Raw genomic sequence first — 144,179 nt, forward strand, 5'->3', positions numbered from 1 at the left:
AAACAGCAACTTCAATTCTTCTTTCATTCATTAACGATGATTGTAAAACAGTTTCAGGCTGGGCCAAACATTTCATTCAAATCAAGTTGATGTTTGGGTTCTCATGATTGTTTCTTTTAGTGAAAATTACAAAGAAAAATGTCACTTTAAATGCATCTAATCTTTTCTTTAGAGGCAAGAACAAATTCAGGAAAGCACATACAGCAGAAAATCAGAGCAACTGAATAGAAATGACTCTACTGCATGGAGGAAAGAATACACCTGTGGGGCAGAAGTGACCACAAACTAGCAAACAGGACATGGAAAATGAGAGATCCAGACAGTTTTCAAACAGCCATAAAAATGAGGTACTAATTCTTCAGTGAATGACAGTTCAGCCCCACATGTCATTACAAAGCAAACTGGGAGGGGGAAGAGGACAGAGATAGGGAGCAGTAATGGCCAAAGCTCACTGCTTGTGAGTTTAAATGAAGATTATGGTAATGCTGTAATATTTCCTATGGCAACACCTGCTGAAAGTTAATACATAAGTTATAGAGAAGGCTAATAGAGAAGGCTAATATTGCTCCCTCCAATGTGTGTTCAATATAAAAAAAAAAAGTCATTTGTTCTGAATGATTACACTTGAACACAAACAAGGCCCTTAAGAACCAAGGTCTTTCCCCACTGTTATTTTAACAGACTATCACATTACACTCTGTCTCATCACAAAAACAGCAAACAAAAGTCTGCTACCGCATTTAAAATATTTATCACAATGTAATTCTGCATAGCAGTTTCTATGCTTTGAAAAAAAATGATAAAAGCTTCAGTTCTTCTTGTGTGTGCTTTACACTCCACATTTCACATAAAAGCTATCTTCAGGTTATGAGAACGACTCCATTTTTTCAATAATTGGTTGAAATTAAACAATCTCACAGTTCAGAACACAGTTCTCGCAGTTATTGATGATGCTTGCAGCAAATACAGAGTGAGTAGACAGAGCTGAACAGAACAGTGTCCACTTGCCAGATGCAAGAGAGCACCTTTTTGTGAAGCCCATTTGAAAAGTGTATGCCAGAATAGAAAATACTAGCAAATCACATTCATTTATGCTGATATTAATAAAAATAGCAAACTATCCGTATTTAAGAAAAAAAATAAGTGTTCAAACTTGATGATGAATTACACATTATGAACACTATGGCCCACACTGTGCAAAACCCCATCTAAACTATGAATAAGAGTGTTTTCTGTCTGAAAATAAGCTAATGTGCATATGTAATCTTACCTATCTGCATAAAGCATATTATTTTAATTGCACATTACACCAGCAAGCCCTTCATTGAAGTTGAGAACTTGTGCAAATTAAAAGCAAGCTACAGAAAACAGGACTTAGAAAATCTGCTCTGATGAAGACTCCATGTCAGAGTAGTAAAACACGGCAAAGTGTTGGGGGATATGACCCAAAACATCCACGTTAATTCTTGATTTAAACTTTCTCAGAGCCACAAAGAAATCTCGCAGAATTTACCATGGTTAGGGTTGTGGAAAATTAGAATAAAACAGCTTCCAAGAAAAAGAATAGGAAAACAAGAGATACAGCACACTCAAAAGCCATATAAAGCAGCAGTTATTCTTAATGACCCAGGATTTTGTCTGGACTACCTCTGGTAACACCTTGTTCTTAAGAATCAGTGATAGACAGGATGGTATCATTTACTCCATGTAATGCATAAAGCTAAGATGGAGACAATTTCAAATGAACACCTGTGGAGATCAGTTGCTTTCTTATTTCCAAGTGATAAGCCTTGATGATATACCACACGCACTTAGACCCATTCTGCACTCCACCACAATCCCACAACACGAGCCCTTCTGCAAACACGATGCTTGCTCAGAATGTTAGCAATCAGTGCAGGCTCAATTAAGAAGAGTCAAAACAGCAAAACAGAAGCAGAGGCTGCACACACTGGGTATCAAGAGCACAGCACTGCCCCTAAGCTCAGCCAGTACCTGCTCAGCCCTCCACTGCTGCAGGCTGACTTCCACCTTGACAGTGGAACCTATAACAATTGCGCTTCATACAGTGTACCAGCAAACGTGTTACAGTTGTCAAAAAGCACAAATGCGTAGGGAACACACTTCTCTGAGAGGTGCAGTCGAGCTATTCCATTTACTTTTGTTTTTCTTATTCTCTATCAATTTTTTAACTCCAGAGAACTTCTACACTATCAATCCCTCAGCACTTGTTAGGAAGATGCAGACGGCTAAATCTGAAAGGACAGAGACATCCACACACAAGAGCATGCTGTACCTCAAGTCCCAGTCCATCCTGTCCCCAGCAGACAATACCAGCATTTCCAGGAGTCCACAAAGAAGTCCTGCTGCTTTTGCTAGCAATGTATTCTTTTTTTCCCCTCAGACTAAATTTCATAGCACATAATAACCAGAAAGCCCCCACTCAGTACCTGTATGAGCCTTCCAACAGCAGCCTGGTGTCCTGGGGACAGTCAGTGACATATTGGGTGCTCTGCTGCCCCCAGCATGCACCCCACAAACACCATCCTGAGGATACCTGGCTTGTTTTAAGGCAGACACCAAATTCTTGAAAAACCCTGTAAAGGAAAATAACCATGTTCTCTCTCTTAAAAAGCAAAACTCACAAGTGCACGATGGGCCATATGGAAAGCACGGCCTGAGAAGCCTGCTTGTGTTATGGGGGCTCAGAAACCTGCCTCTGCTTGGGTTGACAGTTGCAGTGTGACAGCTCATGCTGAATTTCTGACATCTCCCAGAGATACCTCCGAAACACAGCAAAGCAGTCTCTGACACAGAGCACCGAGGAAGAACAGGGAGAGCCAAACACTGCTGAACCTCACAGTAACGTATTGAGCATCACTAAAGCAAAATGGGTTCTCTGAATGCTGTGACTTCCCTAGCATTAAGAAACTCTTCCACACTTATAGCAGAGTGCATGTGCAGCACAGGCACACACGACACCCTCCAAACTCCGTGAGCACTGCAATACAGCCGGCGGCTGCTGTCAGCACTGCCTCGGCGCAGACCTGGAAGTTACAGAAGACATCTTTAAGCGAAACCACGGAGTCCGAAGTGAGAATGAGAAGAGCGAGCGTTCAAGTAGAGCCGCGCACTTTCTCCACGCGTACCAACAGCGGCTCTGCCTAAGGAGGACGGGGCTGGGAGCCCCGCACGGCGCAGGAAGAGATGCGCCGCGGCTGAGGTCACCTCCCCCGTCCCCTCGTGTACCGGAGAAACGCTTTCAGGACCACCCGGCCCTCCTGGCCCCTCCGCGCAGCCCGGGCCCCACTCCGCGCTCCCGCAGGGGCTGCCCCCGCCCCGGGGGCCATCTGGGACGGGGCCGACGACGGCCACATGGTCCCGGCGCCTCCCATCCCCACCGGGGCCCGGCTCCCGCGGCCTCCCGCAGGGCCGGGCCAGGTGGGAGGGATGCCTCCGACCCGGCAGGCCCGCACAAAGCCCGACGGCCCCGCGGGGACCCCGGGTCGGCCGGGGGGGCGGCACGGCCCTGCGGCTCCCCGGGGAGCGACGCCCCCCTCCGCAGCCCGGCCCGCCGGAGCCCCCTCCCAGGGCCCCGCAGACAATGGAGCCCGCACCGCCGGCCTACTCCCCGCTTCCTGCCCGCCGCACGCCCCCTGCCCGACCTGCCGCCGCTGTCCCGCGGGCGCTCCCGAGCGGGACGGGGCGCTATCGGGCCCGGGGCGCGGGGCCGCGGCCCGGAGGCACCGGCGCCGCGGAGGCACAGAGCGGGCGGCGGCGGGCGGCGGGGCGGGGAGAGCCGGAGCGCCCTGCCCTGCCCGGCCCCTTCCCGGTGCCGGAACGGGGCCACTCACCTCCCCGGGCGGCTGCCGCAGGGAAAGCCGGAGGTCGCCGCTGCCGCCGCCGCCCGGCCGGGCCCGAAGGAGTTAAAAGGAAGGGCCGGGCGGGCCCGTCCCATTCATTAGCTGGGCGCTTTGTCTCCAGCCGCCGCCGCCGCCGCCGCGGCGCTGAGCAGGCTGCCCCGGCTCGGCCGCCACAGGGCGCGCTGCGCAGGCGCCGGGCGCGGGGGGCGGCCCCGCAACCGTCGAGCGGCGGCACGCACGACGCACAACATGTCATCCGCCGGGCCGCAAAATGGCCGCCCCCGGGGCCGCGGTGGGCGACTACACCATTGGGATTCGGGCAGCGGGATGCGGCCTTCTTCTCTGGGTCCCTAGGGGTGGTTGTGGCTCTAAAGGTGTCTCGGGATCGGGGCCGGACGAGAGTTGCCGGGGCTGCGGCTCGTCCCAGCTCCCGGCTGAGGCAGCCGGAGCTTCGCAGCTCGGTCGGCGGTGGCCGCGGCGGGACTCGGAACCGCTGCAGGCCCGGCCGGGTGGGCGGCTCCGCAGCACGCCTAGCGGGTGGGCGCCGCTGACCTGAGCGGCGTTCTCTCCTGTATCGGGGGATTCGATGGCTGTTGTGTATGTTTGTTTATTAAGATCGCGTACTTGTGGTCTAATAGCCTTCGAGCGTTTGGCTCTGCGTAGCTGTGTGTAGCTCTGCCTGCTGCCCGCTACCTGCTTTAGGGCGCCTCACGACGTTTGGATGGGATCACCCCGTAGCACGGGGAGAGCTGCTCCGGGTCAGGGCTGTGCGCTATGTCTATTCCAGCTGAGCAGCGGTACTCTACGTGCTTGCCATCTGGGCGTTCTCCTGGGTAACGCCCTGCCGCTGTCCTCCTGCCCGAGGAGAGCTGCTCAGGCCGTGAGGGCATTGGGTGAGCTGTGCTTCTCTGTCAGGGTGGGAGCGATGTGTGGTGATGTGCTGTTTTCTAACGCGTGTTATTCTATAGAGATGGATGAAGATGTGATGCGGTGAAGCTTGAGCATTTGTTGTCGAATTCCAGGTTGGCAGTCGTAGATGGCTACTGCTTTGACTTCAGTGTCGTTGATTGCAATACAGGCAGGAGAAAAGCAGTAGTAACAGTAATGGTAAGATGCTGCTCTTTAAAACTAAATTAAGACAATGCTTAGAGAAAGAATCTACATCTTTCCAGCCAGTGTGTTTATGCAAGTACATGTTTCTTGATCTGAGCTGTCTTTATCTGTCTTATCAGTCTTTAGCTGTTTTTTGTTTTTTGTTGGTTTTTTTTTTTTTTTTTTTTTTAATTGAACAAATGTAGTCAGAAATGTTTTATTGGGCATAGATCAATATCTGGAGGAAAACAAAAACAGCTCATCCCTTTTGATTTGGATTAGTGGAGCTCTAGAACATATTTTCTATGTCACTGTATATGCTATACTTTTATAGTATTTGTGTATCTAAAGGATGATTCTGTTTCAGTTGATGCTTCCTGTGGAGATCTCGTGCAAAGTCTTTTTCATTCGTGCTGCTCAGACTTGCAACAAAGTAAGTATTAAGAGTGCATGTCCTTCTACTTACAACTGACAGCATGTTTTTACCAGTACAGCTGAACTGCTAATGTAGAATATTCAGGCCAAAGTGATTTAAGGCAAAGTTACTTGTTTTCTGTGTTACAACAATGCATTAATATGGCAACAGCTAAGTGCAGAATTTTGTCTTGGCCAGATTGATCAGATGGACTCAGTGAAAGATATGGGAACTTAGCTAAAAATACTGTTACTACTGATATGTGAACTGATAATGTGGTGATTATTTAGCACGCAGTATTACGAAATAGAAATATATCTCCTCAAAAAACACCTCTTAATGAAATAAAACTGTAGCAACGTTGAATTATACTTGGAATTTTGTGGGGGCTCTTAGCGTGCCGTGGAAGGCATATGAATATGTGACAGCATTACTTTATTTTTGTAGTGGCTTTAACTTTCAAGAGTTTACAATTTATAATTGAAGAATAAAAATGTACAGTAAACTTAGACAGGAAGCCCCTGTTGTGCTCTTTCCGCTGCTTCTATCAGCATTTTTCTGAACCTCTTCATTTTTTTCATACAACCTGTTATGAAAATGTCAGTAAGAGTTAATGGAAGTTGAAATTCATGAAAGTTGATAATTTCTTTAAATCCTAAGTTACTGATAACCAGTCAGTGTGTAGATGTATATCATATATTGTTTGGGTGAAACGGATGCAACTTTTCTCTGTTTTACAAAAATACACCAGAAGTTTAACAAAAGTCAGTCTCAACAATGTGAGTGAACTGGTACCAGAGAAATTCTTCACAAGCTATAAATTAATGTGAAGAATAAAACAAAGAGATGATGGTGATCTAATGACATGACTGCAAAGAAAGAAAGCGACTGCAGTTCCTGGGGCAGGCTCCAGACTGCCTGCTTGTGGTGGGTGTTGCAGCAGTGCTCAAATGCTAGTCTGAGGCTGCAGATTCTCCACAAAGCATTCAGTGAGGTGTAAATATGCAGGGGAAAAAAAAAAGGGTAATCCGTTAACAAGGTGGATATTATAAAAGTCTGTGCAAGGCATCTTGACAGTAAGTAACTAAAATTCTTATTTAACCTCAAAGTATTTTCCCACCTCTATTTTATAAAATTTTCTGTTTCAGGTTTTGTGAATAAATGCCTTTATTTGCACTTCTAACTTAACCCAACATGAATTAAAAGTGATCTGATATTAAATGAATATCTGAAATTCATTTCTCAGTCCGTGGAGTAAACTGCAGAATACCTAGCTCCCTGTTGTGTTTTGTGGAATGTTGTGAATCAGAGATCATGCTCCCAAAGAAATTGTGTGGATTCTCCAGAGGATGGGTGTTACAGGTTCAGAAAACAAGGAAATGTCACTGCAGTAACAGTAAGTAACTGTCATTGTCGATATCAGGGAGGCCATAATAAAAGCCTAAAACTGTTTGGCAACTACACGACAGCTTAATGTCCTCTTCTACTGTGACAGAACATGAATATTCCTTAAATGTATCTGTTTCTCTGTCAATATCCTGTTAGAAGTTATGAGATGATTGTAGAGATTCAGTTGCTGCAAACAGAGCTTTGTGTTCTGTGGTTCCAGAGTCTCTCCAGCCACTGAGCTACTCTTGAGTTTTTCATCCATGGTAGTGATAACATTGATAGTGCAATGATAAATTGATGTAGTTCTGTCTTCCTGAATTTGTTTACTACTGGAGGCACTACCAATATGCCAGCACAATGTTATGCCAGTGTTGGGAGCAGTAAGCATTTTGCTGGTGTTACCTTGTTTTAGCAGAATTTATCTCTAAAATTGCTCTGATAAGCTTATTTAATATCCAAATCACTCAAGCCTTTAATTTCATCATAAACAACTTACATTGCATTTTCCATGTGAAATCATTAAGACAAAAACCATATTAAATCACAATTCTTCACACACTTGAGCACAAATAATTACTGCCTCTTGTATGCAGTGAGATAATATATTAAATAAAGCAAGCTTTTTTTAAAAAAAAATTTTTTTTTTTTTTGCTTGTATAGACTACATCCTCTTCCAGGACTCTGTGTAGACAGTGGTGACTCAAAACCTGAAGATAAAGATCAGTAGTACTAAATTCAGAAGTCCAATTTAGTATTGCAGGGCTATGGTTTCTAAGAACACTTAAAAATAAGAGAGTGCTTATATATTTAGCATATGTACTACTCCATAAACTTCAGTAGGCGCTTGGCTATACTTGTCATATCCAAGCTGTCAAGCTGGATGATCAGAAAAGAAAGAGTGAACGATCACACAGTGGTTGTGTGCAGCTTAAAGCAATATGCACTGTCAAAACCATGATGCCTTTGTGCTTTCCTGTTAATTACCTAATTTGTTATAAACATCTGGCTAATCTCTATATCATCTTGTATTAATGGCACATCAGCAGTGTAAGTGTGTAATTTTGGCAAGGAGTTGTACTATGACACGATATTCAGAGGACCTATTTGTGCTTGGCCTTTGTGTGGGGTGAGGATGATGCTGGAATGCATCCATCAGGAATATTCCAGTTGAAGACCCTACTTTTGTGGCATGGGTTTTTGGTTTTGTGTTGTGGGTTTTTTTTTTTTTTTTTTTTTTTTTGTGTGTGTGTGTGTCGGTGGTTTTTTTTTTCTGTTTTCTTTTGTTTTTTGCATCTTAAGATTCTCTCTTATATGAAGCCATACTATATATACTGATTTGTATATATGTGATTTTGGAAGATATCTATGAATAATAGAGAGATGCATCAGGCACTGGCCAAGGTAGCCAGGTCTGAGACAAGGCAAAGAAAACCTGCTCAATACTTCTTACTTGTTATCTGATACATACAAGTATCAAATTTCTCTGAACACGGCATATCTTTCTTTGGATTCTTTTTTTTTTTTTTTTTTTTTTTTTTTCCCTGAAGCAATGAGGTACTCCTGGTTTTCTTGTTTGTGTTTGCATGCATGTCATGTATTGAGTCATGACTGACTTTTTTCATTTCATTTTTTCTTTCCTGAATTTTGATGTTGCCTTGCTTTGTAGCCCTTCCCCACGTAGGTGAGAAGACAGGGCTTTAATTCTGAATGAGCCCATCTATTTTGGGATTACTTCAGAAGTAAATGACTAGGGATTCACAGCAACGCTTCTTCCACTGCGTATCATCTTAATCATGTGCAGACAAGGTCTGTCTTCCAGAATGAATGAGGAAGAGGTAGTAAACTAATTAAGACTGGATTTGTCTCATTTCTGATTGAATTCTAATTTGATTATATAAGAGCTGCAGTATTAACTCAGTATTAACACTGGATTCTTTCTTGGTAGTTTACCTTTGTGAGTGACCTAACTTGGAAGAGTGCTCAGAATTTGTGCTTTGTTACATGTTAAGAGTTTTGATACTGACAGCAAGAAATTAGAAATAAAGTAACTCTGAGATGTATTAAATTAAGTTTCTGAGTTATCAGACTTGATGGAGGCAGTGAGCAAGATTTCTTTCTTTCTTTGAATAAAGGCTGAATCCAGGATACAGGAGAGGAACAGGGAGTAGAAAAGGGTTGTGAGAAATTAAGAATATGTATGTAGTCATGCTGTTTACGTGGTCTGTGCTTGCTTAAATTCATTCAAATTCATGCTAAATGAAAAATCTTCCAAAACCCAAACCTGATGAGGAGAACAAGCATCAGAAATGATGATTGGTATGAGAAATATATTGTGTCAAGTCTTCTTTGGCAGAGCACTTTTTTTTTTTTTTTTTTTTTTTGTCTCTATGGCTGCTTTTTGATATACATTTGCATAAATTGTGCTCATCTGGTTGTGGAGTGAGGTAGTTCAGGGGGCTAATGAGAAAATCATTCACCTGTTTATGAAGGATTATTAGGATGGCAGTTACCGTTTGGCAAGGATAATTTCCCAAAAAACTTTTGCAGGTAAAGCTACTGTACAGAATATATCGAAGGTGCCAAATGTTAAATACCAGGAGTTGAATAATTAATGCTGGAGTGACGATGATGAGAGATGGGGTAACATTATTTCCTTGTATATGGCTCAGTCTGCTCTTTTGTAAATAACAGTATCATTATAAATGAGTGCAAAGAATTTTACTCAAAGGGTTGGGATTTTTGTGTTTTGTTTTCATTTATTTTTTTAAAATAATCAGCTTTAAAAAGCAACATAGATTTCAGATTTTCTTCTCCCTGATCTGCTTCTCAATCTTACCTCAAAACAATCCTGAAATTTCAGCAATGTGGTGGATGCATGTTCTGTGGTTATAAGTCCTGATTCACAAAGGATGCAGGTGTTGTATCCTCTTCATTAAACACATTGCTGTTCTGCTATTTAGACAACCTACAGATAAGCAAATGGGTTAGCCCTGTGCTTTTGGTGCAGCATTTTGTGAAAATAAATTACTGATTTATTTTTTTCTGAAGTGTAACATGTATAAGCTTTAATACATATATATATAAAATATATTAATATATATATATAAATATATATATATAAATGTATTATTTTATATATATATATACATATCTTAATACTGTTTTTTTTTCTTTTTTCCCATCTTTGCAGTGTCTGCAGGAGTTCAAGCCCCATCTTCCTTCCATCATACAAATGTTATGAGCACATTTTGCAGAGATCTGTATAACTGCAAAATCTCAAAGGTATGTGGTGTTAAAGGAGTCAAGACAGAAGAAGGATAAAGAAGGAAGAAATTAGGTTTCCCTGTCAATTCTGCCTCTCCAAGAATTGTTTAACATATTGTTCTGGTTGCAAGTGACAGGCTACAAACCTCTTCTTGCTGTAGGTGACTCCAAGCTGTAGTTCATCCAAATGCTTAAATGAAATAAGGTAAGGGCCTTTGCATAGCAGCTGTACAGCTTAAAGACCACTCTGTCAAATGGTCTTCAGTATTATCTATAGATAACATTCCACAGGACTGCTTAGTAGATGCAAGTTACAGAGCTATTAGCGAGCAGTGATGTAGCTTGAGTTCTGGTGGAACTCAGATGATAAAAGGGCTCAGTCTTTATCAGTACCGCAAGAGGCACTGACAGAGAGTGCAGTCTGTTTTGAAACTCATTTCAGAGAAGGCTGTTGTTTTGGATCACCTTGAACTATTCTGGAGAAATAAAGGGTCACCTTATCAATTTTATAAAGAACCGCTTTCTTTACAGGGAAGAGAAGGATGATGCATATAGAACGTTTGTGTGGCCAGAAGAAACAAAACAAACTTTGTTTCTTTAGAAGTTAGTGAATGTAGATGAACACCTATATTATTTCATCTTAACCCTTTGTCAAAACATGTCCAGAAGAATTAAAAAGGAAAAGGCATGCTGCTGCTTAGCCAAAGAACAAAGATATTCATTAATCCTCTAGTGGTAAAAAGGCTCAAGACTTTTCTTCCATATTCAAAGCTAAAAAGTTTCATTCTTATTTTGGAATTGTCAGCTAGGGCTTTTGACCATAAATCCCACTCAATCTTGTACAAAAATAAGTCTTTCTGCCAAAGTATTGATGATATCTAGTGGATGGATCAGTGGTACATAGGGTACATGGATTTGTCTTTCAGTTAAGTAGTTCCCAAGGATCAGCTAACAGATGCAGGGAAACTATACCACTTCATAGACTGAGGGCAAATGTGGGTTTCTCAGCTTGTTGCTGTAATGTGTTGAACCCAGTAGGGTTGAGCATTCTATCCACAGTGCATGCTATCCTGGCTTATGAGGTTTGGGAACAACCTTTCTCTTGAGAACATCTGGCCCTGCACAGTCATGCTCCTTGAGTAATTTGTCAGTGCACAACTGATGAGGTAAGTGAAATGGAAAAGGATGTCCCTGCAGGATGTGAGGAACCATAGTAACGTTGTATATTACTAGACAGTATTCCAGGGAGAATATTAATTATGTATTGGTGAGTGTGAAAAAGTAAACCACATAGTAGGGAAGCCAGGCTTTGGAAACTTTATGTGGATCATCTAGTTTGCAGAATTGTTCAGAGCTGTTGCAAGTCTTAGAAAGGTTAGGCAGAATTGTCATGATAGGATGAAGACCCACAAATGTATGTTATGGCAGTCCAAAACCTGTATTTCAAGATTCTTGCAGGTTCGAAAGAATGTATGGAGTGGGATCTGGCTCTTTCTTTTCATTTTGGCAGCCTGCTTTTCATACAGGGAGAGGAGAATAGAGTGGAGTTCCACCAGTGAAGAATAGTAGCACTGCCAAAATTTAAGTGCAGCAGCAAGTTGGTCTCTTTTAATCTGGAACAAAGATGTTACTCTGCAGGTGATATACTTGAGCTGTGTAGCAACGTCTCAAAACTTCATTCTGCAAGGGAAGAGGATGCCAAAGCGGATGAACAGCCTTTATGTTTGTGATTCTTTCATCCTTTCAAGTATTTCTCTTGAGAATTTGTTAACAAGCACAGGTGAAAGCTGGTAAGCAGGAGATATCCCATCTATAACGATCTTTCTTGCAGAGTGAGTCAGTATTGGCAACTTGAATCAAAACTTGATGCTGCCAAGCAAGGGTGTGAAGATTGTGATGAAGTGGGATCAAAACCACACACTCACTGAGCTAGTGCCAAAAAAAACCCACCAAAACTGAGGGGTCTTGCTGCTCTCTGAACTTTTTCTTTTTGCTTGAAATTATGTGGCATCTCGTTAGAGTTGTTGCCTCCTTTTCCAAAAATGGAATGAGTACTATTTTGAGGCGCTACATCTCACTAGTGAGATGGAACAGGCAAGGAAACAAATCTTTGAGATTATGGAAGTGTGTGTTCAGGTCTTGTCAAATATACCAGATAATACCATGCACTGTTGCATTTTGAAAGAATGAGCTAACCTACTGGTATTTAACATTAAGGATCCTGATCTGGTAGGCTACAACGTCAGTGAGAGGTGGTTCATGTTAGGCCTGTTAGGATCTTTGTGCTGTTGCTGTGAAGCAGTGTATCAAGATTATGTGCATTCTGTGTCAGAGCCTAGGTGGGGTCTGTAGGAGAAGTCCTTATACCTCACTCATTCCTGAGGATAATTGAGGGTATCAAGAGCAGCGATGAACCCTGCCTGTAAGTTATTAATTTGAAGTGGAGTCACCATCTTCAGCACAGGCACCAGGAAATGAAGTTCAGCAGTCTTTTGAAACTGCAGAGAATCTAAGGATCCTGGAGGCCTTTCTGTATTATGCTAAAGTAAATTAGAAGACTCTCATTCCAGATCTGGAGATAGGAGATCGGGTCCTGGCTCTGTAACACATCATTCTGATCGATTCAGGCTGTGGTATAACTCCTTGGTCAATAGGTTATGGCAATCAATGAATCGCTTCTATAATGAAATGATTTTGGAAGTGCTGCTTCCTGGTTTTATCAGCATGAAGTCTCAGACATGACACATCATAGTTACCAAACATGCCCTATGTACAGGGCAGGGAGAGCTGGAAGATGAATCTCAAGAAAGTCACATAAATAGAATGCTGGAGAATAAAGCATAAGATCAGACAGCAAAAAGATAGTTAAATGGAACAAATACATATATGGAGCGCTGTCTTACTGAAGGGCTGTGCAGCTATGGAATGCTGTAATATACCTGGCAGAAAAAAGAAGCTGGAAGAGTGCCAGACTGACTTGTGCATCCATCAGACGTGGGGAGAGTATGGATGCCATCAAGCTCTGTGGAAAGCTTGTCTCCAGTTGTAAAGCATTTGTACAGCTGCAGGACAGATACACATGGATTATCACTTAAAAGATGGAAAAAAACATGTTTTCTATCATAGATGGAGTTTTATTATACTTATTATTAGCTTCTTGACAGTATTTATCATTTCTAGTTATTTTTTACAACTAGACCATGCACTAACATACACGATTTAGAGCGCTGCTTCCTATTTACTATTGCAGGCTGAATTCCAGTGCAACTTCATTCATTTCAACTGATCTGCTGTAAAGTTTCTGAGACTGATGGTATGCTTGGTCATATAAGTGATAAAACCAGAGAGCAATTCCTTAAAAGCAGCACACAACCAGATGACCTATACAGTTTATCCAATCTTTATGTATTTTTTTTAATTGAGAAACTGAGATTGCTGAGTCAGTTTGATCCTAAAAACTTTATCTAGGTTGAGTGCAACACTCAAATGTTGGCTATTGTAAGCTCCTGCTTTGCTAGAAATCAGCCCAGTGGATGGTGCCTGATAAGGAAAATGAGTTGGAAGCTACTGATGCTACCTGTTGTACAGAATTTTCTGAAATAAGTGACTTAAGCTCCCTGGATATTGATTGACTTTCCACAACTAAGTAATGATAGGTGTATCTATTTCTGATCTTTTAGGCACAAATTTACTGTTAGAGTGACTGCTGCTGGGGGCAGGCAAACAGCAGTGGTAGAAACGGGGTGAGAAAGAATTGGAAGGTTGTTCTGAAGTGATGGTCGCTACAGAGGGGCAGCAAAGACCGTACCCATTCTTTGCTGCTTTCATTCCTACTGCACACAGGACCTGTTCTGTGAAACGTAAGTGCTGGTCCTAGTCTGGCTAGCTCAAAAGGGGTTCTTTGAGTGCGTGGGTGCAGCTGTCCTATCTATGCCCACAGGAAAATCCTTCACATATCCAATAGGGCTATAATGTCTTTCCTAAAAACGATACATAATAAGAAAGGGCAGCCTTTGCAGGGAGAGTTACAGCTGACACAACTGTGCTCGGCCAAAATGTAAGGTTGTTATCGTTACCCAAAAGAGTATGACCCAGAGACCCTGGGAGAGCAAACTGAAACGAATTTTCTAAGCTCTAGCTTGAACTTTGCCCAAAGAAATAATAAATACCGATTACTCGTAGCTCGGAGACCTGGTTTTGCAGCCCTGACCTCTGCCTGCTTCTCCCTTTTTTCTCCGTTTGCTGCCGTTTAAATTCCCCTGCGTTGAGGTACTTAAACGCGCGCTGAGGCGCTCTGGTACCGCCAGCGCGAGTGCTGCTCGCAGCTCCGGGCCGCGCCTCGCCGACCCGTCCCCTGAGGCGCAGCGCCGCCGCTTCCCGCCCCGTGCCGCCCGATGCCTCCACCAGGCCCCGCGCTGCGCTCCGCCATGGAGGGGCGGGGACGGGGGGAGCGGCGGCACAGGCCCCGCCTGGTGGCAGCAGCGGCGGCGGCAGCGGCGGGGCTGGGCGGTGCCTGGCGCCCTCACGTCCCTTCCCTCTCCCTCCCCCCCCCGTCGGCGCAGCGCTGTGGTGAAGCCGCATTGTTTGTGCCGAGGGGGGAGGGGAGCTGCCGAGCCCGGGGAGCCGAGCGCCGAGCCCGCAGCCGGACCGCGACCTGCGCCGCGCCTCACGAATGCGCTGTGCCCGGCGGCAGCAGCAGCCCCGTACCCAGCGCCGGGTACCCGCCGCCGCGGGCAGCGCGGCCCCTTCAGCGCCCGCTCGCCCGCCCGCGACCGCCGGACGCGGGAGCAGGCGGCAGCAGCGCCGGCGGGACCGACGCCATTAGACCGGCCGCAGCGTCGGGCGCAGAGGCGGAGCGGGAGGTCTGTCAGCCGCGCTCCGCGGCTCCCACAACGTGAGTGAAGCCGGGCGGGCGGCGTGGCGGCCGAGCCGGCCGGTCGGTCCGGAGGCGGGAGGGGAAAGGGAGGACGGGCGGCGAGGCCGGGATCGGCGCAGGGGGACGGTGCGGAGGACGAGCGGCCGTGGGCGAGGCAGCGCGGGGGGAAGCGGAGCGCGGCGCTCTGGGGGAGGCGCCGCTGGAGCTGTTTTGTCAGCCGCCATATTGTGGGCCGAGTATTTTCGCGGAGGGGAGGGAGGCGACTGTTGGGAAGGGCTGAGATGATGGGCCCGGGCAGGAACCATCCTCCCGGGGGCCGGGAGGGGGGAACGCCGGGGCCGGGCAGGAACCATCGGGTGGAGGGGTGTGTGCGCGCTGCGGGCTCCCTGGGCGTGGGCAGGAAGTGCTCGCGCAGGAGCCGGCGGGGGCGGATCGTGGGCGTGGGCAGCCCCGCGCGGGTTGGCTGTGGGGCGGGCAGGGCCGGGCAGTTGCGGCTGTGGCGGGACGGCGGGCGGGATGCTGGAGGCGCGCGGCCTGCGGCCCGCGCTGCGTTCCCCGAGCCGAGCCGAGCCGCCGCGGACGCTAATTCTTTGTGTTCCCCTGAGGGCAGTGCTGCTGTCCCGCCGCTCTGCCCTGGGTGGTGTCTTTCCCGTATGCAGCAAGCGGTGTTTGCCTGTCCGGCCTCATTGTCTGGGACTAAAGAGCATTCCTGTGTCTTTCTCTTTATAATCGTCTGCATGAAAGTGTCCATTGAGAGCGGCATTCCCTTTCCCTTTGAGCAGGGGATGCGGGGACTCGAGGCAATTGGTTTGAAGAGGAGGAAGGTAACTGGGACAGAAATTGTGACAGGAATTTGTGATCAGAACTGTGCGCTGTTGTACTTTTCCTGTTGGCTTTAGTTCTCTTGCGTCTTAATAAAAAATACTTTGGCCTCCTGGTATGCATTCTGCACAGACAGCTGTCTGTGTGCACTCTTGCTGGTGAGGGGCAGTGCCGGTTGTGCCTCTGCCCAAGCAGCTGATGGAGCACTGAGGAGGGAGCTGCAAACTTCCCTGTTTGATCTGTGTTGTTCTGAAAGGCCGAAAAGTGCTAACAAGAATCGCCTCCTTTTGCTGAAGGTGTGATATCGTCAGTATAGAATGGAGCTGATGTCATAGTCCAGCATTCTTCAAACTTCTATGCATGGTCTTCATTCCTGCGGGCCTGCAGGATGTTGGAGAAGAAAGGTGTCTGCTAATTAACAAGGAAAAGCAAAGTAATTGCTGATCATGAATTCTGTATGCAGAAATGCAGTCATCCTTCAGAATATTCATAGGACACTTGCTGATACTTTTCTTCGGGGGAGGATGAAAGATAAAAAGCTGCCACTTCTTTGGCTTCTGGGACATTGAAGTTATTAATGCTTAAGTTTTTATGAAATCAAGCCAGATTAATACTGGTTCCAATTCTGTGTTTGCTCTGTTACAGTTTGTGTGGTATCCGTACTCCCAGGAAATTATCATCTGCTTTGTGATTTAGTTTTATTTATAGACAAGTATTACAAGGAAGATGCTTAGATGATGGCTCAATCATTTTTTTTAGCATTCTGATTCATACAGTTTGACATTTATGACAGTAATCCTAAGCAAGAATGTGCTTTAAAATATTTTCTTCCTGTTCTTTTTGCCTTCTTGCAGTCGTGCTTAAGAATTTCAAGGAGAGGCAGAGAGCATGGAAATCTAGCTTTCCACTCCTCCCCTTACTTCTGGGCTAGGCTTGATAATTAAATGTGGGCAAACAAGCACAGATTTTCATTTCTGAAGGCTACTTTCCATCTCTCTCAGTAATTAGTTCAAAACTGCCCTCATGGACATCTTGGCTGGTTGTGTGTCTGTTCATGGTTGTAGGGTGAGATACTAAAAAAGAAAACACCTTTACATCTGGACAAAATTGAAGTTAAATGTGAGGTAAACAAAATTTAAATGATTTGGGTTTTTTGGTTTGTTTGTTTTTTGTTGGCTAAATGCGATACCGTTACCAAAATATGCCATAAAATGCAACCACACTGTCATAAGTGGGTTGCTGTACATTTACACGTCAGTGTGCTTGAGCTGAAAAATCTTCATTCATGCTGATAAACAAATGTGAATCACTGTTATCTTTCCCCTCTGCATTACAACATCTGTTGTGAAACTGTGGAAACTGACTTCTAATTTCAGATAAACTGTTGTTGTTTCTGGTTTTTGAACCTTTTATAATAGCGTTAGCGGATTAAACTTTTTCTGCAGTTAAAAAAACGATCTAACTTAATCTTATGTTTTTGAACAGAAGTAAGCTATTATTTCTTTCATGCTTGTTTGAAGAGGTGATAGAATCTTTTTTTATTAATCTCTTGTTTATAAAAACGATAAGAAAAAATGTGATGATTAAGCACTGGCTTTTGAGCTCATGCTGTAAAAATAAGTACTGAGAATTAGGAGATACATATACAGAAGTCAGATCTGTGAGGAAGGTACTTAACTCGCACATGAATAACAGGGAGCATAGATTCATTTTTAAAATTTCTTCTTGGGAAAAGAAGATTGGTTTGAGAGCAGATAAGACTCTCTAAGGGGCTACTTTTAATGCTAGCTGCCTGCATTACCTTGCCCTCCATTAAAATAAGTTCCTTCAGGACTACGAGAGTAGACTTGTTGAAAGTGGCATCACAGACTGACAAAAAAAAAAAGTGTTTTGCATGTCAACCATTCTGGTCTTTGCTGTTTTCTTCATGAAGTAATTATACTGCTCTGACAATAATCATGCTTTGAGCTCTTTTGACATGTTAATGTGAGTGGAATTATTTTAACTAATAGAAGACATGAAGTGCAGAATTTCTGATTGACAAGAATTAAAATGGTGAGGCTGTAATAATAGTTTAAGCAGTTAATTAAAAATCAACGGTTTGTTTATTACTGATTTATCAGAGAAAATGAAAAAGGTAGAAGGGCCTTGTAGGCTTGAAATTAATAGTTCTGTAATATTTTTTTCAAACTTCATAGAAAAAGAAATGTCTGAAAGGGTGTAAGCATGGAAGCTCTCAGTTAGGATCTTTGTAATCAAATTGAATTCCTGCCCTAGTTACAGTGTTTCATAGGGAGGAAACTAGCTAGGTTTTTTTGGTATGGTGGGTATAACAGAGGCTGACCTTACTCCAATAGGTGTCTTGGAACTAGAACGCTATGTCAATTTAATTGTATAAAGAGCTTGGATTTGGATTGAAATACTGGAAGTTATTTGCCTACTCTTGCTATGAGGAAAACTATGAGAATGAGTTGAGGGATGAGGGTGTGTATCTGTGTACATGCACACACAGCTGCACATTTTGTATGTTTTCAGTACAAATCAAATTTTCTTTACAAGTTGAGTATTTCCTAACTGCGGTCCATATTTCACAATGTTTTTATTATGAGCTGAATTCTGTTCTTGTCATTCTGTGCGTGTTACTATATTTGAAAGTTTTGACACTGAATGGGATTCAGCTTACTAACGTGGGAGTTAGATAAAATAATAAAATGTACATTGGTCTTTCTGGATATGGATATGTTGTAATTCTTAAATACAGAAGTTGTTTCTGTGGATATGTAGTTAGGTAAAGAACTGTAGACTCAAAAGAATTTTAGTTTAGAAAAGCTTTGTCAACTTTGGAGGTGTGCATGTTTTTCTATCTATGAGAATGGGGGTAATCAAGGAGTTGTTGTTAGGATTTTTGAATTGCGTGGGATAAAGTTGTGGGGAAGACTTACTTTTCTTCCAGGATTATGTTAGTTCTTTTGGAGGTGAGATCTGGAGGAAAAAAAATTCAGGCTGTTGAGAAAAACTGCACATACTCAGCAAATGGAAATACTGTATTAAAGATTTTCCTACAGTGTAACAGTTATCATTTTTATCTTAGCATTTTTTATTATTGTCTTATTAAGAGTTGTTACAGTTAGCTCTTCTGAAGCTCTTTTTTATTATGTACTGTGTATAGCTGTGCTTGCTTAGATAAGCTGGGTCTTTTATATTCTATTTTGTTTCCTTTTCCAAAAGGTTGGACAGGTCATTTGGGGGCCATAGAACTGAAGTTCCTTCTTGCTATAAAAAAACCTAATCTTACATAAATTTTCAGAGTTTATAATTTTAATTGTTACTCTCGTTTTAGGGAAACATTACCAAATGAGGAGGAAAGGAAGATGTCATCGAGTATCGGCAACAAGGCATTCCTCTTCCCCATGCAGTATTAAGCACTCCCCTACACGAGAAACCTTGACGTACGCTCAAGCTCAAAGAATGGTTGAAATAGAAATTGAAGGTCGCCTACATAGGATCAGTATCTTTGATCCTTTAGAGATTATATTAGAAGATGATCTTACAGCCCAGGAAATGAGTGAATGCAACAGCAATAAGGAAAATAGTGAAAGACCACCAGTTTGTCTAAGAAGCAAACGGCATAAAAACAACAAAGTGAAAAAGAAAAATGAAGCTCTTCCTAGCTCACATGGCATACCTGCTACAACAGCTCCTCTTCCAGAACCAAAAGTACGGATTGTTGAGTACAGTCCCCCTTCAGCTCCTCGGAGACCTCCGGTTTATTATAAGTTCATTGAGAAGTCAGCAGAAGAACTTGATAATGAAGTCGAGTATGACATGGATGAGGAAGATTATGCGTGGTTAGAAATAATTAACGAAAAGCGGAAAAGCGACGGAGTGTCGGTTGTTTCCCAGAACATGTTTGAATTCCTTATGGATAGGTTTGAGAAAGAGTCCTATTGTGAGAACCAAAAACAGGGTGATCATCAGTCTTTAATTGATGAAGACGCGGTATGTTGTATATGCATGGATGGTGAATGTCAGAACAGCAATGTAATCCTGTTTTGTGATATGTGTAATTTAGCAGTACATCAGGAATGCTATGGGGTGCCATATATACCCGAGGGCCAATGGCTCTGCAGACACTGTCTGCAGTCCCGTTCTCGGCCTGTAGACTGTGTGCTGTGCCCAAACAAGGGAGGTGCCTTTAAAAAGACTGATGATGATCGTTGGGGACATGTTGTGTGTGCTTTGTGGATTCCAGAGGTTGGATTTGCCAATACAGTTTTTATTGAGCCAATTGACGGTGTCAGGAACATTCCCCCAGCCAGATGGAAGTTAACGTGCTACCTCTGTAAACAGAAAGGTGTTGGTGCCTGCATCCAGTGCCACAAAGCAAACTGCTACACTGCATTCCATGTGACATGTGCTCAAAAGGCTGGTCTGTATATGAAAATGGAACCTGTGAAAGAACTGACTGGCAGTGGGACGACGTTCTCTGTAAAAAAGACTGCCTATTGTGATGTACATACTCCGCCAGGTTGCATACGGAGACCTCTAAATATTTATGGAGAAGCTGAAATCAAAAACGGTGTTTGTAGAAAGGAGGGATCAGTCAGAACTGCTAGGTCTACATCAAAAGTCAGAAAAAAGACAAAAAAAGCCAAGAAAACAGTTGTTGAACCCTGTACAGTTATGCCAACCGTATCTGCTCCTTATATTCCCCCCCAGAGGTAAGCAAACCATCCAAGTTAGAGAAAGCTTTACGTAATTTATCTGTTTAATTTTAAGCTGATGTTTTAGATGGAGGCTTAAAAGTTTTTGTCCGTTTCTGTTATGTCTTAAAGATCATGCTCAGAAGATTAATGTAAATTATGTATGTTGCACTTCAGCAGTAATATGTTAAAAATGCCGTAACTTCTTTAGAGGAGTTAGTAAGAGTCCTGTCTTTTTCTTTTTCTTTTTTTTTTTTTTTTCGGTCAGACCAAATCATGTTGTTTGTTCTCTTGTTGTCTGCTGTACTTTTGAAAATTAACCACAGAATTCAAAATAGCATATGTACTTGACCTTTATTTTAAAAAGCCAGGCTCAAAGTTAACTGTGTTTTACAAGCTGGTAATCTGAACTTCTTTTCCTAACTAAAGAGTTCCAAAATGAAAAACAGGTTTGCGTGTATAGGATTTTTATACTGTTTTTAGTTCGTCTAACTTAAATATAAGCATGTACTGTATGATCTATGCAGGTACAAAAAGTCTTCCAACAGGTATTTTCCTTGTGGTACAAAATAATTTCTCAGAAAGTTTTTCCTACATCTTCTTTTACTTTTTGCAAATGCAGTAGCGTTTATGAAGAGTTGTGTGAATTTGGTACCCATCATACTTCAGCTAATGCAGTCTCAGTTGTGTAACCCAACATGAATGTTCTCTCCCACACAATTATGCTAGCAGATCTGTAGTCCCATAACATTGGTACAGTTTTTCTCGTTGAACAAAAACTAATGTGTGTGCAAAAGAGTTTTAATCTTAACACCATGTGTTTGCTTATGAATATATCCTTTGTAAGAACTTCTGCTGATTCTTTTATTAGTGTATCACAGTTTTCGCAGAAGCTGTTACTTAAGTGCAAAATGTAAACATTGAAGCTGAAGGATGCCCTTTACATTTAACATGCCATATTTTTATATTTTAGCAGTGATGATCGGGGGGCTGGCAGATGGCTCTAGATCTGGTGAGGCTAGTGAAGTGATGCTTGAATGAAAAAGCAGGAATGTTATAAAGTCTGTTTTCATATGTAATTAACAGAATTGGAAGATAATGGTGGCTTTTGAATGCTTTTTATTTCGGGAGTTAAAGATTTTTTAAATGAATTTTGGTTAAATTAGCTACATTGTAGTTTGAAAGAGCAGTGTCATCTCACTTCAGATTTCTGTCACTTAAACTGAGTTATAATGCATTTCAGCAGTGGAAATATATATTTATGGGATTTGAGCAATGGAATAAAGCTCTGGGTTAGAAAAACAAGGTTTTGGCTCTGCTGAGCATTTCAAACATAATGTGCTGAGAAGCGTTAAATTGGACTATTGGGACTAAAACCAAGTTTGTCTTTATTATTTGTTTTGTTTTCAGCATCTACTACAGCATTATATTTGTTTAACCCTTGAATTAAGTTCTTACTGAATTTAATAAACAGTACGTAAAAAGTTTCTCAGTAGAGGCACCAGTTCCATGTGCAGGTTAATCATGTATGAGGCTCTTAAGATACTATGAATAAACCATGATTTTTGAAAGCTGGCTGCCAAGTGTCAGGTAGTGAACATTTAAAAACTAGTTAAATTAATCTAAACAGTGTTTTGAGATGGCAGTCCTTTCCTGTAATAAGAATTACTGATGTATGTAGGTACTTACTGACTAATTTTGTCAGCCTTTCGCTCCCGTGTGATCACATCATCAGATGATTGCACTGTTCTGTGTCGTGGCTTACTTGGTAACATTGAATTATTTTTGTTAAGTGATGTGCCAGTGAAGGGCTTAAGTTGACAGTTAGCAATAGGTATTGTTGTTGGAACTAATACTGTTGTCCATGGGAGAAAGTTTATAAAAATGATTTGCCTTTAACTGAATGAAGACCATCCTGATTGATTTGTATTTTTTATGTCTACTTGCCAAAAGAAAAAAACATGGATTAAATGAGAGTTGAGAATTGGAATGTGTATTCTTAATTGTAGCTTTGGCAATTCTTCCCATAGATAACTTTTGTTAAAGTCAGACTCTGAAACAGAAAGGATGCCATCATCAGAATTTTTTAACAGTGTTTTTGGTTGCCAGGAACAGGTATATAAAGACGGTTGATTTCTAGATTTCTTTCTGCTGAGAGATTCCGTGTATGTTCAGATTCATGTTACTGCATACATGGATATTTGTTGAGATAATACATTTTAATGCTACTTTATATCATAAATGTAAAACAAAAAAAAAAACCCACCCGTAGTTTAGAACTGTTTTAGTTTTTAACGTTGTTATAAATTTTATTGTCGTCATGCAAGAAGACTCTTTCTTAAATATTCCTTTTGATAAGAATAAACTTAGTCCTGGAAAACTAATATCTAAATTAAAAGCAAAATAGAAATGGGCACATGAAAAGTCAAAGTTTTCTTTTCCCAACTTTCAGCTGTCCAATTTTTTGTTCTTTTTTTGTTGTCTAGAAAAGCTGTGTTTTTGATGAGGAATAGTTAATACTAATTCATACTAATAATGAATTATGTGGAACATTTTGCATTTGTCTTCATTTAAATTGTACCTTTAATCTATTCTTAAATACATGGATTTTTTTTCTCTTTCCTTGGAGTTGGAATGTGATTTGCCTTTCCGGAAAACTTTAAGAAGAGCAACTAAACTATTCACATTTAGAGAAGAAACGCATATGCTCCAACTGTAAACACTGTTGCTTTTTCTTTTTCCTAAAAAAAATTGAAATGAACCTTGTTCTTTACATCTATGAAGACTGAGGAAATGCCCGGGGAGGTGTTTGGTTTGATTTACTTTCTTCATCATTAATACCTAGACTACGTGTGTCCGTGGCTGGTTTTTAGATGGTAGCTGCAGTACTACATAAATGCTAATTTGAACATACCTGCTTGGAGAAACTCCTCTTGCCATTTGTGTTTATTTGAATGTAGTAGGAATATATTTTGTTTCCTTATATGTATAAGGAATGTATGTCAAAAAATGAACATTTTACTAACACCATTTTAGTAATTCTGTTCTCTGAAATGCCTGTATTCATTTTAAGATACGTTAAAAATAATATTGTAAAACAGTATCATCATTTCTACACAATTTTTTTGTAACTCATGAATTTCTGTATCTACTTTTGTGTTCCTTAGATTCTCCTGTGAGTGGCTTTGAGACCTGTATTCTTTCCAGATACCATTGTTTCTTAGCAAATATCGTGCTTGAAACTGTTTGCTGTCAAATTATATAATTAATAATAGGAGATGAATGTTTGCTTCCACTTCTTTATTTCTGCGCATCCATTTATTGTACCTCAGTTTTTCAGGATGTCTGTACTTGAGTGTCTGCTTCCAGAGATGTGGTGTGTCATGTTAGAGTGTTGAGGTGAATTCATTGCTTTCTTCTCAGTAAGTTGCTTAGCACTTGGAGTAAACCAGGGGAAATTTCCTGGGTGGATATGATTTGCATCTGGCCTTCTTGGCTGTGTAAGTGTTCTTCTTCAGTCAGAGATTCTATTCAATTCTTCTTTAAATACGAAGTATTGAATTGTCAGTTATGCTGTATGGACAGTACTTGGCACACTGACACAGTAGTCAGAGTGCAGGGCGTCCTGCGGCCACCAGCTGATCAGTCTGGAAGCAGTGGCAGATCGGTTTTGCACCGAATGTGTGCGGGGCTCATACTTCACTGTATGGTATGTGGTGGTTGAATTGCACGTAGTTGTATAAATATTTGAGTCTTTTTTTTTTCTTTTCTTCTAATTAAGTATGAAAAGTGTTTTCTTTATATTTCAGGTCTTAAAACTTCCAGGGTAGGAAATAGTGATACAGTTGAGTTGACAATCAAAGTCTCGCTTTCTGTTTGAGTTGCCCAATACTGGCTCTGTACTCCTTTTCTTGTGAATTGTTCCCCTGTTGTTGGCTATCGTTGTCCTTTATAATAGTTGCTTTACCCTGTGAATAAGGTACAGTTTTTTTCACAGCAAACATTACAGTGTTTCTCTTATTCTTCAGTTCTTGATTCTGTGGTACAAATACCATAATTTTGGTATGGTCTCTTGATCTTGTGTTGTTAAAGAGGTGTCCAAGATGTGATTGTTTTATGCAAAACAAAGTCAGTATTAGGATTTGTGTCCTTGAAAAAATGTTGTATAACTAGGATTTTGTGGGCATATACCTGAGGGAAAAGTAAATAAAATACTTAATCTTCAGTATTTTGGAAACATGCACTGAGATCCTTTGTAATATTTATGTAGGTATTTTGTTAACTGGAAGCAGATACTTTCATTTTTAGTTTCTGTTTCTACATGATGTATATGTAGTGCCTGAAATTAAGAAAGCACTTGAAATGCTATATCAATGCAGAAACAATTTTTTTGTTGTTGTTGTTATTGTTTCATAATTTATCTACTAGAATTTCATAACAACGTAATGCTGTCATGGTATACTAGTCACAGGAATCTTCGTGGCCTCTAAAATGAAATATGGACCAGAAAAATAACTGAAGGGAGAGTGGTGAAACACAGCATAACCAGAAGGGAACATTTAGGAAAGAGTTTGAGACACTGTCAGTTTGTATTCATGGATGTTGCTGCTTAATCATTTATGTGGTGTGTGAGTTTCTGGGTTTTAGAGCATTGATTTTCTCTGCCTTCTAAAAGTTTCTAAGCACGGGGACAAGAATAAGAAATACTACTTGAAGTTCAACATTAGAAAAAGCATTCAGTAATACTTTGAGGCTCAGTGTTGCACAATTGAAGCCATGTAAGTCCAGATATCTATTAGCTATTTATATTTGAATATACGTGTATGTGTGTTTCCACACAATGATGTGGAAATACTTTAATTACAGGAGAACACGATGTCACCTTATGGTTGTACCTAATAATTAGATGGTGGAACCACCTGGGTGTAAAGCGGAAGAGGAAGCAGTCATTCACTTCACTGATGATTTTTGTAGGACTGATCAAATCAGAACCTTTTCTGATACATCTAGAAATCATCTTTTGAAGTCAGCCTACTTTTTTTCTTCACTAAAAACATAATTCTACCCAAACCAGAAAAAGAGTACAAGAGTGATTCCTAGCTTTGCCTCGGTGCTATTTAAAACCAACATTAATGATGATAAAAGGTACAGTGGCTTTAGAGCTTGTGTTCAAGTCAGTTAATTTTGACTTTGGTTGCCTTACTAGTAACAATTAGTACATGTATGTAAGTAAATACGACTTTAATAGGTTGTAAAAGTAAGCTTTCATTAAAAAAATAAGGTAACTTGTGTATCTGACAATAAAAGTCAGATGTGACTGATTTCTGAGAGGCAGCCCTCGCTCCCCCTCCTTGTCCTTATGTTGGAAAGGATGTCTCATATTTAAGTACTTTCTTTTTGCAGGGGGGATAGAGGAAAAATCAATAGATGTAATTTCCTTCTTTTTTGTCTTTATTTCACATATGCAGAACAGTGAAGATTAAAATAGAAATTAAAATACGTTAGACGTTTTGTTCAGGTGCATGGTTAGCATCCTGTGATCCTCCGAGTGTTTGATTTACGGTTAGGAGGATTTAAAATTCATTACCTGAATTTAACAGTAGTAAAACTTCAAAACATTTTAAGTGGTGGTGTTTGTTGGTTTGTTTTTTTTTTTTCCCCTTCAATTCTTCTGTGTTTCACCAGCTGCATAAACTTTGTTTTTGTGGCAGTTAGGAGAAGTGATGCATCTTTTAAGTACTGTAGAAAAATAAGAATTTCAGTAGGAACTGTTTGAAGAATGATTTCCTGTAATTTTTTTTATTCAGTAACCCAAGTTACAGAATGCACAAGAATTAGTAAATTAAGTTTTCTCTTACTACAGAGAAAAGGTAGTTTTACCTGATTCTTTAGGGTAGTACTTTAATGGGAATTTAGCTTTTGAGATAATAGTTCAAACTCATATATTGTATGGTTGTGACAGATACAAGAAAAAAAGTACAGAAAAATATTTTTAACGCTTGAAAAGTTATGACTACATAAGTTATTTGTATAGGAAGTGGTGAAAGTATATGCATGTGATTTACTGAGAGCACTAAGGAAGTTGTCCTTAGAGGCAGCGTTTTGTTGCTGCTGTTACTGCTGGGTTTTGTTTTAGTTAGTTAATTTTGTTCATTTTGTTATCCAAAAGTTTGAAAGGTGACAAAGTTAATTGTTACGGTAGGAACTAAGTAGCTGGTTATAACTAATCAGGAATTGGTCAGAATTTATGTAGATTTTCTTAACACTTAAGTTCAGCACTCTACTTTCTTGTCCAGAGAAACTTTTCTCAGCTGCTTGTGCAAGTAGAGATACAGGTGCTCAGTTTCATAATCTTCTGAAGCATGGAAAAGTGTTTCCTTCATGTTTGGTCAAGTAACCTGAAGACACTTTGAGACTTCAGAAAGTGTACCAGTGAATGAAATCTGTATTATTAGATCTTCTGAGAATCTGAAAAAGAGATTGTACAGGACAAATCTATTAGGTAGATTTTTAAAACATAAAGCTTTGATGCATCTCTAGAAGCTGAAGATTCCATGTACAGAGCTAGGAGGAATAGTTGGCAAGTCCCCAGAATTCATTCCAACTCCCAAAATAGAAACTTCTGTAGCTTTTTTTTACTTTGTTTTTCTGCTAATTCTCTTCCAATTAGTATCAGTGCAATCACTGTTACCATCTGTAGTTGTCTTTTTTTCCCCTCTGCTTCCGGTGAGTCTCACTGTGTTCTGCAAAACTTCACTGAGCAAGATTTAAAAGTTAAACTCCTCTTGATATTGAGTCTCCTCAGTAACAATTTATTCAATTTAGAGTTCTTGTGTTTTGTTGTGACAGCTTTTAAAAACATATCTGCAGTATTTGTATTTGAAAATAGGGGTATTTTATTTGCTCAGCAAACTGGGATTTCATTTTATTGTTCTTGGGTATACTGATTGGCATTTTGGTGATCCTAAGTACAGTTTTATGCTGGTCTTTTGCATGTAGCTTTAATACAGCCATGATTGGTAAAGGAAGATACAAAATTACAGGTTGATGAAATTGGAGGCTCACGGGCCAGATAGTAAAATACTATTAAAAATGATTGGTTTTAGTGGGTGTTTGGTCTTACTGATTCTTATGTGAAGACTTCAGCTGGAGTTACTATAGTAATACTGGGAAAATAATGTGCTTAGCTTTAGTGTGGAAATTTTCTCTCTGATTTATATTTTTAAAACTTGAGGACAGAGAGATGCTGTAGAAGTCTTAAGATATTAGAATACTTAATACTCTGTGATGTTAGAAAGCAAGTGTGGTCTGCAGAGCTGTTGGAGATGATTCATAGAAAAGCAGCAGTTTTCCTGTGTGAAACTGCTGCATGGTTAGTCACCAAAGATGCTGTTTTCACTCTTGTAACTGTCATAGCTGCCACAGTGACATGTAGCTGAAACTAGGAGAGGAAGGCAGTTGTGAGTAGGAAGGAGGAAGCTATGACTTTGCTAGTATGACAGCAGCAAATTTCTTGGGTTGGAGAAAAATATATTAGGTACTTAGCTTAAGGAAAAAAAAAAGACAAAAAAAAGAAGAAACAAAGAACTAAATTTTACTGTTCACAACCTATTCCTCTTTGACCAGTTCATTGAGCACCGCTGTTGGCAGATTAGCATAGAGCAGTAGATTAAAATGAAAGATCTGGCTGAAGACACTGCATATTAACTTTCAATTTAATTTACATAAATTTAGTCTGCCTGACATTTTCAAAATGAAAGTTTTCTCTTCTGATCCTTTTGATCCTTTTGTTGTTTTTGTAAGCGTGTTGTAATTAACGCTGTAATTTACCCTCAGACTATAGTTTCAGGCTTCGAAAGCTGGTATTGGAAAGCTTCCACTGAAAAAGTACCTCTCTCTTTTTAAAGATAAGCAGGGCATTGTAGGCTGCTTTTCCATTGTGTTTGTACTGCACGTGGCAGTGCTTTTCAGTTGGATACAAATGGGACTGGGGCACTGTATCAGCTTTCCCATTTGTCTGTGGCACCAACACAGCAGTTCTGAAGAATGTTCTTATACCTAGTTTTGGAATGTGAGGAGTACAAAGAGCATGCCTGGTGGTGTCAGAGCATCCAAAAGGCTGCAGTGGTCAGAGTTGCTTGAGGAAAATGGCTGGTCTGGGACAGTTCATGTATTGTTACTGTCAGTTTTACCAGCTTGAGACTGAGCACTTCTATTGTAAGACCAGTTACCTAACATACCAAGTGTCATGGAAGCACCACTGGTTCTGCTGAGTTTAGCATAGTTGTGTTAGTTGTTTAAATATTTAGAAAGGATAATGTTTAGTATTTAACACAGTCCATTTCACAAGGTTTCTTGGGCATTTCGTGTTAGCAAATTCCCTTTTATTTAAGAAACTTGGACACCAAGGACAGTTCTGATCTCTTTTGCTTTCTTTCTGTGATCACTGTAGCTGTGACTTTGTCTGAGATATGTAAGGTCAGTTACGATTGAGGAGGTGATACTACTTGTATTATCTTCCAGATGTGTGTTCTACATTCCCATCATTGCGAGATCTCAGAAATAATAATCTTAGTTTCTTTGGCAGTCCCAAAAGAGATGTATGCAATAGAGAAAAAAAAGAAAAACCTGTTCCATGTAGTGAGCCGTGTCTATTTTTTCTAAAGATAAATCACTATGGGAGTTTGTGTAGTTCTGGGAGGTGACCTACCTTTCTCTACAAGTCTCACTTCTTTCTGGGGAATCCAACAGTGCTACCAGTTAGTCCTGTCTTGTGCAAGTCAGATCCTGCAAAACTACTAACTCTTCTAACAGATCTCTCTTACCTGCCCTGAATAAATAAGTTTTTTGTGTGTGTGTCATGGTTTTTGTTTTTCTTTTTCACACTCTTCAATAATTTAACATCTCTTGGGGCAGTTCAGTGTGAGTGTAGTATACAGCAAGCTCCTTCAAGACCTTGAAGGATTTAAAAAATTGTTTGAGAAACTACTTTCAAACCTTCAGACTTTGATTCTAGCTCATGTAGTAGAAAGAGACTAAAAGTTTGGTGCATAACACGTGTGTAAGTTCAGTTCAAGCATTCAAGTTCAGCGCAGCTGAATGTATCTTTGTGAGCACGAGCCAGACTTTCCTTTTGAGGAGGCTATGTCAAGAATGGGAGCCTCAAAAAGCATTAATTGTCTGTGCTACTTCTAGGGTTCTGCAGCAGAAGGTGTCTTATTTTTCCCAAATGGTTGTATCGTCTGTCATCTAAAGTGTTTTGGACAGTAGAAACAGTAGAAGCAAGACAGATGGAAGCATCTGACTAAGCAAAAAGCTTATCACAGGGCTATACTATAGTTAGTGGGGTTTTAGGGTGTAGCAGCAGATATAATGTCTTGTATCATTCAGATAATCTGCTTTGTGGAGGCTCTTCACGTGGAAAACATCTGACCTCTGTATTTTGAGAAGTGAACTGGTGATTTGCAGTGTTTGCTACTGCTGAAGCCCGGTGTGTGAATGAAATACGAGCAGCCAGTGTTTGGTTTTATTTGGAGCATAGGAAGAGCATAGTAGATTGCTACAGCTTGCTAGGTAGTTTTTGCAGTGAATTACGTTCTATTTGTTTGTATTTTGAGAGCTGGATATCTTCTGCAGGCATCTCTCCTGAGCTTATTCTAACACTTCGCTATCATAATTATCTTAGAAAAGAATGGTTCATTATGTGAATGGGAAAATGTACTCGAAGCTGTAATTAAAGATGTTTGGTTAGTCTTGCCACATCTGATGGGCATCTTGCCAATGCACTTTGCTTCATATAGAGTTATGATTCTGAGATCTCTCCAAGCATATACTTGGCTGATGTTTTATCTTGTTTCAGTATGTTTTGCTATTTCCAAGAGAGTGACATGGCAGTAGTTTTTCTGTGTGTGTGTGGTGTTGATTGGCTGTTGTTTGCTTTTTGTTTTGTTTTGTTTTTAATACATTGTATAATTAACTGTTTCTGTTGTGTATGGCGTTTATTATGGTCACAGCAAGGTCTTTTTTGTGTGTGTGATACATTCTCTTAAGTCAGCACAAGACTTCAACAGGCTTTCTAAGATTCCTTTAGGTTAAGTTAGAATGTGTCAAGAATACTGAAGAAACAAAGGACACGGTGGCACTGTATTTTGAAGGCCTGTGTTGGCACAGCCTGTATCCTGTGAAGACTGAAAGTTCTGTAGCTACATTTAGGGTAGCCTTGAGAAGACCTACTGCACCTTGCCTTGTACATAGTGAAAAACAGCTAGGGACAGATGCCCTTTGGTTAACTCAGGGTAGAGTCACATGCATGTTTGTTTGTGAAATACCATACAAGCTTCCAAAATATTCTTAAAAATCATTTTACTCTAGGCTTCTCACAACTTTGCTGTTTGTTTAGGTATTTGAAAACATTTCTTCTGACACTTAGCTGAGATACTGCTTAATTGCCAATACTTAAAGGGAAAAACTGAAAAACAGTCATATGTGCATGCTTAGAATTTTTATTTAAATGTCTGTTGGTAGTGTCCTACAAAACAGACACCTCTCTTGAACTTAATTTTGTTTGGTTTGGTGTTACAGTCAACTGGACAACCTTCGATAACTCTGTGGTTATGCATTGTATAATTTTCTTACAGGAAATATACTGAAGGAATAATTAACAGATTTATGTTCATTCATATTATCCTTTCTGTAACTGTTTTACATCCAGCTCAGGGGAGATCCTTTTTGTCTCTGGCTCACCCTTTGCCCCCAGGGGAGTGAACAACCCTCCTAATAGTACAGGTAGTTGGTGCCTTGGGACATCTCGTGTTAATTTTGCAAAGGCATTAGTATCATACAAAGACAAACTTCTACAACCATCAAGGGTTTTCTGTACTTTTTAAAGATGTACTGTGTCTGAAATAAACTACTAATTCTGTGTGAAGATATTGTCAAGCTTATTTTTTTATTTTCAGTAAGAAAATTATTCTAAAATGCACATTAGAATTTATTCTCTGCCTTAAACTGGGATTGTTCTTCAGAAAATAGATGGTCATGAAAAAACTTATGTCCTTTAGGATCAGTTAGCATTAAAGTACCTTAATATATTTGATAGAAATATGGTATCAAGCTGACCTATTTGATTATAGTCTACTGCTACAAGATAGTTGTACTGAAAGTAATGTAATTGATTGAAATTAGCCTGATGATTGTTGCTGTTGCTTCATGATTCATTTATATATGTATTGATATTTAACTTCCATAGACAAATATGTTTTTGCTGGAAAAAATACAATATCAATTTTTCTATATTTTAGATTAAATAAGATTATGAATCAGGTGGCCATTCAGCGGAAGAAGCAGTTTGTTGAACGAGTGCACAGTTACTGGTTGCTTAAAAGGCTGTCTAGGAATGGTGTTCCTCTTTTGAGAAGGCTACAGTCCAGTTTGCAGTCACAACGAAACACGCAACAGGTATGTGATGGGAATAAAAAAATTTAACAGGAAACATAGCACCAAGTAAAAACTTAGTCTTATTCAGCACTGAGTAAAAGCTTTACCTTATTTTTAATGTCTAGTTACAAACTGAGGTCACAATATTTAAATCTTTTAAGTTGTGATATATATATATGCATATATATATATACACACACACACACACACATACTTTTCTGTAAGATAGCCTTATGTTTTACTAAATGTTTTACAAAATGTTCACTAAAACTATCCTAATTACACTGATCAGATTTTATTCATTGATTCATTATGCTTTTTGGAAATAATTTTTCAGTGTCCTGTGAGTTTGAAAGATTAAAGAAAAGAAACTATTTCTAAAATATATTAAAAGATTCAAAGCAAATTTCTTCTTCGACATTTACAAAACCAGGTATTTTATGGGGTAAGGATTAAACATAATAATTTACACTGTTCAAGTTTGAACCTTATTGTCTATATTCTTTGGTAATAACAGAACTAAGAGAAATACATGAAGTTCAAGGATTTGTTGGTTCAACTTCTAGATTCACTTTTGTCACAGTTCAGTGGAGTTACAGACAAGCACAAGTTTATGCTGAAGCTTTATTCTAATAAAATGCATTCTATTAAAAAATAAAATAAAATTTCTTAAAGCTGTGTGCATTTACCAGACAAAATTTCTGAAAGCAATTTCAAAATGTCAAGTGGAAGGTATTTGTGATCCCTGTGTAATGTTTGTTTACTAAAACAAATTTGATGGGGGAAGAAGCATTCCATGGTTTCAAATTATTTTTTAATGACTGTGCGTTAGAGCTCAGTAATGATATGCTTTTGAAGGTGATGATATATCAGTGAGCAGCACTAAACCCCAAAGATCTTGGCTTATGTAACACCTCACCTGCTGGAGGAACAAGGAAACCTCTGAAAGAATGGTTAATACTGTCACTTCTTTCTCTGCTTAGAATATCATGACAGATACTGGAGTTTAAAAAACTTGCAGCCCCATTATTTTTTTTTCCAGTACTTAAATAATTTTTCAGTAAAAATAAGGTGTGAAAGTTGAGCTAATGCTGGTATTGTAATGGTTGTTTGAAGCTGCTGTTTAGAAAATAGGTGATAAAAGCGCTGCTGATTAAAGTCATATCTGCAGTGAAGATTTTAGTAAGAACACTGGTTGCAGACACAAAATGGTTTTGGCTGGCTTATGAATAGTAGCAGAAATGTTAATGAAATTGTTGATCAAGATGCAGCGCTATCACATTAATTCTTTGGCTCTTGTTAAGTTACAGTCTCTGTGAGGAATGAGGCTGTTCCCTCATGTTCACATCCAGCATGAGTGATTTGTTGGTACAGTGACAGTGTTCCTACTGATACATAGCAATTGGTAACACTCCTTTATGGTGGGAGAGGATGAAGATGAGATCTCAATTGATACATGATCTGTATGTCTTAGAAATGTGTCCCTCTTAGCATTAACAAATATTGGTTTTAGCTTTTCTAAACAATACAGTGCTTTGCATTCAGTAGAGAAAACATCACAGTTTCTGAATTTAACTTCTGTCCTTTCTGGATTTGGTATAGAAAGATTTGGAGGAAGATTTATTTAATGAGAAAGTCATATAAAGATCTGCTTGTCAGAAAGCTTTTGTGAAGTAAAATTTTTAAAATAAACAGTCAGAATTTTCACTAGGCAGATAGTGGAAACTAGCACTCCAGTGTTGAACTCTTTTCAGCTTTCCTGAATTCGTTTCAATTGAGGCATGTGTTATACATCAGGTAATGAAGTGTAAAGAGGATTGGTGTCAGCTAGTATAACTTAAACATTACTCTGCATAGCAGTGATGCAGAATTGGAGGCTCACTATTGAACCATGAGCCAAACTGATTTTAGAGAAGGGAGGCTATGTATGCTTAATGAAAAAAAACAAGCAAGGTGCTGTTGATGTTTTGGGTCACATCAGCAGATATAAATGTACATTAGAGAGTGTTTGTACCAGGTGAAACAACTGATTCAATTTAAAAAAAAAATCTTAAAATATTTTTAATTGCGACTGCACCTTCATATTTAGCAAAGTACTTAAGTTTCACATGAACTATGTCAGACTTGCTCTAACAGAGTTGCATTCTTTTCTTGTTGCATCTAGGTTTCCTGACCCACCTTAAAACTGGTGTGTTTCTGTTGACTTTCAGTAGGATCAGTTCCCTAATCTGATGAATTATGCAATTACACAGGGCAAAAGAGCGGACTATTATATGGCTGCAAGCAAACAGACAACAAGCTTTCTGCTTTTGGCAGGAACCAGAACGAAATTTCGGTTCTTAAAAACAGTTAAAACTATGGGGAAAAAAAGAAAGTGTAAATATGTCAATTAACAGTTGTTGATTTTTTTTTCTTCTTCCCCCTCCTCCCCACACACACACGGGATCTGCACTCACAGATTAAGGGGTATGCAAAAGTTTTGGCATAGTGGCAGTGTAGACATCCTGATTCAGTGAGTCTCTTGGAATTTTAAGGAACTGAAAATGTGAATAATAATATTTGTACTGCTGTCACAACTGGAAACGTTAGGACCTTCAGCAGTTAAATTATTACTTGTCTAAGTCAAGTTCTAACTTCTGTAAAGAAAAAAAGATTGTCAGTCGTAATAGACATTGGGAAGTAGAAAGTTCTTTTCAGAGTAGAAAGAACTTTTCAATTATGTTTTTTGAAAAAAGGAATGAGCTTTTGTTACTAGATCGCTGTATTAGTATACAGAGCTAGTTGGAGGTAAAAGATTTTCAGTCTCAGTGAAGTCAGAGATTTGGATAAAACTGACTTCATAGCTTCCATAGCTACTTGCCTCTCATTTTCCAAGATATATAAAGTGCTAAAATACTGGGCAGCACTCACATATCTGTTAGCTATTTTTAAACTGCCATTTTTTTGCAGTTTTATTTTTAGAACCTTCTGGCTGAAAAATTTCATAAAGCTCCTTTACAGGACTGTAATTTCATGCTATTAGGGATGTTTTTGCTATGAGTGTCACTGTTTGTAATGCGTGGTTATTGTTCACCTGTTCAGCCAGTTTTCCTTAGTCTTCTGTCTTCTAGTTTTTATAACTGGTGGAATTTATTTATCACTTGTTTGTTTAAAACAAACAAAAACCATCAAAAGAATGATACTACATATATATTGCCTCATGCTAGTTCTGGGCAAGCATACAAAGCTATCCATTTCTTCCTGGGATTCTTAGTTAGGATATTCACATAAAATATAATAATCCTCTAACGCATGCTTATTTTCTGTACTTGGTCCTAGTATCAGGACTTGTACTTCTTAACAGCCTTGTTTCTGGTGAATTATAAAACCCTATTTAACACTGTGATTATTATTCCAGCGTTGTACCTTTTCTTATGAAAAATAGTAAAAACAAACAAGAAAGGCTGTTTTCTGTGTATGCAGAACAAACTAAGTACTACAATGCTACAGGTATTTATGGACAGGTTGTCCAGTTCATTATTGATGTATTGTTACACTGCCTATTTGTAGTACTATTTGAAGTTATTTGAGAAACTGTTTTTCATTTTCCGTATTCAGGAGTCATAATGGTCTTGTTGCTGTTAGAAACGTGCTGTTAGCATGGCTGAAAGTGGCAGAGGTGGACTGTGTTGACCACAGGGAGAACTTTGTTTTACCAGGCTTATGTGATATTTGTGGAGAAGCTGGGTGATATTAGAATGGAATAGTTCAGTTGGAAGGGACCCGCGAAGACCATCAAGTACCTGAGTACTTCAGGACTAGTTCTCCTGGTTTGGGTTTTGATGTGACAATACTGTATCTGATTTTGCAGCTGGGTTGTTATTTGCTATATTGCTTTTCTTGTGTAAATAATCTTCATTATAGGGCTGCTTTTCAGTTATATAAATTTTGCTTTGAGCTAGACAGTTCAAAAGTAGAACTGTATTATGAGCTGTATAATGTATTATGATATTATGAACCTTATTACCAAGTGCTCTATTTAAAAAAAATAAATAAATAAACTTCATTTTTGCTGTGACTACACTTCTGGAATTGTATAAAACTAGCTTATAGAAAGTGATCAGTTGTTTTCACTTCCTGACGATCTTTTTGATTCTTTTCTTAGAGAGAAGATGATGAAGAAATGCAAGCCTTAAAAGAAAAATTGAAGTACTGGCAAAGGCTGCGTCATGATCTTGAAAGGGCACGCTTACTGATTGAGCTGATACGTAAGCGTGAAAAATTAAAAAGAGAGCAGGTAAATGGCGTATGATTTAATTTGGTGAGACCTTTCTGAAGAAAAGATGACTAAGTATTCTCATGCAGTTTTTGCAGTACGAAGAGTATGCTGTTTGTGTGCGTGCTCACACACAAGCTGATTAAAATATATACAATTACTTAACAAGCCATTCAGCTGTATTTTCAAAGTTGTTTGATTTCTGAAGAGCTGTAGCAAAATTTATCATCACATTTTCCTAACAAAAAGCCTTTTCTGAGCAGCACTTTTTTACTTTTCTGACAAATGAGTGACCACTGGATCTAATTCACAGGACATTAGAGTTAACATAGCTGGGATTTAGATGTGAGAAAGTGATTCTGCAGAAAGATAACATTTTTCTATAGAAACTGTGAAAGTAACAAGTTTGCCTTTAGAGTCTTTAATTGTTCTTTTTTTGAAACTCACTTCGTGTGTTTATATTATTTATATATTCACACCATTGATGTGTGATAAGAATTTCATTTTTCCATATCGAAAGTATTTCAGTGCTGACAACTGAAGGTTAATTTTAAACATGTTACTTTTAAATTCTTAATTTTTCTTTTGCTTGTCATATACAAACCTATTCTTATTTAACAGTGTCTCAAATAAAGAATTTATGTTAAAAATATAAATAATGCTGCAAAACTCATTGTAGATACAATAAAAACTTGAGCTGGGAAGCTGAAGTTGAAACTGAGTCTGCAACAGAGGAGTAAGAATAATTTCTCATTAACTGAAAGCATACGTCGTACCAGTTCAAAGTGATAATGCTGAAAGTAATATTAAGATGTAGAAATATTAGTTTTGAAAACTAATTTTCTTTTATATTTCAGCTGAAGCACTGTTTTTATATAGTGTTTCATATCTTACTGCTGCAAGACAACTTATGTTAGAACAGTATTTTAATAAGTATGCAATTATTTATTTTTTCATTACTCTTTTAGGTCAAAATTGAGCAGGTTGCTATGGAACTTCAGCTTACTCCATTCACTGTCCTCCTTCGATCAGTCCTGGATCAGCTGCAGGAAAAGGATTCTGCTCGTATATTTGCTCAGCCAGTGAACCTTAAAGAGGTATGTTTTAAGCTTATTTTTTTTTAGTGTTTTCTTATGTTTAGCTATGACTTGGTGGCACCACAGTAGAAGAAGCAAATTGTTGCATCGTGTAATTGGTAGCAATGTTACCTTCTAACCTCCATTCTGATGCCTTTTGTTTTATAACTTCCTACTGTGAAAGTATGTTCATATACCAAAGTAATTTCTGGTGAATACTTGTGCAGAATGAAGTGGCAGTATTCTATATTAATAGTACTTATTTTCTGCTATATGATTATTTGATGAAGCAAATTTGAACAGTGTCTTAAAAATTGAAATGTGGATGCTGTATTCTCACTTGGAGGTAAAACTCCTTTTCATTTACCTTGAAAAAAAAAAAAAAAATATATATATATATATAGAATATGTTATATATAGTCTCTCTATATATGCATATGTTTGCATGTATATTTGCATATGCACATAACATTTATAAGTATATATATATGTGTTATACATTTATACATGTATAAATGCATTTATATACCTACATATATGCATATGCATACATGAATTCTAAAAATGAGTAGTTTCAGCATCTATTAGTAGAACTGTGATTTGTTACATGGATACAAAGTCATGTAATATGTAATGTTGGTATGTAAATGTTTACTATCTCAAGATACACTGTTCTTAGCTATATTTTGCATTTATTAATTTGAGCTGTTATTCTCTTAAAACATGCAGAACAGTTAATAGCTGATATTACTTTATCAAGAAAATTTTATTGTACTTTTACCCACTGTTTTAAATATTTATTCAAAGGTTCCAGACTATTTGGATCATATTAAACATCCTATGGATTTCTCCACCATGAGAAAACGGTTAGATGCTCAAGGCTATAAAAACCTCAGTGAATTTGAAGAAGACTTCAATCTTATCATAGATAACTGTATGAAGTACAATGCAAAAGACACAATATTCTATAGAGCTGCAGTGCGGTTAAGAGATCAAGGAGGTGTAGTTCTCAGGCAAGCTAGGAGAGATGCTGAAGGAATTGGTTATGATAATGAAACTGGAATGCACTTACCTGAACGGCCTAAACTTGAGTCACCACAGCCTTTCTCTTGGGAAGATGGTAAGAAGGTTTTTGGATTATTTTTAAAACCTGCATTTTTGGCTCCTCACATTCCATGCAGATGTTTGTAATTGTAGCTCTTCAGGTTATTCACCATAATTATTTTTCTCCACTGCAAACAGTTCTTGAAAGATTAAGTCGATTCTCTTCAACTAGATCTGCCATTGGAAAGCATTGTCTTCCAGATTCTTACTTTGGCAGCATTAAAGCCTAATTTGACAAGTTGCATGAAGAAGGTTTTTAAGTTGAGTGCGTTATTTTACATGTTATATATGGTCATAGGACATGGAAGATGACTACCAGCACACATAAATTTCAGTGCATTCTTAAATAACCTATTTAGTTCTAACAGTCAAGGACGCTTGTAATGCTGGGAATTAAAATGACATCTTTAAAATGACTGGTTTTCTGAGGTTTTGAAAATGAAGGAGAATGATTGACATTCTATTTACATTAGTGTAATCTTGGTCTGTTCCTTGACAAGAAAGAGATCACATAATAGGTTAGAAAAGGTTAATTGTCTTCTTTCTGACCTTGCTCTATTACTTATCTTTCTTGAGAAAAATACCACTCAAGAAGAACAGTAGCAATATTGTACAATAGAAACTTACGCCAGCGTAGGTTCTTCACTGAAGATAGTGAAGCTAACTAATATTGTAATCTAAGTAGCTTTTGATAGCATTTTTTAGTCAGCATGTGATTTTTTTTTTGTTTTGTTTTGTTTTGTTTTGTTTTGTTTACTTACTCATTTTTCCTGTTGGAATTTTATCTGGAAACATTAAACACATTTTGAATTATACGTGTTTTGACTTAAGTTGATAGGTTACTGAATCCTGCAAACCGAGTGCATATGTCCCTGGAAGAACAGCTGAGGGAGTTGCTAGAAAAACTTGATCTGACCTGTGCAATGAAATCCAGTGGGTCAAGGAGCAAAAGAGCAAAGCTGTTAAAGAAGGAAATCAGCAGTATTCGCAACAAGTTAAGTCAGCAACACAACCAAGCTCCTCAAATAGAATCAGGTATTGGAAGTTTTGAAGAAGAAAGTGCAGCACTAGAACAAGATGGAGAAGAAGAAGGTAAGATTTTTAAACCGTGTTTTAATTAGTACTAGTAGTTCTTCAGTAAAGGTGCTCTAATCATGTGAATTAAACGGGATACTTGAATATTTTATTTCATTTTTAAATGGACAGATAACTACTTATGTACAATAAATTTTTAAGAATATGAGAATGATCCCTTTAATGAAAACCTCCTTTCACAATAGCAAGGCTTTTTAAAAATCTGGATATTAAAGAAGGTAAAATAGAAAAAATCTGATTGAAAAAGGAATTAAGAATGTCTGAGTAGAAAGCATCTTCATACTTTACAAATCCACTTAAATGCCAAAATATATATTGGGGATCATGTGAGCCTAAGCCAACAGTGCTGAGAATGCTGGCTGTTGTACTGCATTTTCTAGCTTTTCTATCCTCTCCTCTGCTAAGACTCTGGGAGGGCGGAGTCTGGAGAGTAGATATGTTTGTGTGTTTGTTTGTTTCCCTTTTAATAGTAGTAGCTACCTATTGATAGGAGTCATCAAACTTCATGTTGTTGAATTAAGGCACCTAAATCTAACCAGCCCTTTCCCTTGTGCCTTTCTTCCTCCTCAAAACAGTGGTTTCAGAACTATACCAGCTCTTTGCTAGGCCCCACTGATTCCATTGAGAACAACTTGCTAGAAACACCTAACTATATATTACAATTCACTGTTGTATTTGATTCTTCTATTGTAACCTAAGTTGCAGAGTTAAAAGGATGCAATCAAATGCACTTTGCAAAATAAATTGAAGTTTTGAGTTTCTGTTTCTTGGTCAGCTTTTCTCTGAAAAGCTAACCTATTTTTATTTAGGAGCATTATAGATGTATTTCATTTTGAATAACAGCATTGAGTGGGGGGAGGAAAGAGCGAAAGGGAAAGTGCAAGTGTGTTTAGTAAAAAAAAAAAAAAAAAAAGAATAGTCCAGTGCAGATTAATGCATATTTGAGAGGTGAAGTGAATAAAAAGACTGTCCTTAACTGCCATTCAAACAGTAACATAGTGGTTGTTTCTTACTGTGGTTAAGAATGATTTTCAGATATATAATTCGCTTGAGATTTGAGTGACAGCAGTTAAAAAAAAAATTATAGCTGAATCGACATATGACTTATCCTGTTCTGAAGCTGTTAAAAATTCTTAAGATGTTCTATGGTGTTTTATTTATTTCAACCTCTTTCAAGCAATGTTGCCTCTGAACATAGTGATTTAGGAATTTAATGTACTTTGTCATATAAGTACGCTATCTTGTAGCTTAACATTTTCATTACACAGCCCTTAACTTCTGCAGCTAATGTGCAAATACTAGTCCTAAAAGTAAGCAGTAACTGTTTCTGTATTTTATAATAGGTTAAAATATATATATATATATATATATATATATATATATAAAGGCATGATCCAGAGTTGATTGACATTGCTTTTACAGTTACAGTGAAGAGTAGTTAGCTATCAGTTCAAGCTGCAGTTTTGAAGTGGAAGTTACTTAGAGGAAAGAGAACAAATTGCTAAAAAAAGATAGAGGGACCAGATTAGATTGGAATCCTCTGCCCAGGGTCTTTATGGGAGCTGACTTTAGAAGTGCTGTGAATTATCTCTAATTTTACAATTCTGTTTTAAGTCTCTGATTATGTGAGAAATCAGTAGCAGAATAATCCAGTGACATTTATTTTTTCATGTCTGAATAGTCTTTTTTTCTTCAGTGCGTAGATCTTTCTAAGAATCTTCTCTTAACTATAATTGGGAGAAAATTACAATTTGTTCAAAAATGACAGTGACATTGGATATTCTAAACCATGGGCTTTTTTAAATTGGAACTTTGTTAAGTAATACAATTGAACGCTGAATTTTATTCTGAACGTTTTTTACCAGTTGTAATACTTGTATGCTTTCAAAGGATGAGAGTGTAGTCGCACTATTTGTTAAGCACTATATTTTTAATATGAATTGTGCTACTGTACAGATGTACCTTAAATGATGTGGCACTTCTACCCTTAGAAGTCATTAATTTCAAAGTAAGCATTGCTAAACCAAAGCACAAAAGAGTAGTATTTAAGCCTCTACATATAGAGGATTTAAATCCTTGTTGTTACATCTTGCTATGTCACCTTTCATCAGGTGACGCAAAATTAATTAAACTTTAAAATTTCATTTGATAGTGTAAACATTACATTGGCATCGTATAGTTGTTCTTACAGAATAAGCATCATCTTTTGTCTCATTTCAGTTCTTAAAAGATCATTGTGGGAACTGTAAAGATTTTGAGGTCTCTGTTTCAGCAGGTTGGGTAGTCCTCTTGCTTTTATTTAGGAATGCTACAACAGTAGAATGCTTCTTTCCCATCATTTGAGATGAGAAACTGAATCTGGTTCTATATGCTCACGTTTATGTCTCTCCATTGTCTTCTCTCGGTGTGAAATTATTTAAATAAACTGGGAGAGGATAATGGGGAAAAAAGGGGGAGGGGTGAAAGAAAATTAGTAGGTGATGTCTTTTCTGTTTTCTGTCAGGTCTACGCTGTCACATCTGTATTTGCCAGCTAGTGCCTAGTAAAGCTGCAAGACTTTGGGAGTGGAGTGTTTTCTTTGTTTGAGGGGCTTTTTTTTTTTTTTTTTTTTTTGAGAGAGAGAGAGAGAGAGTTTTTTGGGGCTTTTTTTTTTTTTTTTTTTTTTTTGTAAATTAAACTATTAGTGAAAACTGTAAAGCAGCTTTGCAGAAATTGCCTTTCATAAATTTTGTATTGCACTTGAATTCACTCTGGTAGATCAGGTTACAGATACAATTTTTAAACGATTAGCTGATTAAAATTTCTCATAGGCAGGTAAGGTGTATATAAAAAAAATTGTATAATGTATTTTATCAAATATTTTACTTGAATGGCAGTGTAAGTGCATTTTAACATAATCATCCACCACCCCAACTTTCTATTTAAAAAAAAAAAAAAAAAGTTTTCTTAGTTAATGAAACTAACATAACTGCATGAGAAGTAAGAAGTACCAAGCGTAAATTGTTAACACCAACTATAAATACCTACTTTTCTATCCGTGTTACATGCCCAGTATAAAAGTAGGAACTACTAACTAGGACAGATTGTTGTTAGTCAAGAATTGTTTTTAAAATGTTATGCTTTGTTTCCAAACAACAATTTATTTGGTGGGCTGCACATTTATAGTGAGTTTTATAATAGACTTTATAACTACAAGTTTTCAAAAATCACACTCTATTTATAATTTTTTCAGGAGATAAATCTCCCCCTAAACTTGAACCATCAGATGCATTACCTCTTCCTTCAAACTTGGAGACTAATTCAGAACCACCAACCCTCAAACCAGTAGAACTCAATCCAGAGCAGAGTAAGCTTTACAAAAGAGTAAAATTTGATAATGAATTATATAGCACTTGCATTCAGAAAGAAATAAATGGACACACTCCAGAACACTTACTTGACAGTAATCTCAATGAGTCGACTGTTTCTGCTGTAGCTGAGTCATCAACTGATGTAAACAGACGTACATCCATTCTCTTCTGCAAATCGAAAAGTATAAGCCCCCAAAAGTCTGCAAAGAACACTGAAACCCAGCCAACTTCTCCACAGCTAGGGACCAAAACCTTTTTGTCTGTAGTCCTTCCAAGGTTGGAGACACTTCTGCACCCAAGGAAAAGATCAAGGAGTGCATGTGGAGATTCTGAGGTTGATGATGAGTCCCCTGTAAAGCGCTTGGATACAGGTAAATGTTACAAAACTTATTTGAATGGATGCATCTCAAAAGTTAACATACCTGTAATTGTTTATGTTCCGATTCTAGCACAAGTATTTCCCTTGTAGTTGAGTAATCAGATGTAGCTATAGTTCAGAAAATTACTGAATCATTTTTATGTTAGCATTTGGACTTAGTTAACCAAGTTTTCCTGTTTCACAGTTTTCATTTTGGCAATGGAATCTTTTAAGTTTACATGTCTGTGTGGGTGATGTTTTCATTTTTATTTACTTTTATTCTGATTTCCTTTTGTTGCATCCAGTGGGAAATATGAATCAGCTGTTGTTATTGTTTGTTTCTGTTTTTATTTTTTAAATTCCCTCTTAAAAGGATATTTCATGTGATGTCAAAACTAGGGTTTTTACAAGGAACATGGAAGATGTGTGTTCCATATATGACTTCATTTTGCTATAATATTACTCTGAGCACATTTTCACAGTGGGAAACTGATGATAGTGTATGAGGTGCTTTGTACAACCACGTATTTTATGGAAGTGTTAAAATACCAAATGATAATGATTTTTTTCTGTGCTTCTCTTCTGAAGTCTGTGCACTTCAAATAGATAAAGAATAAATGCAACATTGTACTTCTAACAAGACTTATCTAAACAACCTTTGTATAACAAAGCTATTTTGGTTGTGCAGTGCAATTAATTGTGACTCAAGACAACCTATAGTCTGTATGTTGTAGGTACTTGAATAAAGCCCTATTTGAGGAGGAACAGCAACATAAGGAAATTACATAAATGTATTTCCTTAATGTTATACGTGGCACTTCCTATGGCTTTTATACTGCCTTCTGAAATAAGTACTCTGTTCTATTGTTAGGTTGAAAAGGCCATATGTAGATAGGAGAAGAGCATGCAATTTTTCTGACTTTGAATGAAAGACGTAGGAATGTACTAAAAACTTCTGTTAAGAAGATATAAGTTTTTGTTGTTAATGATCAAATAAGAAGGGAAAATATTCAAATGCTAGGAAAATACAATGTGAAAATAATAAGATGTGGTACAGTGGTGTTTTCAGCTTAGATTTTTGTTTATTTCCCCTCATTGAAAAACTTTCGCTTGCATTCCTTTCTTTGAAAGCTTGGAAAGAGCCCACAGATCTGATCCGAACTTCAGTGCTGAAGAAGGAATTGCATGTAGCCTGTGCAATAAGAGAAGTGCATAAAACAATGATGCAGAAAGCTTTGATTTCCAAATATTCAAATTTACCAATCTTTGATCTGAGACACTAACATTATATATCTTTCTACAGATTGTATTTTATCATATGCACAATGAATTATTTTATGTTAGATCATGCAAGGAGCTAGTCCTAAGCTTGAAACTTTTATGTTAAGCATTTTTAAATGAGTTTTTTTAAGGAAGACTGACTTCATTCTTTAAATAAGTAAATCAAGCTGCTTGACTACGTTTAAAATCTATCATGTTCCTTTTCTCTCTGTGGAGTACATGTATGGAGGACAAAAATGCTTTTAATTATGTTTAAAAATATATATATCCAAAGTTGTTAGGGTTGGTTTTTTTTTTTTTTTTTTTTTTTTTTTAATCTCCTTCTAATTTTAGTACACTTTCCATTTCAGAATTTTCAGGCTGGTTTTTTTCATTTGGTTGTCTGCTTTTCAGTTTTCTTGATTTGTTTTTTTTTTTAATATAATATATAGATCAGTGATAGGAATAAAATCCAAAAAGGTGGTTTTTTTTTATTTTACTGTTTAAAAAAATATCTGTAGAATCTTCCTGAAAGTAATGCACATATGCATGGAAGTTATTTTCACCTGAAAGTATTATAGTTTTCTTTAAAAGTACATGTTTTCTTTGAAGTTTGCATTGTTTCTTCCAATGTGCCAACTTGTTAAATCTTGTTCATGTGCTTCTTTTTTCATTTGCAACCAAAATTTTTGCTTTTACATCATAGATTTTTCTCCTTATGTTATTTTCAAACATGCCTTCACGGTAATTTGAGCAATTTGCAATTGACAGTTATTTTGAGCTACAGTTTAGCAAGAAATCAGCATAAGTCTTATCTGCTTTTTAAGATATAATATTAGTTAATTATTCTACTTTTGCATATGCAAGCTGTTGTAGATTCATGCAGATGTCTGTGTTCTGGTAAGATTCAAAAGAAATAAGATGATGTATGCAGTAATACAATCTCTTTTTTTCACTGAATTCTAATTTAGTACTACTGTAAAGAATGTTCTTCGAAAGAATTCAGCAGACATGACTCTTTTCCTTTCAAAGACATGGCATAACACATAAGGCTTACTTCAGGCTCCTTATGCACATTCTTGGAGTTGGTACCTTCATGAGCAATCACTGTAATTTCAGTTATTATCGCACTGCGCGGTTTACTGGTATGAATGTTAAATATCCATAAGAACTGAATATACAAGGCTTGGGAACACTGATCTCTAGAAAGAATAACTGACCAAGAGCTGCACCCAGACTGCTGGGTGCATATCAGATTTCTTTCCTCTTTCCTTCCTTTCTGATATGGTGGATTGTTTTGCTCTCTTCCCTATTTCTTGCACATTATTTGGGGATGACTTGTTTTGTCACTCTCCTTTTATTCAGGAGCCCTCCTTTTATGTCACTCTTAAGTTTTCTTGCATGAGGTTCAGAACGAGTCTCCAAAGCTTGCCTAGTTAGGTGAAACCATGCCTACTTTGTCTGATGCTGCCATACTCTCATAAAGTGCCATTTACTGTTCTCCCCAGAAGTACAGTTGAGGCTGGTCTACTTGCCGGTTAATTTAAAGAAAGAAAAAATATGGATCAGTTTCTTCTCTAGCTTTATTTCTAGCATTTGTCAGAAATAACTGCTTATTGCACAGCATTACTTAATACTTCTAGAAAGACCAAAAGCTGTCTTTAATATTCTGGCCCTCTTTTTTTATATGAATCATTTTTTAAAAAAAGATTGAACAGTAGTTTTCTTCTAGGGCATTATCCCACGGATGTGTAATGCATCTTTCTTCATAGCTGCCATGTGGAGATTGAAAATTACGTAACAAGGAAATGTGTTTTTAAATGTTTGATACATGCTTGAGGCATCTTATTGCTTTGTATAGTATCTAACAATGTCAAAAAGAAGAGAAGTTTTACTTAAGAAATTTTGGTCACACTGGAGATCACTGTAATTCTTGAAGTTGAGACATGTCAAATCTTAACTGCAAGGTAAATGATCTTTATGAAGTACTTATATCACATGTGCCGTATATTTTGTTGTAAAGCTGAATCCTTTTCATCAAGTTGGGTTAGCATCCGAAAATTGATTGGAGAATTGAGCTCATCAATGAATAGCTTTATTAACCATTTGAAAGTTTGCTTTTATCAGTTATCAATTAATGAATGTAATTCTGATTAACTGAAAAAAGTAACTGTTTCTTGATACCTTTTAATTAAAAAATGGTAAATCAAGCTCAGATTAAATTTTCAAGTTGGTCTTGATTTTATTGGTCACCTTTCATAAATGTAGGGTAGTAATTTATACTTACTGTGTTCACCCTCTTTTTTTTTTTTAAGCAGAAACAGACTATGCAAAATTTACTATTGTAAAGCCATCACTTGAACTTATCATAGGTTTAAGGTTGCAAATAATGACTATTATAGTGCAGTACAGTGGTTTTCTGGTATTTCTTAACTAGATAACAGTAATACGGTATTTTAGTGTAAGTTCAGTTACTCAGTATTCTTCACACTTGGCACTACACAGATTTTCTCAGGACGCTGAAACAAACACAAGCATGAATTCAAGTATGAATGCGGCAAAAAGCGCAGATTTGAAGTTGAATGGGGAAAATGTCATTTTGCACGTACTTTGTACTTTGCGCGTAGTTGTCAGTATACAGCAAACACGATTATGCCTATTAAATCTACTAGCAAGCGTTGACCTTCGTTTCTGCCTGGTTGTTAAAAAATGCTCTTTGGCAGATAAGAATTGTCTTGAAGTAACCTGTATTTGAATTCCACTTGTACTTGATACATTTTTTTTTATTGTAGTGATGAGCATTTTTACTCAACTTTTTTTTAACGTAGTAAGGACAGGTTATGTTTGGAGTAAATCAGAGCACAGGTTATTTCTTGGATTCTTCAAGATATTTCTGTTATATCTTTGACTCTGGAACACAAGTCAACTGGGTTACGAGTTAGACTTCTGTGTAGAATTCACTCACCATTCTGTAAATTGGAGAAAATAATAAAACTAATGCATATCTAAGAACTTAACTGAAACTTTAAACAACATTCTAAGCTAGAGATGGCTTGGTGGGAATCAGATAACAGAACTATTGAAGTCTAGTTAACATACACACAGTCATTCTTGTCTTGAAGAGTAAAAGTCAGTAACTTGTCTAGATGTCAGTAGTTTTAATCCTTTTATGCATTGAATTATGCCTACTTTTTTTTTCTTTAAATGCATACAGATTGCTTCCTGTAAAATCTGAAATTTAGATATTTAAGCATTTAGCGATGTCCAAAATCTTCAACTGCCTGCTGAAAGTATAAGACTTTTTAAGGTGTATGTTTGAAGAAAGCATCGAGGACTGTGTAAGCTTGTAAGGAATTTCCACTTTCCTGTTAAGTTTGCCAGTGTACAAACTACAGGAGCTCAACTGCTTGGTTGTCAGGATAGAGCTATGCACAGCAGCACGTAAGTACCAAGCAGGCTGAGAAAGCTAAGTTGGACTAAAATACTACCAAAATTATTGGGGAAAATGTCTGTTTCTTGGAGGGGGACTTGGCGAGGGTGAAGAGCGTTTAATGTCTTAACGTGAATTACGTCCACGAAAGTGGAGTGAGTTAAAGTGTGCAGTTAAGAAGATTTTCTTGGGTTTTAGTCTCATCAGTCTCCTTGAAAGCACTATCTTTTGGGTTATTTTAAAGATACTAATTATTAACACCCGATTTACAATTGTTTTCTAAGATTAGTATAACTGAATTTTCTGTAATAATAGTAAAAAATATATATATATATTCTAAATGCCCTTCTGTTTTTTCTTGATGCTGTTGAAATTATGGGAGAGTTTTTCTGTGTTTCAAGTTTTTTGGACTGCTTAGCTCATTTCTTCTCCCAGGCTTTGCCTTTTAAAAGATAAAATGTCATAGCCCACTATGTGCTTCATCTGTGGCGTATAACACTAATTCATTTTTTTTCTGTGTGGTGCAAACAAAGGGATAAGAACTGTGAGATCTGTTGAATGTATTTAAAAAATAGTAAAATTAAAAAAAAAAGTGGAGATCCATTTAATGCTAATAAATTAAGCATAACACTTGCCTTGGTGGTGGTGCTCTGTGTAAATGACCTTTCTTAAAATTCAGACCTTGATATTATGAAGTTCTTTGTACTGGAGTTCATCAAATTAGCATCTCACAGATGAGCCTTATCTTTGACCCTTTTCGGATGTACTTGCCTGGAGGTCTGGATGAAATGAACAATCGTAAGAATGAATAGAGTGCCTCCAACACTTAACTTCAGACAGTGAACATGTAAGGGAAAAATACATGTGTCTTAAGGCTTGTTCTAGTATGATTGGAGAGAAGGTTCCCATAATATGACATAAAATGTTTGACTGCAATATGAAAATCTCGCTCCCTGTCCTCTCTTCCCCCACACACACCTGCGTTGTTTTTTGCTTCCTTCACATCGTTTGGGGATGACAAAATTGTATGGTTATGTGCATAAAGAGATGCTCTCTCATAAAGAGAGATTATGGAATTCCGCATTATGTACTCTCTCACTGTATCATATATGGCCTCTGAATCTGTCCCTTCTGAGATGTAATTGTTATGTCTAGTTTGGTCTTCAAATCAGTTGGTTATATGTTACTGCTCTTTTTTTTTTTTTTTCTTTTTTTTTTTTTTTCCCAGCACATTCACTGAAATAGAAAACAAAACAAAACAAAAAAATACTGAACTCATAAATTATGAATCCTCCATCAGTGATACATTTCTAGCCTTTTCTGTTCTGATAGAGCAAACTTCAGTGTTCAGGAGCAACTTAGTGTTTTATCAGCCTTCAGTCATTCCCTTTATTACACAGTCTTTCTGTGCCCATATGTTTTTCTAAACTAACAGTCCTCTACAATGACTTGGATGACACCCTGGCACTGTGGAGTGCTGACTTAAATACTCTAAAAATAGAGGTACAAAGGGAAGATGACTGATTAGTGTCTGCTGTGGCAGTACTGTAAGCAGAAATAAGTATTGGAAGTAAAATGAAACTTGTGTTTGAAGGCTCATTTCTGTGAAGAAAAATTTGTTTAGAAAATTGTTAGTGGCAGTTACATGATACCCTCTCAAAGAAGAACCTCTTCTCTGAGTTGTTAGGTGAATTCATCAAAAGCTCCTAAAAAGTTTGACTTCAGCCTTTCAAGTCAGACCTCAGACAAGATTTTTTTTTTCTCTTGGAAATGCCAAGTAGGAAGTAGGGCTTCTTTGAGCCAAGTAGGAAGAAAATAAAAAGAAATTGAAGAAATGATATAGTACTTGATTTGTGAACTTATGTTTGTGTATACTTTTAAAATGGAAAAGAGTGTGTAAACATTTCTACAGGTACAGTGATTGGCAACTGGCACTGATGCTCCATGCTATGGGAAAATACAAAAACGAAAATTGCTTATTTTTTTTTTTCTCTAATGCTCACAGCCCCTCTGAAATCATAATGTTCATGAAATTACAGTGGTATCTTCTAAGTAGCAGCAGTATCTCCAGCTGATTTAGCAAAAGACAGTTAAGTTAGTACTGTAAATCTGAGGAAGATATGCAGAAGATATTCTGGGCTGATTATCTCCCTGTCTTCCCTACATGTAGCAGTTCTTCGGTTTATTCTTTGAAGTTTTTCTTGTGGCTAGATCACAGTAGGAACTGTTGCTATAAATTACTTAATCTTTCAGGAAAAAGAAGTAAAAGCAGTGATTTCTCTGAAAAGGCACCTTCTACTGTAAATAATTGGTTGTTGGGTTTTTTTCTGTTTGCTTTATTTTTGGTAGTTGCTGAAGACCATAAAACATCTACAGTATTAATCAGTGTTAGGTTGACCTACATGTCAAGCAGCATAAGGAGGTGGAAATAATAATTACTTTGTCTTTCAGAACTTGAGAAGCTTGTCAGTACCAAGTAATGTTTTGAGTTACGTTTCTTTGGTAACTGGTTTTCAGCTTTTTATTTCACCCCATTAGAGATGGTAAAATCCACAGATTTGTTGATCAAGGCACACAGTGTATGTGCTTCAACTATGAATGCTAATTTGAAGACTCACTGAACTCTGACTGTTGACAAAAACAAGCCTAGTGAACTTCTTTGAAACTAAGATTGACTGCTGAGAAAATAATCTGCCAGTGGAATGCAGTCAGTTGTGGTGGGTTGATAGTCGTTTGTGCCACTGCTCTCTCACTCTGCCTCCTCAAAAGAATAGAGAGAAAATATAATGAGAAGAAAAACTCATGTTACGTGCACGTAAATGACAAAGGAAAAAAACAACAACAACATAGGCCATACACAGAAGAAAAAGAAAAAATAAATTACTCTCCTTCATATCAGCAGGCAGTATCGACCCACTTCTTGGGAAGCAGCGCCTTGGTACATGAAGTGGTTGCTTTGGAAGACAAAGGCCTTTGTTGCAAATGTTCCTGCCACTTTTTCATTTCTCCTAGGTTTTATTGTTAAGCGTGACGTTATAGGGTATGGAGTATTCCTTTGGTCAGTTGGAGTCATCTTGTTCCCTCTCCATATCTTGCCCATTCTTGCCTGCTTGCCCTGAGAGCCAGCTTTGTTGCCTTGCCAGCACCGCTCAGCACTAGCCAAAACATTTGAGCAATTTCGCCACTCTTCTAGCCACAGCTGCAGAGCACAGCAGTGTATGGACTGCTGCTGGGGAAGTTAACTGCATGCTAGCCAGACTCAGTACATCAGTGTACTGTACATAAAATCTGAGTTCCAGTCATTATCGTGTATGTATGTGCAGTCCTGTAATTTTAAGAATACAGGTAGGTTTTTAATGTCAACAGAACTGTTCGGAGGTAAAAATGTTTTGGGAAATTTTTAACTGATAACTCTCTTACATGTTTCCCATGCATTCATCAGACATAGTTTCTTAAGTGTGCATAGGGCAAACTGCACTTTCTATTCACACTTCTGGAATGAAACAGAAATTAATAATTTGCTTTTTAAACACCTGTAAGAGGCAAATAAATTGTAAATGGCATGCCTTTTTTTACTAAGCCACAATTGTTGGAAGTGCTTATATAAAAATAGCACTGAAGTTCACTTGTCTGTGGTTTTTTTCCTTTGGGTATCATGACCAGTAATTGTGTTCCCTCAATTAAAGGGAAACATTAACCATCAAAGAATTAAAAAAAAAAAGGATGAGATCTCCACATAAAATCCTTAAGATGATAATTTAAGAAAAGTAAGTTCTTAGTCTGCATTTGTAGGTCCTGCTGGACAACCATGAAAGACTGCTGGGCACTGTTTTTTATGTAAGATCAGTTGACAGGTAATTCTCATGTTGTTTCACATTATATATTGAGAACAAAAATAATATTTTTAAACTTAAGCTTTTAACAGTGACCTTCCGGTTTTTCTTTCTTTTTTTGTTTTATTTATATCTGGATTTTAAGGCTGTGAACATAGAAATCTGATCTCAAGGTTTCATAAATAGTTTGCCAAGATAAATTGTCCTAAGTATTAATGACTTTCTGTGGTCATTATATTTCTTGTGTCCTGGATGGCCTGTCATTTATGTTTATAAATACACACTTAGGTCTTGTATTTTGCAGTCGTCTCTGTATATTTTGCATATCGTAAAGCATACCAACAAAAGCTGACTAAAGAATTCAAGTTTTAAATTTGAAATCTCAGTCTTAAATTCCTTAGGTTTGTACTTGCACTTGCTGATACTGATTACTACTACTGCCACTCATCAGTCTTGTCCTGTGCCATCAAAAGAGCTGATACTCTCTGGAAAAAGTAACATTTTTAAAGAGAGATTTCCACGTGTGTACTCTAGCTCTTCTTTTTTTTTTTTTTTTTTTTTTTTTTTCTGGAATGTTTAAAAAACTCTTCCACTAGTGTTGCTTCTCAGCTGTATTTTAAATTGTCTTAATCATCCTGCAATACAGTAGTGCCAGTGTTGCAGTTAAAAGTGCAACAGACAATCCTTGTCTTGTGGAAGTTGCAATTATTAGATATTGGTTAGTTTTCCGTTCTGTTGTGCAGTTCTTATTCAGCTGTTCTAACAGATATGTAGCGACTTCTTACTCCCAGTTTTGAAACCAAAACAGTGGAGAGAGGATGAATTCTTAAGTGTTCTTTTGAAACATATCAAACTGAGTCCTCTATGAGCTACTGAACTGTATTTATTATCTAAACCAACAGAGGTGATTTTTTTTCTGTTTTGGATCTTGAAATCTGCTGTACGTCACATAGGTGCCACATCAGGATCACATTCGGGATTTTTTTGCGTCTTGGAGCGGTTGGCCGTATCCAAATTTTAAATACCTTCATTTTTAAAACCTTCATTTCCAAGGGGGGGCACTTCACCCCAAACTTTGGCATCTTCATGTTAAGAGGAGCTGATTCCCATTTTGTCTGCATTCTGTGAGGACTGTTTGAAGGGCTGTAAACTCTGTCATGCTCAAATATTTGTCTGAATATTCTGAAAAGAATTAATAGTTTCTAAAATTGTTACTGCACAGAGTTTACAGTAGGAAAAAGACATTCATAGGGTTAGTATGAAATTCACTTCTACAAACTTTCTGGATGTCTTCCTATTGCTGCAATATTTGTCTTTTCAAGATCTCAGTTAAGAGTACAGTATCTTTTGATTATTTATTTATTGACTTAAAGTATCCCTTTATCCCCTGTCTCTGCATACCTACATACACTTAAAATAGGATCATCTTCTCCTAATTCTTGTTACGGTGATTTTTAGATCCATTTCAAAGCTGCTCTTGATGCATATCATACACTTGGAGATTGTATCGTATGCATTCACTGACTTTGATTCAGTCCCTTTTGTTGAAATAGAAAATAAGTGAAACCTTTAAATCTAGTTTCCTCCTTTGGAAACTAAAGCTGAGTATTAGAATATTAGAATAAATGGAACACTTAGATCATTCTCACTGTCTCTGGACGCTGCTGTAAGGATGGCTTATTTATTTAAGAGGTCTGTTACCTTTCAGAGAGACTTAATTGCTTTTTCACTGTCTTCCAGGTTCTCATATTAACTAATATCATGCTGGGTACTTATCTCTTTGGATCCTAATTATTTTCTGTTATCCTCAACATGGAATGGAATTCAATTAAATGATCATTTTGGAACGCAGAAAGACTATTACATTTGAAGTAATTATTTTGGATCATGTTGGAGACACCAGCCATCCTTAAAACAAAACAAAACAAAAAAACACTGTTGGAGGAAGTCTTTGACATATATGAAACTATGTTCTTCATTCAATATAATGCCCCATTTCCGTAAGTTATGAAGTTGTACATGTCGTAGTATATGTGACTCAAATTAGTCGCAGATTTTTACCAGTCCCAGTGTTCTTTTTCCCTGAACATGCTCAGTGAGAGCGAATTAGTTAAGAATATTCCATCTTCATCTTTTTCCCTGCCCAAAAACCCAGTCAAATCTTCCCTGGAGAGCTAAATTGTGCAGTAGAATGTTCTACTTATTTTGTGTGTTTATGCATCTTTTTCTTTGTATATGTATTTCACTGAAGACTGTTGCTCATTTTGGGTAAGTGTACAAGTCAGGACTTGATTAGTCCTGGCTTGGTAAAATCAAAATAGTGTTATGTAAGTGCATTTTTGAATGTTCCCACTTTTTGGGGGTGATTGAAATGTAACTGTTTTTGTCAGTTCTCAGCTCTTCAGCTGTGGTAATATAGCACACTAGCACACTATCTCATTTTTTTTATATGTATAGCCTGATGCAAAGACAAGCATAATGAAGTTCTAATTGCTTTACAATAATTTTATACAAGTTCTACTTATTTAATTTGTTGCAGCAGAACTACAAACTGAGATTGCAATCTGAAATGCACAGTTGTGTATTCTGTGGTAGCATTTAGTATGTTTGTTCATCATGCTGCTCTTTGGATTATCTTAGGTTTTGTTCCTCTTCTCATTTTTCCAAATTTATACCATCTTTGTGAAGTTACCTTTTCCTGCTTCAATTAATATGGAAAGATAAGAAGATTCTGAGTTGCTTGATGTAAGCAGTCTGTCTTAACTTCACTTTAAGGACAACCTGCTAGTTGCCTAGCAAGCTCTACATCCACGCCCCTACCTAGAAAAAGCCTTAGGGATGGAGAGGAGTCAGGGTGTGTGAATAACGTGGGCTGTTCAGACGAGGGGAAATGGTAAGCCACCTATTGACACAACTACACAGGCAGGAGTGTTATCTCACTGTGAAGCGAGTGATTTTTCAGGGCGAACTCCGGGCCAAGTTAGTCTGCTCCCCATTTTGCTACAACATCAGTCAAGAAAAAAAAGAGGGCTGTCATCATAGGGGACTCACTTTTGGGGGGAACTGAGGGCCCAATATGCCTCTCGGATCCATCCCACAGGGAGGTGTGTTACCTGCCTGGAGCCCAGCTGAGAGATGTTGCTAGGAGACATCACGCCCCTGGTTAAGCCCTCTGATTATTATCCATTACTAGTTTTCCACATTGGAAATGGAGAGGTAGGCAAAAGAAGTTTTCGGGTGATCAAAAGGGACTTCGGAGCTCTGGGAAGACTTCTGAAGGGATCGGGAGCGCAAGGTGTGTTCCTTTCTGTCCTCTCAGTTGGTGGCTGGGATCCACACAAAAGAAGTAGCATGGACACGCTGAAGGAATGGCTTTGTAAATGGTGTCACACTCACGGCTTTGGGTACTATGGCTTGGGACGCAGCCATAAAGAGAAAGGGGGAATGCTGATGGCGGATAGGAGCCGACTGGCTAGAAGGGCCACAGATATTCTTGGAAATAAGCCGGCTGGGCTGGTTAGCAGGGCTTTAAACTAGATATGTGGGAAGGGGGTGTACTGAGTGACAGAGAAGCGCATGGGAACACTCTCACCTTGGGAGGCGGTAAGGAGCTAGGGAGAGCTCCTCCAGGAGGGCAACAGGTGCCTCTATATCAATGTGTGCAGCATGGGAAAGAGACAGGAGGAGCTAGAAACCGTGGCACAATAGGGAAAGTATGACCTAATTGCTATCATGGAAACATGGTGGGATGAATTCCATGATTGGAATACCCCGATTGAGGACTACAGGCTTTTCAGAAAAGATAGACAGGGTAGGAGGGGTGGCAGAATTGGCCTTGTGTTAGGCAGTGAATAGATTGCAAAGAGCTGTGTCTGAGGAACAGCCATGATAAGGTCAAGATCTTGTGGGTAAAAATCAAGGATCAGTCCAGTAAAGGGCATCTGGTGGTTGGGGTCTGTTACAGGCCACCTGATCAGGAGGAGGCTGTTGACAAGGCCTTCTTGCTTCAGCTGCAGGAGGTGATATGCCCGCAGGCTCTTGTCCTGATGGGCGATTTCAACCACTCAGATATCTGCTGGGATAGCGGCATGGCGGGTAGCAGACAATCCAGGAGATTCCTGGCGTCTGTCAAGTACAACTTTCTGGTCCAGGTAATAGATGGACCAACCCGAGGTGAAGCGAAGCCTTACTGGGCCTGGTGCTCGCTAATGCAGAGGAGAGCATTAGCGATGTTAATATTGGAGGCAGCCTCGGCTGTAGTGACCATATCTTGGAGTCTGTGATCTTAAAGAATGTGGGCTTGACAAAAAGCAGAGCTAGGACCCTGTGCTTTGGAGAGCAAACTTCTAGCTGCTCAAGGAGCTGCTGAGTGGGATCCCCTGTCCTCAAGGCATGGGTACAGAACAAAGCTGGGCAGCTCTTTAAGGACACCCTTCTGAGCACAATGGCTCTCCATCCCCCAGGAGAAGAAGTCAAACAGGGAGGCAGGCAGCCATCGTGGCTGTGCAAGGACCTGTAGCTTAAACTGAGAGAAAAGAGGGAAACGTACAGAAAGTGGAAGCAGGGTTGTGCAGCCTGGGAGGAATACAGTGTTGTTGTCCGTGTGTGTAGAGATATAGGATTAGGAAAGCCAAGGTGCAGATGGAGCTGAACTTGGCAAAGGATGTGAAAGATAACAAGGGGTTCTACAGTTACATAGGCAGGAGGAGACAGGCCAAGGAGAGTGTTCCCCCCGTGATGAAAGGTAATGGGGAGCTGGCTTCCTCAGACATAGAAAGAGCTGAGGTTCTCAATGTATGCTTTACCTCAGTCTTCATGTGTGATCAGGCTTCCTGTGTCTGCCAGGACCATGAGCCTCTAGGTGAGGGTGTGAGGAGTGGTTTCTGTCCCACTCTAATAGTGAAACAAGTCCGAGTCCTCCTCATGAAATTGAATGTGTATAAGTCCATGGGGCCAGATGATATCCATCCTAGGGTTCTGAAAGAGTTGACTGATGTGGTTGCCAAGCCGCTCTCCATCATATTTGAAAAATCATGGCTGTACAGTGAAGTCCCCAGTGTCTGGAAAAGGGGAAACGTTAATCCCATTTTCCGGAAAAGGAGAAAGGATGACCCAGGGAACTACAGGTTGGTGAGCTTCACCTCTGTGCCTGGGAAGATCATGGAGCAGATCCTCCTAGAAGCTATGTTAAGGCACATACAAGATAAAGAGGTGATTTGAGACAGCCAGCATGGCTTCACCAAGGGCAGATCTTGCCTGACCAATTCTGGTGGACTTCTGTGATGGAGTGATGGCTTCAGTGGATGGCGGAAGGGCGATGGATGTCATCTACCTGGCCTACCTGCAAGGCTTTTGACAAATTCCTGGTTACAGAATGCAGAGAGAATGATCTGCTCTGACAGTAGCTTCTCCTATTTTATTGTGTTGGCCCATTATGTCAAAGGTGGATGTTGGTGGTATGGCAGTAGAGGTTGAGCCATCCCCCAGTATTCTGTTGCATTTTGTTGCCATGTAACAGATGGCAGTAGTGTGTCAAAATGGTATCTGACATGAATGGAAGTTCATATGAAGCAAAGGTGTGTTGTTGAATTCCTTCATACAAAAGAATGGCATCCACCGGCATTTATTGACATTTGCTGAACAACAGTGGAGACTGCTCAGCAGATGCGAGCACAGTGAGATGGTGGTGGTGTGTTTCAGCAGTGGTGACAGCAACAGTGGGTGTAGATTTTTACCAGGCTCTTGTTTATTGCTGTCAAAAATGCATAGCTAATGGTGGTAACTGTATTGAAGAAGAGTTTTGGAGTGTAGAATTTGTTCTGTCAGCGTTATTGTGCTCTTTGTATGTGTTGTAGTATTCGTGGCAATAAATAGGAGGCATTACTTTTGGAGTGACCTACGTAGTATATTTGTTCATTTTTTGCACATTGGTTATATCATAAAGCAAAAAAAGGTTGCTGTCTGGATTTCTCTGTTATGTGGTCACTTGGGAACTGCTGCATCTGTGAGAAGATAGGAGTGTTTTGCTTGAAGTGTTGAAGTGTTCCATTCTAAAGAAATTGTAAGAAGCAGGCAATATTTTCAGAGCACATTGCATAGACTGAGCCTCATGGTCTGTGTAAGCTGATGTTGTTAAAGGCTTGATATTGAGGAAAACTGTTCCTTCAGATGGCCTCATGTTCTCTGCTTTTCATACTTCCCCATGCAAGAGAGAAATGTGTCTGGGGAGAAGGGGAGAAAGACAGTCAGAAAAACAGGCTTTTTTCTTTTTTTTTTTTCCTCCAGTGTTGCCAAGCATTCTGTAGATTAGAAGAACTTTGCTGTAGAATGGGTTTTCATATTCCTGATGCAGTCTGTTTAAACTGGACTGTGACTGCAGAGAGCTGTCTCTGTTGCTGTGGTTGTGAGTTCCTGTTGCTTTCCTTGTTTCTCAACGTCAGCAGTCCTGAAATCACACGGTTGCTTTTCGCAGTGTGTGCCTGCAAACTAGTTAATCACAGTTAGATTTCTTGCTCTTGAGGAGGTGCAGATGAAAAGAAACTGTTGCAAGGAACCAAGGATGCTCAACTGTCCATGGAAGTAGCACCATAATCATAAACGTACTGAAGCAATCAAAATGGGAAGCCACCTCTGACACTTTTTTGTCCTAGTTATGTACGTGTATAGCACTGGTGTAAGTTGTATTTGGAATACATGTAGTTAAACGCTTAAATACTCGTAGGATGTTGAATATATATTTCCTTTAACTTTCTTAGTCCATTGGGAACCTGAACCCTGCTCTGGCTCTGATAGCAATGTTTACTTGGTCTGTCATGTAGTTAAAATGTAATCTGTGATCTAACTTGTTTCTGCTGATAGCTGATGTACATTAACTAGATGCCTGCATGATAAGTATTGTGTGCCTGGTTTGTGGCAGGATGAAAACAAAGAGTGAGTTTTTGCAACTCATTTGAAAAATAGGCCTGATGTACTGGGGAATAGAAAAGCTATTTGTAGAGACCTGAGAGATTTATTTTTTTTTAACCTTCATAGAATAGTTGTTCAGTTTTTCATTTCGGACAGTATATAAAGCATGCAATGATAGTTTTACAGGGGTGTTTAAGCTATCTCATAAAGCCTGCTCTGTTTTAACAGGTCTTTTAACATAGTCTAGGACTAAAGTCCTACTTTTTTTTTTTTCTTCTTATGTAGGGAGTTAAGGCAAATATAGGAGTTCAGGAACACTCTTAAATATTCTGTAATGTAAACTAAATAGCAGTGAAAAACAGTGCTCATATTTAAATATTACAGACTACTGATTAAACTCTTAAATATTATTGTTAATCTAAAGCTGTGCCTGTGGGGGAGTGAGGTTACTAAATGGGAACACGTTGAAATAACTGTATAATATGAAGTAACTTGCTCAGCTTATTAGTTGTCATCCTTCTTTGCAGAAGTCTTTGTAGTAGAAAAAACTGAATCAAAACAAAAGGAATTTTGTCTTAATTTTCTTTTAGCTCAATGCCTTAGAGAGATGCATGTGAAAATGCATCAGTTAATTAACCATGAACAAAAATCATGATGACTTTTAAGACCAATAATAGGATGGCTGCGATAAGGGGTTCGTTCTTGCATTAAGAGAAGTATGCTGGCCATAAATATTAAGTGAAAGCTTTAAATATTGTCAAAAATTAAGTGTAGTCAGAATTGAGTTCATGTTAAAACTCGGTTCTCTTTGAGGTCTGCAGCTTGCAGTAGATGTTTGCATATTAGTTCTGTTGTCTTCAGCCATTTTTTTTTCTGTTGATATTTTGGAGTTGATGTTGGATTCTATCATAAAAAAGAAAACAGAATTCTTATGGAAGCTACTTCAAACCTTTTCAGTGATCTGTTTAATCAAATAGCTTAACGAGCTCTAAGCGTTTTCTGAATTGGCAAGCCAGAAAAGGATTAATGACAGCTCATCAAATCAAGAGTTCTCTGTTAAATTTTCATTAAAATTGTGAAGTAAAAGTGCAGTATCTAAACTTGTGTTGGGGAAAGATAGTAAAAATAAAATCATATGTATACTAGTAAGTTTCGATCTCAGAAAATGGACATGGTGATGTCAGTTTCAATTTACTAAAAGACTTTCAGGAAGAACTAGATAACTTCAGGATAGAATCCCTACCACTCTTGATGTATTTGAAAATAATTTTCAGTAGTTCTAGTTCTTGATTGCTGTTGGTAACTGTATTGAAATGAGTCTTTTGTTGACATGGTAAATCTGACTGATGTGTAATATTTCTTTCTCCTTGGCTTTTCTACCCAGCTTCTGCAAGCTGACTGTTGTAGTAAACTACGTGTTGGAAACATTGCAAACAGAGACTAATTTGATACTCCATTTGACATTTTCCATATTGTGATCTTCACCATTTTTCAGTTGCCTAAATTTCCATCCTAACTTTTAAAACTGGATAACACTACTACTATTTATAATACTTTTGTCTTTTGAGTATTTTGTTTTATTTTGTTCTTTCTTTTTCATCACATTAAAATGCATAACAGTTAATTAAGAACAGTAACGACACAATGTTTGTGTATATAAAATTGTTCATGAAAACAGTGTGCTTTCCAGCTTGATGCAGTTTATTTTTGTCTTGTTCTGTAGGTCTTTCGAATGGTTTTGGAGACAGCAGTAAAGAGAGAGCATTAGATGATTCTGCAGGGAGAAAAGTTGAACCTCGTCGCCGCTGTGCATCAGAATCTAGTATTTCATCTAGTAACAGTCTTTTGTGTAACACCAGGTAAAACTAAATCTCAACTATAAATTTGAGGTTGAATTTGTCAATTTTTTTTTTTTTTGCTGCTTCTGATACACATTGAAGAATTGCATACATTTTACAAAAAAAAAGAAGTTTCAGTTTTCTCAGTTCTGTGTCAAACCTGATGTGCTTTCTAGGATTACTGGTATTCCATTATTCTGTTTGGGTTATTGCAGATCTAAGAACATGTTATTAACTGTGCTTGTCTTGTTTTTCTGCTCAGTATAAATTCATATCGATAGATGCATACACAAGTTTATGTGGATAGAATTTGGTTTTAATTACCTTCACAGTCTTGAACTCAAAAATGCAAATATTTCATTTGTAGGCATGATGAGAAGGAGCAATCTACAGCTGAGTCTTCTGCTCAGGGAAGGCAAATTCAACAGTTGTGAAACTGTAGACTATTGATCTGTGACTCAAGTCACTGGTTAGTTTCTGCAGTGATTATAATACCTATATACCAAGCATTCGTTGTCTCTTTGTGCAGTCTTTTGCAAAATAGAAGGCTGTCAGGATGGTCACCACTGTCACCAGTGATGTGTACTTCTCCATCACTTACGGTGCACCATCTTCCAAAAATGCACAAACATAACACCTCCTATTTCAACAAAGTCACCATTATTAGCTATGCATTTTTACCAGTGATGAGCCTGCATGCCACTCATAAAAACCTGCACCAGCAGAGGTGTCCCACTATCACCACTGCTGAAATGTGCCATCTGCCGCCCCAATGAGCTCACATCCCCTGTTTGGTTTCCATAAATATTAAGAAAGCATCTATTTTTTTTTTTTCCACATGGAAGAATTTGATGACAACTTCGTATATACTCCCTCTGCTGCCGTATGTCACACAGCAATAAAATGTAATGGAATATTGTCGGGAAGGTTCAGTCACTGCTGTTATACCACGACATCCACCTCTGATGTTGCAGATCAATGCAATAAAATAGTAGGCATTACTTTCAGAGCAGCCCTTTTTACTGTCTCCAGTTTGGGGCTTATGAGAGTAGGAAGGAAGTAACATGGCAGTGGAGCGTTGGTGTAGAACTGGATGTGTTTGTTAGGATCCATGGAATAACAGTAGCTAATATGTGCTCTCTTAGCATAGGAATATGGTAGGTGATAGTTGTCAATACTCTTTCAGTTGTTAATAAACTTCATTAAGTTGTCAATGATGAGAGAGGTGAAGAAGTTTGAAAATATGTAATGGATGAAATGAGTTTGTTACAGTAGGACAGGACATAGAGTTGTATAAGATGAAACTGTTTTTTGAAGTTTCTCGTGTGTTGGGTTTTTTGTTTGTTTTTAAAAGACACATTTATCTGTTCATGTTTTGTATTAAATTGCTCAAGGAAGTGGTTTTAATGCATTTGTGTCAAACAGGTTTTCAGAAACAAAGAGAGTTTAGTATTGCATCTCTTGTGAGCGATATTTTGAAGATACAACTTGGTTCTAGTTGCTCACATTCTTCGATCTCCTCTAGAAAACTCAGATGTGCAATAAAAACTCTTCAGCACAGCTTCCTCACTTTGTGTATAGACATTGCTCTCACAATTTAAGAGTTTGGATTTGTAATGAAAAAAGCAAGAAAATAATAATTTCGGTTTAGTGGGACTGTTCGAGCAGAGGTTTCCATTTGGCCAGTATCCTTTGTAACTCAGGAGGCGAAGCAGCTGCTCCTACATGGTGCAGGCCGTACATGCTCAAAAGTTAAGGTGCAATTGAGTACTGTTTTAATTTGGTGATAACTAGTGGGTTATGTGTGTAAAAGTACTTTTCAATTTTAGTTTTTATGTTGTTTAATTTTTATCACATGAAATTCACTAGTTTGCTGGTAGGATATTTTTTTCCCTTGTGGAATTTTAAGTTCATGTTCATTATCTTCATTTGTAATGAACTATGTTAATTCATTGAGTAACAGTATTAATACTTTTACAGTTTCAGCCTACCAAAGTGTGGTAAAGGTAAACCAGCACTTATACGAAGACACACATTGGAGGATCGCAGTGAATTGATATCTTGCATTGAAAATGGAAACTATGCCAAAGCAGCAAGAATTGCAGCTGGTAACTATAAATGATTGTATTTTTAATAATGCTCTATAACCATAATTTATCTGTTAGTTTAACTGATTCTAATATTATTTTCTCTGCTGAAAAACATCTTAAGAGTTCTGAAAGCGATGTTGATAGCGCAGCAGAAAATGCTGGATTTTACTTTCAACTTTTTAAGAACTTAAAAGAGAGAAGATGTTCCTTTTGATCAGTAAGGGATCTTTGAAGTGATATAGGTTACTCCAGTAATACAAGCAAAACTTGAACTGCCGTACTGCTAGTGGGTCTGTTAGCATTTTTCCTAAACTTTTTGTTTTAGAGCTTACTCCTCCATACTATTCTGTATTGACAGAATAGTCAGTTGATGAGTAAGACATGGTTTGCTTGGATTCAGGAAAAAAAAGTTGGAAAAAAGTGGAAATTTTTACGAGTGTAGTGTATAATAACCAGATTTTAGAGAATACGTTATGCTTTGGAATATATCTTCCTTTTTTGTGTATTTTTTTATTGCACTGCAAGATATAAGTTATCTCATCTGTGAGTAGAGCTCTGTTTGTAGAATACAGTGTTCCTGCACTGATGCTGGGGATCAGGCTTGCTGTGTCTAGCAGGCCTGTCCTTAGTTTCTGACCTTGAAGCTTTTCTCCACTAAACCAGGACTTTTTCATGTCTTTCCAGTGCTTGTATCTGTCTCTTTATTTGTCTTATTTTGTTCTTTCCTTCCAGTATGATGCATTTTGTTGTCCTTCTTGCAGCTGATCTGTCTTCAGCTAACTGTTTCGTTACTCTTGGGTTTATATCGTTATTATTTGTATAGCAATCTATTATACAAGACTTTTTTTTTTTCCATTTGGTTTTCTTATTCTGTCCTGGGGAGCCTTGCATTTAATACTTTCCCCTTTCTGTACATGCTCAAAAGTTTTTTTCAGAACTCTCCTTGATCTTAGCTCTTTCTCTGTTCTCAGGTATACCATGCAGCTGCTTAAAAGGAGGAGAAATAGCATTATTTTGTATATTAATAGATATTCTGTCTAATTTGAGTTCTTCACTATCTGCACTGGCAGATAAAGAGGAATAAACAGGAGTGAAGTGAAATGTGCTGCTTCTGTTCTGTGCATAACTAGAACTTTGCCATGATTTTCTTATATTTGCAAACTATTTCAAAGAATTTTGCTTGGCAGTAGTGTCCATGCTTTAGGACCAAACACAGTGCTTACAATTGCACTGTTCCAAGGTCCAAAGCATATTTTCGTTTTATTTACAAGATGCTTTCTTGAAACCTCTGGCATGGTATGTTGTAATAGTACAGTTATGATGATAATATCACTATAATACATGCACAGTAGAGATGTGTGCTATGAGGGGTTTTTATAAACAGTTGCAATATTACAGGGCTTTGCTGAGATTTCTATGTTCTGGCTTCCTTTGCAGGATTGGGAATTTGTGGGGCCAAAGTGGCAGAGCATTCTTCTGCCTGTCTCCTGAATCTTGCCTGCTCCTTTTCTCTAGGTGTTCCTTGATCACCTATCCAAGCTTCTCATCTACCTCTCCTGTTCTTAGCTTCTGTTTCTCTCTGTTTTGTTGTCTCAGCTTGTAAATTCTTTGTCCCACAGTTTACCAGTCTCTTCACCTTGTCAGACTTTTTTTCTTTCCTTGGTAAATCTTAGCAACCTTTTTTTTCATCAATGTCTAGATGCTGTTTCTCCCTTCAGTCATTTCATTCTGGTGAGCAGGAGTGGGGAGGGGGACAGGTTGTAGACAAACATATTGTAGGGGAACATTTCATGGCATTTTATTCAAATCACTTTATCTTTTGCGTGGTCTTCTTTTCAGATGGTAAGTCATTGACAGCAGAGAACATTTTGCTCAGCTGAAAGACAATAAATGGGAAGCTCCCCAATATATCATTTGTGCTAAGGAGTGATCTGTGTGCTCTGGAGGAATCACAACTGTCTTAGCAGCATTTTTGGAGCATAAATATGCTCAGTGTCTGTGGATTCATCTGCAGATTTAAATGTTAACATCAAAGTTGTTTCTAAAGGGGAAAAAAAAACAACCAGAAAGCAACCTTACAGCACTGTGCACTCTTAACTACAACAGTCATATTTCGGTCAAAAAAGGCTTTCTTATTTGAGGTTGAAGTTTCTGGTTTAAAACAAAATTCATTACTAACTGCCGCACAGAAAAAAACTGTCCTTTCTGAAAGTTGTGCAGATACTGAGTTTTGAAATTCTTAGTTCAGTTTCTGAAGGCAAAAGTATCTTAAGTCCTGAAGCTTGTGATGCTGACACCTAATGGGTGTTTTGCTCAACCTACCCTTAAAAAGTTCAGCCTGTGAACTTCTTTGTGAGAATGTTCATGCAGAAAACCCGACTTATCAGTTGTTTTTGAAGTATTGTAAGAAGTAGAAAGTATGTAAGGGGAGGAAATGTTTAATGAGACATCCTTGTCTTTGAACTGTTTTATATTGTTTCTGAAGTCTGGTGTTTGGTATTTCGTTACTGTCAGTTTTCACACTGAGAGTACTGTTATTTAAAAAACATAAGAGTACATTGTCATGACTGCAAATTTAAATGCATTCTCTCTTATAGATTGAGGAAATAAATGATTTGTATGGCATGAAAGAAAAGTACTAACCATGTGTGCTAGCATACTAAACCCCTAAAATCATGTGAAATAAATTCTTACTAGAAAAATATTCTGAGATTCTTCCCTATTCTTACACCTGAGAAATCCCTGAAGAAGCCTTGCTGCATGCAAGATTTAGATTATGTATCACTTTCTACACTGCATTAAAATATTTCTTCATTTTATATCAATTTTGCAGCTAAGAATAACGTAGGTTTCTTTGGTTTCTTCTATTAGCTGTCCCAGAAAAGAGGGCCTGCACTGTTTTTAAGTAGCAGATACAGATATGAATTTAAACAGAACTTTGTCCAGCTTCCTTGTGAATGCTTAACATTAATATTAATAAAACAGATACAAAATTGCTTAAATTACTTTCTCTGTGGTGATAGAAATTACTTTGATCAATTGTTTTAAGATTAATCCTGATAAACCATTCTGGTAGTGACGTGTGTTTCCATAGTGTCCAATATTTAATATATTCAGCTGTAGAAGGATAAGAATGCCTTCATGTATTCTTATATATTCAATTTATTTTATGTTTTTATATATCTGAAGAATATTGCGGCTTTTACTGAGAAAATAAAGAAAATCCTGAAAAAAATCTCTCTAAAAATATATAGAAAGGAACAAGTAAACAAGCTAGTAAATAGATCTAGTATCATTTCTTCCAAGGCTACGTAGTTCTGTAAAACAAAAAATTAAAAAATAATTTAAAAAAAAAGGCAAAAACCAATAGAAATAAGTCATTTCTATGGTTGTATGTAATGAAATCTACTGATTAAAAGTTTCATTGGTGGAGCAAGCCTTCTGGAATTGATAACAAACATCCCCGTGTTCTTCTGAGTACTTATTTGAGGTCTTAAATGCTGTAGAAAATTGTGTTTGGTTCTTTTATTCGTCTGATGTATGAAGCTGCAATAGAACCTGTAACAATTTTTAGCTTCGGAAATATCTAACATCTTGTTTAAGTTGTGCTGGCAGATTACTATGAATTATTGCATTTTGGTAACTTTTGTTACTGGACAGTGAATCTCTAAGGTTAAACTTCCCAGTGCAGTATTTTCTTGGGATGCTGATACTATTATTAATTGAAGTAAACTATAATTGAATGGAAAGCCTGTGTTTGAAAATTGACCTAGAATATACTGTGGAGAATGTGTGACCTCTTTGTTTAGTGATCAGCTCAAGAATCTTTCCCCCACTACTACTTCTTCTGCACGTTTTGAAGCCATTTTCTTTTAGTGCTTTTTTCGGTGTCAAAATGTATATTTGCACATCAGATGTCATAATAAGCACTGCTTATTTTAAATAGGAGCAGATTAGAAATAATTTAGGAATAAATTTTCTTGTGGCTCTTGAAAAGCCATCAAGCACTGTCTTCTTTCTAAATACTGTGCAACTGAAATCTCTGAGATACAAAAAGGTGGTAGGAATGCTATTTTTTATTGATGTTTCTATGGAATGTGTCACTGGCATACGTTTGTTTGATTTATTGGTTAGAAAACAACTACAGAAGATTTGTCTGAGGCTTCGTTCTTTAAAATACTAATCTTACATGTAATTGTTTTCTGTTTTTAGAAGTTGGTCATAGCAGTATGTGGATTTCGACTGATGCTGCAACATCTGTTCTTGAGCCTCTGAAAGTAGTATGGGCCAAATGCAGTGGATATCCCTCTTACCCAGCTCTGGTGAGTGTACAGTTTTCCATCAGCACATACTGATACAAACAACAAAACTGTTTATGGTTTGAAAATCTCGATCCATGAGCTCAGCCTCAAAGGGAAGTTATGAATTGCCCTGAGTAAAAGTGGATCAATTTGCCCCTCTTTATAGCTTTTCCATGAATTCTATTTGTAAAATTATTACAATACCAGACAGATATTGAGCCAGTGGTATCTATTACTGCATGTATTTCACTAGGCTTTGTTACTGCAATATACACTTTTGTTTAAAGGATCAGCTGAATAAGCATTTGACAGGCATCTTGGTAGTATTAGAATTAGAGATACTTTCTGCTGCAAAATGAGTATAAAATATTGTTTGTTTCTGAAGCTTATTAAAGAAACAAAATACTTGATACTATAAATTGAATGATTTTATTCAGTGAATTGTATGCATAAACTTGAAGCTGTTGTCTGTGGTTTTAGGAGAAATGCATGCAGTTCTGCTTAAATCAACGGCTTGTAGAGAAAATATTGTTTATGAATGGCTTTGGGCATTTGGTGCTATAGATATAGTTTGTTTTCATCACTTTCATAGCATTGCCAAAGTTGGAAAGGACCTCCAAGACCACCTAGACCAACCTACCACCAATATTTCCCCTCTAAAACACATACCTTATTACAACATCTAAAGGTTACTTGAACATCTCCAGAGATGGTGATTCAACCACCTCCCCAGGCAGCCTGTTCCAGCACCTGACCACTCTTTCAGAGAATAAATTTTTCCTAATATCCAACCTGAACCTCCGCAGGCACAACTTGAGGCCATTCCTTGTAGTCCTATTGCTATCACATGGGAGAACCTCTCTCCAGCCTCCTTTCAGGTAGTTGTAGAAAGCGATAAGGTCTTTCTTGAGCCTTCTCCAGATTAGAGTCACAGTTTCTTTAGACACTCCCCAGTTCTTGAGGTGTGATCTCACTAGAACTGAGTACAGAGGCATAATTACTACCCTGCTGCTGCTGGCTACGCTATTTCTGATACACACCAGGATGCCTTTGGCCTTATTGTCCACCTGGGCACACTGCTGGTTCATGTTTAGCTGAGAGTTGACCACCACCTCTCATGTCCATTTCTTCCACACAGTTTTCATGCCACTCTACCCCAAGCCTGTAGTGTTTCTGGGGTTGTTATGGCCAAAGTGTGGGACCCAGCACTTGGTCTTGTTGAGCTTCATCCCATTGGCCTCAACCCAGCAGTCCAGCCTGTTCTTATTGATAAAATAAACTAGATGATCGTATGACTGCTTTGACATATATATACTGGAGAGATCAGGTACTGTAGTTATGCAGTCATGTTAAAGCTAGTGGAGAGGAGGTTCTGAGCATGAATTTCACCCATCAGTGGGTGCGACCCAAGCACACCTGGATCAGATGTTTATATTGTGATTGATTGCCTCTTGAATGGTGCACTTTGTTAGATTTAAATTGATCATAAGTAGGAGGTGCCTAAAGGCTCCTTTTCCCTCCTCTACGTAAACACTGATAGTTCTCTGTGTGATTAGTTGATTGATGTTTTAACCTCAGTCAGGAGAAGAAGATTCTTGTAATTTCCATGAATTCTCTACAGTATTAGTTTTCTGTTGATTTTCATTACCAGCTTATTGTAAATTAAGGTAGATACTAATGCAGAAGCTGGAAAAGTAATAGGAGTTTGTTGGACAGGAGGTGTATGGAACAGACACTGTTTTTGGTGGCAGCTGAGCAATTGTTAATGCTGTACATTACTTACAAAGGAGTTTCATTTGTGATTTTCACAATACAGTTCACTGAAAAATGAGTTGCCTTTTCTGATAATTAAATAGCTTATGCAAAGTACTTGAAAGTTACATTTTTTTTTCCTGCTTTTTTTTCTGTTTCGTTTGTTGTTTTTTTTTTTTCCTTGTTCAAAGCTGTTCTTGATTCAGATTTTGAGTGTCTGACTTGTTCTTTGCAGAAACAAATATTCATACTGGGATGTGTTATACAGTTTGGGTTTATTTTTTCTTTTTCACATAAAATGTAGTTTTAAAAATTGGGAAATCTCTTTTCTTCTCTTTTACAGATCATTGACCCTAAAATGCCTCGTGTTGCTGGTCATCACAATGGTGTTACTATACCAGTGCCACCTTTGGATGTACTGAAGATTGGAGAACAAATGCAGACCAAATCAGATGAGAAACTATTCTTAGTACTGTTTTTTGACAATAAAAGAAGTTGGTATGTTATTGAAATGTTCTGCATGATGCAGTGACTTAAAATTCTAACTCAATAGCTTAAATCTAAGAAATGATTAAGATGCTGTCTTAAAGATATTTTTCCCCATGATTATAGCAACTGTAATGTTAAAATTTCATGTTTAAGTCAGTTCTTGGACTAAGACATATTGTACTGAAGGGTACAACATTAACAGTTAAACTCCCAGTGCCCAATGTTATGATGTGGAATACCAAAAACCAAAAATCACAAAACCATGACAGGTACTTATTTGTGGGCTGTTTGAAAGGTAATAATATAAACTGTTAAATAGTCTTTTGGTTTGATCTACAAGCTGGTGCTGGTATTGAACCCAGGAATGTACCAGGCCAGCAGGGCTTGGGGATTGTCCTGCTCTGCACTATGCTTGTGCAGCCTCATCTTGAGCTCTTTGTGCAAGTTTGGGCTCCATGATGTAAGCAGGTCACAACTGCTAGGGAGCATTCAAAGGAGAGCTGTGAAGATGAAGGATCTATAGGGCAGAACGTATGAGGAGCAGTTGCAATCCCTTGGTTTTTTCAACCCAAAGAAAAGGAGACTGAGAGGAGGCCTCATGGTGGCCTACAGCTTCGTCATGAGGAGGGCGAAAAGGCAGCGCTCATCTCTGCTTTCTGGTGATAGCAGCAGGACCTGAGGGAACAGCATGGAGCTGCAACAGGGGAGGGTCAGATTAGATATTAGGAAAAGGCTCTTCACCAGAGTGTGATCAGGCACTGGAAAAGGCTCCCCAGAGCGTTGGTCATGGTCCCAGGCTGTCAGAGTCCAAGAAGCATTTGGACAATAATTTCGGACTTAAGGTTTTATTTTTGGGTGGTCCTGTGTAGAGCCAGGAGCCGCACTCCATGATCCTTGTTGTTCCCTTTCAGCTGGGGATATACTGTGATTGTATGATTCTAAATCAAATTGCATGAATTGTCATGCTAATTTCAGTCAGTTGATACTTGTCACTAAATAATACGTTATCTGTTGAATTAGAATGTATTCTTCATTTCATGGAAGATATATTATGTATTTTCTAAAAAATACATAATATAAGTAATAACATAAAAGAAATTTTACTACTGTATTTAAGATGGCAAATCTGACCCACTAAATGGGAAACATGATATAGCAGGCCTTACAGTTCTATACAAACTTTATGATGTTATTTTATATTTAACTTATTTATTTTGCCCTTTCTTATAGGCAATGGCTTCCCAAATCCAAAATGGTTCCCCTTGGGATAGATGAGACCATAGACAAGTTAAAAATGATGGAAGGTCGCAACTCGAGCATTCGAAAAGCAGTAAGGATTGCTTTTGATCGTGCTATGAACCACCTGAGCAGAGTACATGGAGAACCAGTCAGTGACTTCAGTGATATTGACTAACAGATTCTACCAAGGCATGAAAAGTACCACAGACTTGAACTCTACTTAAGAACCTCTTTGTCTGAAAGAATGTATTGAAGATACAACCCCTTAATTGTTGATTCAGTGGCTCAATTCTGCAAACTTGAAATTGTTGAGCAATTCTTCTAAATCACCATTGCCATATTGACAAATGATTTTATCGTATTATAGTTTGGAGGATTTTCCACTAAACATATTAAAACATCTTGTTCATAGTGTGCATAATTGTACATAACTGTATATTCAACACTTAACTTATTCTGATTTTAGATAGCTCTTTAATTTCTTTTATAATTTTGCTGGGGAGGGAGTTGGTTTTTGTTTCCATGCTTTTTCTTCTTTCTTTCTAAGTTTAAGTTACCTAAGCACCATCTTCCAGCTTAAGGTGTTTAGTGAATTGTAAAGCCTAATATCAAAATTACATCAAATATATGTTTGCGTAAATCATATACGATATGGTGCTGCTTGTATCATTTCTTCCTTGGTCTGTAGCTTCTGAAAAAGACTTCTGAATGTTTGTGTAAATCATTGCTCTTTGCACAAAGTACCACATATTTTAAGATTGATGTAAATTTACAATTACAAATATGTATTTTAAGAAAGGAAGTTGTGTTATTTTGGAGGGTACTTTGTGAGAAAGGCATCAAGGAAAAAAAAATTACTATGTACATCACTTGCAAATCACCAAAAACACTCCATAGTTGCCCAAAATAGCTTAAGATTGTTTTTGTTTTAAACAAATCTGGCTTAAAGCCTGCAAGCACATTATTTCTTTCACAACCATATCCCATTTATCTCCCATTGATTTTATTTTATTGATATATGTGCCTCCCTGTGTTTTATTTATTGTAGAAAATGTATTAATTTGCTTTATAATGAAAAATAAAATTGACAAATATATTGATATGCATTTTTATACAGGCACATGAGAAGACAACTTGCTTTGGGAGAAAAAATGTATTGGAAATTGTATAAAATAACTTGATGGTTTGTGTGTAATTTGATTTTTTTGTAACTTGTAATCTTCTGTTTCCACGGAGGGGATTTATGTAACTTTTAATTTAGAACACTTTGGTAGCAATAGAAACTTTGGATACATTTTTGTATGGTACATGTGATGTATATAGAATTAGTACTTTATTTTTATTTTTAAGAAGTAAAGCATTATGTTTGGGCAGGGGGAAGAAGGAGGGGGGTTTCCAGAATTGCATTTTTATATTAAAAAAAAAAAAAAAATAAAGTCAAGATATTGATTGTTGTAGCTACTTTATTCCTACCTTCACTGAGAATACAGAATTTGTAACAATGAAAATGGCAAGGTATGTTTGCAATGTGATTTATAATGACTCCATTATTTATAAATGCACTGTTTAAACTCTTTTGCAGTGATATCTTAAATACTGTACCAAGTTATATAATATGAAACACCAAATAATGCATATGAATGCACGAAGTATTTATGCCCAGCTTTTTTTTATAAAGGATTAGCAAATACAGCAAAACCAATACTTTTTAAACCTTTTTTTAAAACTTCATGGATAGCATACTTCATTGTTAAACCTGCTTGAGTCTTTATTTTAAAGGGACAGTTACTTTATAAATAGTTTTTAATGTTTTTATTCTCTATTGTTTGTAATACCCCCTTAGAAGCTTGAAATAAAATTTCTTTCTCAACTGTTAATTTTGTCCTGAATTTGGCCCCTGAAATTTTGCTGTAGCGCCCATTCTCTTAATCCATGACTGAATTGTTGAAGAGGTGCTAGTTCCAAACCTTGTTTTCTTGCTGCAGCATGCAGTGCCATCCTTACTGAGCGTTCCGTGTGCTAAGTATTCTAGTTATGCCCTGCTGGCTGAGAGCAATTGCCTGTAATGGACGACAGTAATTGCAAAGTTGGATAAGTTTCACAAATGATCGAGCAAACAGTTCTCCCAGTCTTGACAGTAAACTTTGCTTTAGGGGAAATAGTGATGGCAGGTGTTCTGCTGTGACAGAAACGATTGACACATCAGGTAGAAATAAAATGAAAATTTGCTCATTTGCTTTAATTAGTACTTTTGTGTAATGACTTTAAGGATCTGCCATTTCACTATGCTTATTTTTGATGGGAATTGAGCTTAACTTGCACAATATTGAGACAGTAGATCTCTTTTGATCTTCTAGGGTTGCTTATTAAGAGAACCTTCAAAGATAGCCTGTGCCAGGTCATGTTTCAGATGTGGGCCACCAAATCAGTGTGTGTGAAACCGAATAATGATTGGTAGGAAGAGAAGATGTGTTCTGGGGGAAAATAAATTGGAGTTCAGAGTGGGAAGATGATAATTTCATATGGGTGGAACTTTTATACCTCTGAAGTATAAATTTCCACTTAATAAGTTATACACACAGGCATCTCCTGTCAGTTCTTGGAGAAGGTAACTTTTTATTGATTTTGAGAGAATACCTATACAAACTACTCTGTGAATGGAGTAAATGGGCATGGAAGGCTGATTTTTTTGTTCATCTGTGCATGTGGTGGAAACTGTCCCAGAACTCAGGTTGCAGCAGTGGCTACAGCTTTTCCTACACTATGCCAAAGTAAACTATTATCCAGTGGTTCTTCAGGTTGGTTTCATATGTAAAATGATTTCTCAGACTTGTTGCTCGTCAGTGATGTGTTTTAAGGAGATGCATGCTTACTTAGTAAAGGAAGATTGATCCCCAAAATTGCTTTATTTCCTAATTTTATGGCCTATCTCAATAGTCAGATAAATGCGTATGTATCTGAGGATGTGTTTTGCTGTTTCAGACCTTGCTCTTGACCATTAGTAACTGAAGTAATCATAGAGTAGAAATTAGTATTCTAGTGGAGGAAAAAGAAGGGAACAACATCATAAAGTTTGCGTAGAACAGTATCCTACTGTTTTCTCATGGAGCATCACAGCAGTAAAAGCAGGGTGTGGATTTGCATATTCACTTGTCAATTCTGGTGTGACCATCCCCAGCTAATAAAGAGTGAGAATCCCGGATGAGAAGCTGAAACAAAGTTAATTTGTCCTCTCTTGTATTAAAATGTGAGAAATCATGTTATAAATATTTAAGGAAAAAAGGGGTGTAATGACTTTCTTTTTTTAAAAAAAAAAAAAAAAAAAAAAAAAAAAGTTTGTATTTGTTACCAAATGCAGTGGATTTTGCAATGTTTGTTGTGATTTTTGTATTTTTACACTAGAGGGAGCAATACACACAGACCATCAACATTCACAAAAATATTTAATATTTTCTTTTTAAAATGCTGCTATTAAAACTTCTTGCTGTTAAACAGTCTTTTCTGCTTCTACTTTTTGTAATCCATTACAAATAGATTTCTCAGGTCTTGCTGCAAGTTTGGGAATGTTTATTTTTCACCAAAGAGCTGATATGTAGAGCATCAACTCCTGACTCTCTGGCTTTCTATGTGACAGGCACGTTATCCCGTTCCCTTTTCACACAGTTTACTTAGCTGTTAATTCCTGCTGAGAGGGTTCTGCTCCAGGTTCATTCTCCAGCATTATAAACAGACCATTACCCAGAGCTGCTTGCTGTGCTGGTGACATCGTGAACGCTGAGCACGCAGCAGTTACCAACAAAAATATTCAAGTTTGGAGGTGAAAGATTATGTACTTATTCTGCCCTGTAGGCTGGTAAAGGAAAGTCGTGTCGTGGATATTCACAGGGGACTGGGTTAAATGAAAGCTCTTTTGTGCGATTGCATTGGTGAAGGTCATTATCTTTTAACGGTAAAATAATCATGTGTGTAATACATACAGAAGTGAAGTGCAAATGCAGGAAGTACTTACTGTCCACACTGTGCTTAACACTTTTCAGTTTCCTTGTGTACATTTTTATATAACAATCATTTATAATAAAATTAATGTGGACAGAACTGACAATGAGAGGTGGAATATGGGCAGGATCAAAAATGACCATAGAGCCCCAGGAGCACAAGTGAAGAACACTGGTGCCCAAGTTTTCTTCTTTACAATTTTGACAGTATAAGGAAGGAGGGAAACCAGGAATAGGTACATAATGTTCATCAATTCCTGGCTTCATGGCTGGTGCTGGCTCAAGGGTTTTGGCAATGGGACTTTCTATAAAGATTATAACCTGTTAGGGGGGGATGGGATCCCCCTGTCTAGGGGTGGCAGGGCAATCTTGGGCAGCAGGCTGTCCAACCTAGTGAGGTGTGCTTTAAACTGAAGGGGATGGGGGTCCAAAATGGCCATGCTTATGCCACTGCGACTGATAGGAATATGCCAAGCTGACCAGCATAGTGACAAATGTTGCTTATCTACCTCCCATAACATTGAGCTAGAAGGTGAGCCGGCAGAAGTGACTGCCAAACCACACGCTATCGTCTTTGACAGGTCATGGAGAATGGGAGAGGTGCCTGAGAACAAGAGAAAAGCCAATGTCAGTCCAGTCTTCAAAAAAGGACTTAAGGAGTCTGGAAACTACAGGCCAGTCAGCCTCATGTCTGTACCTGGAAAGTTGATGGAACAGCTTGTTCTGGATGTCATCTCCAAGAAACTGATAGAGAACAACGTTATCAGGAACATTCAGTATGGATTCACCAAGAGGAAATCATGCTTGACCAGCCTGGTAGCCTTCTGTGATGCTATGGCTGGCTGGGTAGATGAGGAGACAGCAGTGGGTGCTGTGTGTCTTGACTTCAGCATGGCTTTTGACAGTGCCTTCCCTAAGATCTTTGTGCATAAGCTTAGGAAGATGAGCAGAGAGGTGGATTGAGAACTGTCTGACTGGCAGTGTTGTCATCTGTGGCACAGTCTGGTTGGAGGCCTGTAAGAACCAGTGTTCAACAGGTGTCAGTACTGGGTCTGAGCTTGCTCAGCATCTTCATCAGTGATTTGGATGAAGGGTTAAGAGTTATCATGAGTCAGCAAGTTTGCTGACGATATAAAGCTGGGAGCAGTGCCTCACCCAGCAGAAGGCTGTGCTGCCTAGTAGCAAGACCTGGGCAGGCTGGAGAGCCCTGACTTTCTTTCTTTAGAATCTCTGTTCATAATGGAGGAAAATGCAAGCTGTACTTCAGGTTTATTCAAGATCTTTTCTCATGGTTTGTTTCCATATAATTAAAAATCCAGTGCTGCATTGGTCATCCCATTGTACTTTCTGCCAGTAGTACATCGACAGAAGGGATTGAATAATAGATACTTATTTAAAAACGAAAGGTGTGATCACACCTCTAAAAAACAGACTTTGGCCAGACTGCTTTTCTATTGGCTCAGCTTGTTCATTTTGCAATCTGTATAAGCTGACCTCATTTTTATGTTCTGATGTTTCTGCTGTGAAGAACAGGTAAAGCCTCTACAAGGATATGATGAAATAAACTGCAACGGGTAGCGCTTAGGTGGAAAACAAACATCTGAAATGGGCAGGGAGAGCACAAAGCATTTTCCCACTTTCTGGAAAAAAATTCTTAAATATTAGTCCAGATCTGTGTGTATCTGCCTCTCTTTTTTTTTTCTGAACTTTTTTTTTCATTTTGCAGTAGTTGTTCTTAGACTAATACTTCATAATTGGTGTGACTTTTCTATTTATGCTGTGGATGCCCCAGGATTAGTTTGTTCACAGACTGGCATGTAGACTTCCATGAAGCCTTAAAATCTGATGTTTAAATACCTGCACAGGCAGAACTTAAAGAGATTCTGTGTGTCCAAACCAGGAGAAGATGATGCATTTTGGCAGCAGTTCATTTAGAAAGTAAAATTAAGACCTGAGCTAAGAAGTAGGTATTTTTTTCTGTTGCTTCTGGTACTTTTTTTTCTTTTTTCTCAGTGAGAGCTGCTATCTTTGCCCCCCCAGCCAAAAGAAACCACCAACAAAAAAAAAACAACCATTACAGTAATGAGTGGATTTATGCAGAAAAAATGGTGAAATTACAGATGAATTGCACAAGAATTTCACTAGCAATCTAAATTTTCAGCTTTTTCTATGACTTCCATATTTGCAGAAATGAAATGGCATAGTCCATAATGTACACATTCCAGAAGAAAGTGAAATTAAAGTTACTTCACGGCACTTCTTTTGTGTGATGATTATGGAGTGAGTGTATTGGATGCAGTTAGGTGCTGATGAAGCTTAAAGATGAGCTTTTCAGATCAACTTTATCAGATAATCTAATTTGCTTCATGGTTGTTTACATCTTCCTACAAATGCTTATTTCTTCCGAAAATATTGGCAAACAGTATTTGTCAGCAGGTGTTCCCTGGTGAAAAAATATGTTTTTTGATTGCATTGTTGGTTGAGTTAGAAAATGATCCTAACTTTTAATGGAAATGTTAATCTCTGAATGGGGGTTTCAGCAGTGTAAATAGGTAATTTTTTTTTATAACAACTGACTGGAGGAAGAAAAGTACATGTACATTTTAAGTGTTGTTTTCTTGAATATGTTTATTTTGGGCATTACATTTTACTCTGCATGAGATTAGCCCTGTTTCTTGGACAGTGAGCTGTGTTTTGTGTTGATTCTGAGAGCTTTAGTTATGGCGAATGGAGGATCATATTGAACTGCTGAAAAATTAGAACATGATGGCGGTGTCACAGGGTCACAGAATGGCCAAGAGAAGGTTCACCTCACCCAACCCCTGCCCAAGAAAGGACCCCCAGAGCAGGGTGTCCAGGCCCATGTGCAGGTCTGAAGGTTTCCAAAGAGGAGATCCACAATCTCTGGGCAGCCTGTGCCAGTGTACTGCCACCCACACAGCACAGGAATTCTTCCTCATGTTCAGAGGGAACCTCCTGTCCTGCAGTTTGTATCTGTTGCCTCTTGTCCCAGAACTGGGCATTACTGAAATGAGCCTGGCTCCATCCTCTTTGCACTCTCCATTCAGGTATTTTATATGCACTGATGAGATTCCCCATGAGCCATTTCCTGGCAAAACATCCCAGCTCCCTCAGCCTTTCTTCATGGGAAAGTACTCCAGTCCCTTACCCACAGTTGTGGCCCTTTGCTGGACTCTTTACAGTACTGCCCATGTGTCCTTGTACTGGGTGCATGGTGGGGGAGGTTAGAACTGGATACAGCATTACACTTGTGGGCTTGTTATAGCTAAGTAGAGGGGAAGGATCAGCTCCATTCATCTGCTGGTGACTGCGCAGTACAACCCAGTATACCTTCTTGAATGTGAAGATCATCTCATTCTTCATTGTGCAGAGTTTAGAAAAGTGTTTTAACACTTTAAAACAGCCAAATAAAATGTAATTTGACAACATTGAAACAAGTGGTTAATTAATTAATTAATTAATTTTTAAAGTTCTAATTTCCATGCAAGAAATATGAAGTTGTCTGGAAAATGAGGACGGAGAGTTCTCAATTTAAAGTCGGAATAAAAAACAAATAAGGTCAAAGACAATTGCAGCAGTGGATAATAGTGTAGCATTTCCTCACAGCTGCATATGCCGTGGTGCCAGAGATCCTGCTTATGCTGCTGTCTTATTATTGCAATTGCTCAAAGTGTCCATCAAATCTTCCGTGCTTCTTAAAAGCTATTTGCATAAAAATAAACTATTACAATTTTAACACCTCAGCAATAAAAGTTTTGGTTTTGAAAACTCTGGTTTGTTTCACATTTAGCGTTCAGTATTTTCATTAATCTTAGTTAGTGTGACAGTATCTTCTGTGTCCAAGGTTACTAAAGCTGACAGTGATGCATTCAATCAGCTCTAGAGTTAGGTGTAGTTAATGAACTACACAGATCTGCTTTACTACCTGTCTTTCTAAAATTAGTTCTGGGGACAGTCTGAAGTTCATATTACCTCTTGAGTCTGCTTAGTCTCTTCTCTCTGCTGAAGATGCAAGGCATAATGTGAAATATTCTTAATAAAGCAAATGTTAGGTAATTTCTATTAATTGCTATATTGACTGCTGTTTTTAGCTGATGACATTGTACAGCCTACACAGGTATATTGTTATGGGATTGAAATAAGTAGAAATTCTACTGTACATCTTGGGAGAGCATGTGAGTGCTACCAAAGGAAATAATTCCTACATATAGTTTAGGAGTTTTAAATTCAGCTGTAATGTGTTTTTTACCAATCCCTCCTGCTTGTTCCTTTAGGAACCATACTTCCCATTTCCTGATCTGCTAGTTGAAATATGAATGTTCTAAATTTCTATATCAGTACACTTCATATTGCTAGAACTTGAAGCAAAGCCATGACAATTGTTAACTCCAGTTCCAAAAAACGTATTTTAAAATAGTAAAAAGAATGAAAATTAAAAAAAAAAAAAAAAAGATGATGTTCCCATATTTTGGAAAAGTGAAGACATGGAGTATTAAGCAAATGATAACACTGAATTTGCACAGTGATCTTTAAGGGATTTGAGTCCTTCATCCTGATGGACAGAGGGAGCATTCACGTAGTACAGATATTTTACAAAGATTTAGGAGAATGATGATAACATGATTTTTCTTGTGGGATAGCTTTGCCATTAACACCAGCTTACAGTGACAACAAAGATCAACAAGGTACATCAGACACAGTTTATTTAGGCCGTGCTCTCTTCACCCTAACATGTCTGATGAAGTAAATGCTCATAGTATTTAAAACTAGCACTAGGAGATTTACAACTGCAGGAACATATAGGTCAAATACAAAGCTTTAAAGTAGCATTTTGATTGAACTTCTATGCACTTCTAAAACAAATATTATATATTACGGACAAATATGAGTCTGCAAAGATACTCGTTTCCAGAAAATATGCCTCAAACAAAAAACAGTACATGTAGTAATGTAAAGGTAATCAGAATATTTATCATTCAGTAAATACTCATGCATTCTACTAAGTAGGATAGATTTGTGTTCAGTTTGTACTTGTAAATTAATGCATTTTAGATTAACATCTCTGTTTGGATTATGCAACACTTGCATGGAAAACATTATGATATACAATGTCAATTGTTTTTCACGCAATTTATAACTAATTGGAATGGTTTAATTTATGCAATGCAGAAATTAGTGATAGTTTGCAGCGTCCTTCAGCTTTAACAGAAGTCACCGCATGCATTTTGCTACTAATGATGTCAAAGGATCATATAGAAAATACCAATGGTAACAGACCTTTGGCAGATAGAGCTGATAATTTTTGAAGGATAAATTATGGAAGTGAACTATTTAGAAAATCATGGGACACCCTAGGATGTGGCAGTATAAAATCCTGACTTTTTCTCCAGGGAAGATATGCTGGAAAAGGATGGATCTCTATAGCATAACTGTTAAGCAACTTTTCCATTTAGAAGTTTATTTTATCAAAAAGATCAGTTTGCTGAACTCCAAACTGCCACTAAAAAGGGAAATTTTAGTTTTGTAAATGAGTGTTTTGTGTCCCAAGATGTGTTTTTCAGTCAGCCTATCAAGGAAGCACCTATCAATGCCCTCTAGACTGGCAGTAACTGTGTGTATGGACAGGTTGGATCAGTGCTGTGCCTTGCTTGAGTTTGCCAAGGAATGTGAATCTGGTTGTGCTGCATCTAACACCACTGTCTTTACTGCTGTCTTCATGGTTACAGTGCAATCAAATGTTTTTTTTGTTTGTTTTTTTGTTTTTTTTTTTTTCTGGTGGCAAATTTTAACTTATTTCTGCAAATATCCTCTCTATGGATCATGGAACAAACATGAGAAATAAGATACCTGGATTGAAACTCCTTCACTGACAGAGATTTAGCTGCTTAGTTAAAGTGGAATAACCCCATCAGCAGTGCAAAAAATTTTCATTACTATAGGCAAATTAATTAACCGTGATGATTTAAGCTTATCTGTGTGACTTTGCTTCAAAATGAGGCATGAGTTCTGACCCAGAAAGACCTTCTGCTCAGCTGGCAAGGGATGTTCGCTGCTGCCTTTCTCTGACTTTATTCTTATGTGATCTACTGTGTACCAGAGGCATATTGCATACCAAGAATGGACAGGTCTCTCTACATGCCTTATGAGGACTCCAAGAGTGAAACTGGCTTCAGGAAAGCAATTAACTTCATAGATTTTTAGGGACATCAAGTGAAAAGCAAAATCAAACATACAGTGCAGATTTTGACATTGTTTTCGTCTCTCTCAAGTTTTTCAGAGTCTTGGAGAAAATAACTAAAAGGCATTTTATCTCACATTAAAGATTTAAATCTTCTTCTGAAGTAACTGGATTTATTTATTTCAAAATCTTGTTTACTTCCCAAATGTCATTATTTCTGCAATACAAGTTATATTCAGTTATATACCTATAAAAGCAGTCCAGTTCCCTGTGATGTTACACGTTTAATGTATAGCCAATTAGCTTCACGGTGTGCTATGATAGACTTTTCATGCCTGATAGATCACCCCATTATACAGGATATCATCATACAGGAGATACCATTTATTGAGGTGTTTTTTTTCTTCTGTTTTGCTTCTTCATTCAATTTTTCCCCCTTTTTTTTTTTTTTTTTTAAACCAAATACTTTTTGTTTAGAGTGCTGTTATTTCTCTGTGCCCAAAATCTGAGGTAGAAATTACTTCTCACTTTCCCTGGTTCCTGCTCATTAAGCTGCTGTTTCCCATGCTGATTAATCTCTACATGCCCAGCGTATCAAAATGCATTAGTCAGAGTTTCTTCTAAAATGCACAGAAACTTTCCATTAATTGGTATTTGTGGGGCTAATGAGTTGCAAATCCATCAGTTTAGCGTGTATGTAATCAACACAGTACAACTGGGAGGAAGCTGATGTTGAAGTTGGGTATTTTAAAACAGCTTCTTCTACTGTTAACACAGGCTTTAAAGTGGCAACAAGACTCAAGGGCTGAAATGATGGTTTTAGCTTCATAATTTAAAAAGTACAACTTTTCTTTTGTACCTGCATAAGCATCTGGAGACTCAAGGCTAGAGAAATAGATAGTATGAAATGATTCCTACCTCAAAGGAACATGCAATTTCAGGTATCTTGAGAATGTATACAAAAAAAATCTATGCCATGTAACCTTTCGAAATTATTTGCAGCCCTGAAGTTGATTTGAGTTTGGAGCAAAGAATTAAGGCAGTTCATCTTGGTTTAGGAATAAGAAGCTGTATCTAATTAATAACAAGGAATGTTCTGATAACTCCACCTGTATATCCAGCTTTTCTGTGTATGCATAGCTGTATAGACAAACTTGTATAATGTAATCCAGTTCACATAGGGGTTGTTCATTCTAAGCGCCTTTTATGCTGCACAGGCCTCTAAGTTTAACACAGCTGAGAAGTGATTCAGGCAATCTCTAGCCATGTCCCAAAACTCTTGAATGAGGACAGACACTGCTCTTCCTCTTCTTCCTTCTACACTGCAGTGTTCATTAAAACACAGATACACATAAAGAATATTTTAAGCACTTCATACCCTACCAAGAGTTTTGCATAAACCTGAGAATTTTTGCAAGTTTCTGATGCTGCTAGTATAGATGATGCCCATTGTCCTACTCCTCTCCTGCATGGTTACATGAGAAATCTGACTGCAGAATTCAGGCCCATATAAGTAAGATTTACCAAAGAAAGCCATATATGCTAAACACCTACATTTTTAGTAATGAGTGGGTGAGAAACACTTGGACTTGAAAAAGTAAAAGAACTGTTTTCTTCTCATGATATTACTCATCCAGTCATTTTATTCCTGTCCTTTTCTTGCTCAGGGAAGAAGGATCAGGAAAGACAAAGCAGCATGAGTTCTGCCATACTCTTCTTCCTGGAGGTTTCAGCGTGGAGCTTACGTGTTGATTTTTTTCAGGCAACAGGACAGATTTCATTTATCAACTGGCAGGGAAGACTGTTTGATTGCTGTCTAGTAGTGATTAGTTCCAAGATCATAAGACTGAGTCTTCAGCATGTAAATGCTAAACACAAATAAATACTTTTCTACTACAACTTAATACAAAAAAAAGAAATAAAAGATTTAATTGCAGTCAAGGTGTTTTAGGTTTGACATCAGAGGAAAAAGGCCCCGAACAGTAAGAAATGTGTGCAGCTTAGATTTAGATGGCTGATTTGGAGTTTCAGTTATTTGAGAACTCATCTCTTCCATTCCTCCAATCACAAGTTATTACCTTGAACCTAGATCCTTCATTACAAATGTTATTCTGCCTGTTAAATCTCTAGTAACTTGACCTTTCCACTCTGTAATTCAGTAAGATGCAATAGAAAACAAATGCAGCCATATAGCCATTGAAATGTGAGAATCCTATAGGGCAATTTAAGAAGAGTGAAAATGTTACGAATGAGAAGAATGATCACAAACATTCAAAAATGATGAGAGTAAAAAGAAGCAATAATTGTGATTTTCTTTCATTTCTCCACTGAGAAATTCTATGAAAGCAAGACTTTAAAGTCTCCTTTTTTAGCAACAAAATATAGGATTTTTTTTCAAAGTGAAATGATACTTTTTAAGTTGAAATTTGGATTTTTCTAAAGGCTCAAAATTATTTCTTTTAATTGGAATTCCTATAAAAGACAGAAAATTCACAAGAGTTAGCAGCTGATGAGTTGGATATGTCTGCTCAGCTGTAGAATGGGTCAAAATTTAGTCTTTGTTTTCCCTCCTCCCCTCCCCCCCCCCCATTATTTGACTGTTTCTTCATATCTTTACACTTTTGCCACTTTACATTTTTGGGGGATTTTGTGAGACTTCTAGCACCCATAAGAATTCTACGGTAGGTCTGACTTCCAGCTTTCTTTGCGGTGAGATGTATGTGAATTTTGAAATATATACATATGTGAGTATGTGAAAGCTGATTTTTTACAAGTTGCTATCTTAACTCAGGAATTAATTAAACTATTTTGGACGGATCACCTTTCTTTTTGTATAATAATACTTCACTCCTCTTCTTTTGTGAAGATCATCTGATGTGAAGAATATTTACTTTTCCCTGGATGTACAGAGTTAAAACTAAGTATAAGTAGCTCCTGAAGTAAAATGTTTCAAAGTGGAAAACTGAAATGCCACATATTAAAAACGGTCGAAAGCTTTTGAAAAGTTCTGGATGAAATTTAAAACTCCAAATTTACAAATATTTTTGTTGGCCAAAAAAAAGATAAACAATATTTTTGAGATGAAATTATCACCAACATTTCTGTAATCAATGAGAGTTACCCAAGTATGTAATTTTCTTAATTTTTGCAGGATTTAGTTTTTTTTCTGCTGGGAAAATGAAAACAGCAGAAGTAAACTAGTATGTTGAAACTGCACTTATTCATGCTCAGTATGCTCCATCTGACCTGCTAAAAATTAACACATTTAATTTGAACAACTGTTGTATATGCCTAATGTTATCCACATTAGCACTGTTACCACGCATATTTATAATGAGCCTTACTGCATTTCTTAGTCTTTGGATGACAAAGTACTTGACAGTGGTAGTATTAGAATAATATTATCAGTATTAGAGTTATCTTTGAAAATAGTAGAGTGATTGAACCTTTAAGAACATATGTATTCTACAATAACATTGTATGGTGCACTTGGTTATAATTGTAATAAAAAAATGGTTCATTAGCATGGGTTCATTAGGGTGCTCTGTAGAGGCAAGTTGTCTCCGGCTGAGGTGTAAATCCTTTTATGCTAACATGATACTGTATAACCAATGTGATACAGAATGTGCCCTGAAAGACACAGAAAAAGGAGACCCAAAATGTTCTAGAAACCTAGTTTAGGTGTCACCAAAACCTTAATAAGTCTCTTTGTTCATAAGGTATGATAAGAAATCTAGAACTAAAAGATTCTTAAATCTGGTACCAGAAATGAGAACAAGGTAACCATTTCCGATTTTCTTTCCATGACAGTCTTGATTAAACTTCACGTCCAAATCCTGTTTTAATCCTTTTAATGAACACACTCTTTCTAATTGCACCCAACTTTCACCCAGAGAAAACTCCAAATGTTATTTTAGCAAAAACTCAAAAACATTGACAACTTTGAAAAGAAACATGTGTTTTCCCCCATGAAGACCTATTCTTTATGCTGCAGGTATTCTCTTTGATGGATGATGCCACAGGGACCACTTTGTTTTAGCATAACATATTGCCTGTTAAAATAAATCTAAAAGAACATGGAGGTCATACTGATCTGGTCCCACATGTCTCTACAGACATATGTAGAGACAGGTGGTTAACACAGCCTCCTGTCCAAAACAAGGTCTGGAGGGATTTCTACTTATTCTTGACAGGTAGTCAGTACTTCTCCGAGATCTTTGAAAGTGTTTGTTAGAAATATTTACATGATTTAACTACGGGTTCTTTGGATGCAAACCAAGCCACCATCCTCCTTTCACAGATCATTTGATTGGAACCTCAAGATTCATTTCCCTTCCTTTGGAAAAAGTAGTACAAAGTTCTGAATGCAGAACTTGAGTTACTTAGTGATAAACCAGTGGAGTTCAATCTTGTTGGATTACAACACATTGCCACCTTTTTCTGGAGACATCTGGGAGACTGCTGAAGTGGTTCCTATGCAACTGATTCAATGCCCAAACATTTGTAAAAGGCTCTGCTATTTGAGCACTGTGTGTTGTGGGCACCTGTCTGTCATGAATAGAACACGGGCTGTTCTGGAGTGGTGTTGCTCTGAGGAGGGATCCACACGTGGCACTTGTTTTGCTGCTGGATGGTGCTGCAATCACACCTTGCTTCTGGGCAGCCTGGTCTAGTGGTTGGCGACCCTCCACATAGCATTGAAACTAGATGATCGTTGTGATCCTTTTCAACCCAGGCCATTCTATGTTTCTATGATTCTATGAATCTGTGATTCACAGACACTGTAGCACTTCATCTTTCAGCTGCTCACTTCATCAGAAATAGTAAGAGCAGACCAAGGTCTCTTCTGCTGGTTGATTCTGTGGGAACACAACTGATATTACTGCTGTGAAATAAATCACTTGCCTTAGAGCACTGGTCAGCTTGCTCATGCTAATGGCCCAAAAAGGAGGGTGGAAAATAGCATCCTCTGCCTTAGCTGCTTTTCTCCATGAAGTGACTCACAGCAACTGAGAATGGCTCAGAATTTTCACACAGAAGAATCCAGCAGCTGAGTCATAAAAATGGATAGCAATAAAGTACAAAGAATATGTATTGTTACACTGGATTGATGTATTTTTGAGTCACAAAGAATTCTCATAACCAAGCACACCTGTGGGTAATAATGACAAGGCTAATGTTGTGGCATTGCTTTAAATGATCTCCATCTTTCCACCAAGGTTATCTACTTACAGAGGTACATGTGGATGCAAATATGTCTAAGGTCAGTTTTCAATACAACAGACAGACCGAAATGTGTTCCCTTATAGGCGTGCTGGATAGATGATGGCATTTGGCTCTTTGAAACCTGCATTCCTGTACAGAAATTCTTTTCAAGCCTGTTTGAAACCCACTGGAATTCAAAGATGGTTTAAAAGATATTTTGCTCTGTTAGCATGATGATGGTTCATAGTCTCTGTAAATACTGAAGCTCTGTTAAACTGCATGCAGAAGATCAAGCTTGTCCTTCCAGAAAAATGGAGTTCTGAGCAATGGCTGTGATTTTTTTTAATCAAAGGAAATTTTAAAGTGATTTTCAGCACGTGTCTGCAGCAAACATATGGATCAGCAGATAGTTAACATGTGCATACAAAAATTCCCAAGAAATCCCCATTACTTTGATGGATGAAAATGATTCCCAGGGAGCGCAAGGATCTAATGCATGCTAAAATCAGATGTTAAAACAAACAACATACAACTTTCAGTAATAAAATGTGCCAGACCTGGAAAGCTCTAACTGTTGATAGGCATGGCCTTTGCATTACATTTGTTGGCTTCAGCATAGAAAAGTTCAGCCCTTTCTTGAAAGTTAAAATACTATGGGTATATGTTATTGATAACCAAGACACACATATCTATAAACATTTCCATAGATGTTTGATCTTTTCCAGAGGAGCAAAATCCAAATAAATTGTTTTCTAGTAATAGATGAAACTTTTGACATTTACAGTTTGTTTTTCATTTCTACAAACCAGAATTCTGCCTTCATTTCCTTATAAATTCAATTGAGGAATTATTACGTGAGACCCATAGCGGAATTCCTCACATTTTTTCTCTTTGTAGCACTTGGTAGGAGGGCCACCAGTTTCACGGGCAACATAAAATACAAACTACACCCTGATAGCCTTATTTTAGGATTTTGTATTCTTTGTTTTTTTTTCTTTCATGGACTGAAGCATTTTGATATAAAGGCAATCGGTGCTGGATTAGACTGAATGCTTGTTGTCGTTACTGTCAGAACTTCCTTTCAGAACTTTAGATTTTGGCACCTGATATGTTCAGGGATATTACAGAGCAGATGCACTCCCGAGCCACTCAAGTCCAGTCAGTCTATATAGGTACAATTTTCCTTTTTATGAAGTTTGGTGTGACATCTGACGTGACAGTGATCTAATAGAAAGATGGTAATATAAATGTCAAAATATGTCACAAGAAAGGATGTACAGTTGTTATTGCTGTGTCTGAAAATATCTGGTTCTGCTCTCATACTTCATATGAGAAATTGAATAATATGAAAAGTTGCAAAGTCACAGAACAAAAGGTAAAATAATAAAACTGAAAAACTTAGAGCAGCAAACACCAGAATTGGATGTTGCTTTCCTGTTAGTTCTGTTTATGGCATATCCACTACTCTCTGATTATAGGTTCAACAACTGCTGAGAGGATCTCTGTGATTTCTGTACTGAGACGTGATTATTTTAGTATAGGAGTGCCTTTCTCTACCCGAATCCAAATGTTAACACTTGGTGGAAAGATCCTGGCTTGTTTTTCTTTCTTGCTGCAAAGGACTGGAATATTGCAACCTTCTCTTTGCTCTTCAGAGCTCTATGTCCATGTCACCACAGACTTGAGGCTTTCAGGTGTGCTGATAGTTTCCAACAATGGTCTTACATCCCCCTTTCAAGATATTTGTGATTCTTTTTTTTTTTTTAAGAGAGGTGCAACTTTTCTTTTTTTTTTTCATTTAAACAGTACAAAGTTAAGAGTTTCTGACAATCAGGTATGAAGAATTTCATCATGGAAAGCCAAAATTAATGCTCACTGTTAAAAATTCATCTATTTGCATTTTTCAACTTCTTTTTTCAATTTCTGTGTGTGTAACTTAGAATCAGCTCTAGGTATTAATAAACAAAATAAATAATAGAGTAATAGATAAGAGGCAAAGTTAACTCAGAGCAAATAACTGCTATATAAAACATTACAAATAAACTTGCATCAGAACTCTCTTACAGTTAGCCAGCTGGTGTTATAAATTTAACCCAAAACAAACTGTAACACATTATAAAATATTAAAGTTTTACCATTTAAGACAATGAACCTGACAGAGAAACTCAGTTCACGTGGATGCTAATGGCTGATTATTACTGGATACTTACTTATTGTATTATTTGATTTCAAATATAATGTTTTGCACTGCATCTGTGGAAGAAATGCTATAAATTTAGATAACAATGTAATGTCTTTAATAATGACGTTTTATACCTTCTGAATCGTATGTCCCTAGTTTATTGTTGATACTGACCAAGGGGCCGTTTCATCATATGTTCATTGGGTTCTGAAATGCATTTGGCATTCTGAGCGCTCACAGTAAGTTATACAATAACAGTATAAAGAAGGAGCTGCACGCACTGCAGGGCCTTGGAAAACATAAAACAATGCTCTTAGCTTTTATCTTTGGATGAAATAGTCTCCTTGATAGCAGATGACAGAGCAGGGAGCAGGGCTCATCGCTCTCCATAATGAACTTGCATTCTCCAGATGTGCCCTGCTGTTGGGAGCATCTGATTGCCTCAGATTCCCAAGCCCAGCAATCAGGCAACTCGAGGGCAGGCTGCTTACAAAGCAGGCCGTTTGAAAAAGTGTGGCAATGGCAAAATCAAGTGTATCAGACATATTCAATGCTGCATCCTACTGGATACAACTCTCTAATCCAGATAATTATAATTTTTTTCTCTTATTACACCAATTTTTGTGCGTACATATATTTAAATCACCTTTCCAAAATTATTTAACTAGGATGTAGATATATTCAAATAGTTTAGAGGAAAATGTTGAGTAAACAAAATATTTAATGCCCACTGATATCCTCAAAGAAACCTGGGCAACTTACCATGTAACTCAAGAGGAGAGCAGTTCTCCTGTATTAAATCTGCTTTACTTGTTAATGTCTCTTGGGAGAGCAGATTTCTTTACCAAGACACTCTCTAAAATATTAATCTAACTTCTATATCTGAATTTATAAATCATAAAATTAAATTTATAATTCTTACACATAAAACAGCTCCCTGTAACCGTAAAACAGTGCAGCTGTAAAATATTTATTATTAGATAATATTTATTTGTGAACTGCAGCTTTTCTGATTGCTTCAGGAATACTCAACATCCTTACTTTTCTCTTAAAGATTTTAAAATAGTCTTTAATTTTTTTATTTTTATTTTTTATCTTTATTTTTTTTTAGTGCAATAGATGTTACACAAAATCTATCTTCATCACTGAAAGCAAATCCAGTTTGAATTTTTCTTCGGCAACCACACACCACAAGATGGCATTCTTGGACTGAGAGTGCCTCTGCAAATTATTCTGCTAATATTCATGCTGCTGTTCACAGCAACTCCGGGAGCTGATCTGTAGCACGATGTGCCACGCTGGGGTACGCAGCCTGCGCCCCTGAAGCAAGCAGCAGCACGTTCGGATGAGCTCTGGTACCATCAAAAGTGGCAGCTCAGGCGATGCAAATCCCTGCCCTTTTGCCGTAGCCACTTTCGAGAGAGATTCACTCTAATTCAAGCAGCCTGCTTTGAAACAAAGAGTAGATGAGCATAGAGGCTGTTTAGTAGCACGAAGACTACTTAATGGCTTCTGTGCATTTAAACAAAAGCATAAAACATCCTCATATACTGTACATTGTCAGCTGGATGTAGAGTCACAGAATCACAGAATATCCCAAATTGCAAGGGACCCACATGAATCATTCAGTCCAACTACTGGCTCCACACAGGACCACCCAAAAACCAGACCATGCGTCTGAGAGCTTTTTCCAGACTCTTCTTGAACTCTGGCAGGCTGGTGCCATGACCACTGCCCTGGCAGCCTGTTCCAGTGCCCAATCACCCTCTGGAGAAGAGCCTTTTCCTGATATCCAGGCTGATATTGTCACTGCTTCTGTTGGTTTCTATCAGTGACCTCTGAGGAGAAGAGGCCAGCACTGCTCCACTGTCCTTGTGAGAAGATGTAGCCCACCATGAGTTCTCCTTTCAGTCTTCTCTTCTCTGGGCAGAACAAACCAGGGGACCTCAGCTGCTACTTATATGTCTTCCCCCTTAGGTCCTTCACCATCTTTCTAGACCTCCTTTATAAACTCTCTGAAAGCTTTATGTCTTTTTTGTACTGTGGTGCCCAAAACTGCACGCAATACTCAAGGTGAGTCCCCACTCGTACAGTGTAGACCAGGACAATCACTTCCCCCATCTAGCAATGCCATGCTTGATGCACTACAGGATCTGGTTGGTGATGTAAATGTTGCTCAGTTCTGTTCCTACCACAGCGTTAAAAGCCCTGACAGCTGTTTTAAAACCAAATGTCCTCTCAGAAGATCATAAAGTTGAAAGTACTGCTGTTCCTTTTTATGAATGGCCTTTCTCTTCCTCAGGATAGCTCAGAAATCCATACAGAGATAGATTTTTTGCAGACTTCATCACATAGCAGCTGCATCACATACAGGCACAGCTGTCCAGCTGCACTTCTCAGGAGATGTCAGGGGAACAAAACCTGGTAAGTCACTGCCCTGGGGTGGGCATCCTGCTGATGTCTTGTGGAAATAGATGGAAAGTAGGCAGAAACACCTCTTTAGATATACAGCAGGCTTCACTGACAAGAAACAAGAAACTGAGGAACTTTCATACTGCAGACTGCTGTATCATTCAAATGGCTCTGCCCTGGGTGGCTCTGTTGCAGGATCAGCTGCATGGCTGTCCACAGCTGCTGGGTGCCTGACACTTTAAAGAATGAGGACGTATGGACAGATGGCTAAATACCCTGAGATGTACACTGGCATTAACCAGAGTTGTGGGAGTCTGAAAGAGAGCTGTACGTAGTGTGAAACGAATGGGAGCAGCCACTCAGCTCAACTGTAGCTTCTTAACTTTGTGAACTTTGTGTGGCTTCACTGAATTCAGCATAACCACCACCTATACAACCTTGCTCATCTATTTCATGGGATATTTGAAGATTTAAAGGCATTATGCCAATTGCAAGATCAGACTATTTAACATGGAGAACACAACAGTGTAGTCCTAGGGGATGGCTTAGCCTTCCTGTAAATGAGCTCATAAAGGGGCAGTGGGAGGCCCTTGAGGGGGTCATGCAGAGCACAAGTGTCACTGCCTCCTGAACGCACTGATTGCCTGCTTGTTCCCTCCAAACCTTTGACAGTGCTGAATACTCATTTATTCACTTTAGCATATATACATATATATATATATATATATATATATATATATATATATATATATATATTCGTTTTGAAATTTATTTGCATTCATTCAGTGAACAAGCTGTACCTGCTTGTTATGGTGCAGGGCATCTAAACCTGCCAAGACTTGAGCTTGTGATACAGAAATGACAAAATCCCAATATGAAGGATAAAAAGAAAATTATCTAGGAGAAACATAACCAAAATAAGATTAATAAGTCTGTCTTCTCTTGCACTGGCTTTTACTTTTATTTTTAGAGTTACTGATGGTTTCTGAGGATCAAAACGAGTTGCTATCATCTTTCTGTAAAATGCAAAGTATATAGAGATCATCATGACTTCTTTCTCACCAGGGTTATTTAACAGGATAAAGGCTGATAGGAACCAAAATGACAAAACCCATGTCTTCCAGAAAAGAGGATAAAAAAAAAACTGAGATAGCCAAGGAAAACTGCATTTTCTGAGGTCTTTGGACACTATGCCCATCCTCTGTAAATCTGGGCAGATGCAGCCTTTGATTAGTTAAAAAAATGATGGTGATGGCAGCCTGGCAGGAACCAGTGCCAGCATGTAGCTGCAGAAAATTGCCATCAGCCTGACCATCTCTGATGTGATAGCTTTCCTGGTTTCTCCCTCTTCCAACTTTTGATCTACATCAGTCTTACTCCAAGGTATGAGACTGTATTTCCTTCAATACCTCTTTTCAGTACTGCATTCCTAAATTCCCTAAGTATCCTTATTTCTCAAATTTCTTTTATGCTGCCATCATGTTCTCCTTCTACATTCCAGATCTGACAAGGAAATTTTAAGCAAAACTTGATCTACTGCCAGTCTTTTTAACGCTTTTGACCACAAATCAAAACATTGGTATTTATAATTAATGTATATTTATGGCTATTCGGATAGTTTCCACCTATACGATTATGTTTATTGCTATTCCAATTGAAGTTAATTTTGGAGATATTAAGGTTTTATGAGACATTACAGAAAGTGTTTTAATAAATCTGTCCCACCTCTGTGCGTGACCTCCAATATTTTTTTCATCATGCATGTATATGAACAATCATGTTGCACATTTCAGCTAGTATTTCTGGGAAAAAAAAAAAAAAGCTTACCAGAAACCAATATTGCTGAATTATAGAGTGATTGTGAAATGAATTTAGAACATTCTACAATAATTTTGCCTTAGTATCTCATGCTTATTAAAGAAAGTCAGAAATACTAATGAGAACATTAGGCCTGATCCACAAAATCATGTTTAAAGCTTGTAAAAAAGGTAATGTGAACACAAAGAAAAACCTACCCATGTAATTTTTCACTTTATCATCTCTAATGCTGGTAAAGTGACACCACTCCCACATAACAGTGTAGAATGGTGACAGAAAAATTAAAGGTTTCATCCTGTGTTGTTACATAATGGGGAGTGTTTCCATTGTTTTTAAAAAGAGAGAGATCAGGTCTTGAGAATGTAAATAGTCAGCTGTTATTTGTGTTAATTGCTTTTATTCTTAAAATGTCCCAGCAGGCGCTCTTCTTCAGTCCAAACTGCCTGAGGAAACATTATAATACGTGCACATGAGGGGAGTTTATTTTAACCATTTATTTATGATGACTTTGTGGTGATTGTGTGTTCATTGGCTAGTCTGTTTTTTTGTTACAGGTAAAGCTCTACTGTTTGCAGTATAATTATGTTTCCCTGCAGTAAACAAATGCATTATCAATATTGTCTTTTTATTTATTGTATATACTAAGAACCGTAATATAAATTATCCATGAAATAAAAATAAATTAAAAGAGAAATCACTTCAGAGGGCATGAATTTCCTAATTGACTGTTCAGATTTGTAGGTTATCACAAAAAACCCCCACTATTACTGAAAGTAATATAAATGTAGAAAAGACTTTCAAAAATATTTACAGTATAAAAAATTCATCACACTGCAAGGAGTGATTGGAGTGCTTATTGGTTTGATACACTCCTTTTAAAGACCTTATGTTATCTCAGAAAAAAATGCTACTTCTGAAAGTATTGTACAGGTAAAAGAAATAAACCTTTCCAAAATTAATTAGTGTAAAAAAGCCCCAAACAACACATTGTATTGAAAACTGAAATTTGGGTAACAACACCATGGAAAATATTTGTTCTTCTGAACCTGAACTATAATACCATTTTTTTTTTCTACTTTGAGGGAAGCAGAGTTGGTATAACTGTATGACCATCTCCCACCATGGCTCCAAAGCATCTCAGGGCAATTCTTCCTCATGTGGCATCAACTCCCACTGTTAAACAATGGGAGGTTTCACTAAGCAGGGAAGAAAAAGAAGGAAAAGAACATCTACTCATTGATTTTTTTTTCTCTACAAGCTTATTGATTTTGTCTTCACAAAGTAAACCAAAAATAAAGAAAGAAAAAGTTGATAAGTGATACTGATTCTCATAGGCTGTGTCCAAAAGCCTCTTTGTTGCACTGCTTGTCTGTGTGTGCCAGCTGGGTGTTGCACCTGGAAAGGGGGGTGGCACGCTGTTGGTGTGTGTATGGTATGCCCCAGTGCAGCTCCCAGATGGAGCTGGGGCCAGGTGCCCTGAAGAACCCATGCTTGTGCCACCACACAAGTGGCCTTCCCCAGTGAGCCCTCAGCCCTAAAGGTGCAGCCACACAGCACACAGCTGAAGTACTGTGGGGCTCCCACACAGCTGAGGGACTGTGGGGTTCTTGCTTTCCAAACCTTTCTTGCATTGTACCTCACCCCTCACAGCTGAACTCCCTTCACAGGAGGAGCTACATTACTCAACTTAGGTATTTTTCTCCTTCTAATATCTTGCAAACATCAGAGAGTGTAAATGTTGGTGTTGTCTGATGTGCTCACTGTATAGAAATGGTGGAGCAGCTCCTGGGCCATGGGTTCCTGGAACACCAGAGACCCTTTGATAGCAACTGTTTGCTTACGCCAACGCATGAGATTGCCCTAGAGGCCAGGTGCTCCTCTGCTTTGAGAAGTGACCACGGTTGGTTGCTCATGCAGCCCCCTCCCATCCCATCCGTCAGAGTTTTATCGACCTTCTGTCACTGCTTTTCTTTCAAAACAGGGCTTGGGCTCATTAGCAGGGCAGCTTGCTCAGCTCCTGCCTCAGATGCGGCCACTTTTGGAGGAAATTATAAGTTATTGACACAGTAGATCTCATGAACATTTATTCCCTGTTAAAAAAACAGATCATTAAAATGCTTTCCAAACAAAAGTTTATTTCTATCCTGGTCAGCAATGCTTCTTGCCAACTGTCAGTATCATGCTTAGTTAAATAATCTCTGAGGATTTGTTACATTATTTATACTGGAATTAATTATATTATTTTCATATCAATTTGCCTTATCAGCTGTTGCTTCGATGTTACACAAAGTTAAATAGCCTGGAGAACTTTGCACAGGAACTGGGATCTCTGGCTTTCTAAAATGGAGCCTGTCACTAAACTCACTCTGAAAATGTAAGGACTGATTAATTTACTTTGATGCAGCAGCTCATTATGTGATGATAAAGTCTAATAGGTAGATGAACACAGTCTGAGCTTTTATCTGGATCTTTCAAGACCCTTACTGCTCCCTGCTGCCTCTGGATCAAGCACTTGGCTTGTTTTCAAAGGGAGATCACCTTGTTTCATCCAAAACTCCACCAATGTTTCCTGAGTTGTGAAATGGGACTAACAGCTGCAGTAAGAGTCTCAAAGCTAAACTGATTATCAGTGTTATTACGGGTTTCTTAACAATATTCTGAGGTTTTGTGTTTTTTATGTATTTTATTTTATTTGCTGTTTAGACTTTTAATGTCATTCAAATATTAGAAAGACTTTTTTTTTCCTTTCTACTGTAGCTGCAAAGGCTAAAACTTCCCTTAAAAATAAGAATACTCAGAATACTGTACTAGTAAGGTGCTGAAAAAAATCAAGCAATTATTAGAAGATAGGTTGTGGAGATCTGAGAAATGGCATGCAAGAATACAATTAATTGTTATTCATATATAAATTAGCAAGGTTCCAATCATGATAGTTATATTTTTTCTCCCACATAATCTTGAGTCAACATTTACTTATATATGCAGAAATATATATATATATACTGTTCTATTTTTAATATTTCAGACAACCTATTATCATTTATCTCCTGAGAGATAAAGATTCTACTATTGGAAAAGGTATTCAACTGGTTGAGATAACATAATTCTATTGGCGTAAATAGAGTCTTTAGATTGATTCTGGCTTGGGTTTTGGCCCAAAATGAAGAAGACTCATACCAAATTAATCTACTGCTTCACTTATCCTATTTCTGGGATCTTTGCTTTCCTCAGTGAAGGTCAGGGCAGTAGGAGGTAAAGCATTGACATGATTAATATTCCCCACATTATCTGGAGCTGAATGCCTAGTGCAGTAAGCCAGCTGACCAGAGGCCATTGTTAAAGAAGGGGATGCATTCACATAGCAAGAAGCACAATGAAATGAATGAGAAAACTTTTTGATTGTAAAGGATGTGGATCAGGTCTCGTTCTGGCATATCAAATTGTTAGAATTTCACCTTATTCAATCATAGATGGAAATTGATTTGAGGTAGCATTTGTATTTTTTTAGTCACAACGAAATCTTGCTTTGTTTTAACACACACAAAAAAAGGAAGGCCATGGAACAGCTTAGCAAAAACTTTAGCACTTGTAATTTTTGTTTGTAGAAAATCTTAAGGATTTAAAGATTTTCAGCACTGTGGGTCCTACTGCTGGTATTTCCACAAGACTGCTAGAAAAAATTACCTGCAAATTAAAATGTGATCCTTGACAGCCAGTGCAGGTTCACCAAGGACAGGTTGTGCCTCACCAATGTAGTGGCTTATATCTGTTCCATACAAACAGATACAAAATCTGAAGGGGAACTTAAAAAACATTCTGTTTTTCTGGTTTATTTTTTCCATTATCTATATTTTATAGCCTTTTCATTTTGATCAAAATGTCATAATTCCTGAAGAATGAAGATCTTCCAGTTAGTATGAGTGATAGTTATTTAGCATTTAAAAATGTCAAGCAAAGGGAGACTTGGCCTAGGAAATCTGGAAAATAGCTGAATTGCAGCTCTCCTGCTTCTAGTTTCTCCTCTTCCTTATCTGATCAGGGGAAGGTTTGAGCCTGCTACACAGAATAAAGCACTTCTGTAGCAAAGAATATTTACTAGACAGCAATATCTTTCCAGTTAAAGCTACTGCTAAGGTCACTGCATAAAACACCATAATAATTTGACGTGTTCTTTTCCTTGTGGAATATCTAAGCAGAGGTTATTACGTTTTGAGAACAGGAATAGAGATATTCTCTGGTGGAAAACAATGCTTTCACAGAGTGAAGGTTGGTGACAGGAGGCTGTTACAGGTTTCCTAAAGAATAATGACTTGTGGTACCACTAGACTGAGAGAGTGTAGGACCAAGCTTTGTGGCACTCTATCACTGACAAACCTGTGCCTAAAATGCCATCAGTGACAGCCCTCAGTCCTCTATACCTCCTGTGTTACTGGAAGAAAAAGGTAAAAGAAAAAACTTTATCATGAACCCATATAACTTAAAAAGGAAAAGAGAAATTTAATCTTTTCTGTGAAATCTTTCAGAACAAAATAGCAGATAATTGGAATCATAGAAGGACTTGAGGTACCAACAAATGCCAGTTGTGACTACAATAAGCAAACTCTTCAATTTAATATCTGGAAGAATAAAATGTGTATCAAGCATATAGGTCTAAGCTCTTGTTCTTACATTTTTACAGATTCCATTTGCTTGAAGCTGGTTTACTTCTAGTTTTCTTCTAGAGTAGTTTATCCAAATTTGAATTCACTTCAGGGGAAAAACAGTGGACAAGGATTCTGTTATATAATGCATTACCAGAATTCAGTAAACGGCCATTTCAAGGTTGACTCAAGCTGTGAGAAAAGCTTTTTTTTGGGGGGGGGCGTGTATTAATATCTTTGGTCATGTTATGAGTCATTTTGAAATGCAAAGCACCAAAGCAGATTTAAGGAAATACTTAGTTTTGTAATTGTATATCCTCTTTATAATGATGCTGTTAACCTGTGATTTCAGCCCCAAACTTTACCCAATCTATTTATGTGTTTATTTACCCCAAGGTACTTGCTATGAAAATCCTTGAAAAAGCACCATCATTAGCACCCAATTAAAGAGAAAACTTATGCTAATAAAGCCAGGAGTTGCTTTTTAATGCCAAGAAAAGGAAAAATATTTAATGATTGTATTTCTGGAAACCTTTTGATGTTCAGGATAATTAGTTTAGTCCAGACACTATATTAAGGACAATTTAAGTCTTATAAAGACATTTGAAGGTTGATATATTCAAAGAAGACCTTTTGCAATCCTCTGGTGGTGAATGGCATCTTAATCAATATTCAGATTAGGCCAAAGAACTTCAGTAGAAGTGAAACTGCTAAAGGATTCTATTTTTTATTTTTTATGTTTTTTTTTTTAATATGAGATGAAGTAAATATAAAATAAGATCTTTGAAACCGAAATTATATAGCTACAGAAAGTCACAGTTCTTACATTAAACACCATGGTTATCATCAGTATAATCTGCTGAAGAATGCGTAGTACATAATTCTGGAATATATTTAATTACAGTGAGTTTATGACTTAATTCAACAAAATAAAAACATACTGAGCAATTTCAGTACTGTGCAAATGGCTATCTGTGTCTGATGCTAATTTGAGAGGTCAAGCAAATTTACATTTCTGATTAGTCTAACTTAGCTTTTGATCTTTTCTCAAAGTAGGTCAAAGGGAGAAACTTTTTTTTTTTATGAAAGTACCCAATAGTTTACTACGAGAGAAATGATCTGGTGAAGAACAAAGAAGTTGTATCAAGAAGGCACAGTGTTTTCCAATCCCTGGCTGATCCTACAGTCCAAAGGATGGGCTCATTCCATCCCTTTCAGTGCACACTGAAGTAACCCAAGAGTAACTTTGATAAAAAAGATGACTGATTAATAGCTGATCTGTTGCATAGCTAGCTTACCTTTCTACCTGATACACTTATGCACAAGAGATACAAAGATAAATGATCCATTTTTTTCTTGTATTAAATAGCCAATTTACTCTAACTGAGGGTTTTTTGGGGGGGCATGGGTGGATAATTGGACATTTCTGTTGCCCTCCCTACTAGTGAATTTCCAACATCTTTAGCAGGTATTTTGCATTTTGTCGTAGTTTTCTTCTGTTCCTCCTCTAGTTTCTCTCCTCTTTTCTTCAGTTCATTTTAATATATTTCTATTTTTTCCTTCTTCATCTTTGAAAAAAGTCTTTTATGATAGGAGTGATGAGGCACTGGAACAGGCTGTCCAGAGAGCTGGTGAAGTCTCTGAAGGCATTCAAAGTCAGGCTGGATGTGTCTCTGAGCAAGCTGATCTAGCTGGGGATGTCACTGTTCATTGCAGGGGAGTTGGACTAGACCTTTAAAGGTCCCTTCCAACTCAAATGATTCTATAATTCTGTATTAATTCTTCAAAATGAGCCATTTGCTAAAGCTAGAGCTGCTGAATACAGTGATATGCTTGAATCCTTTGGAGATATTTCTTCACCTTTCAGCTCAGATCCTTTAAGGATCTATCATACTACAGTCCTTAAAACAACACTAATATAAGCATATAAGGCTATTCGGTCTGTATTAAAACACAAATTGATGTAAATGCCATGACTGTTGCAAGATATTTGAGTGTTTTATTACCATAAGGGAAGATGCAATAATTGTAGTTGCACATTTTTCAGAGTATGTCACAGTGTATTTTTGAACTAAGAAATATGGCAGAGAGAAAACATCCTACTGACCTTGTTGTGAGCTAAATAAATCAAAGGAATAAAAATGTAATAAATACAACATTTCAAGTAATAAGTATATCTCTCTGTGGTCATGGACAAAGTGACAAAAACATCTAAAGATGCTAAAATAAATGGCAAAATAATCTGCTCAGCTGTGTTTTTGCATAACCCTCAAATAATGCTGCTTCTATTCATGGTTCACAGCCTTAGCCAGTGTAAATCACATAAATCTGACAGATTCTACATAATTGTCTGGCTGACAACAAGCTATAATCTGAGGCTGTTCTGTCACGTTTTGGGGTGTTGAGCTCTGGGGTGGCACATTTAATGTCCCTGTGTTCACATTCAGGCAGTAACAGACAGCACATGCCTCCACCACAGGACTGATTTGAATTTAATTTAAAAATATTGTGCTGTGTGTCTGTGCCCCTGCAGGGCTGGTCTGTGAGGAGAGGCCAGGCTGCTCCATGCCAAACCTGTGGTTCTAGCTGGATCCAATGGCCCCTCCAGTACCATTGTTGGGCCGCTCTGCCAGCATGGGGGTGCCTTTGGGGAAATGTGTTGTTGAAAGGGCAAAACACCTCGGTGAGTGAGAAAAATAGTGTGAGATACAGCCCAGTGAACATCAGGGTCAGAGAAGAAAGTGCAGACACCAGAGCAGAGGTTGCCCTGCAGCCCACAGAGCGGACCATAGTGGAGATGATCCCCAGACACACGTTCCCTCAGGCCATTTCTAAGCCATAGTGTCTCAGTGATGTTTTTCCAGATGGAATTCAGGGCAATTCCATTATGTTTCTAGTCAGAAAGACATCCCTATTTTAGGGTTCATATACTTCTCACACAGCAACAGTAAAAAGTGTATATATATATAAGTGAATTAGGTTTAAATGTATATTTAAACCTAACTAGCTATTCCTTAAGTACTACATAATTATATCACTGTTATTGATATGGATTCAAATTTGATTATTTTCAGGTAATGAAAAGCCATCAGCCAGATGAAGAATTGTCCTTGGTCATTTTAAAAGCCCAACTGTATCAAGTAAAAACTACCTGGACTGGTTTAGGCAAGCCTATGGGTGGCACCAGAGCAGACCCAGGGGTCCAGGAGTGAAGTGTAGCTGTGTTATACTGTAGTTCAGTCATGTAAGGCAGATGGAGCTTATTTAGTCAGATGCAGCATCACCCAGATGCAGTTTTACTGCTTCCAGACCTGAGCTGTTTTGCCAGCATGTCACCTGATGGACATGTAGCTGTCAGTGCAGAAGCACAGAGGTACTTGTTGGGCTTCAGTGTGCAGTGTAGGACTGCCTTATTCAAAGTCATCAAAGCCGTGCATGTGCAAATCTGGACAAAACTGAAAGTTAAAAGGTTGTGCCAATGTAAAAGTGAAGAATACAATCTTTTCTAAGTTGCTGATATTTAATAGAGATCCTCCCTTCATTTGCTCAGTGTCGCTGAAAGCATTAACATTAGTTGTATCAAACATCTGACTTCCTTGTATGTGAACTTTTTTTTTTAAATTGAGAAAGTTAGCATGTTAACAACAACTTAGTCATACATTGCTAATGTCTGTTGGAATTGAAACCTAGGAATCAGAACAATGTAGTATGAGCATAGCTGAATGCGACTGAGCTGAAAAATTAAAAAAACATTTTTTGAATTTGAAGTGCATGTTCATGATGGAAGATTGTGTACAATATTTAGACAATGTATAGAGGAGAACGCAGAAACCAAGACAATAACTATATAGGAAAGAGATGAGTGCAGGAAATCCTTTAGATAATTGCAAAAGGAAAAAAAAAAAAAAGAATAGAGATGATATTTAGAAAGGGTGAAAATGATTAAACAATGCGTAACACAGAAATAAGGGAAGAGATCAAATAAAGTGAAATTGGATTTGGCACAATGAGCAGGAAAGGTGAGAACAAAAATGGACAGTGGCAATAACAAGAAAATTGTGTGAGGAATAAATTGTTTTATTTGATGGTAACTCTGTTTCCTAATTTATGTCTCCTTTTGGTGGACTGTTTTGGATTAGGCTTTATTGAAATGGCGTAACTGACTATCTGGTTATTCAGTATAATCACTCATGAGGATTATTTCACCCTGATGGTCAGCAACCTCATAAAATGAAAAGAGAACCTGTGTTTTATTAATCCCTTTTGCAGTGTTCCTTTTTGCAAATAGAGACAATTAAAGCAAACAAGACCAAACTTTTTTTTTTTTTTTTAATGATACATTCATTGTTTGTTTTGTAGTAACAGCTGAGGGGACCATCTTCATTGAATTTTAAGATTTTGTGATGGACATGAGTAATGAAAAACCTGGTTGGTCAGCTGATCACTCAATTATACCAGAAGTATCTCATTCAGTGAAGAATGTGGGATGTATTGGATTTCTTTCCAGGACTTGTCATGTGCTTCATGGACTTTTTATGTACCTACATTCAATTCATGATGAATTTTAGTCACTGAGTGTCTATTTCAAACTTCCCCAAGGTTTATGTTGAAGAGACATATATTCATTAAAAGTTAATTACTGAAAATCATCATGCATGCACACTTGTGATTACTCCTTTAAAGAAGAACTATTTTGAAAAACTCTTCTATGTTTTATAAATCTGTATAAAAATGTGTTTTAGAAAGGAATGACAGCAGAACATGAAGCTTTTCCTATTCTGTCTGCCTCAAGTGAATTATTTTACATCTAGGTGTGTCACTGTCATATGACAGCTGCTTGGTTTGCTGTACAGAGCAGGACAGAGTTTCGGATGAGAATGCAGAAGGAAAGTTTATGAAATGTTATTAATGGAACTCAGCTCACTTCTTTTAAATCTCTGCTTCTCATTACTGAAGCAGACTTTGAATCTAATGGTAAGGAATCATCTCCTTTTCCCCCTTTTGGCATTAGCAAATTGCCACGCATATTTTACAAAGAATAAAATGAGATTTGATGTGTATGAATAATTCTGGGCAAGACTGCAAAAATCCAGATGCCCTAGATGCTGTGAGCAAGGTTTGAAGGGAAAGCTATGCTACCCAGCTCCTCATTAAACAGTTATTTTCCTATTCCTTTAGAAAGAACTAACACCTTTTGTGAATTCACTCTATCTCAGTCAGATAGGAGTGTCTGTCTGTCATCACAATTTTGTACAAGAAGGATTCTGAAATTTCAGTACCTGCATAGTCTGAGCAAAAGGATGATGTGACACGTACACACATGAATGCCTGCCCCTAATCCCAAAGGAATCTGTCATCTGGATGTTCTGTGTGTAGGTCAGGTCTCAAAACAGAGGAGATGAGATTTCTGGCTGCACAGAAACACTCTGTGTAACAGTTCCTTGTTATTTTGATGTTTCTTGCATTGGGTTTGTTCACTCCCGAGGCTTCAAAGCCTTCAGATCTTAAATTTCCATTGTAAAGATGCTATAAACACTTTTTCCAATATCTTTACATCTATAGACATTCCTTATAAGGGTATTTTGACTTGTCATTTTGTCATTAGTAGTTCCTATTCTCACCCTTCAATAACTCAGATAAACATCTTTTTGAACTGTAGTCTTTTACACATACACTCTGTAAAGGCTCTGCACAAGATGAAAACAAAAGCTGAATAAGAGCAAACCAAGCTAAAGTTTCTAAACTCTCAAAGCAAAGGGTCTTATCTTAGAAAAATAGAACTGTCTATCTAGCTACCTGTCTATTAAGAGATACAAAATTAGTTAAATGCTTCTGGGGCCTTCTCCAGAAAACTATTAATTATTTCACCTGTCTTCCACCTGGAGTGGAAGTTTCTGGGGACCCATCACACTAACATTCACAGGGGTAGATTTTGCCAGGCTGACTAATTAGAAAACAGGAATGAGTTAGTCGTGAGACTTCATTTGTGTTTGGAGGGACTCTAAGCTTTAACAGACCAAATTAATGTGATTTTCCTAAACTGGGGACCAAGAGGTACACTTGAATGAGATTTGAATCCTTGCTTTTAAATCAGCTTTCTCTGGAGTTCTAATGAACTGTTTGCATTGAGTAACAAAGCCTGTGAATAATAGGGGGATGAAAAAATATCAGTCCCTGGATCATATGGTTTGTATTGCACAGTGTAATGTAATTTGTGAGAGCAGTATGCACCTCTGAAATTGATATGTTGGTTTCTCTACATCGTTGTTTTTGTGTTAATTTAATGGCTGGGACCATGAAGAGAGAGTGGGGGAGGAATGGAATGCAGCAGGAGGAGGAGTTCTCCCTGCTCGCCAGGGAGAAAGCGCGTTGCAGCAAAGGTGACTGGGCTATGAAGGTTTGGACAGATTTGCTGGAGCAGGCAGCAGGGCTCAGACAGCATTAATGAGATTGTTTATTAGTAGCGGATGAACAATTCTGCAACTCACTTGACAAATACCAAGCAAAAAGCACCACAGGGGAGCGTCCCACTGCCTTTAGCAACTCTGTGATCTATGGAATAAAATAATCACTGAAGAAAAACAATCTATTTTCCAACTATTGAATTTTCTCTAACATATGAAACTGTTTCTATGAGAATTTAAAATCCAGGTTAATCCTGCATGAGATTGGGAGTTTTGTTTAAAAACCATAAATCTGTGGTTAAAAACAATAGCTGCTCTGCTTAAAAAAGAAATGTTGTGACTGACTTAATAAGCTATGTATGCTGTACCACATCTATTTCATCTTTTTCTTTTCCTGTTCAGTTTTTTTTTTTTTTTTCCTGAGGTCTTTATTTTGATTCTTAAATTCAAGGATGTTACCTTAGCTACTGCATTGCATCAGATCTAACTGTTGCAAACTGTTCTGTTTTCCACAAGTGTCTGCCACTGCTGCATGCCGCAGTGTTTGAATCCGCTTGGAATGGATGTTTGTCAGCTAACTTCAGGGTGCTCAAAAACATTCTAATTCCAGCACTTCTCTTCTTTCCTTCCTTTCTGATTGCATTCCCTTGGTGGTCTGTTTGAGGTAAGCTTTGTCTGTAGCAAGTACACTTTTTGATATCTGTCTACATATACACACTCTTCTATACACAAAAGCTGTGTGTTCACATGTACGTGTGCACAACAGGTTATCTTTCTTTTCCATCCAGTCTGGGAGCAGTTCCTCATGCACTGGGAACAGCAATGGCCTTTGCACAGTTTTTTCCCTTTTATTTTTTCTTGTCAACATTCCGAGATCATTGGAAAAGTGAATGTGAAAAACTGATTCTGATCCTTTTCCAACAAAGTCTCTGAAAATTTACAGGAACTGAAAGGATTAAGTCAACCAGTATGCAATTTCCTTTTCAAATAAGAACACAGGCAAATTTCTTCAACTGTTTGCTAAGGTGTTTCTACAGCTTATTTAAGTAATTTGTAGACAAAACTGAATCTCAAGATTATTATTTAAGGTATAGCAATTCTGTGGGGATTTTTGTAGTGTCTTTAATACATTTCTTATCCTGTCTTGAGCTTTCTTGTGATGACTTTTTAGAAGTGTAGATAATAGCAGGACAAAGGGAAAGGGTTTTGAGTTGAAGGAGGGAATATTTTGGTTGGATATCAGGGGGGAAGTTCTTTACCAAGAGAGTGGTGAGGTGCTGGAACTGGCTGCCCAGAGAGGTTGTGGATGCCCCATCCCTGGAGGTGTTCAAGGCCAGGCTGGATGGAGCTGTGGGCAGCCTGGTCTAGTATTAAATATGGAGGATGGTTGGCCCTGCCGGCAGCAGGGGTTTGGAGCTTGATGATCCTTGAGGTCCCTTCCAACCCAAGCCATTCTATGATTCTATGACTAAATGCTTCCTTGTGTCTCTTCATGAACATCAGCTGCCATTCCGATGATGAAATGGTAAATGCTGAATTAATTCCTACCTTTTTGGCTGATCCTTTTCCTTCATCATGCCAATGGAAAAACTATTTTCTAACTTGGAGCACACGAGTTTGTCACTCTTGATTCCTCATTGGGGTGCTGCAGAGATCTACGCTTTGAACCTGAGTTTTATGGTTTTGAATCTAAAGCATGCAGTATACCAAAACTTTTGATGCTCTCCTGGATTTGTCTTCACTGGACACTCACTTGTAGTGCAGAAACGAGGCATGTTTCTGTTCAACAGAAGAGTTGTGGGTACTGACAACCAAACACTGTACCTAGAAGACATTCCATTCTGAGGTTTTAGATTAGCAGTAATTGATCAGTAATAGCACTTGTGTTGGTACTTGTATGCTATGTATTTGGAAAGCTTTTCCTTTTCTTGTTCAGCATAAAGCAATACCATGTGGTAAATGCAGAAAGCTGGAACTTCTGGTGGTTTTTATCCTTTCCACATAGTGTTAAGGACAAAATAACTCAGTAAAAAGTCTCCTAATTATTTGAATAGGTCTTAGCCCAATGTAAATGAAAATAGCTGCAGATCAAGAAGCATATGCATGAGAGAAGAATAAACATGCTGGAGCTGCCTAGGTGCTTCAATCTGGTGCTTATTCAGCCACTTAAGAAAGCTGAAATCTTTCATTTACTTGATGGCTGTTTTGAAGGACAGTTCTCTTATGATAACCAATTAACAAAGTGATTATCTGTTTCTTTTATCATTTTCACCATTACAGTATGTCATTGGGCAATCTTATCTTTCCCCATGAAAGATCCAACAGGTACAACAGCACTGTTCTCTTTCAAATAAAAATTCTGAGTCAAGTGCTTTCAACTTAATACCTTTTTTTCAAGTTCCTAAGAGATATTTGCTGACTATTTGATGAAGAGTTCTTAGACCTGATCATTTCAGTCTAGGTGGCTAAGCCTTTTAAGGACCATTCCTATCATCTAGCTAACTGTACTGCAGTAGAGTACTGTGTAGTCACAATTTATTTAGGATACAATTGTTAAGGACTGAATATTTTGAGTATGTACTGATAAAAATTGATAGTCAGTAAGAGTTGGGCATATGTGTTGTTAACGAGTGGCAGTCTAGTTAAGTTCTATTTTGAAGCTTGAAAATGGCCTGGCTTATCAGTCTTTTAACTCTTCCTATCACAGTGATCTCTAACTTTGGCTAGTATATATACACATTTTCAGTTGCTTCACTACTGTTAGGCAACTCTTGAAAGGGCTGAATGAGTATTTTACACTTTAACCACATACTCTCAGATTTAGACTGCCCGTCTGTTGGAAATTTTAATTCTGACCCAAGATATATAGACATAAAACCACCAACGCACCAACCACCTATATCAGGATGAGTATTTATTTCAGTAGTCTTTTTGCTGGGAGCTTCAATTAGGAGGTGTCAGTGTAAGAACAGGAGAAAGCTTAGTCTATTACCTTGTGCACCTGCAGCTAGGCAGCTTGAGTCATAGATTATAAAAACCAAGAGTAACCATTGTGATCATTTACTGCAACCTCCTGTGTAACACAGTCCATTGGAAATTTTTGAATTAATTCCCATGTGAACTAGAATGTTCCACTTAAAGCAATGACCAATCTTGTTGAAAGTGTTTCCAGAGATGTCTGCCACAATCTGTAGCAAATTATTTTAATGTTTTATTAGTTTTTAATTTTAATGCTTTGTATTTGATCTGAATTTGGCTTGCTTCATCAAGATCATTGGATCTCATTACAGAATAACCTGCTAAGCTCATGAATCTTCTCTTATGAAATGCCTGTTTGACATGTAGATGTGGAGACTTTGGGAGTGCCATCACCTAGCCTTTCCTTTATAAAGACAGATAGAATAAACTGTTTATTGCAGGACACGTGTTTTGAGAAGCGCTTTCCAGTCAGTAAAGCTTCATTTAGCATTTTCTTTTTAATTATCATCCTATTGCAAGTTTTGAAACTGGACAGCATGATATTCCAGTGGGTGTTTGCACCACTGCCAGATATCTTACCTATTCCTAATCAAGACCCTCTTCACTCCTAAAAAGTTTATGTGACCGTTTTTGAGCACAGTTTAAGTTGGAAATTCTATTCAGATGGTTAACTCTCTCAATACTCCTGCTCTCATGTAAGTAGTAGGAGGCAGATTTTTCCATTCTGTAAGTTTGGCTGTGTAGAATTCAGTAATAAATACAAAAGCTGTACTGAGTGTTCATGATGATGCTCAGCTGCAGCATTGGCGATCTGTTCCTACTGCTTGCATTTCACACATACTTTTACGTCCGCCACAAGTTTGTTGGTAATTCTTACCAGAAGTTCTTACTTCTGTTTAATCAGATATATTGCACAGTGCTGTCCACTCTTGATGCAGTAATGATGATATTTTACCTTTTCTTCCTGATGCACTGTAATTTCAATTATTTCCATTATTAGTTTCACAAAGTTCCATAGAGAACTGCAGTGAGTTTTTCAAAAGCCTATTTTGGAGTGCACCAGTTACATTTTTGCCCTCTCTGGAAATTCTTTTTTCTCTCTCTGCTGCTTGTAGAAAGAACGAAGGGAACCAAAGAACTAGCAGATCAGATAGATGCTTGAAGCTGGGAGCTATTCATACCCCTTTAACAAACTATTAGACAGCTTTAATCCTTTAATGAATTTCTCATTGGCTTTGTGTTGCTCTAATTTCGTAATCAAAATGTATTAAGTCAAAGGCCTTACAGAAATCTAAGAACATTGCATCAACACTAATAATCTGTAATTACTTCTATCACTTTATTAAGACTTACAGTGTGATCAGGAAGATATGAAGTTAGGTTTTTCCCATCATTCACAAGAGGAAAGAATCCTTTCTTAATCTCATTATTTCTGTGAAACAGAACTAGACTGCTTTTGCTACTATCTGTGATTAGCACAGAAACCTACTTGGATAATGGAATAATCTTAAGATGTCAGCCCCCTCTCCCACCTCCATGATATACTTGTGAACAAATTTTTCCATGCAGTGTTCAGGAGCTGCTGCGAGGATCAAGCTAGTGGAATTTGACAGTTCCTATTGGAGCATGGCTTTCAGTGCAAGTCGTATTCTTTGTCTTCCATGCAGGCCATTTCTTCTGGTGAATCTTATTACATGAGAACATGCTGAGATACTTTTCTAATAGGTATCATAAATTGATTATTTTCTCAGAGTGATGGTTTGGGTGTGTAACATTGGAAGGGTTAGATTTGCAAATGCCAAAGCAACACTCTACACCCAATATCTTCCTGGCATGCATATGCATAGCTTGGTTTTATTTGTGTATAGAGCTTGAAAGCAGTGACTTAAGTTTGAATTAGGGGAAATACCTTTTTGGGAGTGGAGAAGTTTTGGCACTTTACAAATTAGATGTAGCTTTTGTCAAAATTAGGAAAATTGTGTCAGGAAACCACAGTAAATTGCGATATTGCCACTACACTCTAGTTATGACAGATGGCTATCTAAATAGTATTGTATTTTAATATAATGAATACAAGCATAAAAACTTCATGGAGATGCAGAGAACAGGCTAGTGTTCTTAAATTTTGCCCGTATGAAGACAGTTGCATATCCAGAACAAGAATGAGCAAATTCAGCCAAAAATCAGACTGAATAGGAAAACCTTAAAATGTAGCAGGATGGGAAAAAAAAAGCTCTAAATATCAGAAAATGGGATAAATGAAAAGATGTTTTCCTGTTGATGTTGTTGAATCATAGAATTGTAGAATCATTTGAGTTGCAAAGGATACTTAAAGGTCATCTAAACCAACTCCCCTGCAAAAGAGCATACAAATCTGAAGGTAGATCAGGTTGCCCAGACCAGCCTGACCTTGAAAGTCTCCAAGGATGGGGCATCCACCACCTCTCTGGGCAACTTGTTCCAGTGCCTCACCACATTTGTAAAGGAACTTTTTCTTATGTCCAATCTAAATGTCCTTTCTTTTAGTTTGAAACCATTTCCCTTTATCCTATCACAACAGACACTGCTTAAGAGTCTGTCTCTTTTTCTCTTATAGGCCTCCTTTAGACACTGAAAGGCTGCTCTCAGGTCTCCCTGGAGTCTTTTCTTTTCCAGGCTGAACAGCCCCATCTCTCTCACAGCCTGTCCTTGTAGGAGAGATGTTCCATCCCTGGGATCATTCTTGTGGCCCTCCTCTGGATGCTCTCTAACAGGTCCATGTCACACCTGTATGAAAAACTCCACACCTGGATATAGTACTCACGGTGAGGTCTCAGCAGTGAGGAGTAAAGGGGCAAGAGTTATTTAAAAAGTGTCTATGTGTGGCACACTGCAAGAATAAAAAATTTCCTAGGATAACATTTATTTCAGAAGTGGAAGAAAATTGTTACTAAGCAATTAACGTTTTCATAAGATATAAAGCATTCCAGACCAGAGGAATAACAAGTTATATTTCAGTTATTGTGGAGTTCTACTTAAATGCATAAAATGCATTTAATGCAAAAATGCAGTTAAGTGCATACAATACAACTTTTTTGAAGAAGTTAGTGTCAGGCAAAGGTAGTAGTAATAAATCAAACTATAAGGCTTAATGCTGCAATATGAGGGCCACTGTTATTACTGTTATTTGCTTTTACATGTTAGACTCAAATTGCTCTGGAATTTTTAATGATGCAATGGAATGAAATGAAGATGGTTACATATGTATAATTTGGTTGTCATAGAATCACAGAATCATCGGATGGCTTAGGTGGGAAGGGTCCTTATAGACTATTCAGTTCCACTGTCCTGACATGGGTAGGATTGCCACCTGCAACTCAGGCTGCCCAGGGCCTGATCCAGCCTGGCCTTGAGTGCCGCAGGGATGGGGCATCCACAGCTTCTCTGGGTAATCTGTTCCAGTGCTTCAGCATTCTCTGAGAGAAATTTTTTCTCCTAATATCTCTCCTCTTTTAGTTTAAAGGTGTTCACCCTTGTTCTACCTCTATCAGGCTGTGTACAAAGTTGGTCTTTCTGCTGTTTATGAGCTCCCTGTAAATACTGGAAGACCTTGAGGTCATCCCCCAGCCTTCTCTTCTCCAAGCTGAACAATCCCCAAGTCCTCAGTCTTTCTTCATAGGAGAGGTGCTCCAGCCCGTTGATCATCTTCATGGCCCTGCACTGGACTTGATCCAACAGCTCTATATCCTTGCTCTGGGGGCACCAAGCCTGGATGCAATACTCCAGTGCGGAACCTCGTAAGAGCAGAGTAGAGGGCGACAATCACCTTCCTTGTCCTCCTAGCCACTGAAGTGTTATCATCACATTTTAGTGGCATGTTAATGCCATCTGTGTTTATACAAGTGGTTCTTTAAAATATTTTGACCTTTTGGGCCATTTCCTTCTATTCTTCCTTTTTTAGAAGATGTTGCACATTGTTAAGCTAGCAAAAAAGCTAGCAGGAGAGATCACATCTCTTATTTCCCTACAGAATGGGACTGACTGTGCCACGAGCTAACAGTGAGTGCACACTTTCCCCTTCTCACAACCCTGAGCCCTTGCACTCAGTCTCATGAGGACGAGTTTTCAGGGATGAACAGGCAGCAAGAACACTGGCTGATCAAATTTCATGATAATGTTGTGCTACTGCACCTTACTCTGAGCTAGAGACAACTCCTTTACTACTTGTATTTGGAAAGGTGAATTATTAATCTTTCAATACCCAGCATCCAGTTATAGATGTAGCATCAGGGCAAATAAGATGGCTGGTGACCCCAGAGGGCATTCTTGTCTAATGCCATTGTTATAAAGTGTGGCTGTTTTGTGCTACAAGGCTTGGAATTGCTCAGCTGCTGCAGACATCCACCTCTAAATTCTTTACTCTCTAAAGAGGTTTCATTTACCACAGGCAACATAAGGTGGCCATTGCCCTTAATCGTTTTTCCCCAGTGCAGTACAGAGCACTGGATATTTCTGTAGAGATCATTCTTTGATAGAAAGAGCTCACAGCTGCAGGATTGTGACAGCTTTCTACTTTTTCCAGTAATGTAGTCAGCTTTGAGGCTTCCTCTTACACTGTTTAATCATCACTAAATTTCCTAGATCTTGGCAAACACAAACCCTCTTGCCAGGATGACTTTTTCATTTTCAAGAGTCTGTATCTTTGCTCACCGACAGTTTCTTTTGCACCCAAAACACTGTCCCTGAGAAGACCTCACAGTCATTCATAACATTTACACTTTCTGAAAGAAATCCCACAATATAAAGTTAAATTAATCTCAAAAAGTAAACACACACACACACACACACAAAAAAAAAAAAAAAAAAAAAAAAAAAGAAAGTAAAACTCCAAGGTGGCCATGGCAAGGGATTAGTTTATACTTGCTGTCAGGAATTGTTTTTCACTTGCACATTAATGTTAGAATATTGTTGCAGGTATACAGACGGTGTAGTTCACTCAACAATGTGTTTTCTCTAAGTGAATTTTAAAGCTGATGAGAAAGTACTGGCAAAAACTCATTTCTGATTTTGCAAACACAATCAGTTCTTGGTTTATGATGAAGCAATCAGTGAATAGAAACTTTGCTATGCAGGTCCTTTGAGCAACCTTAAGAAAATGTATAGTTTAAATTATGAATATTCAACAGTCCATAAAATACCACACTTAAGGACTCATTTAATATATCTGAATTATGAGTAGTTCCAGGAAAGGTGGCTGACTGAAAATGAATCTAAATTTGTCTATTAATTCTCACTGAACTATATGCTAATATTATTACTCGCGGTTTGTATTTTATATCCTTAGTTCTTTCATTCCTATGATCTTAAAACACTTAAGAAATTTAAAAAAAATATAGTATTTCATGAAATAAAAAAACCTGGTTGAGAATGAATTCTACAGCAGATATTGTAAACGCAGTTTAAAAAACTTAAAATAGATCTCTAGGTGGCAATTACCACACAGTACCATGTTGAATAACATGAAAACATATTCCACAGGACACTAACAGCTAAAAGTGTTGAAATACAGCAGAGTTATTGTGTGTAAAGTGACAGTGCCGACTGAAAGAGGCACCTTCAGGGCCCAGAGAGTGAGCTACTACATCTAGAATAGGTCAGAGCAATTTTGACAAGGTCCATTTTTATTTGACACTAAAAAGCTATTTTGTCAAAATCCAAGTTTTTCTCAGAAATATTCTCAGATGAAGTTGACTAGAGTGTTTCAAGGGAGACTAAAAAGTTCTAAAGAAAATAGAAACACAAACTCCATTTCCCATATTGCATTTCCCACATTTTTCCTCTATGCTTCTCATTTCAAGGAGGAGAAACTTGATCGAAAGGAAGGAGGTACTTAGCAGAAATGGGACAGTAAGGATTATGCTCTCACAGCCCTCAGTTGAAGCATGGCTGGCGGCCACTGCTGGGTGCTGAATCCTGCACCCTTTTGATTATTCCTATAGGGCCTCATGGTCTTGTACACTGATGACCTCAGCTTTTCTTTTGTCTTTCCCCTCTATGCAACAGATGGACTCTGAGGAGCTGATCCAACAAATTGCAAACAATGGCATCTCCTGTAGTTCAGTGAAATTACTTCAATTTTTTAATTGTGAGCTGTGGTTAATTGTGCTATCTAATAACTGTAATAATTCTTAGCATTTTCACAGAGCTATTCATCTTCAAAGAGTATCGCTAACATTAACTAATTAATTTTCTGGTTTTCCTCTAAGAAAGAAATGCAAGCTGTGATCATGCAGACCACCTAGGTAATTGTAATTTTCTTTGCATTGAAGATTATTTTTAAGACTATTTTTGTTATTTAGGTGTAGTGTAGCAAATGCTAATTTGATCAGATAAGAGTTAAAGCTAAATTGATTAAATGATGGAATTTCTGTTTTAAAAACTTCAAGAGTGGCATGCTAATAATCCTTATTGAAAAGGGCTTCTTTCATCTAAAACTGAACTATTGAGTACTGAAAAATGGTGCAAAAGAACAGGTCTTGATGGAGTCCAGGCACAGAAGGAAAATGAGTGAATCTAAATTTTGTACTATCAGAAAACAATGAAATTAAATATTCAAAGTTGCACTGGAGCTTTTTTGGTTCACGGCACTCTTTTGAGAACATTTTCCACAGTGATTTTCAGCATAGCATTAATTAGAAATTGGTCCTTTTTCTCCAGAAAGAAATACAAAAGCTGCACTTTGCAATAAATAATTTGGTCAAGATGCATAATGCATGATTCACTGTTATACTGACCACAGCTTTCGCAGTTATTGACTGCATCCATTACTCTATTGATTATTACTTCTCACTTAGGGGGCAGCAAGTGGTTAAACTAAGAGAGTTAACTGTGTTTTTACTCCCACTCTAAGATAATAAGAATTAAATAATAAAAGATGTTCAAAATGAGCAGTAGTTCGGGTTCCTTAAATGTCTTTTGTCTCTTCCCTCCAGAGACAAGCACAACGAGGTGAATCTCATCATTATTTGTCTTTTCAAGGGCAAAGCTGTGATAGACAGGGCTTAATGTGTATCTTGGTAGAATTGGATTTGATCCTCAGGGCTGGGCCAGAGGGCTGCTTTGTTAGATTTGTTAGATTTACTCTCTCTCCCACACTCTCTCTCCAGCACAAACAAAATTACCTCTTGGAGGCCTGCATCAGCCCCAGCATCCTGAGACTATCTCCTTTTCTTGATTTCAGTCACATCTAAATCAGTTTAAACTGTCGACACGATTATTTGTGAAGAGACAGGGATTAAGCAGAAGGAAGATTAACACAGTTGTCTGTCTTCTGCAAAATAATATACCTGCTGACAGTAAGGGCATTCTTCAATTTACATAATTTAGCTCGCAAGGAAGACTTTGTTGATGTTATTGGGTTGCTTTTTTGCAATAAGCAGTACAAACTCACCTGCTCCCTCCACTCTTAAAACCTTGACAGCTATCTCTTCAATTTCTGTAAAATTGAGATACATGCCCTCTACTTTTCCTAGGTAGAAGGAGCTTCTGTGGACTTTGAGAAATATGCATTGAAATAGATTATTTAAGAAATACGTATTAAATTCTCCTGGATATGAGATGGACTTCCAGTGCTCCAAAGAAAATATTTATATTCCAGTAGAGTCAAAGGTCTGTGAGCAATTGTTTTGAAATGGATTCACATTCTCCACTTTTTTTTCTTTTATTTGCTGCTAGTAATAAACAGATTACTTTTACTTCTAATTGGAAAAAAATGTATGGTATTCAATTTTAATATTACTTAAATAATTTGTAACACTAACAAGAATTAGTTGGGTGCTATTTTGTGCTTGACCTTACTGTGACACAGAACAAAGGACTGCAGGCAAACAAGAGAAAAAAGACATCTTAAATGAGAATAAGAATGTTTATTTTTCTCATGCTTCCCATATTTTATCTTTGTTCCATTGTAAAGGATAAAGCTCAGAGCCCTTTCTTCTGCATGTACAGGGCTTTGTAAAAGGAATTTTGATTTCAATTAGGAACTGACTTGTGAGGTAGCATTATGCAAGTTAAAGGAAAGCACAAACTTTATGCCAGTAAATTGATGAATGTACTGTCACAGCTGCATAAATTGGAAGAGCTGCATATGAAGGACAAAATAAAAATAATTACATTGGAAAAAAAGACAGTAGCTTGCTAAGTGGAACTGCTCTTTTTGGTGCCTTACATTTTTATGTGAAATCTCGCATAAAGGCTGCTATGTGATTGCTGGGTAATGTGCTGTTCTGTTAGAATGAAGGAGCTTATGTAGTTACCTCTAGGAATCTAAGCTCTTGCAAAAACATCTGTTGCACCAGAACTGTGAAAATTTTTCCATTACCAAGTTCCAACTTGCTGCTCCTCACATTGCAGAGAAGTGAATGCACTGGAGCACTCAGAAACTTTCAGTTTTTTTAATCTCTGTATCTCATTGAAATTCTGGTCAATTTTTTTTTTTTTTTTTTTAACGTGTTATAAGGCATTGTTAATACTAACAATTAAAATACTATTACCAACTAAAAACAGTGGCATTCATAAATGCATTTCTTAATATATTTCCTGAATCAGATCTGAAGTTTATCTAAAACTTTTTCTGAGGTTTGAAAAAAATTGATTATTTTTCTCTCTTTTTTTTTTTTTTTTTTTCTCAGACCTTATACTTAATGATTTCCTTTGAGTTTCCACTATCTCTCACTTTGAGTGTGCACAATGAGCCTGGAGGGGTCAGAACCAGGTGCCAGTTTCCCAAGAAACTACTACATGTGATGAGCCCAGCATTACTGGATGTGACATCATCTGCTGATGGTGGGAGGTTCCTGGTTTTACTTTGCTTGTGTGTTCAGCTTTTTCTTTACTTAGTAAAATGTCTTTATTTCAACTCAATAGTTCTTGTGTTATTATCTTCCTGATTTTCCCCTACAGCCCTCTGGGGGAAGTGAGTGAGCAGCAGAGTGGTGCTGAGCTGCCTGCTGGGTTAACCATAGCAGGAAGTGTGCAGTGGTAATGTTACCACTGATACGTGCTGTTATGGAAGACAATCAATGCATTCCAAAACAAGGTGAATGTTCTGCAAATCTTTCCTCTGATTTCACTGATTTGTGCATAAGATCCATACCATATGTGTCTATTATTCCTCTTTTTTTTTTTTTTTTCATATCAACTGATCTGGGTCTGTTGATGCATGAAAAAGATTCAAATGAAAAAAAAATAGTCTGTGTCTTAAAGAGAGTTAGGATAGACATAGTAGAGACAGATAACTTCACCAGAAATGGCACACAAGGATTAACAGAGATGGAATACTTGATGACTATCTCCTTGAAGACAAAGGGATTTGGACAGCTATATGCTTTCTAGTATGTTCTACCAATCGTAACTGTAGTCATGTCTGTAGGTCAGATCTTATTTTTAATTAATTACAATGCTGAATTGCTGAATTGGGTGTTTTTAGAAAGGACAGTCTTAATTTTAACCTTAAAATCCTAAAAGGCTTTCTTCTAACTAAATAAACCAGTCAGAAGAAATAGGGTACCTCTATAAATTGCCCTGACGTTTCACTTATGGGAAAAAATTATCTGAAAATTACCTTCTATTGCCACAGAATCAGAAATGCCAAAGAGATGCTAAGGAAGGCTACTGAAGAACTACTCCTGTCTAGTTTAACTCATTTATTAATTCACTTTCACTTTTAGGATTTTCAGAAATAATTGCAAACAACCTCTTGACGGAAAAGAGCTTATAATTACTTTTGAATATATGAAATAATGTCAGGTTTTGCCACCTGGTCTATGACATGGAAGGATTTCCTATTGTTTGCTTTCCAAAACATTTGTTTTAGTGTGTGCAGGTTTAGAAATGTATAGAATTTTGATTGAGCTTGCAGTATCTAATCTAAAATGTAGAGAGAAAAAATATTTCCTTCTAAACACATTCTGCAAATTAAGCTGCTTACAGTATTCCCTGTGGGAGTGAAAAATGGCATGAATACCCAGCATGAAAAAGCTCTGGGGAGAAAAACCAAACCATTCACCTTACTGTGACTTCATATCAATGGGTTAACTGTGATAAACAGTTTATGTATTCATATAATTTTCAGCTACTCAGCATATCTGCTGAGTGAATACATTTGCTGTTGTTTTTTTGGCTCATCAGTAAATCTAGTACAAAATCTGAGAGTGCACCAGTTGGACTTATATTGCTGTAACAGATATAGATTATTACTGATGCCAAAAAGACTGATTTTCTGCTTATTTTGTTAGGAGAATGGCTGTGCAAAGCTACACGTTCATATATAAGTACATACAGTTCATTAGGAACCCGTAGAAACAAATTTTTTGTTGAATCTCTAAAAACACAGATCAGTTATTGCTCTATCCTACTGCATCTGGTAGACAATTCATACAGATTCTTTAATTAGTCTCTTCGTGTGTGCTAGGAAATGGGCTTCCCATATTAACCAGGGAAATGTCAACTCAAGGCTACAGGGGCTGGTGCTAATAAGGTTAATGAATAGCTGGCCTGAAAAGCAACAGATGGGCCTAACAGAGTGAGAGCCTTAATGACATTTATAATGCCTAGGGTCAACTGCAGTTTATCTTCATTTTTTTCTCATTTAAAATATTCCAAAGGAATAATAAAGTAAGTTCAAATTTTTCCCTACAGGGAGATGAAATTTTATGCAGCACTGTTTATTGAATATCAATGTGTTTGGTTATAAACAGAGGACTGCTGCACTGTGTTGGATCCGTAGTTGCAGATCTGGATTTGCATTTACAGAGATTTTTTTTCCTTTAGATCAGTTAAAAGAGTACTCTGTATCAGTTGCTGCTGCAGAATGGTTTTGCTCGCTGAAAATGGTCTAACACAGAAGGTCAATCTCTGGTCATGTATTGTAGCTGGGTACATGTCTGTTATGCTAAGTTTGAATAGAAGAATTGTAAGGGTAGGGTTTCAATGTCCCACATTGTAGTCTCTCCAAAGATAAGAAAAATCATGCTCATTATGATAGCATGTATCATATAATATAGCGGAATTGATATAAATACATAGTAGAATTTATGAACATTTCTAGATGTAGCAGAAAATGGTTTTGATCAGAATGTATTTGTTGGGTTTAACATTACTTTCCGTGACCTCATTGTCTGTCATCTCAGATACGTTAGTCTTGTCCTAGTAGGAATGTACTGCTTGAAAGGCAATTTATATAGTCCTCTTTGCTCTCTATACACAGTGATGTCAAACCAGCTTTACTGCACACCTAGCCCACATTTAGTCTGTATGATCTGAAATTACACGTCAGTTAAAATAACAAGATCTAATAATGAGAAATATTTTAAGACTTGTTCTAACAAAATTAATTCTTTGAATGTGATTGGTGAGGGGACAGAAACTACTGCTTTCTTATTTAGGTTATGTTTCTGTAAGACTATCAAAACTTTTGAATCTAAAGTAGCTTTACGAATGCAACTAATTTTCACACCTTGGAAATGCACAGAAATAGCTAAGAATGTGTTTAGGTTTAAGAATTTATGATAGAAGGTAAGGCTTCTTAAAGTACTCAGTCCTGAGTTGATGTTGCTAAGTTAACCAAATGATATGCCTTCAAAGGATCCCCTTTCTGCTTCTCTATTGCTCGCATAAGTCTCTGGTTAAACTCCCCTTTACTTTAATGGGAGTAGAAATACTGTGGACTTTTGGAAATCTCATTTTCTATTGATTTTTAAAATACTATTGGATTATTCATAATGAATACTATTGATTAGACTATGAATTTGTGTAGTCCATTGGTTCCAAAGTATCTGGTGAAATTCATCTCGCCTAGTACTAGATGCCTAAAAATACAGTCCCCAAGTCCAGGTCAGACAGTGGATTATTCAAGACAGATCTTCCTACAGAGGTCATCTAGCAAAGAACAGAAAAGCAATTAATTATGCAAGATGTAATGACAGAATTAATTTTCTTACTGATTGTAAAAGAAGGATTTCTGTTTCAATGTTTCTGACGTGTTGAGTTGCAGGAATCTGCTTCATAATAATACCTGTATAAACATATGTATGACTTGAAAAATTTTAAGATGTCAGTTTAATTTGCAACTAACTTTTGAAATCTTGCTAATGAATATGATATTCTGCATACAATATAGAGTGCTTTAGTGCCAATGAACTGAAGAGAGATTCATCTATCTCTGAATAATTTACTAATTGTTCTACCATCTCTATAAATTTGGCAAAAGAAAGAAAAATATTACTGAATAATTTATATAATGAATTTCACAGAACTTGTCAAGCAGTTCGTCATGTAAATTCCAGACCAGAAGCATCTAATCTCTTGATCTTTCTACTTCATTGTAGGGAGACCTACATCTGCATATCTATTTGTTCTGTATTGCTTAGTGCTCTACAAATAAAATGATCCTTGTACAGAATTTGCAGGTTGTATAGACAATGCCAAGAGGAGTGGAATTTACCCACTTTTCCCTTGAGCCATAGAACTTATGTACTTTATTAATCAGATGATTTTTACCCTTTTTTTTGGTATTTTCTACTGCACAGTGACAATGGGACAGCTACAAGGCTGGGTTAATGGAAAGCAGTTCCATTTGGCTTCTGAAGAGTAGTGTTGCAACATTTCCTAATATATTTTAAGAAGGCATTTTGTTAACAGGTGACATCTTATTTCTCCCTACCTGAGTATTACGTTGCTTAACCTCTGAATCACCTGCTAATTTCCTTCATTTAAATTATGTTAAGTTTACACCATGTAGTTCTATTCATTCATGAGGAAGGTCAAGTAGGACATTAGTATCCTATTTCTCAAGTCCTAATTGCTCTCTACCATAGTTTTAGAAGTTTCACGGTAGGATATTTTTCACTTAGTCTCTCCTAGCTCTGCAGAGCAAGAAAAAAAAATCTTTTTTTGCTAATGGTAGTCTTTCAGATATTAAGTTTAAAGCGATTTTATTTAAGGAACTCTTTCTTCATTGTTTTAAATGATGTAAGATTGATAGACTGTAAGTTTCAGAGTGGCTTTCAAATGTTTAACTCCAGACAGTCACTGTACAAACAAGAGAAAAGCAAAAATAAGCCATTTACTGGAAAAGAATTTAACTATACTACGCTATAACTATATAATGCTATATATGGATATAACATTGTTTAAAAAGCAAAGCTAATTTTGACTTTTTTTCCTTCCTGAGAGAACAGATCATAATATACTTTTCACTGTAATGGATGTAAAATATGTCATACCTTTATGATTATCTGGAAGTCTGCCTGCATCAATATAATATAAAAATGATTGCTGTTTGCTCTTTTGTACATCTTACGTAGTTCAAATCTTGCTGGTATTTAGAATTAGGGAATGATTGTATTTGCGTTTCCATATAGAAAAATATAATTCTTTTGCAATCTGATAGATGGCACTGTTGGACTGCTGATAAAACATCTTGAGACTGAATCTTATGTTACTGTATACAGAAAGATATTTCTACTTGCTAAAGTGCTGTTGTTTTAGACAGCTTGATAGAAATACACTTACTTTACTCTGTATTTGTTCAGCAGTGGGAGTCAATGTACCAGTCTGGCTGCTGGGCTGTATTTTTCTCCCTTTTATTTGTTCCTGGGGGTCACATTAAGGCTCACTAAGAGTATATGAACATATAGGTGCTCCTTACTTATTACAGTTCTTTTAGATCAGGTGAGAGAGAATTTTGATTCTTTCTTCTTTTATCATAAGCTGGAACATTCCATTTTGTGTTTTACACTTCTTTTGTATTCCATTTATCCCTTTCTTTGAGGTCTTAAGAAATATGACAACCTCCTATGAGATTGCCCGTACTTACAGATGAATTGGCTATGATCATCTGAAGCAAATTAAAGGCTAACTTGTCTAGCTCTTGCTGTAGCTTAAGATCAGACAAATCCAAAAGAGCTGTTGGAACTAGTCCAGGTAAATCCATTGGATTTTGTTAGGACTAAAACTTAATGCAGCTTTTTTATAAATATTAGAATGAGAATTTTCTTGATCTGCCATCTAACATACGACTTGGAGCATAACCAAACAAATGATGCCAAACAATGAGCAACAGTGAGTGACTCATTTATCCTCGAATATATAACAGTGTTGTTGAGTAAAAAGTACATGAAAGAGTAATTTTTACACACAAGTGGGATTCTGTTATAGACAAATCTGCATACCTATTGTGAATTCTTGATTGTTGCAGCAAAAAACAAAGCTAGACTGAGACTTCTTGAACATCTGTTTTGCAATATTAATTTTGTCTGGGCTGTGTCATTTATTCCCACTCTTCTCAGCATTCCAGTGAATTAGGTTCACATTAGAAAACTTCTATGAGCAGCTATATGTACAGCATTATGGAATATTTTCTCCATTTTTTTCTGTTTTGTAACTGACTCTGATAGTGGGATTTCCATTATTTGAAATCACAAGGAATGTACATAAACTCACTAAATGCACTCATTAACCTTAGAAGAGTTACCTTTGGAGGTAACAGACTAAGGAAGTGGAGATACTATAGTTGCACAGCTTGAAATGTGTCAGGTGCTGCTAGAATTCCCCTTTATGATAATGGGCCAAAGACCTGAAAGTGATTGTAGTGATTTCTATCAGGATTCAGGTATTTGGGAACTGTAGGGACAGATCATCCTTACTGTAAGGAAAAAATGAGACAACAGCACAAAATGGGAACATTCCCTGAAAATTTCCTCTTGGGAAATGTTTCTCCATTTTATTCCTTAAAAAACAAAATTCTGCTGGAGAGTAGTTACAGGCACTGCCTCTAAAAACACCGAAAGCTGTCGGAGGGCCAGGGCACCTCTGTGATGATCCTTTGCCTTCTCTTTTTTTCTGTCTGGTAAGCATCTTTTGTTCTCTATCAGAAGATTATCGGCAGAACTATCTTGCTTGGTGATGATAACTGGCTCCAAGATCCTGGGTCTCAATTGGGTTTAGAAAGATATTAAAGTGTAAATGGGAAGCAAGTGCTGTTATTTTCATGTAAGATAAGTAATGAGATTCTAGAAGTCTTACTTTGCCTTCAGGCTACCTCCTACCTCATACACATTCTTGTGTATATACAGTTCTCTTCATAGGACCTGGAGGATTAAGACTGATATTCTTTTGCCAAGGCTTTTATATTTCTGGTCTGTATGTCTTATTACATAGAGTTCCTGCGGGAATTAACTAAATCTTGATTATTTTAATAGACATTAGAGATTAAAGATAGTTACTAGTCAGGTACAGGAATAAATCATGAGAACTGCACGTGCTCAGGTCTTAGCAGAGTCCAGTTTGTTTGCACTGAGTCAAGACACACAGAGAAGTAATTTTTTCTTCAGCTGAAAGTATCTGTGCAAAAAATCATACCTGTCGTTCATGTTTAATTAGCCTTTATGATTTTGTGGTTGAATAAAGTAAGCTACTGTAAAAATGACCAAATGAAAAAAAAATAATAATAATTAAAAAATCAATTTATCATGGAGAGTTTGAATCTTTGATTAAATGGAAAATAATTTTGATGATGACTTTACTCCTTTGGTTTCAGGGCACATTTTTCGCTTGAAAACTTTTGTTCAGTACTAATAAGCAATTATTAGGGGAACATAAGCAACTGTTGCTCTGAATGTAATGCCTCCTATATTATTATGGTGGCACATGTCATCAGAGGCAGATGCTGGTGGTATGGCAGTGGAGGATGAACCTTCCTGCCAACATTATATAACATGTTGCTGTGTGACAGATGGCAATGGAGGGGCAGTCTGACAAAATGGTGTTTGACATGGAAGTGTTCTGAAGCAAAGGCGTGTCATAGAATTCTTCCATGAGGAAAAAATGTTACCCACTGACATTATCGATGCTTGCTGAATGTATATGGAGGCCAAACAGTGTATGTGAGCACAGTGATGTGAAGGTGATGTGTTTTGGCAGTGGCTATGGTGACAGCATGTAATCTCCACTGGCACAGATTTTAACAAGTACGACATGCAGGCTCTTGTTCATCACTGGTGAAAATTCGTGGCTTAATGGTGACTATGTTGATAAATAGTTTTTTGTAGCTGAGAATTTGCTCTATCAAATAGTGTATGTAGTAGTGCTCTTTGTGTCTGTTGCAGTTTCCATCAAAATAAATAGGAGGCACTAATTTCAGCATGACCTCCATACTTCATAACGCCTCAATATAATTTCTTGGTAGACCAACTTCATTCTAAAATAACTGTGTTTCTAAAAATAGAAGAGTGTCTTTTGAACAATTTATGGCTATATATACTTTATAGCATACAGTTGACTGCAGTACCCAGATCTTGGTAGGCAAAGCATATGCAATAGATACTTCTCACCTGACTGTGTGCTAGTTGACCATTTGTGCCATTTGCAACTTACTGATGTCTCAACTGCTTCCATAACTAGATGCTTAATGTTCAGGGAAAAGGTACTTGTAGACATTTTTTTTCAAAATCTGTTCATTTAAGTATAATAAAGCAGGTTCTAGGAGTAATTGGGGGCTACTTCACTGCCTGTAAGAATTCATCAAGGCAGTTTTTTTGCCTAATGATCCAGCTGTGGTTATAAATTACAGGACCACTGTAGATTCCACACGTTTTCTTTCAGTGAAAGAAAAAGAAATGGTGCCTTAGAAAGAAAAATAATTATCTGCTATTTTAAATAAGGTTTAAAATAGTTTAATAACAGTAAAGATGTGAATTGTAATTACTTTCATTGATATCTCTTCTTATTATCTCAAAAACACTTGATCGTTTCCCTGAAAGCAGACAAGAGACTAAGATGTCTTTGTCCTCTATTTCTGAAGTGGAAAGGTGAACTTTCCAGTAGCTCATGTCAGAAATTCAGATGATTTACAGGAGACTGGGAAAAGTGTTTCAGTGAAAGAAATCCTGTTTAGAACTGTACTGAAGTAATCATGCATACTTTTCTTTAAATAAATGAAACAAAACAAAGAGTATAGTGCTGACACAATAACTACATCCTGCTACACACTGTGTTTAGGGAAAGAAGAAACTTTTAGCAAAAATGAGGAGTCAGATGAAGATCCTTTAAGATTGCTTTGATAGTAATTCATCTTAATTAATGACTTAACCTTAATTTTAATTAATCTTAATTTATTTGGAAAAAAAAAAAGAATGAAGATCATTAGCAGAAATAATATATGTCTTTGCAGGGCTTGAAGTTTGGAGTGAAAACAGTTATTGAATCTAGATTGAATCACACACAGAATCCCACATCTATGTGTTTTAAAGTGTCTTTTCACACCGCAGGTCCAGTGGACTATTTTTAGAAAGAAATGAAACATGCGCTTCAAAGTCAGTCAGGAACAAAACCTGATGCTTGAGGAAAGCTAGGAAATGGGCTTCCCCAGGGGAGAGAACTTCTGAGCACCAACATAGGTGCCCGTGCACATCTTTACACTTTTGATTCTCTTGTATCCTGTTGTCCCTCATGGGAAGGGAAGCCAGCATATGAACTGACAGGAAGGAGGGATATGCTCCAACTGCTCTAATGGTATAAGGACAGTAAGAAAGATGTGCTTGTGTTCTAATCTTGACACAGCTTTAGAGAGTTTGTGGTGGGGCAGCTTTGTTCCATTAATGATGGAGGGTGCCTGTTCTGCTGGCTTGCATCTCAGACTTTTTAGGAAGAAGAGATGGAGGAAGAATTGTGTTCATAACTGAAAAATAAAAATTGGCCCTTCAGCTGGAAGAAAGGAACAGGGCGATTTGTTGTGGAAGCTAAGAAGATGGTGTGGTATCAAAATGGACTGGAGGAGGAAGAGAAAATGCTTTTTTTTCTTCCACTTGAGCAGTTACTCTTTCATATTTTTCAGAGCAAGTGTTGCCTATGTCTTGATGAAAGGCAGATGCAGGTCTTCTGACTGAAAATGCGTATCTCCTATATTAGCAGCTGTATCATTTGGCTTTGTTGGATATCAACTATTAGATTTGTTGACTGCTAAGAAAACAGAAAAAAAGAAAAAAAAAAAAAAGACTGTAGCTTACAGCTTTCTTGCTGTTTTAGAACAGATCTGCATATCTACAGAGATGTTGCTAGTTACTTGCAGGCTGCTTTTATTAGTACCATGTGTCCCTGTAATGGCCATACATATCCTGAACAAGTTTACACAGTTGAATATCATGTATATATAATCCTGCTATTTTCATTTTGAGGGTTTTGTCATTGTTTAATAGCACAAATTAAGGCTTCAGCCAGGACAGAAGTTGTAACAGCTCTAACCCATCAGTTACAAGCAGTATGCTCTCAGCCATTTGCTCCTGCACATTCTATAAATCACACACAGGAACAACAGAGCCTTTAATACTACAAGTAAGCTGTTATAGGGATAAATGATTGTCACTAAGATTGTTTAACTGGATGTACAGTCTAACCTTGCCACCCGTGTTTATCCAGTTTATTACAGCAAAGTTAGTTTTTGATTAGAAGATTTCTGCTTATGTTACGCCTGTTTGAATAACAATACCCCAATAGAAAGGGTTCTTGAAAATTGTATGTTAACATTTTTTAGAAGGGATAGTCTTCATGGAAATATTTCTCTTTTTTTGTATTGGTTTGATATAATATGGTCAGTCATTTTATATTAAAAAAAAGTTATGGTTAGTTAATAATTCTGCTCACTGTCTAGGTCAAATAAACCTTACTTTATCATTAAAAACAGGATTTAATAACTCTTAGGAAAAAAAAAATACAAAAATCATAAATAATTTTCTGAATGGGTGATTTTTCTCCCTGTGAAGAAAGGAAGAAATATCAGACAGACAAATGTTGCAAGACTTTTTTCTGCCAATGAATAGCCCAGTTATCTCACTGTAATTAGCAACATGGCATATATTTTAATAAGTACTGTACAGAGAAAAAAATCTATTGTGTAATGTCTCACATCAGGATTCAAAACTTGGAAGAATGCATTTGCTGGACTCTAACACTTTAAACCCTGTCATTTTTTCCTTTATAAGCTATTTATGATTAAACAAACAAACAAACAAACAAACAAAAACAACCCACATCTGTACAATCAGATGTGTTCAAAAAACATGACTGAAACTCTTACAAACATTTGCTTAATTTCTCATCAAGCTGTTTTTTTTTTTTATAATCCTGTTGAATCCCAGGGAATTTTTAGTAGGAGGAAGTGCCTCTGCAGCAGTCCAGGCTCCTGTCCTCTGTAAGTCATCTGATCCTAGTTATATAGTAAAATATTTATTCCTTTCCAAAGTTTTGCCAATTCAGGCTCTATTTTGGTATAAACAGTGATGTTACTGTTAGTGAAGAATTATTATGACACCTGTAAAACCTGAAAGTCAGTAATTTCTCATAGGATGATGGATTGATGCTTCCTCTTTTCTTTTCACTGAAACAGAAGGCATGATTTCTCCCTGCATGTACACACATACATACACTTACTTCTATGCTGCATCTCCTTTCAGAATGAGAAGAATACAAAATTAAAGCTTTCAGGAGTTACTTACAAATTGAATTAAAGAATTCAGGGTGAAAGTTTGAGAAGTGGGAGGGCTTTGAGATAAGGTGAACAGAATAGCCTGGTGAAAATGATGGAGCTAATGTTAGTCTTGAATCATAGAATGGTTTAGGTTGGAAGGATCCTTAATGATGCTCTAGTTCCAACTCCCCCCTGATGTGGGCAGGCTTCCAGCAACCTAGATCAGGTTACCCAAGGCTCCATTCAAACTGACCTTGAACTCCTCCAGGGAGGGGATATCCACGAGCCATCTGGGCAACCTTTTCCAGTGTCTCACTATTCTCTGAGTGAAAAAACTTCCTCCTAATATCTAATATAAATCACCAAAAGAGTCATGGCAAAGCTGAGGGATACACAATGCAAGCAATTTACTGATTATCCTGGAAAGATAAAAAAAGACCTGCCGTTTGTTAAAGTCCACTGTGTATCAATATTGGAGGAAAAAAATTAAAAAACACTCTCTCGGTCTGTTTTTCTTTTTTGTTTATGCACATCCCTATCATTTTTGCTTAAGAAGTTTGTTGCACCAGACAATTTACTACAATTTACTACATATTTTCTGTATACAGAATGATACGAATTAAGATTACTCAAACTTGCTATTCTAAGAAAAAGAGGCTTTTAAAATTCTGCTTTGATTGAGCTCCTCTGTTTGCAGTCTCTTTAACTCCCTCATTTTTTTTTTTTAGGGGAAGCATGCTACTTCTAGGATAACTAGAGTTACGGATGCACCTATGTTTTTATTCACTTAAATAACAAAATTAAACAAAAACAGATGTTCAGGAAAGTTGCTGATTGGCTTTTGATATCCATACATATCTCCAGTCATGCTTATCTCCACAAATCCCAGCACTGATGAGAAATCTTTTGGAACGTAGGTCTCTGTCTCATGGGTGAACAAGGATATCAGCATCTAGCAAGTGTTCAAAGAGTGAATATTTCACTTTTCTATGCTCAAAGCAGAAAAACACAGTAAAAAAAGATAAACATACTTGCACGAGTACACATTGCAAGCATTTTATTGATCTTGGATACCATTTGCTCTTTTTAAGTGTCATTTTTAGGAAACTATCTAGTCCAACCCCTTGGGGCTGATCTTACACTCAGATATCATATTCCTTTTTGTTTAACCTGATTGATAGTCTGTGTAAATCAGGCAGTCTCATATCTCTACTTATTCTAATTGAGCCTCCTGAATGCTATCCAGATAAAGGCTCCATGTTTTAGGGTCAGTGGGCTGTTTTCTGCTCTGTTGGGGCAAGAAAGCATTTCGTGAAAGCATGTCAGTCATTTATGATTCATCCTCTGAAAGACACTGTGAATGTTTGTGAGCTAGCTGTCACACTGAAAATGGAATCCCAGTTCCAGATTATCACAGTCTATGCAATTGCATTAAATGCTATCTGATTCTTTTTTTTTTTTTTTTTTTTTTTGCCTGAGTCTCCACCTGCAGTTATCTCCTATTGTACCTCCCAAGTACATAATCTTGAGGCAAGAACTGAGGGAATGGAGTCCTGCCTGCTGTAGATAAATAGTGGGCACATCACTTACATGATTTCCCTAGAATACATATCTGAAATGTTATTGTTTCATTTTTTCTGAAGTGATTGTCTTTTGTAATTTGAAAACATTATTTTATTGATTTATTTTTTTACACTTGTGAAAAATCCAACTCAGTTAAGTACCACTTTGAAGTACATTTTGGGTGTGTGTACCTCTGCTGATAGGCATTGTAGTCCTTAATGTAGCAACAGGTTTTATTAAGTTTAAATTATACCATTTAAGTGGTGTCCCTTTTTTCATGTTTGTGCTGAATATGAAAGTAAAGGAACTGTTCTCATTCCTTTATTTCTTACTTAGCATATTGATTCAACTCTTACTGTATAAAGGAGCAAATATTTTATGATAAACCAGAAGTAAATTTCTGATAAAGTGTTTGTGTCATGTAATCCTTCTTTAGCAAGCTGCAGTTTTCTGTAGGATTAAGGAGGATTCGGATATCTTTACTTCCTTATCTGCTCATTCACAATTACTGGTTAGAGAACAAAGTGTATTTTATCTTTTCTGTCACATTATGCATTGTTAAACAGAGATATGTTTTGTAAGCCATGGATGGTATTTGAATCGAAGCACAAACCATATTTATATTCCCATATAACACAAGGCCTTATAAGATCCTGGGGGATCTTATTCTACATAAAATCTCCTTAATAATTAAATGCCAATCATTTAGCAATGAGTAAAAATAATTTTGTCTTGTAGGCAATAGTGCGAACCTATCAGATTGAATAATGTCATGGTAGCAACAAAATGCTTAGATACTTAATCTGCATTAGGTAAAAAGAAATTAAGCAAACTCAGTCTCACAGTATAAACACACATGCTTTTTGATTATTTTGGGAAGGTTATATTTTTTTTATACATTCCATCGTTTTAGGACACTGAGAATAAAGAACAAACTCAGGGAACATACCAGGGCTGCTTCAAAAGTAATGCCTTCTATTTTATTATGTTACCCTATGATGTCAGCAATGGATGTTGGTGATGTGGCAGCAGAAGTTGAAGATTCATGCCAATATTCCATTAACATTTTGTTACTCTGCAACAGATGCCAACAGAGTGGCAGTCTGACCAAATGGCATCTGACATGAAGCAAAGGTGTGTCATTGAATTACTCTATGTGGAAAAAATGGCATCCACTGACATTTATCTATGCTTGTTTATGGAGACCAAACAGTGGATCCACCAAATCCACCACAGTGAAGTGGTGGGTGGTGTGTTTCAGCAGTGGCTGAAAGTGATGTGGAAGACGAGACACATTCAGGACAGCCATGAAATGAAGAACATTTCAGTCAACTCATCTGTGCAAATCGGTGGGTTATGACCAGGCAACTGTGTATGGAGCTGAATATTAGCCTCAATGCGTTGGGTATTGCCAATATGAAGAGTATGAATTATGTTGATGTCACAGTGTTTTTTTGTGTGTTTTTAGTGTGTGATTTGGTTTGTATTGAAGCAGTACTAGTCTTGTTTTGACTTCTGAAGCAAACATACTGTGGGTGGGATTCAGTCTACCTAAATCCTGCCAAAATATGATAACCAGCAACTATAAATGCTTTTAAGTTTAGGCAGCTCTCCAGTTTACAATTCTGGCTCAGTAGGAATCGAACTCAACAAACGTTAGTCATCTGTGTATGCTTCTAAGTGTTTCTTCAAGGAGTTACGAGGGTTTCTCTTTTTGCATGAGCTCTGTTGTCAAGCAAATTTAGAAGAATCCAACCCCAGTTATCAAGAAAGGGCACTGTGCATCCCTAAGTGTAAATTACTTGTTTAGAATACCAAAAATAGTCAGTCTGACCTTCCGTCAGCTCTTACTGGGTTAATATCTGACAGTCTTTGGGTTGGGAGCTTTGTATTGGATAGATTTGGTGGTCTGGCTTATGGACTAGGAGCTGGTTCAGTACAGTCTGTGAATTAACTAGTATTGATTGCAGTGCTTCCAGAAATGGGGAAAAGAAGTAGTGACAAGAATACTCACTGTTTGGAAAGGGCACATGAGCCTCACCACTTTTTGTGATCTGTTCTACATGTAAACGTTTTGGCACTCACTACTGTAATCTTAGAGATGACAAAAGATCCTTTCCTATTTATTTCTAACATTTGTTTATAGATTTGGTGCCTATAAATTGTTTAAGTCCCTTTCTGAGCAGCAGCTGCTGCTGCTGCTGCTGTGACAGCATATTCCCGAAATTCACTACATACTGTGTAAAAAATGTTCTTTTATCTATTTGAAATTGATCTCCTGCTATTTTTATCAAACAATCCTGCTCTTGTGCTGAGAAACTTAGTGAATTCAGTTCGAAATTTGTCTTAGCCATTGCCAGCTTGAGTTTTGTGAACTTTAATCATATCTCTTATCCCTCTCCTCTCCAGATTGAGGCTTTTTCAGTTTCTCCATTTAAGCTGCTTTATTGTCTTTATCATTTCACCCAATTTCTAACATTGCTATGTCCTTTTTGACATGCAAAGACCAGAACAACAGTTCAGGATATGGGCACTTCCCTATTTTAAATGACAATAAAATGATGTTTCTGTCTTTCTTTCAATATTCTTCTTGATATCTTTTTGGATTTTCTGTCTGCCATTGCATACAGAGCTAGTGACTTCAAGGAACAGTTTGATGAACTCAGCTCCTCTTTGTGGATTTGCATCTATCACTTTTGAGGGAAGCACTGCATAGGTGTGGTTTAGATTGCTTTTCCCTGGATGTTCTACCTTTTATTTGTCAACAGTGAAGATCACCTGCTGTTACTGTTGCCCACTCACTTTTGTCATTTCCTTCTGCAGTGCCTTGTTACTGCTATCTGACAAAAGGGAGCTTAATGGTAGCATCTGCAGACATTTTCTTAAATCCTGCCTCAAGGAGAATACAGTTCTGTTCTGTGGTTATACTGTGCTAAATGGGGAATCAGTTTCTTGGCTGGACTACAGGTACAGCTTTAATAGTAATAAGTTTTAAGAAGATGTCATGAGACGTGAAAGTATGACCATAATTCTCAGACTATGATCTCTCTTGTTCTCTTACAGCACTATCTTAAGGTGTTTGTATTTCAGTTTATTGGCTTGACTGTACCTAATGTAAATGTGCCAACTCTATTTTAGAGCTAGCTTGCCTAGGGACAGACACCACTTTAGTCATGCTAACTGGGGCTTTCTATGCTCAGCTGGCACCATATATATGTCTTTCATAGCTATTGCAGCTGAATCCTGTAGTTCTTGATCCTATCTAGAGCAAAGCTAGCTAGAATAAGTCTAGGCAAAGCTGCAAAATGGACAGAGTTACCAAAGATACAAAATCTGAGTTCACAATAAAGTATTTTCTCCTGTCTTTGTCCCTGTGGAGACTATTTTCATTCTTCAATTGCATCTCAGTACAGCTTTGCGTATCAAAATATACTTGATATGTAATTGATAACACTAAAAGCAATGACTGCAGTGCATATAATGCATATAAACTGACATAATGTGCTGCATGGGGCATTACTGTGCAAGAATATCTGTCAGTAACAGTGACATAAAGCAAATAGTCTAACTTTGCCTTAGATAAAAATTACTCTAAAAATATAAAGGAAATGTTCCTGTAATAAAAGTTTTGATAGCTTTACCAACACTTCACATTTAGATACTACAACAGATACATTTTAAAAAGAACTAATGTTTTTCTATTAAACCATCATGACTCCCCACGTCTTTTCATAATTTAATAGTTTGCAAACAGAATGCTAAAGACAACTGTGAATCATTGCTAATTCTGTTAACTGGATGATTATAATGACAAGAACATCTGCAAACAACTGTTGCTAGTATTATTGCTGTGCCTGGAAGCTCTGCTATGGTTAAGGATCTGACAGTGTTTCCATTATTAAATCTCATTTTAAATCTCATTTTAATCCTCACTGGGTTTAAATCTGGCATTGATATTTTCAGTCCAGATGACAGGTTTTGGACAACATTTTGAATTAGCTGCATTTTAGTTACAGGAATGTGGGAGAGCCAGTAATACTTTGTCAGAAGCATTTTAAACTCTGTAAGATTTTTAACACCCTGAAATTGTTCACATCATAAATTTATTATGATTGCTATTTATTCTTGATTATTCTAGATGACATGAAAATGTTTAAGTGATGTGATCATTTGAAATAGCAAAATATGTGTAGCATGTGGACACAGATTCTGCAGATGCTTACACTTGTACTTAGCTTAGCAAACATGATTAGTATCCCCAAAGTCAGGTACGACTATTCAAGTGCAGAAAATTAAATGAATATGCATGTATTTTTTGAAGCGGCCTATAAATTGACTTTGTTGTAGTCTCACTGGAAGCCATACTGTTTGCTAAGATGGAATTATAGTTGAGGTTGATGGCACACATTGATTAACTTCCATATGATCCTAATTTCACTATTTAGGTATGCAAACTTACTTACTTTCATAGCCATGCACACAGGATGCAGAATTTTACTAGCTATTTGTCACCCAGGAAGATGGAATGGAAGTGACACATGAGAGACACTACATGATGGTCCCTCTGGGATTTCATGTATAAATCCCAACAGAAGGGCTCAAGGAAGGTTCAGTGGTGGTAAACATACACTGGAGCTACACATAATCCACATACTTCCAAAACTTAAAACACTGCAAACACTGAAATAAATACTTTTCTAATTAGTAATTATTAGAGGTAGTCTGAAAAAGTGTCTTGCATTCTTGATATTCCAGCTGATAACTGTAGCATTTTGTAAGCACAGAAATTTCTTTAAAGGAAAATGTTGCCAAACATTTTGTAAGCTATCTTACTGAGGAGGCTGAAGTATTATCAAAACATGGAATGTATTTAAATATACATTTATGAAATGCAATTATCTTTGAGTATCTCCATTTGTGAAAAGTGATCTTGCTGAGAAGAGATTAAGTTTATGACACTGGATATGTCCTACAAAAAGCCAGTGGTGAAGCCTGTATACAGGCTATATACAGAAAAATTAAAAATTAAAATCCTTTTTTGTAATTTGGAGAAAACAGGCCAACAACAATCTCATAAGTTTCACTAAATATAATTGTGCAAATGTAAGTCATCTCTATAAAAGACCACATTTTCAGAGATCCCTAGGACATCAGACAAAAAAAGATTGCAAAGGAGAAAAGGTGAATAATTTTTCCATTTCCCATGCCTTTTCTTAATTGTTTTCAGCTAAACTGTCACATTCTGATACAAGTTTTGTCCTTATAAGTGACTTTTCTAACCCCAGTATAAATGTATGAATTATACTGTGAAGGACAGGAGATATGCATCTCTGAGCAGTTTAAACTTGTGTGCAATTCTGCTATGAATTATTTGAAAAGGCAGGATTAGGCAGGATTCAAATGGAGGACAGCTTGAATTCATTTCAAATGTAAGTCAAGTATATCTGAAATATATAGAATATATTTGAACGCTACTTTTCTAGTCTGATCAACACAGTGACTTTATTCACAAGGGAGTGAGAAAATGGTTAATATGTAGATTCAACTTGCTGATTAATTGTTGCCGTAGATGCATTATTCAGACAAATATGACCCTCTCCCTTTTTTACATATAAGCATCTACTAATGTTTTCTCATGATGGGACTGTAAGTAATCTCTCTGCTTGCTGATATCATCTAATCCTGGTTTTCTTCAATCCTACTATATGCTTCCTAGAAAGATGTTAAGTTTAATCCTTTCTGTTTTAAGGTATTAGCATGGCGTCCAGCAATGTCACATAGCAAGGAATCTTGTTAAAAATCATATCTCATAATAGCCAGGCTATTTGAATTGAGTTTATTCCAGACGTAAGTAGAAAAACAGGGTTCTTTGCACCAGTTATTTTCTGCCCCTCTGGCTCTGTCCAGCTTAATGGATTTAGAGTCACACTTCACACTGGTTGAATTAGGCAAAATTTTACATTTTATGTTACAATCAGTTTACATCTTTTCCTTTATGGGGTTAAGTTCACAACTGTGAATTTAACATAACATGAACATTTTTTCTGAGAAGTTTCATATCAAATTTCTTGATCAAGTTTTAATGAGGAATATTTTTAAAGTTCCATTTTGTCTTCTATCTCTTCAGCTGACATATATTTGAAGTAATATAGTGCAAATAGAAGATTTAAATAATTCTGTTTTGTATAAATGCTACCTGCGTGGTCTTCATTTTGCTATCAGTCTGTAGTAATGACATGTTTTTGCAGCAGCTTTCTCATTTAACGCAGGATTTTTTTTTTTCTTTCTCAAACTGTTCATATTACGAACTTTTCTCCTAAGTTTGAGGAGCTCAACGTGTATCTGAGCTTTGTGTTAGTGCTTGCTCCTGAGTAGAGCAGGAGTAAACAATTGCTATACATGGTGACACAGAGGGGAGGGTGGAAGGGCTAAAAAAAAAGCGTAAATTACTTAATATATTTTGACAAATCCAGGATTAGCCTGCTGCATGACAGTCTACACAATCTCTGTAGCATATTGAATTTCTGTCAACAAACAATATACATTGAGATATCTCAGTTCTGTTTCAAGTTGTTCATTTTCAGGGAAATGAAATCTTTCAGATACCTGTTTCCAAGTCATGACTTGAAAAACAGAACTTTTATGAATCATCTTTGTCTGTGCCAACTGTATAAGAAAAGAAAACTATAGCTTGAATATGTAGCTTGGTAGCTCATTAAGTTAACAAATCTCTTCCTCTAGAATTCAGCTCATTTTAGGAAACCTTTGTTTTATTTATAGTCAATTTTTACTGCATAGGAAATGTGCAAGAATATAGTTTTCAAAATGCACTTAAATTCATCAAAAAGTCTTCCAGGAGGTTGAGACATATTACAACTTTGGTACAGTCTGAATACAAACAAGCTAGAACCTATGCCTGATATCAAACAGCCATTATATTCTTTGTTTGTTTGTTTTGAAAATTGGAAGTAATGTATTGAAGTTAATCTTAGATTAAGGGGATCATAACTTCCATCTGTGATCAGTATATGTTTGCAAGTGTTAAATGTTTCTATTTTGTAAGGAGTCTGTTGAGGATAACTTCCTGGTCCAAGGTCAACCAGGAAGCACTACTGGACCTGGTGCTCACCAGTGCAGAGTAGATCATTAAAAAGTAGATCAGAGGCAGTGACCCCATTTTTGTTGACTTAAAGACCTAGAGGAATGTGGGCCCAGCAGAGTCAAGACCCTAAACTTCAAGAGAGCTAACTTTTAACTGTTTAGGGACTTGTTGGATAAGACCCCCTAGGAAACTGTCCTTGGGAACATAGGAATGGAACAGAGCTAGCAGATCTTTAAGGACACCCTCCTGAGAACACAAGAGCTGTTCATTCTCCAGCATAAGAAATAAAGCAGAGGAGACATGGAAACTGGCATGGCTGAGTAAGTGCTTGCTGGTCAAAATGAGGGAAAGGAAGGAAAAGTTTAGGCAGTGGAAGCAGGGAGATGTGTCCTGGGAAGAATATAGGGATGCTGTTTAGACATAAAGAGACTGGATCAGGAAAGCCAAGATGAAGATGGAACTGAATTTGATGAGGGATATGAAAAATAACTAAAAGAGTTTCTTTAGATACGTAGATCAGAAGAGACAGGCAAGGGAGAGTGAACCCCCTCTGAAAAATGAGAAGGGAGAACTGGCTTCAACAGACACAGAAAGAAGGCTGAGGTACTTAATGATATTTTTGCCTCTGTCAGGCTTCTCATACCTCTTGTATCCCTGAAAGGTGTCAAATGGGGAAGCAAAATCCCCACACTGTAAGCAAAGTGTGAGTTGGAGACTGCCTCATGAGGCTGAATGTGTACAGTCTAAGGGATGAGACAACATGCACCTCGGGGTCCTGAAGGAACTGGCTAATGTAGTTGCCAAGACACTCAACATCATATCTGAAAAGTCACTACTGTCAGGTGAAGTCCCCAGTGGCTGGAAAAATGAAAAGCACTCCTATTTTTAAGAAAGGGAGAAAGAAAGGCCTAGGGAACTACAGACTGGTGACCCTCACATCTGTGCCTGAAGATTATGGAGTAGATCCTCTATGATTCTATGATTCTGTGACTTTGACATGGCAGGCACTAATCAAATTAAAAATGGCTTACTTGCTTTGTAACTACTTCCTCCACTGTGTAAATTTCAACTGTGTTTTGTGAATCTGTGTGTTGGTTCTCCTGTATGTGAAATTTTCTAGTTCGAACTTGATACACAACCTATCAGTAAAACTACCAGTATTATATTATCAAAAATGGCTACAAAGAAAACTTACAGAGTTGATAGCAGAAGTTATAAATGTTTTTTCAAGTGAAAGAATGAAGCTTAAATACAATCTAAACATAGTGTTTTACAAAGAGTATGACAAATTAATACATAAAATATTTTCGTTTTAAAACAAAAACAGATTTCTTTTTGACAAACAAATAAAGGTTTAAATTTAAATGTAAGGTGCTATGCTACAGTATAACTGGATGATCATACTGACTCATAGTCTCAGCTAAACAATATTTTCATTGGCTTTGAGCATAATGCTTAAAATAAGAGAAGGGTGAAACACACAAAAAAATTAAGCTTAAATTCAAACCTTAGGAGCTTTAGGAGCCTGTATGTCTTTGATCTTGTTTTAATCCACTTTTCTTTGTTCATCAGATATTTAACATCATGGGGCACATCATCAGCTTGTATAATTTGTTATTGTGCTATTGAAAATTAATGGAGCTGAAATGCCAGCTGAAGGTCTGCCTCTATAACACTTCAGCTAATGTACACAAATCTGAAGAGCTATTACAAGTCTCTTTCTCAGAAATGCCTTTCTCAGACATTTTTTTGCTTGCTTTTACATTTGATTTATTGCATGGGAATTGAGGAAAGAGGGCAGCATCTTCTAATTATAGTTAGCACACAGCCAATTCGAATCTAAATTGAAGTGCACAAAAAGGAAACTTCTCCTATTGCTAATCCACTATTTATATTGTTCCAATTCATCACATTTTGCAGATAGTGAGAAGCAAGCTTTAACTGGCAGTGAAGTTCTGTAGTCAGGAATGGGAGTTGAGCATCTTCTTAATACCTTACCACTGCCTTTCAGTGACTTAGAGAGTCTGTCACTGGCCCCAGGACTTCAAAGAGACAAGGAATGCAAAATTTTTCTTAACTATAGTCACAGTCATATGTAAGTTGTTTCTCTGGAGGAAGCTTATCATGTATAAGCAGAGGTAACTAGCATTGTCTTTTTCCTAAAAGTACTCCTGGTGTGCTATAAGAAGTCATCATTTCCTTATATCTTTTTCATATATAGTATATATTTAGAATATAGAATATTTATATATATATAGACTATATAAATATATATATATATATAAATATATGTATTTTATACTCAAGAATGTTAGATTAAAAACTTCTCTGAATGAAAATAATTTGATGGTATCCCTCTTTACATACCTTCCCTCTTACTTTTTGGAAAGTTTAGTCTAGTCATAAGCCAGAAGTAGATTGTGGTTTATGATTGTATCTTAAGTATCTCATCTCGATTGTAAAGCTTTATTAATGCACAAATGTATTATCACTGTGACAGAAGCATCTTGGCTGAACTCCAGGTGTGCTCTTTAATGCAAAAGCAAAGTTTCCGCTGAGATTATAACTTGATTTAGAAATTATTTTTTCATCAGATTATAAATAGTGAATAAAAATAGAGGATTTATTTTTCCTATGATGTATCTGAAGACCATTAAAACATTAATTGCATAAATTTAACACTATGATCAAATAGACTGATGCCAGCAAAATGCTGAGTAAATTTGTTCGGTCTGTGATCCATGTTCATTATCTTTACATTCAAGTGATGTTTATAAAGGTGAAATAGGAAAGAAAGAACTAACCTCAAGGGTTGTGTGTGTCTTGCTTCTTAGCAGGTCTCAGTATTCTACAGAGAACTAACATCTTGATAATTAAATTGCTTCCACATCTGTGCATCAGGTATCAGCAGGATGCTGTCATATTGCATATATTTAGCAAATTACATTTAATTTACTTCTTTATTTCCATTATGGAAATTGCACTCATAGTATTCAGCAAGAAGTCCCTCCATGTGACAATGAGACAAGAAAATGCAAAACCAAAACTGGTCTGAATACTTGCAAGGTAAATGCATTTTTAAAACAACAATTAAAAATTCTGTGTTAGAAAGTTAAAAAAGAAGTAAACAGAGTTGATATTCAGAGGAAACTGTTTAATGAACAAACTATTTACTTCTGTGGTGTCGGCAGTGTTCACAGTATTAAAAGATAGAAGGTAAATACAATCCAAGGGGAATATAAAACAAAGTTTTGATGAGGAATGAGACTTGATAAAGCAGAAGTGAACGTACCACAGAGCTTTGGGGCATAATTTTAGTTACTTCAAATTGCAGGTTAAATTTAATTGTGATTGTTATCAATTGTTTAGTGAAAATTGTTTTTGATAAGTAAACCTCTATGGGTTTTTCAGATAGAGAAAAGAAGTAAACAGTTCATCTCAAGAATAATTTTAAACAGTGTTTGGTTTGAAAAAAAAAGCAAAATAAACTGATATCCTCTGGGTATGGTGCAATAATACTACTTTTCTTCTAGGCAGCCTTAGTCTGTTCCCTCTATCTGTAAAGAGGAATATATATATATATATATATATATATTTGTAATTTATTATTCTTATTACGTTGCTTGCAGATAATAAGTAATACTGATAAGAACTACAACACCTGAGAATAGAGTTCCTTATAGATTAGGGAAATCTACTTTAATATTTGTTTGACTGCATGCTCTTAATTCTTAGTCAATCAATTTGCATCCAATCTAGTGTGATGCCTCAGGCACTCTTTGATTCCTGTTCTTTGTTACCCCACCTCTTATTATCTGGCAATAAATACAAACACAACACAAATACAGCATTCCCCACAGCTTTTCCTGGTAAACAGCCTTATTACTTGGCATTAATCTAGCTTTGTAATTAGTGAAGAAGTACACTGATGTAAGCTTCTCTCACTGAGACAAGATGGGTAGATGCCACAGTGAACTCAAGCCAAATTTGGTGGAGAGAGAGGAATGTCTTCGATTTCTGTGGACCTTCACATTGTGATGTTGATAGGCTCAAAGCAAAAACACAGCTTAACAGCTGGTGAAAACAGGTTATATTCTGAATTTTCTATCTGCCTAAGAGTAGAACTAGTTAGTATCCATCATAAAATTCCCAATGGTACTTTGCCAAGAGTTCATAGAGGTATATGATAGGTATGTAAGTATGTTCATACATGAAGTTTATGTATTAAGTTTATACAGTTTTCAGCAAATAGTCATCATTGTTAATGAGCACAATACAGGGAGGGAAAATAATAGAAAATCAATTTAAATCCAAAAAACTTTTTCATTGACTTTTTTGGCTTATCTTAAAAAAAAAAAAAAAAAAAAAAAAAAAAAAAAAAAAAAAAAGTAAGAACATCTCTACAACTGTTTGTCCTTTATTTTATTCACCACTAGTTGTATATGAATTGTGCATGCAGAGAAGTATTGGACATGCAATGTGATTGTTAACATTTCAAACATTATTCATCACTGTGGGAGGCATCACTCATATTTGGCTCCTCCAGATCCTTGAGAGTGAAGGTCTGCAGCTCACAATTCAACTAGTTGTTTTCAGCTTTTGACAGACTGCCTTTACAAAGCAGAATTGAAGGTCTTTAAGTGCTTGTAGTGGATTCCTTTGAGAAATGTATAATTGGTCTGGCATTGGCCCACTGTCTTTCCTCTACCTGTAGGGTAAGTACTATATTCTCAGATTTCCATCAGGATGAAAGGACTTTGGCTGGCAGATGCCACATATATGGAATGCATTACTATAACCCAAGTCTGTATGAAAAGGAAAATTTTCAGTTCCTCTGGAGTCTCAAGAGCTGCCAATTGCATATCTGAAGAGAAATAAGAATACCTTTCTAGCAAGTACTTTATCTTATATCACCTTTTCTTGTATTCACTATCAATGCCTGACAGAGGAGGAAAGGAAATTGTCAAGAGCTATATTTCTAAAATGAATATACATGTTCATCACAATCTTTATCAATTGTCAACCTCATCCCACAACAGTGTCCCACAAAGCACATTCTTCTTACTAGATCTTATTTACCAACTATTTTATAGTGGGGATAGAAGTGTTAGCTCTTATATAGTGGATATAATTTATTTAGTGGATAGAAGTGTTAAATCTATTTTTCAATAACTTTTTGACCTTGTTTTTTGCATATTACGGCCTGTTGTTTTCTATTTACTTCTTCTCTTCTTTTTAGTCCTTTATTTAGAGCTTTTTCTTTATATTGCTTTCCCTTCTTTTTTTTTCCCCCTTCTTGTCTTCACCAGTGCTGTTTTCCCTTTTTATTTCTAATCTCTGCATCTACATGGAAAGCTTATTTCTGTTTCATGTCCTACCTCCATTGTCACTAGTTGTATTTTGCCACAGACCCTTTCCATAGATTATGAAAATATGCTGGTTTATTGCTTTCCATTACATGTGCTTCTTAGGTATCTGTTTTCCTATTCTCTGTCTTCTACTTCACAATCAGTGAAATCTCAAGGTATAGATCTACCATCAATAAGAACAAAATCTTGATGCTATTAATCATCTCCTGTCTGATTTGATTCTATTATGCACCTAGTAAATTCAAAACACTCAGGTAGAAATGCTGAGATTATCTGAATGCAGTACTGTGTTCTATGCAGCAGTACAGACTGGTTGCTGGAATTATAGCGTAGATAGAGTTTGAACGATGCAAGGAAGCAAGTTGTCCAATTAGTCTGGCACCAGTAAAAAGAATCACAGAATCATAGAATTACCAAGGTTGGAAAAGATCTGCAAGATCACTCAGTTCAGTTGTCCACCTATCACTAATATGTCTCACTAAATCATGTCCCTCAGTACAACATCAGTGTTTCTTGTACACGTTCGGAGTCAGTGACTGCACCACCTCCCTGGGCAGCCTGTTCCAGTGCCTGGAGTTCTTTCAGAGAAGAAATATTTCCTCATGCCCAGCCTGAATCACCCCTGGTACAACTTGAGGCCATTCCTCATTCCATTCCAGTCATGGAATCATAGAATGGTTTGGGCTGGAAGGGACCTTTAAGATTGTCTAGTTCCAACCCCCTTGCTATAGGCAGGGAAACCTGTCTCTACACCGGGTTGCTCAAAGTCCTATTGCTAGTTACTTGGGATAAGAGGTGGACCCCCATCTCACCACAACCTCCCTTAGGTAGCTGTGGAGAAGGATAAGGTCAACCCTGAGCCTCCTCTTCTCCAGACTGAACAATCTCAGCTCCCTCAGCTTCTCCTTGTGAGACTTGTGCTCCAGACCCTCACCAGATCATTGCCCTTCTCTGAACATGTTCCAAGGCCTTGAGGTCTAAGATATGCAAAAAGTAAACCAACTAAAGCAAAGAAGTGCACAGGATTGCTTTTTTTGAAGATAATTGCCCTGACAAATAATTTTATGCAGTCAATGTACATATTGTTTTTTAAAACGAAGTAAGATTTGTTTTTGAACCTAGCTCATATTAGATCTCTTTTTGATACAGATAAGAGATTTTCTTTCAAAAGTTCCAAGATGTACAAATTACTGGAGTGGAAATAACAGTGATCTCTTTGTATCATGGTATTTAATCGTATATAATGTTGGGAGATCAGCTTCTAAATTCAGCCAAGAACATGTCTTAGCTGCACTTTATTGCTAAGGATTGGATAATTACAGTGGGGATCAGAATGAATGTGAATGAAAGATTTGTAGTGACAAGTTCTTTATTGAAAAAAGAAAGAAAGAACAAAGAGTACTTTTCTATGTCTTGGCAAGACAGGTTTTACTTTTCTGATTTGTTTTTTTGTGAGATAGAAGTCATCTATTTGTGGTTTGAGTTCTTTTATTTTTTCAGCAGCTTCCCGGAGAGCAGAAAATGCCTTTTATTTTTTCTCTTTTTGCCTGAAGTATAGTGTGCTTTAATGAATGACTGTCAGAGGAAGACAACTGGTAGAATTTTATCACTAAAGCGTTTGTTAGTACAAGCAAGAAAGATTTTGCAGTGATGAAAAGTGCATCACTAGAGTAGAAGTGTCTTCGATCTTCTGAAAGGTATAAGCTTCAGGTCTCCTCCATCAATCTTCCTTTTCATAGTTTCTTTCTTAATTCTAAGGCAAATATTGAATGTCTAATCCAACTGCTGTGAACAGAGAAAGAACAGAAGGTAAAATTTTGCCTGAAATTAAGAACTGAATTCAAGAAGGCCTAACGATCACTCTGTCTTAGCAAATGTTTCAAGAACAAATAGAACAGGTGGCTAAGGTCTGTTTCTTAAGCAGAACCTCCTTTTCTGGTCAGCTGACTACTATGGTGCCACCTCCTTCATGAGGATGTGTGGTCTTCCTTGAGATAAACTCCAAGATTGATTAATTTCTTAGTAACACATGGAAAACTTATGCATCCCTTTCAACATATAACTTTTATCTAGCAACCAGGTGACTTCAGCATTTAGGAGTGCTGTAGAGATCTAGGTGGTAGATTCTCCTGTGTTTGAATATACAGATGTTGCAGTCTGACTAAGTGACCTGGCTTTAAGATTTTAAATGGAAAACTCTATCCCTTCAGTTGTAACTAAGCTATTGTGTAGTTCAACTGCAAGACTCATGGGTCTAAATTAGAAGTACGCTGGAAGAACCTCACTTTTTAGTCAAGAATTCTGGAAACCCAGTTAAAAGTTGAATGTCACTTGTCTGATCTTACCCCTAGAACTGTGTATATTTCTTCTTAGTTTGCAGAGAACATATTCCTTTGCTGAATACTACCCTAACAATTTCTCAGCTTACATAAATGAGACAGCACCATACAGTTATTCTCAGAACAGTAAATAAAATTGGAGTTAGCTCTGTAAGACTAGATGTTAGAGCCTACACTTCAGAGGATATCAGTCCTTTTAAGACCCTACCAGAATTTTCCCTACGTTATCCTAAAAAGAAATATATTTGATTTAGCCATTAAAGGAAAAAAAAATCTTTTTTTTTTTTTTTTTTTTTTTGAGTGACTGCATTATTTATTTATTTATTTATTTATTAGTTTCTGCAGACTAGTAAGAGTAGTATCTTCATTTGCTATGAAGTAATATTGTGACCTGGCTTCTGTGATATTGTTTATACTGTGGACATTATATTGACAACACACTGGTGTTTTATCTTTAATTGAGTTGTGCTAACACAGCATCAGGGCTGTTTCATGCTGTTCTGCGAATGGGGAGTCAGATGGTGTTCAAGAGGCTGGGAGGAGACACTGCTGGGACAGCTGACCCTCAATGACCAGAGGGATATTCCATACCATATAACGTATTAAGTTATAAAAACTGGGGAAAAGAAAGAGGAAAATGGAAGATTTAGATTTATGTTTGACTTCCCAGGTAACTGTTATGCATGATGAAATTCTGCTTTCCTGGAAATAGCTAAACATCTGCCTGCTGATATGTTGTGAATGAATTCCTTATTTTACTTTGCTTGCATGTTCAGCTTTGCTTTACCTATTAAGCTGTTTTATCACTGCCTGAGAGTTTTCTCACTTCTACTGTTCCAATTTCTGCATCCATCCCACTATAGTTCTTAGCTTGCTACTGGGGTTAATGCATGACAAATACTTTAATCACAGTGCACCTCTACTTGAAATGCAGTGCAAGAGCTTGTAAAATACAAGTATGTGATCCTGTCACAATTTAGTCAGAGTAACCTCTGTTAATTGTCGTAAATGACTGGAATTACAAGAAATAGTTAAGAGATAAGGTAGATAAACAACACAATAGAAAATTAGAAAGGAAAAAAAAGCTGAAATATATCAGAAGTTATTTCAGGCTCTTCTATCTGGTGCCTTTGTTTTTCACTCTTTTCATTATCTTTGATCACTTGTCTAGATCATGGTTCTTAAAGATGTTCAGAGAACTGGCAGGTCCATTAGTTCCTTGAGTCCATTGATTCCCATTCTTTCTTTAAGGCCACTGTCAGGATGGTGTAAAAGATGGTAAAAACTCTTTGGATTCTGAAGTGCTGGTTTAATAAATTCTTTTAGAAGATGTCCAATTAGATGCTTTAAATCTACAGATACAGTACCATGTATAAACAGCTTTAAGCCTTGAGCTGACTTTTTTATTTCTTCCTCCCTGAATGGTAAACAAAAATAACTCTGTGAGAATAATTGAGAAAAGTACATGTGTACTGTGAAGAACAGGATCACCGAAGGCTATGTCTTTTTTGGTGTCTCATAGGCCCGATACTGATGGAATTTATTGACTTTTTTTCTCATTAGAGACAGCAATACATTTTATTTCCATTTATTGCATTTGTAAGGGGTTATAATCTTTGAAATCGCTATCCTGCTGATTTTATTTCAAGAACAAATTAAAGCTATTAAGAAGGTAATAACTATAGGACGTGAATATCTCTATTGACATTCAGTCATGTGGTATGACCACTTCATAAACTTTGAAAGCCAGTCTAAAATTGAAAACCTCGCAGAAAGCACTCCACAATTTATTACAGCAAAGCTCTGTGTTACTTTTGGTACTGTATTCTAGCCATGTCAAGAGTTATCTCAGAATCATTCAGTCAGTTCTGCAGTTTGGCCATTCAATCAAGATCAAGAAACCAGTACAATCTATACTTTCTAAATGCAGGGGAAGGGATAGGGAAAAGTGAAAGAACAGGGAGACAGATTTCAAATTTAAATTTTGATGAAGTCTCTTTCCTCTAGGATGATTTTTGCCAAGGCAAACACAAAGATCCTGGCTCTGTGGAGAGGGAGAAGTAACCTTTGGGAGCAATGTACATTTAGTAATGACTCGGTCAAATACAACTGAACTGTCTCATGCAGTAGTTCATTTGAAGATAACTTTTAATGTACTTTTCCTGATCATTGCTTCAAAAAACTTCTGAAAAAGATTTTTTTTTTTTTTTTGGTCAAATGTTCAACGTGTTTAGT

At 37.3% G+C, this 144,179-nt stretch overlaps 1 protein-coding gene across 5 annotated transcripts; it reads left to right on the forward strand.

Moving 5' to 3' along the window:
* Positions 1 to 19,061: 19,061 nt before the first annotated feature.
* On the forward strand, positions 19,062 to 70,411 carry BRD1 (bromodomain containing 1; the record flags this gene model as incomplete). Of its 5 annotated transcripts, none has more annotated exons than XM_079549396.1 (12): positions 19,062 to 20,442; positions 31,725 to 31,881; positions 36,005 to 36,136; positions 37,084 to 37,212; positions 37,999 to 38,311; positions 39,127 to 39,387; positions 42,623 to 43,111; positions 60,251 to 60,386; positions 62,346 to 62,473; positions 66,668 to 66,777; positions 68,852 to 69,006; positions 70,228 to 70,411. In XM_079549396.1, the coding sequence occupies 12 exons, from the start codon at positions 19,076 to 19,078 to the stop codon at positions 70,409 to 70,411; spliced, it is 3,561 nt and encodes a 1,186-aa protein (XP_079405522.1). The 5 variants fall into 5 exon arrangements, with proteins under 5 accessions (XP_079405522.1, XP_079405523.1, XP_079405525.1 ...); XM_079549397.1 differs by having other exon boundaries at positions 19,076 to 20,442; positions 36,005 to 36,145; positions 37,099 to 37,212; XM_079549399.1 differs by having other exon boundaries at positions 19,076 to 20,442; positions 36,005 to 36,145; positions 37,099 to 37,197.
* Between the last annotated feature and the right edge of the window lie 73,768 nt (positions 70,412 to 144,179).

This window comes from Tetrao urogallus (assembly GCF_951394365.1).
Source record: "Tetrao urogallus genome assembly, chromosome: 1".
Classification (NCBI taxonomy): domain Eukaryota; kingdom Metazoa; phylum Chordata; class Aves; order Galliformes; family Phasianidae; genus Tetrao; species Tetrao urogallus.